The sequence below is a fragment of the Octopus bimaculoides genome, chromosome 16 (genome assembly GCF_046866305.1).
Source record: "Octopus bimaculoides isolate indiv1 chromosome 16, ASM4686630v1, whole genome shotgun sequence".
In the NCBI taxonomy this organism is placed as follows: Eukaryota; Metazoa; Mollusca; class Cephalopoda; order Octopoda; family Octopodidae; genus Octopus; species Octopus bimaculoides.
The window spans coordinates 11,425,478-11,548,110 of NC_142943.1; the positions used below are offsets into that span (position 1 = coordinate 11,425,478).

Genomic DNA, 122,633 nt, shown 5'->3' on the forward strand with positions numbered 1-122,633 from the left:
AACGCCACAACCACCATCATATCCCTCCCTGCATTCTACCATTACCATTGCCGTCTCTATATAATCTATCCACCACCCCACTAAGCCTTTCCTCCTCCTCCACTCTCACCATCTCTAGATCATCCTCACCACCACCACCGCCACAGTCTCTCTTTCTCTCTCTCTCTCTCTCCCTCTCTCCAAACAGCAGACACTCACCCTGCTCTCTCCACCCACCCACCCTTCTAGCTTCCCCCCACCCTCCACTCTTAATTCTATCATCATCTCCACCATCTTCTTCTCTTCTTTACTTATAACTACCACCACCATTACTACTTTCACCACCACCCCTTCCTATCATCAGCACCATCACCATCACCCACATCATCTCCACTGTGATTCTAGTCACTGGTGCTGCCCCTTGCTGGCGCCTGGTCGTCTGAGATAAGAACATTGTATACAATGGCTTGCATGTGTTGCAAACTTGCTATGGCACTGACCTTCTGCTGTTGATTTGGTAGTAGTTACTGCAGCTGTTTTGTTGTTGATCCCCAGGTCGCCCCCCCCCAACACACACCTCCATCCTATGATCAGAGGCTTTCCATTGAAGATAATCTCATCTTTTTGTGTAATCCCTCTAAACTACTTCATTATGCTCTTCCCCCATTTTTTTTTAAAAAACAGTAGTGTGGTTTGTGTAGATTTGGCTGCTATTTCTAGCAACTCGAGCAGCCACATAGAAGTCTCTCTCATCCTTACTGTTAAGGTTGTCATTGCTTACCCTGGGTCACTTTAATCATGCGCACTTTTGATGACAACGCATTCCACCTGTGACCATCCCATCTCTGTCATCATGTTTTTGTTTCTTTATTGGAGAAGGTGCACAAACAGTGCATCTAAAATTAACAGCTAATGTCTTTTATTTAGACCATAAGATGCGATTTGAAAGAGAATTGGCTTCTATTTTTAATGGGTCAGGCAACCAACATAGAGCTTTCCTCATTGACTCCGGTGGCGGCAGCGGCAGTGACAGGGGTGGTGGTGTCGTCGGCTATTGATGTTGTTATAACCCAAAAGCTCTGTTCTGTCTGTTGCATAATCCCAAGTCTGATCAAGCATGCATATGATCAAAAGCTGATTACACAACCGCAGAGACAGTAAAGTGTACTATTGGAGATTTGGCTGTTATTTCTAGCACAGGGGTTTTCAAACTTTTTGACTTGCGGACCCCTTTATATTTCAGGCTTTACCTTTGGGACCTCCTTATAAACGCTTATGAAATTTATACATAAATATTTGCTTAAAATAACATATATTTTTTACATTTATTTATTTAACAGTATTTAACAAATAGGTTTATTGTCAATTAAAAGATTTCGATTAAAAAACATATATAAAATCAAATTGCCCATAAAATGTATTTGCTGTCCACGGACCCCCTGTCTTGTCCTTGCAGACCACAGTTTGAAAACCCCTGTTCAAGCAGGTCAAACGACCATGCAGAGGCACCTTTGGTAGTTCAGTTGATTCAATACAGTGGCTAGTGCAATGTTGATTGATGATGGTGTGGTGTGTTTGTTGGTAGTGTGATAGTTATAACGTTGACGTTGTTGTGTTGCACATTTCACATATTTGTTGTCTTGCGGTTCAACCTGATGTAACACAGCTACATGTTCAATGTGGGAGCTTGGTTATGGAAATTGAATTACCACATTCACTTATGTATAAGACACACCCCTAATTTAGTGGTAAATCTTGATACAAATTTTCTTTTTTTCCTTTCATAGTTTTAGCTTAGCCCCCTGTATAAATTACACCCCAGCTTTTACACTTAAAATCAAGTATAAAATAGGCATGGTAAGAAGCTTGCTTCCCTACAAAATGGTTCCAGGTTCAGTCCCCCTGCATGGCATCTTGGGCAAATGTCTTCTGTTATACCCTCAGGCCAAACAAAGCCTTATGGGTGGATTTGGTAGATGGAAACTGTATGTATGTATGTATGTATGCATGCATGCATGCATGCATGTATATATATATATATATATATATATATATACATACACACACAAGAGATTCTGAAAAGTTCCTGGCTTTCAAGATGTCATGAAAGGCCTGGTTGGAGGCTAAATCTTCCAAGTTGAAGAATCAGATGATCTTTACATCTGTATGTTCAAGTGGTTGGAAAGCATATATATATATATATATATATATATATATATATGCGTGTGTGTGTATATATGTATATACATATATATATAGAGAGAGAGAGAGACAGATAGATATTTATATATATATAATGCAGTGTAATAGTTATATTTACAGTTTGATTCTTTCTCTCTTTTTTTCAGATTGTTGGAGTTACACTGAATCTGAGAAGTGCAAAGATGAATGTGTCGCTCACTTAAACCATGCCAATGTTGACAAAAGGAATGACACTCCCATGTACTGCTGTTGCTCCGGTTATAGGTGCAATGCCAATTTCACACACGAAAACAAATCTATAAGCATTCCTCCCCTTTCACCAAATACAGGTAAGTACTGATTGGCAATGAGAGCAGAGTGGCTGGGAGATCCTTGAGCGGAGAGATAGATGATTGGTGGTGGTGGAGGTAGGGGTGAGAATGGGGCGTTGTGTGTCTGGGGTTGGTCATAGGTCCACCCACCCCCGACCCCCACCCGCTGTGTGGTTGTGATGGCGATTATGTTTCAGGTTGGATGCAGGTCTGTGGGGGTGGGAGGTATGGGGGGGGGGTGCTAGTGTGACTGGTGATGGAATGGATGATTGTGGCACTTGTAGCTGTGTATCAGTTGGGACTACGGAGTGGTGGGTGGTGTGATTGGTAAGGGAGAGGGGATTTAGTCAGGTGGTTATGATGGATGTGGTAGTGTGTGTGTATGTATATATATATATATGTGTGTGTGTGTGTGTGTGTACCTATATATGAGTGTATGGGATTTATAAAGTGTTAAACACTTCCAGTATGCAAATTAAGGATTCCTTCATAGAATAACTTCTGCATTTGTTGAGTATAGAAACAGTTTGGGTGCTTGTTTCTCTGGAGACTGTCAGAATGATGTAGAAGCCTCTGATGAGAACCCAATAAGGGTCAAAAATCAATTAAGGTTGTTCATCATTTTCTCAGTCTACGGAGAAATGGCTAAAATTTGCCGTGTTTATAATTATACCATATGTTATATATATATATATATACCTAGATAAATGTATGTGTGTATACCTACATATATATATATATTAGTGTGTGTGTGTATATATATATATATATATATATAAAACTATACAAGCACACACACAGCAAGATCTTTTGCTGTGTGTGGTTTACTTATCTCCCTGCAACTTAATTATGTCTCTCTCTCTTCTTTACTCTACAGTTCCTCCTGACATAGACAAGTTCAGTGAAAACACCATCCTCATCATTATAATATGCTTGTTCGGGGCCGGCAGCTTTATATTTATCCTCAGCTTCTGCATATACTGTGTCTACCGGAAACGGCAGCATCCACTGCCAGAAATCATGGAAGAGGCACCAAGTGCACCACCTGGCATCGACATTAGTAATGTGAAGATGCTGGACGTGATCGCAAAGGGAAAATACGGAGAGGTATGGTCCGGCAAGCTAAATGGTCTGCCTGTAGCTGTGAAGGTTTTCCACCATAACCACCGCCAGTTCTACAACAACGAGAAATATATCTATGCTTTGCCGTTCATGGAATTTGACAACCTACTCAAGTTCTATGGTGCAGATGAGCTGGTTAACAGTGAAGGGCTGCACCAATATTGCATTGTGCTTTCTTACGTGCCAAATGGTACACTAATGAATTACTTACGGGAGCACGCTGTCGACTGGTCAGAAATGTGTCGCATCATACTCTCCCTCACTCGGGGCTTGGCCCATCTGCATCTGGACATCACCAAGGGAGGTATGTACATTACAGTATGCTTTATTGCATCAGGAAATGCAATTGCACACAATCTGTTGCAACACAAGTCATTGATGTAGTTTGTTCTTGTATTGTTGTTGTTGTTTTTTGTTTATTGTATTTGTGTATGTGTTTTTTTTTGCTCGCTTAGCAAATATGCTCATCATTGTCAAAATCATCATCATCATTATCAACATCAATATCCCAGAGTAGTTATATAATTATCGCCACCCACTTTTAATTAAACCTGTTCACTACCATCACTATATATGTTTTCAAATTTCAGCACAAGGCCAGCAAGTTCAGGAGAGGGGGCACATGCACGCACACACACACACACACACACACACACACACTATGATGAGTATAAAGGGATATATTATCCAGGTGGGTACCATAAGAGTTCTCAAGTATACTCCAGATTCCGGCTAACCGCATCAAGAATCGCTTAGGATCAGCAATCCCATTGTAATTCTTCTGATGGGTATATCCGGGTTCACTTTATTGGATTATGAAGTGTAAATCCAAAGCAATTACAAAGAATATGGAGACTGGTACATCTTCGAATTTTTCTTTTAATTTTAACAGTCAACTATCCAGCATAATTAGTTAAAATGATCAACATGTGTTTCTGCTGCATACAGAATGTGCAGTTGCAAATGCAACCTGCAATATTTTTGCTCTGCACTTTTATTCAGGGTCTTTCCAAAAGTATGAAACACACATACGAGGTCAGAGGAGCTGTATATGTCTGTGTGTCCTGTCTGTTTTTGTCCCCTCCCCACCACAATCACTGCTTGACAACTGGTGTTGGTGTGTTTACATCCCTGTAACTTAGTGGTTCAGCAAGAGAGAGTGATGGAATAAGTACTAGGCTTGGGGTCGATTTGTTCGACTAACACTCCTCAAGGCGGTGCTCCAGCATGGCCACAGTCAAATGACTGAAACAAGTAAAAGAATAAAAGGCTATATATAAGCAAAACACTAAACTTCCCCTGCCCTCTAACTACCTGACAGCTCAAAGAGTACAGAGAAGAGGAGAAAGGCTGGGGATCCCTAAACTAGTCAGGTATATCAAAGTGTAATTCCGGGTGGTATGTGTGCTGTGATAACATAGCACAGTTCTCTGACCCCCAGCCCCTGTTGCACCATTCAACCAATGCCAACTTGGAAAATGAACATTAAATGATGACGATGATGATGATGAATGAATCAGTTTGATTAACTAATCTCATTGATAAGCATTGTCAACTCAATCATTGCTGGTTTACATTTCAGATAAGGTGAAACCTGCCATTGCTCACCGAGACTTCAATTCAAGGAATGTCCTCATTCGACCCAACTTGAGTTGTGTCGTGGCAGACTTGGGATTCTGCATGGCAACCATGGGTTCCAAATTGATTCGGAATGGCTATTCTGAGAGTGCTGAGCAGTCTTCGCTCACTGATGTAAGTATTCTAGATCCGACAACTGAATTACTGCCATGCTTGTGTATACCTGAGTTAGTGTGTGTGTGTGAGTATGTGAGAATCAGTGTATGTGTGCGTGTGAGTTTGTGTGTGTGTGTGCATGTACAAGTTGGTGTGTGCATATATATATATGTGTGCATGTGTATATGTGTGTAATGTATATGTGTGAGTCAGTGTATACATGTGTTAGTCTTTTTTCTTGTACTGCTGAATTACTGCCATGCTTGTGTATGCCTGAGTCAGGGCTTGTATGTGTGTGTGAGTATGTGAGAATCTCTGTGTGTGAGAGTTTGTGTGTGTATATGTGAGTCAGTATGTGAGTGTGGGTGTGGGTGTGGGTGTGTGTGTACAAGTTGGTGTGTGCATGTATATATGTGTGCATGTGTATATGTGGGTGCATGTGTATGTGTGTGTAATGTATATGTGTGAGTCAGTGTACATATGTGTTAGTCGTTTTTCTTGTACAGTTTCATCACACAAAGTCAGACATATTACATACATATGTTGTGGTTGTGGTTGTTGTTGTGGTTGTTGTTGTTATATGGTTTATTCTGCTTCAACACTCAGCTTCACAATTTCCTTTCCCAATGTTTTCATTCGTTATTGTATCTAATCCATTTGTTTTGTTTCATTGGCAGGTTGGGACTGTACGTTATATGGCCCCTGAGCTGCTGGACGGTGCTGTCAACTTACGTGACTGCGAGGCTTCTCTTAAACAGATAGACGTCTATTCTTTGGGGCTGGTTCTCTGGGAAATTGCATCTCGCTGTTCTGATCTTTGGCAAGGTAACCAGAGCACAGGTTTTATTTGTGCATGTATATGATGCTCTGTGTGTATGTGTGTGTGTGTGTGTGTGTGTGTGTGTGTGTGTGTGTGTGCACATCTCTTCACTGTCGGATTATGTGTGAGTGAATGTGTGTGTTTGTAATCTTGTGTGTTTATTAATTGTCTGTGTTACTTTTTGTATGTGTGAGTGAGTACATGTTATTTTTTGTATGTGTGTGGCTGTGACTGTGTGTTATTGTATTTGTATGTATGTAGTCTTTTGAGTTCATGTATGTATGTGGTAACTTTTTATTCTATCTTGCAGTATGTATGTGGGAGCGGGGGTGCGCGCAGGTGTGTGCATACTGGTGGCATTGGAGCATATCAAGTGTCAGCTGGTGTTGCAAAATACTTACAGTAGCTAATACGACAGAAGTATGCTAATGATGTCGGACTGCTGATGTCCTTGTATTGTTGACTACACAGCACGACAACAGATTGTCACAAATTAGGAAGTGTGACAAAAATTCTCTAGTATCCATATAATGTGACAACAGGACTCTATTGACAGGTGATAACAAACAAAATAAACAAAATAACCGACACAGTTTTGCAAGATATGACAGGAATGTTTTAATGTCTATGTAATCAGACAGGAGACTTGTAGTGCCTATGTGATGATGTGACACGGTCCCCTACATTAGTGCTACTCAAAGCGGTGGTCTGCAAACTGGTGCCGGTCTGCGAGCCATCAGCTGCCGGTATGCAGCAAGTTTCCAGGAAAGAAAGAAACGTTATAAAATGCTTGTTATATTGTAGTATTTACTCTTTTACTCTTTTACTTGTTTCAGTCATTTGACTGCAGCCATACTGGAGCACCGCCTTTAGTCAAATCAAATCGACCCCAGGACATATTCTTTGTAAGCCTAGTACTTATTCTATCGGTCTCTTTTTGCCGAACCGCTAAGTTACGGGGACGTAAACACACCAGCATCGGTTGTCAAGCGATGGTGGGGGGACAAACACAGACACACACACACATATATATATATATACATATATACGACGGGCTTCTTTCAGTTTCCATCTACCAAATCCACTCACAAGGCTTTGGTCGGCCCGAGGCTATAGTAGAAGACACTTGCCCAAGGTGCCACGCAGTGGGACTGAACCCGGAACCATGTGGTTCGTAAGCAAGCTACTTACCACGCAGCCACTCCTGCACCTATTTGTTTACAAAGTAAATATAAGATAAAAAAAAATTGTCAACTTTTATTATATTCATTATATATATTGTTTCCAGTATATATTAATATTACTAAGAATCATTACTGGTCCCTGGCACACTGGGAAAAAAAAACTGCTGGTACTCCATATCAGATAGTTTGAGAAGTACTGCCCTACATGTTGCGATGGCTTTTGATTGTAAAATGTAACAAAAGATTTTAAGTAGTTGGAAGAGGTGAAAGAAATGCATTTGTAACTTTGTGGACATGATGGAAACCGACTGGTAACTGATGTGACAGAATTGTAAAAACCCTTTATATGATTGAGATGTGCTTAGGACTTGAAGCACAAAAGAAATATTCCTGTGACTGGAGAATGACAGAACTTTGCAGATGACTTATGTAGTGTGACAGTGCTCTCTACTGATGACCATGTCATGTAAGAGTGACCTTTTGATGACTATAGAGGATCATGGCACCCTGTTATAAAGATCCTCCTGAGCCATATAGATACATAGAGCTAGTTTCCTGGTTTCTGACACATACATAGAGCTAGTTTCCTAGTTTTTGACACATACGAGAGCTAGTTTCCTGGTTTCTGACACATACGTAGAGCTAGTTTCCTGGTTTCTGTAATGTATATATTCGCCACTGGACAAGATGCTAGTCCATATCAGGAATGCTGGGCAATGTGAAACGAAGTGTTATGCTCAAGAACACAACCCATCATGCGGTCCAGGCATTGAATCTACAATCTTATGATCATGAGTCCGATACCCTAACCACTAAGCCACATACCTCCACCATGTTACCTTGTGTGACAATATTCTAATGATAACTATGTGGTGTAATAGTGATCTGTTCTTGGTTCTATGATGTAACGATGATTATGTAGCTTATACTTTTATACTAATGACTATGCGATGTGATTGGAGACTAATGAGAAATTGCAATGTTGCAGGCTAAAATAATAGCCAAGCCATTGTGATTATTGCTGGATGTTATACTCTGTATATTCTGTACTTCATAACAGGGGTTCCAGTTCCTGAATATATGCTACCTTATCAAGCCGAAGTAGGTATTCATCCGTCATTTGAAGAGATGCAGATTTTGGTTTCAGCAAACAAGAAACGCCCATGGCTTCCAGACATGTGGAAAGACTCAAACGTGGTTAGTGTCATTTCTACAACTGTTATCTCTATCATCAACCATTAGCCTAACACCAAAACATTTACCCAAATTGTTTGTCTAATACTAAATTCTCTTCCTCCTCCTTCTCCTCTCTTTGTCTACCTCATGTGTGTGTGTGTGTGTTTGGACAACTGGTTTCCTATATTGGGATGACTTTTTGCAACTCTATATTATATAATCAATTAAACACAAACTCTGACCCAATCCCAAAAATGAAAATCCAGCAATATTAAGTTACAGCGATTTACATTCTGGGTTCAAATCAGTCAGCTATGCTTTTCATCCCCCCTGGATCAATGAAATAAAGCACCAGTCAAGTACAGGGGCTGATTTAATCAACTGTTTTTTTTTTCTCTTCACCCAAATTTCTGGCCTGTACCTTTGCCAGAAATAATTATAACTTTCTGAGTTCAGATCCCCCACAAGGTCAAATTTGCCTTTCATCCCTGCAGGGTTGATGAAATAAAACACAAATCAGATCAATGGTATCAACTAGCCCCCTTCCCTCAAAACTGCTGTCCTCATGTCTAAATCTGAAACATTATTATTAATTAAGGCAATGAGCTGGCAGAATCGTTAGCATGCTGGACAAAATGCTAAGCAGTATTTCGTCTGTCTTTATGTTCTGAGTTCAAATTCTGCCAAGGTCAACTTAGTTTTTCATCCTTTCAGGCTCAATAAATTAAGTACCAGTAAAACACTGGGGATCAATATAATCGACTATTTCCCTCTCCTAGATTTCAGTCTTTGTGCCTATAGAAGAAAAGATTATTATTATTATCATATTATTATTATTATTATCATCGGTGGAGAGGAAAGTGCTCCCTCCTAGTGAATTTGTGAAAAGATGGGTGACTATGACAAAAATGGTAAGAGTAAATGGCCCAACTCTAAGTATATGCCGATAGATTGGAGAGCAACAGTTGGGAAAAAGCTTGTGCCTTTGGGGTACAGGATAATCCTGGGTTTGTGAGGTTCCTTGATTGGACTTTCTCTTGTGTTAGGAGGACTGCATCATTCATATGTATACATACTTTATATACTATGTAAAGAATAAAAATTTTTGAATGGTACAACAATGCACTATAATACAAAAAATGGACTATATACCTGTTGTAAATTTAGTTATCCATAGTCCGATGATATTTCGGAATACAATTCCTTCTTCAGATATTCTGAGATGGAGTCGCTGCTATAATCTGTTTTCCAACGGCTTTTCTTTTTTCGGAAGCCGAATCTATAAAATAGATTATTGAAGCGACTGCATCTAAGAATATCTGAAGAAGGAATTGTATTCCGAAATATCATCAGACTATGGATAACTAAATTTCAACAGGTCTATAGTCCGTTTTTTTGTATTATAGTGCATTTTTGTACCATTCAAAACTTTTTATTCTTTACGAACAATACACAATGCTTCAAGCGAACTACAATACTCTCCTATTTATATACTTTGTATATTTTTATCACATTTCACAGGCTTTTCCATGTCTTTCACCTCATTTCATATGTAAATCCCTACACAAATTGTTGCTAGTCCTTGTGATGTCCCCACCTAATCTATGCTCCTGTGACTAGTAAAAGAAATCCTTATTATTGTTATTATTATTATTTACTAATCTAGTGGGGTTTTTTTGTTGTTTTTTTTGCAGGCTATCCACACTTTGAAAGAAACAATTGAAGACTGCTGGGATCATGATGCTGAGGCCAGGCTCACTTCATTTTGTGTCATTGAAAGAATCTCGGATCTGTCTGCAATGTCTCCTCATGATTCTCGATTAAAAGGTCAGCACTCATTCCATTCTTAAAGATGTAACTTGTCATCTATATTTATGTGACACACTGTTGTTGCTGTGCCCAGCGTCGCCTTCCTGGCAGTTGTGCCGGTGGCACGTGTAAAGACATTCGAGCGAGATCATTGCCAGTGCCGCTGGACTGGCTCCTGTGCAGGTGGCACGTAAAATACACCATTTTGAGCGTGGCCGTTGCCAGTACCGCCTGACTGGCCATCATGCCGGTGACACGTAAAAGCACCCACTACACTCTCGGAGTGGTTAGTGTTAGGAAGGGCATCCAGCTGTAGAAACTCTGCCAAATCAGATTGGAGCCTGGTGTAGCCACCTGGTCCACCAGTCCTCAGTCAAATCGTCCAACCCATGCTAGCATGGAAAGTGGACGTTAAACGATGATGATGATGATGATGATATATATATATCATCATCATCATCATCATTTAACATCTGCTATCCATACTGTTATGTGTTGGACAATGTGAGAGGAGCTGGCCAGCCAAGGAGCTGCACCAGGCCCCAATTGTCTGATTTGGCTTGGTTTCTATGGCTGGATGCCCTTCATAACACCAACTACATTACAGAGTGTGCTGGGTGCTTTTTACATGCCACTAGCACCAGTGCATTTTTGTAGCATTGGCACAAGTGTATTTTACATGGAGCCAGCACCTGCAAGACAAAGGGCACCAGTGTGTGTGTGTGTGTTTTGTGTACCCTTGTCTTGTCATCATGTTATGAATACAAATGTGCATCACCCTCACACAAATGATGTTGTTTGTTTCTCATCTACTGTGGTCAAACATCACCTTCCTTGGACAAACAAATGAGAGTTCACGACAGGAAGTGCATCTGGCCAAAAAAAAATCTGCCTCAACAAATTCTGCAAGCATGAAAAAAATTAACATTAAGCAATGATGATGATGACGATGATGGTGGTGGTGGTGGTGATGATGATGATGAATGTAATAGTGGTGATAATGATGTTGATGGTGGCAGTGTTATCTTAGAATTATATATGTATAAAGTTTGTCTGTGAATTTTGCATCTTCTCATGCTAAGAATCATTCTTTTTACCTTTTTTATCTTCTCTAGGTGTGACACCAACTCTGAATTCTACCTCCACACACATCACAGTGTCTGAAGATGCTGCAGGAATTTCTGCAGTTCAGAGGAATTGCTACCTTGCCACGTCTAGTGTTACTGCCGAGAATGGTAACTCATTGCCAACAGAGAACAGCATGGCCCCTTTGATAAGCCAGGGAAGCAGTGGAGAGAATACTTTAAATGGACAAGCAAGAAACTCTTGGACACCACAAGAGAAAAGCATGTCTGCCGTAACAACAGAAACTATGCTGACTCTTAGCCCTTCCCAGTCTGACCCTCCTCCAGACTACCACAGCATTGCACCCCATGGTCCTCCATTGAGTGATCCACCACCACACTATGAAAACGAAACGCAAATTGGCTACAATTTCTCCAAAATACCAAACACAAGCCTTGTGAATGGTCAGCCACGTAACACATGGTTGACCCCTGATAACATTTCAACAGCGCACACAAACACTGCTTTATTGTCTTCCTCTGATTCAGACCCCCCACCGAAATATCTGAACATTAACCATGCCAAAACGAACACTGTGATTCAGCCACATCAGGGTCGAAACCCTACAGTCGAACGTAACACTCACAAAAGAAGCGATGAAGAGCTGACCGTGTCAGGAAACACTCTGATTTCTGCCAGCGCCAAACGAGAACAAGAACAAAAGGAGCAATCTCTAAGTGCACCTACTTCTCAGTTTCATGACGATCCTTTTGACAGTGGACCCGACAATGTAGAAAGTTCTCTAGTCCACAATGAGACGTTCAACTACCATCGCAATGCTCCTATCCAATACTTACAAAATCAAGTACACAGCGATGGTCCACTTGTACGACCCAAAATTGCCAATGTCCCTGGCAACGGAGTACCTTACAGTAAGTTAGCCATCAATGAGAAAACACCAAAATCTATCTTCAAATGCAAAAAGCCTAAAGATTTCACCAGTAGGTTGACACAACTGGGGAAAAACTTACTGTCTCGCAGCAGCCAGAGTATTGATGGGAAGCATGGCCGAGATAAAAATAGTCGTCGTTCAACTGATCGGTCTGGTTACATCAACCTGATAGCTTCACCTCAGCAACCGGTTCAAACTGAAGTATGTCTTCAGAATGGCAGTACAGTTGTGCTCCCAGTTAGTAACACAGTGTCTTCATCTGTGATGACCACTGCAGAGCAGGACAGACTTGGGTTAACAGAAATGGGTGTGGCAAACACCACAACCATTCATCAAAATGGCCATATTCCTACTGGTGCAGTCGATGCACAAGTTAGAAATATATCTGATTCCAGTGCAGATGATGCACCCAGCAACACAAAATGTCCACCAGCTTATTTAAACAAAACAGCTAACCCTGTGAACAGCTGCAATGAACTGACTGATATGAAGTCACAGCGGCCCACATCCCTTCCCCTCAAAGTCCACAACAACCCACCACCTGACAGTACGGCCCAGTTGCCTGTAAATCAGACTCAAGCCACGTCAGATCCCAGCGAAAAGATCCGCAACCGAATTAAGACTCCCTTAAAGATCAATCGCAACAGACTGTCGTTGTACGATGACCGTGTCATGTCGCGGAGCTGTGAAGACTCTGTTACTGAACCGAGCAGATTTCGACTGAGCAACTCCAGCTACAGCTTGCAACAATTCGACACAAGCACCACCAACACCAACACTGCAAACAGACATGACTTACACACAGAACAGTGCTGACACTTATTACCTCGGTTCCTTTAACGGGTGGAATCGTGAGATGATAAGTTGATATGATGGGTGGGTGGGTGATCAGGGGGGCCCCCTTCAGTTTCTTCTCAAAGATCCTGCCAAAGATTTAACTATACCAAACTTTATATTATTGTCAATTTTCGTTTCGTTTTCTTTATTTTTATTTTGGCTTCATCAAACTAATCAGCGATTTTTTTTTTTTTTAAATCTCTTTCATTTCCTCGTTTTATCCTACATTCCCCCACCCTTCATTGCATCCCTCCCATCCAGCTGCCACCCTAATCTTTTGTCATGGTTCCTCTTTGCCTGAAAAAATCTCTAACAATTTCTCAGTGGTTCACAAACATTCAGTCTTAGACACACACATATATATATAATATGCATTTATATTATTTGTGTGTGAGTATGTATATATGTGCATACCTGCATAGCAGCATATGCACACAAACACATCCACATATACAAACATACCTTTCCAATCTGTACAGTATTACAGACCCAGGAGTGAGTGGGTGAAGCCAACGCCAGATATGAAGCAGCCTGTTTGTGAGATGTTTGATTGAGGAGTTGAAAGATTAGCTTATTTCGTGCAGTTGATAAAACTGATTCTTTCGATTGCTACAACAGATCTGTTTAAACAAACCTAGAACCTTGGGGTTGAAATTAATTACAGAAAGACATAGGGTTGTGTGAGTTTTGAGTAAAAAGGGTCTATGGTGAAAGTGTTTGGTTTCTGAGGAAAATGTTCTTTTGGAGGCTAATTTTCTTACCTTGTTTGTCCACCGATGAGATCTAAAGCAGAACACATGGTCAAGTTGATAAAAATGGTGTTCAGGCTATGACTCTGCATTTAAAGGGCGCTCAATTCCAGCCGAATTTAGTGATACCTAATGTGAGATATGTGTCTGTGTATATGCATTTGTATATGTATTTGTGTGTGTGTGCGTCAGGGTCACTGTTTCATGTCCCTTTCTTTTTAACTTCTAAGAATTATTTTATCAGACTACCAGTCTCCTTCAAAGCAGCAAATCAAACCCTTACAAAACCCCTAGATCAACTTTTCCTAACAACTCAAACTGATGTCTGAAGCCATTAGATCCGGTGATGGATTTCTTCTTACCTCTACAAGTTGATGGCTACTTGATGGTCCATTGCTGTCCATAGATCTCTCGGAGGGCTTTCATGCCCTGCCAGTTGTTGTTTGTCCATAACTATATTCATTGCCATCCACCAGTTTTACAAGTTGCCACTGAAAAGACTGTGGGGTCACCATCCACAGATTTCCTAGCACCACAAAGTCGCCAACTACTCAAACGCCACAACCCTAAACCTCTACATCTCCTCACTACTAATAGTATTACCACCACCACTACTACTACTACTACTACCACCACTCCCAACCCAAGCAAATCTGCTGCTACCACATCAACAGCACTACACATTCACAACTGTCTTTAAATCAGTATGATGAGAAGAACCAGTCATAAACATGGTAATAGCTCTGAAGAGGACAAAACATGCAAATAGTCACCTTACAATAATCTTCAACAGTTTATGACAGTTGTTGTTTAGCTCCAGGCCAGACCTGATCTAAAACTGTTCCAGCCATGACCATCCCACCTCTTCTTTTCAGATGTAGTATATCTAGGACTACATTTATTGATGTATCCTTTCAGTCTTTGTTTTTGTTTTTTTTTTTCTTTCTTTTAAAGACAGTTGGGTGGGATTTGAAGTCGAAGGAGTTTTGGCTGCCGTCTTCTAGTGGGGCGAGTAACTGCATAGAATTTTTCCCTGGGTCCCTTCATTAGCTCGAGTTTTTTCTGGTAAGATAAGTAAGTACATGGAGTGACAGATTTCTAAGAAAGACAAGAATTTGGTTGCTTTACAGCAGCAATGCCATGTGATGTTGTATAAAAGTGAAGATGTGTTAGTGTTTCCTACTCAAACACAGACGTCGCCATGTTTGTGACAAAACTACTACAACTACTACAATTACAACAACTAGCCACCTTCTCTTTCTTCTTCTTCTTCTTCTTCTTCACATGCTGCTGTTTACACAAACATTTATTTTTGATTTTATGTTGTTTATTTTAAATTCTCTTTTTTTTTTAAATCTAAATCTTTTATTGATTGTACATAAAGACTGACATAACATCTTTACCTTGTAATTATTGTTGTTGTTGCTGCTGTTGTTGTTAGTTATTTAGGTAAAAAGGTTATGCAATCACTTGGGAAAAGTTAACTGAAGGCAGAACAGCCTGGAAAACCTCAGCGAGCAAAGGGGTCAAACAGCTGAAGGAAGAAAGTATCCTGTCCCTTGAAACAAATCCCCAAAGAAAGAAAGACAACACACTGCAGCTCTGCAGCACCTTCCTAGCTTTCAGATTTTGCAGCAGAACTTGCTCATCAAACATAGGAAGGATCAGCCATGACAGAAGCTGCAGGACGAAGACTACAAGTACCTAATTAAAACATTGTCCACTGCTTAGACCATCTATCAAGATGTAAAGAGCCATGTGTAGATATATATATATATATATATATAATTTTCATCATCCTCATCTTAAGGTGTATGTATGTATGTATATATATATATATATATATATATATATAAAGGTGCAGGAGTGGGTGTGTGGTAAGTAGCTTGCTTACCAACCACATGGTTCCGGGTTCAGTCCCACTGCATGACACTTTGGGCAAGTGTCTTCTACTATAGCCTCGGGCCGACCAAAGCCTTGTGAGTGGATTTGGTAGACAGAAATTGAAAGAAGCCTGTCGTATATATGTATGTGTATATATATATATATATATATATGTGTGTGTGTGTGTGTGTTTGTCCCTCCAACATCGCTTGAGAACCAATGCTAGTGTGTTTACGTCCCCGTAACTTAGTGGTTCAGCAAAAGAGACGGATAGAATAAGTACTAGGCTTATAAAGAATAAGTCCTGGGGTCGATTTGCTCGACTAAAGGCGGTGCTCTAGCATGGCTGCAGTCAAATGACTGAAACAAGTAAAAAAAAAAAGAAGATATATATATATAAATACCTTATGGGTTTTCTAACATTGGCACTGATCACATCTAACCCACCAAAAGTAATAAAACATATTTGAGGCTTAACCTGCAAAACATACAGAAACTGGTCTACTACTGCAAATTTTAATGAAGTGAATCAGCATAGACTGATGTGGCAACAAAAAACAAGAAGATAAGCCAATAAATTTACCCACATGAAAAAAGTACCATCCTTTCATTTGCAAGTGTCATTCTGTTGTTTTGACTGCTTGTAACTGTTGAGCAAAGATGGTGCATTAGTTGCTTACTACATTATCCTTGCCACATTGGTTGATTATAAGATTGCATTGAGTGAACATCTCTAGCCTTTTACTGCAAGATGATGTACTCAATAGAAGGAAGAGTGGAAATTGTGGAAGTGTATGTAAGAGCAGGCTCTCTTAAGCCAATGCATGAAATTCAAATGCTGGTTAAGGAACGGCGTGCTATGAAGCCAGTGCACATGGCTCCAAAATAAAGAGACCCTTCAGTTCAAACACCAGAAGTTATTCAGGACATTCACAGCAGTCTCACATAAGCTGGAGGTTATGCCAATAGTTGTTGAAAGTCTAAAGTTGAAGTCATATCGTTTAGCAAACGCACAATTAAAAGTGGATGACGAGCAAACAAATTTATTTCTGTATTTATACAACACTACGGAACTAGGCTACTTTTTCATGTGCCACTCTGTACATTAAGGTCTTGACCCAATGTGAGGTTTGATTCGCGTGCACGCACGCTTGTTTCTCTGTACATCATCATTATCAGTCCGTTTTCCATGCTGGCATGGTTTGGACGGTTTGACTGAGGTCTGGAGAGCCAGTGGCTGCACCAGGCTGCAATCTGATCTAGCAATGTTTCTACAGCTGGATGCTCTTCCTAACACCAACCGCTCCGAGAGTGTAGTGGGTGATTTTTACATGCCACCAGCACAGAAGCCAGTCAAGTGGGCCTGGCATCAATCACGTTCGGACAAACAGACACAGAGATATACGGGGACCAGTCAGGGGTTACTGACATCGGCCACGTTTGGATGGTGCTTTTTACGTGCCACCAGCACAAGAGCCAGTCAGGGGACACTGGCCACAGCTACGATATTGGTTTTACTTGATTCAACAGGTCTTCTCAAGCATTTCATATCACACAACACATCAGGGGTACTCTTAACTGGGCCAGGTCTTCTCAATCACAGCATATTTCAAAAGGTCTCAGTCTTTTTATACACACACACACACACATATATATATACTTGGAAGAGGATGCATGGCATTCAATCATATAATAATATAAACAGTATATATATATGCATATATACATACGTATATGTACATACTTACATAGATGTATATATATATATTATTTGTATATATATATATATATCTGACAGATTGATGCTGTATAGGTAATGTAAGTAGATTATATTATCATCATCACTTAATACCTGTATTCCTTGCTGGCATGGATTGAACTATATATAGATAGATAGATAGTTTTATATGTACATATCTATGTATGTATATCTCTGTGTCTGTTTGTCCCCCACTACTGCTTGACAACCGATGGTGGTGTATTTACATCGCCATAACTTAGGGGGTTGGCCAAAGAGACCGATAGAATAAGTACAAAGCTTCAAAAAGCAACAAGTCCTAGGATCGATTTGTTCAACTAAAACCCTTCAAGGCAGTGCCCCAGCATGGCCACAAGCAAATGACAGAAACTAGTAAAAAGAAGATACGTGAATATTTATTATTTATTCCTTATATACCACTGTTTGTTCATTTTAGCTTTAAAAGAGTATCGCAATCCAGGTGAACATTGGTTGCTGATCTGATTTTTTTAACTAGGAAGGAAATATATTTTTTAGAAAAAAATGTCAAAAAGCTGAATGAACTTCTAACAAAATTGCGACATTCTTTTGAATTTAAAATTCATAATTTTCGTTTTCCTTTGGTAGGTAGAAGAGCAAAGCAGGGATGGGGAACAAGACTGGGGCATTGATCCTACCTAGAAAGCCTTCTCAGTGCACTCTGCATCACTAAAGGAAGTGGAGAAATTTAGGTATCTTGGAATTGTATTCACCATTGATAAGAAACAGGAGTGTGAATTAGATGATGTTCAATAATACCGAAACATATCCTGCACCTGAGCACTGAATACAATAATTTCATTATTATATTTTAATTAGCATACTTGCCAACATCGTTTTCCATCACTACTCACCCCGCTCCTCTTTCATTTTTTTAAAATTTTATTTCGGAGTTGTCACCCTTTCTTGAGCAGAATGAATCAATTAAGCTAATAATTTTTCTCATTACTGCGAGCGTAATTTCGGTTAACCCTTCACTCGTCCTGTGTATCTTACATGTGATATTGAGAGCACATTTCCCTACCGTCCATGGATTATATACGACACACATTGCCCCTCTTTTTTTCAACCACCAAAGTAGCATGGGAGACATGAAAGAAAAGCTTTATATTTCTCAGAACTTATGGAATGCTTTGGACAGACAAAGGTAAAAACAATTTTTTTGGTTGTTATCTTCTCCACTTACAGGTATTTTAACTCTGCCCATTCTTTTTGGCAAAAAATGGAGTGATTGAAATAGTAATTCTATATAAATCAATTTGACATTTATTTATTTATTTATTCATAGGTGTAAACAATTGTGTTGCTGATGTGAAAAAATGTGGTTAAACCTTGTTTTACGATGCAACAATACGGAAAAATTAAAATGTAAAGATAAAACGTAAATGACCGTAAACTAATAATGATATGAAAGTATTCAAAAATAGAACCTTTATGTAACGTGAAAAAATACATATATTTCTTTAATTTTTTACTTCGTCTTCTGGACTTCGACCAAGCTTCGGTCTTCTCTTGAATCAACCCAAGTATTTATGTTTTGTATATTTCGTACTTTTCTTTCGGTTTTGCAAAACCACTAAATTACAGGGACGTAAACAAAATAGCACCGGTTGTAGTGAGTGCGGTGGGGGAGCTGAACAAACACCGACATGCTTACACGTCTCTTTTTATCTTTTACTTGTTTCAGTCGTCTGACTGCGGCCATGCTGGGGCACCGCCTTGAAAGGTTTTAGTCAAACAAATTGACCCCCAGGACATATTCTTTTTAAGTTTAGTACTTATTCTATCAGTCTCTTTTGCGAAACCGCTAAGTTACGGGGACGTAAAACACACGGAGGAGGAAGCAATAAGGACAGAGGAATGGGTGCTCTTGCCTTCGTACTGCGGCAAGCGTGTGGCCAAGGTGCGAGTAAGGTGCCATCCGAACTGAAACTTTAAACACAAACACACTATACGATCATGTAATCAGTATGCGTGCGCGCAACGACCGGAAGTTGCGGTGGACTAGTATCGAAAGATCGCTCCCCATTGCCATTTGATGTTTAAAAACTAGTTTTATTGAAACTTCTTTCAAAATTCTTGTTTTGTTTTTCACACATTCACTCGTAGAATAAGAAACCTAGGTGTTTTTTGCAATACTTACCATCTAAAGGAAATTTTTGTCAGGCGACCTTAAAATATTGTGTATCCCCAATTTATTATTTTATAGCATCGACCCCATAAAATCTTATATGGATCTTCAGGAGACTTATGGACCCTGGTTAAGAACCACTACTTTACATGGTCTCTTCATCTGCTAAAAATAGCAACCAAATTACATATTTGAACAAATCTTTAATACCATATATATATATATATATGGTAATCTTCAAGTTTAGGGGAATAAATAAAAATATTCAAGGGAAATAACTGAATGACTTACCAGTATTATCCGTTTTCTTCTAGCTGTTTATAAATAAATCACACCCTGATCCTAACCCTAACGTCAATCAAATCACGTGTGTGATTTATTTATAAACATGTACGGAGAATACTGGTAAGACGTTCAGTTACTTCCCTTGAATATTTTTATTTATTTTTTTATCCCCCTAAACTTGAAGATTACCTATATATATATATATAGAAAGACATTTGATATTATTAGTTGTTTAAGAATTAGTGTGAAAACATGCGACAGTCATGAATGGAATATGTCTAATGGAAAGGTTAGCTTGAATAGGTCTGGCCTGGAGTATTGACTTGATTTTTGCAGGTTTTTTTGTTTTTTTATTCAATGGCCATTCTTGTCACATAATTCATCAGATACGCCGTATTTTTACGACTGATCTTTGATGCTTGTGTGTCTGTTAGTGTATGGCTGTGGTTTTCTTGGGTGTTTGCAGCAAGGTGGTAGACTGTGTAAGTGCTTATATGCTATTTATTTCCTTCTCGTTCAGGTTCTTCGGTGGGGGGGGGGGTTTATTTTTCGTGTCCTTCCTCTTTCTAATTTGTACTTATTGAAATCTTTCGTTTCTGCTTTCCACCTTTGCTTCTTCCATATTTTCCTCGGTAATCTTCAAGTTTAGGGGGATAAAAAAAATAAATAAAAATATTCAAGGGAAGTAACTGAACGACTTACCAGTATTATCCGTACATCTCTGTTTATAAATAAATCGCACACGTGACTTGATTGACGTTAGGATTAGGGTGTGATTTATTTATAAACAGCTAGAAGAAAACGGATAAGTCGTTCAGTTATTTCCCTTGAATATTTTTTTAAAATTTTTTTATCCCCCTAAACTTGAAGATTACCTTTTCCTCTATCTTGTTAATTTCTTCTTGCTTCTCCTTTATTGGTGTCTGGCTGTTAAAAGGGGGGCAGCTTGGCTTTATGTGTCCCCTCTTTTTGCAGTGGTAGCAGGTGGAAGATCTTCCCTCCTCCACCGCCACTTGCAGCTTCACTTCTGGTAACTCTTATCTCTTCAATAATTTCTTGGAAGTCCAGTGAGGTGGCCTGGATTATAACTTCCAGGCCATATCCCCATCAGTTCAATTGCTTTGTTCAGCTTACCTGCAGCTCTTCTGGGTCCTCTTTTGTTCCCGTGAAGACTGCCTTGCCTTGCCTCACCTCACCTACCCCCCCCCCTCCAAACTGACAGTTCTGATTCCTCTTTTGTTTGTTTTTTTAAATGTTTTTATTAAATCTATCTAGACGCAAGTATGGCCCTGTGGTAAGTAGAAGAATGCTTGCCAACTACATGGTCTCGGGTTCAGTCCCACTATGTGGCACCTTAGACAAGTGTTTTCTCCTATATAGTCCCGGGTCAACCAATACTTTGTGAGTGAATTTTGTAGACGAAAACTGAAAGAAACCCGTCTTATTGAATGTGTGTGTGTATATGTACCACACCCCAACTTAACAACCAGTGCTGATTTGTTTACAACCTAAACGACCAATAAAATAAGTGCTAGACTTTAAAACAAAAAATAAGTACTGGTATCAACTTGTTTGACTTACCTTTGAAGATGGTGGCCCAACATGGCCGCAGTCCAATGAAAGTTTTGATATAAAGGAACATAACTCCGACCTAGCATAACGTGGCTACCAATTGAACATCATACAGGTATGCCTGCCCTTATTATTGAAAACAAGTTCGTGAATATAACTTCCTTCATGAAGCTGTTGGAAAATTTTAAAATCCTCTTAATTTTATATAGCATATATATACAATTGGTCCGCCTATTTGGCAATCCTCAGTTTCTCGCCCGATGAGAAACCCTTTAACTGATATGACTGTACGAAGGGAGGTAACTGCTGTTAGCTTTCACCTAATTATTTTTAATGGAAAAGTTCAGCGATTTCGTTTTCCCCTGAACTTTCTAACAATTTCTTTTTCTAAGTCAAAAACAGACTGAAGTTCAAAAGTAGGGGAAGAGGGTTCGTGCACAAAGCGCAAAAATATCTCTTTTATTCGTTTCAGTCATGTGACTGTGGCCATGCTGGAGCACCGCCTTTAGTCGAGCAAATCGACCCCAGGACTTATTCTTTGCAAGCCTAGTACTTATTCTATCGGTCTCTTTTGACGTAAACACACCAGCATCGGTCAAGCGATGGTGGGGGGACAAACACAGACACACATATATACGACGGGCTTCTTTCAGTTTTCCGTCTACCAAATCCACTCAAGGCTTTGGTCGGCTCGAGACTATAGTAGAAGACACTTGCCCAAGGTGCCACACATTGGGAATGAACCCAAGACCATGTGGTTGGTAAGCAAGCTACTTACCACACAGCCACTCCTGCGCCTATTTATATTTTAACGTTATTATTGATCTCATCGCTATAAGTCAGTCTTTCTCTCCCCGTCACTTTCAAATTGAAAGAAATTCAAGGGGATAAAAATATTTCGCTTTATAGTTTTTGTTTTTCTTTATATTTATATTTATTGCCGAACAGTGGCTATGTAGAAGCACCACCTTTAATTGGTTTTAGTCAACCAGACTGATTCATTCGATAGATCAGGAATAGGTTACTTTTTCTTTGATAGAAACGGTAACAGCTTGACACCGATTAAATATTTCAGCAGTATTTCACTCTAAGAGATTCCGCTCACAAGACATTGGTCAACGGGGAGCTACAAGGTAAAGCACTTGTTCTAGGTGCCATGACACACTGTAGAATCGAAGGCAGAACAACGTCAACGTGGCTGCAAAGTGAACATCTAATGCATACAATTATGTTTACACCTGATGTTGTGCAAGGCGGCGAAATTGCAGAATCGTTAGCTTGTCGGACAAAATACCTAGCAACATTTCTTCCGGCTCTATACGTTCTGAGTTCAATCCCGCCGAGGTTAACTTTGCCTTTCCTCCTTTTGGGGTCGATGATACGAAGTACCAGTGAAGTACTTCAAAACTGCTGGCCTTGCGCTAAAATTAGAATTATTGTATAAATTCATAAATATAACCCTTCCTTTTTGCCATAGTCCTTGATGTCAAACCACCATCTTAATACATTAAAAAAATGAAGTCTTAAAATTTCACTGTATCTAAATTAAACGTTATGGTAAGCTTTCAGTCTGGAAGAGAAGGACAGTATGCACTTATTAGCTACGGATGTCGACTACCTACTGAGCATTTCGTATTTCTCAGTCAGATGCTTCCAGGCGAGCTCATGTCCAAACGAGTAGTAGCAGGTTTTACGTTGCAAAAACTCAACCAGGGGTATATATATATATAGGTTTCCGCCTATGCGAAAAACTGTCCTATAGCGATCGTTTTAAATCTTAGGCGATTGTATGAGCAAGGGAGATAACTTTCTTTTCTAAGGTTTGGAAGAAAATTTTATTCCTCCCCTAACATTGTGATAATTTTAAATGTGACAGTTTCTTTTGCCAAAAGAACGGAGACTGAAGTTCAAATATTGTACCATTCATTGATAACATCTAAAAAGAAGGTGCTTCTTTTTTATTCATCTTTGGTTTATGTAGCTTTGGCCAGAAGGAGTTGATATCATCGGACGGTATCCAGCGATCATAGGGTGTTTCGATCATGAACTGTAACATCCTCTTGTTGGTGGTTCTGCAGAGGTGGCCAAATTACTGCTCATCATCATCATCTCCTGGCTTCCTGCTTAACTCCGCTCTCTTGCTCTATAACCTGGAAGAGGCTCTTTCTGCTGCTTTTCCCACCCTACACACAGCAACCTTTTGCTTTATTCCTTAATAAAATCTGAACGATAGCACTCCAAACATTGCTCTCTGGGTGTGTGTGTGTCTGATCAACGACAGAATGAATCAGCATTTTTTTAAAAATAATCTTTACATGTATTGAGAACATTTCTCCTGTTTGTAACTCACACACCGTCTGGGAGTACAGAGGGATAAAAAAAACTTAGATGAAGTTGATATTTTGCTCCTCAAGAGTTCCTTCTTATGTGTGATAATTAAAAAAAAACAACAAAACAAGGAACTTTTGAGTAGAAAAATATAAACTTCATCTAGGTTAAAATTTGTGATAATTAAGACAAAAAAAAAATAGGAATATAAGAAGAGATAGGAAATTCAGGAACACATCAAATTTTTCATTGTTTTAAGTGCAATGCTTGCACTCAGTTGACAGGTAAGTAGAGGTGTTGCTGAAGAAATGGCCAGTTTAACTGTAACTCATATTGGATGGAAACTACTACTAGCTGAGGAAATCGTTAGTGTTACTTCTATATTAATATTGCAAAGTGCTGGTAACTAATAGTTTATACATGTGATTACCTTGTCTTTACATAGAATTTTTTTCTTCGGTAGGTGTGAGTATATACTGTATTTTAACATGTATAAAGAACAGTTTGTTTTTTTTAATTAGGTTAAAAAATACTGGAGTTTCTTGTACATGGATAGTACAAAACCTTTTTTCTAAATTTTAAGCCCCAAAAATTAAGGGGTTCCTTATACACGATAAAATATGATAATTAAAATAAGGAAATTTTGTTATGTACATTATTAAACAGATCAGGAGAAATGGGTGTATAAGGATAATTTCTAATCTATTTTCATTTTGAACAGAAGTATTATTATTATTATCATTGTTAAAGATGGTTCATGGGTAGAATAGAGGGTCAGACAAAATGCCTTGCAGTGTATGTTCCAGTCCTTTACATTCAGGGTTCAAATCTAGCTGAAATCAACTTTGCCTTTCATCTTACCAGGGTCATTAAGATAAAGTACTATTTAAATACTAATATAATCAACTTACTCTTCTCAAAACTGCTGGTATGTTGCCTACATTAGAAACAATTATTTTAGGGAGTCAGAACGTCAGGACAGGAGCCCTAAACAAGAAAACATTTCCCCATAACCAGATATGCTTTTGCAGAGTATTAGAAATAAATGACACTGCTTGTATGAAAGTGGTGCTTGTTTACAACTGTGCCATCTCAAGTACACATACACCAGGGTTCTTTCAGTTTCCCTCTGCCAAATCCACTCACAAGGATTTGATTAGCCCATGGCTACAGTAACAGAATTTGCCCAAGGTGACACAGTAAGACTGAACCCAAAACCACCATTATGGATGTAATTTTAGTTGATTAAAATATTCTTTTTCAGCTTATTACATTACGTTATCAGTTTGTTCTTCATACAGAAAATATCCATTTTCCTATGTTATAGTCTTTTCTATATATTGTGTGACAGATGAGTGAGCTATTAAGAGTTAAGTATCTTTCTCTCTCTTTCATATTGTAGATCATCATTTAAACATTCAGTTTAGAAAAAAAATATTCCTGTTGGTGACAAATGGCTTCAGAAAGACTGGTCCAATATGTTGTGACTGGGTGAGTGTGTAACAAGAAAGTATGGAGATCTATGGTCACCAACACCTGTAAGCATAGCCAGAATGATTGGACATAGCTGTTTCGATGGTGACATTTTGGCACAGCCTGTTTTGTTTCAAAAAGCACCTGTGCTGGTGCCATGTAAAGGCACTCTTGCCCAGTGCGACATGAGAAAACACCCAGTAAACTCTGTAAAGTGGTTGGTATTAGAAAGATCATTCAGCCCTAGAAACGATGCAAATGCAAAAACAAACAACTGTAGCCATGGGCAGCTCTCCGGCTAGCCAGCTCCTGAAAAACTGTCCAACCCATGCCAACATGGAAAACCGACATATGATGATGACAGTGTTTCAGCATCATGGTTCATAATGGTATTTTAGTGGACAATTTAGGAGTAAAAGCATTCCAGTTACTCCAAAGGTAGGGGGGAAAAAAAAAACTAACCGCAACAATAGCACCACCCTTGTATAAGAGTCATTAATAGATCAAACATAAAATACATAATAATTAAAAAAAAAGACAATTTATTAATAATAATAGTAATAATTTTTGAAGACTTGAGCAAGTAAATTATGGCCAACCAAGATAAAAAAAAAAAAGTTGGCAGCAAAAAACATTGCAACCATTCTTCAACCATTAGCTCACACCAAGATGAATGGCTTCAGAGCAAGAAGGCAAGCAAGCCAACAGCAAGAGGCAGTAGCTATCATATACCATTAGATGATAGAGACTATATCATATGAGTGTATTTTGGATATGGTTTACAATGTGTTCAGCTTAACAATCTCAATAGATTACAAAAAAGATTGTCTTCAATTAGGTCTAGTTATACATACATACATATATTCTATATATATTTATATCTATACATATATATAAAGAAATTTATGCACAAAAATATATATTTACAGTTCTCTTTCAAATCTATCATTTTTCTTTTTTTAACACAACCATTTTTTTTTTTTTCAGAACTATTTTTTTTTGTTAAATTTCACTGACACATAGAGCTAAACAATAGCTAGTTATTAACAAATAGTCTGGAAAGAAAGCAATGAGGTTAATTATATATACATAAACAGACATACATACACACAGACTTATGATTCATGTATGTTGGAAAAAAGGGTGAAATAAGCATGACAAAAAAAGGGAGGGCAAACTAAATTATGATAAGCAATCATACCAGAGAAAGAACAAAGATATTTTCTATGGATAAAAAAAAAAAAAAAAAGCTTCCACCTTTTTATGGATTGGTCCAAAATATATTGCAGATATGTAGATAAGTTATACACAAATGAAGAATTGATCTTTTGGTCTCTCTCTCTCTCTCTCTCTCATGGAATGACTGAGAAAGACAAAAAATGTCAGAAAAGAAACACTAGCATTTCTCACACATTTCAGTTATAAATACAAATCTCAGAAGCAGCAATTTGCAGAAGGTCATTTGTAATAAAGTGTCCTGTCTTAACTTTTGTAACCTCAACCCTTTTGTTACCATATTTCCATTGAAATTCACTGCCTTTGAAAATCAAAGAAATTATTTAAAATAACTGTCGTTATTAAGCTGGTGTTTGAGACATAAATTAGCATGAAATATTGATGGAAGATTTCAATTTAGATCACTGTAAAACAGCAGGTTTGTATTATAGAACCAAGGGTTGGTCTCAAAAGAGTTAATATGTCAATAATTAAATAATGAAGTCATCAGATGAAAAAAGGAAAAGAAGCATCATTGTTGTTGTTTCTTCATTAACTTCGTAGATTAGAGATCTCCAAAGGTATTATAAACACATGGTCTTTATGGCAGGATATCCAACAAACATTTAACCATTCTGCTGCTTAATAATGAGTATTTCTTATAAAGACCATAAAGTTGCTGTGATACTCAGGACTTTCCCTAAAGGGATTAGTAAAATTAAGAGAAATTTCAATTAAGTGCTGAAACCAGATAATAAATAAAGAACTTAGTACCACACCATAGTGCCACCTATAATAATAATAATAATGGTTTCAAATTTTGGCACAAGGCCAGCAATTTCGGGAGAGGGGATAAGTCAATTACACTGACCCCATTACTCAACTGGTACTTATTTTATCAACCCCAAAAGGATGAAAGGTAAAAGTCAACCTCAGCAGAATTTGAACTCGGAACATAAAGACTAATGAAATGCTGGTAAGCATTTCACCCAGTGTACTAACGATTCTGCCAATTTGGGGAGAAAGGGCTAGGTGATTACATCAGCCCCAGTGTTCAATTAGTCCTTATTCTATCAACCCTAAAAGGATGAAAGGCAAAGTGAATCTCTGTGGAATTTAAATTCAGAATGTTAAAAACTGGAAGAAATGCTATAAAGTATCTTGTCCGGTGCACTAACGATTCTGCCAGATGACCACCTTAATAACAATAACAATAAAAACAATGATAATAATAATTGTTTCTAACATCACAATCATAGTAATTGCAATAAATTGATCAGAAATTACTGGGGGGGAAAATGAGATGTTAATCCAAAAAGTCACTAGTGGATTATCTTCCGGCCAAAAACACACAGCAACACTTTGTGTGGCTGTTGATTCCAAGTAACAAAAAAATGTTTTCTAAAAAAAAAAAAAAACATACAAACAACCACCACAAAAAGAAATAATGCAATAACAAGCAACAATGTGAAGATGGACGTTAGATGTTGGTAGTGATAAACCCATTAGAATATTAATTTATACACAGTATAACAAAAACTGAAGATGGATGGATATTTTAATGAAGCTACAGTGCTAAGTTGTTGACTGGTAACTGGAGATATTGTAGACTCTCTATTAACGGCAGACTAGTCGGAGAGGAAATACGAGAAATTGGGACAGGTGTGAAATAAGGGAGATGACTGGAGGAAAACTACCTGGCATAAAACCAACTCAAGTTTTCACAACTGAAGGTGCAGGAATGGCTGTGTAGTTAAGAAGTTTGCTTTCCAATTATATGGTTTTGTGTTGAATCCCATTGCATGGCATCTTGGGCAATTGTCTTCTACTATAGCCCCAGACCAACCAAAGCTTTGCGAGTGGATTTGGCAGATGTAAACTGAAAAAAGTCCATTGTGTATCTGTATCATCTTGGCATCATGTGACAGTTGTAAATGAGTCACTCATACAAGCAGTGTATGTATGACATTTCCAATATTCTGCAAAAACATATCTGATCACAAGGAAATATTAGTTTGCTTTTGGTAAAGGATAAGGGTTAGCAACAGGAAGAACATCCAGCCATACAAAATCTGCTTTAATAAACACCTGTCTGACCCATGAAACTGGATAATATAGACATTAAAATGGTCATGGTGATGAGGGGGGGGGGGGAGGAGGAAGATGACAACTGGAGAAAAACTGCTTCGCATAGAACAAAGTCAAGTAAATAAATTTTGACAACAGAAGCCAATATGGTCAATAATAAAACGTCTATAGGCACAGATACTTCAGAACAAAAGGTTAGCACATGTTGTCCATAATTCATTCGGTCCCAGGATACGGAAACATTTCACTTGTCTGTGAGACCATTTAGGACAACAAAGTAAAGCAAATGTAAATAAGAAAAACTAATCATTTAAACAAAAAAACAAAAAAAAAAGCAACAAAGAAGTGGAAGTTTTGCAAAAATTCCTTAATACTGTAAGGTTTTGCCTCAGGCTTACATTGGCCACAAGACATCCAAGTTTGTGGGGAATGAAAATGGTGTGATATTCATGCTGCCACCGAAAGTGCTTAGCATTGTAAATGAAATGAAATAGCTACATGTGGGTTGTTAGTGCCACAAACACCAGCCTCAGTGCTCTGCCAGATTATATAATGATATGCCTGCTTCAGCTTTAGGAAAATGTGCATAGCTAAGCACTGTGTGATATGTTAGAAAGCATTTGCAAGATACCAATTGAATATGTACAGTTTAGATCACAATTTGTTTGGTCTTTTGTATGAGTGCGAGTGCACTGAAGCAGAGGAACTGAAGTCTGTAACTGCAGTGTGATTCTATAGCCATTTCAATTCAGAGGATGGCTTCCATGAGACTGATTGGCTAATTACATAATATATTTAGTAGTCAAAATTTTGGTTGTTGACTCAGTAATATACAAAGAGTTACAGGACATTTTGTTTTGTTGCACAGCAACAAGTCTAAAAACACAAACAACAGTATTATCTAACATCATGAGTGACAAAAACCAGTTCAATGGAATCATGGACACTAAATTCTGAAAATCCCAATCAAGGCAATGAAAGTAATGTTGACTTCGTAGGATTTGAACCCAGAATGTAAGAAACTAGAAAAGTAATAATTCTTTCTAAAATGAGGACAAGGCCTGAAATTTGTGGGGAGGGGCATAATCAATTACATCAACCCCCAAGAGCTCAAGTGCTGCTTATTTTATCAACCCCGAAAAGAATGACAGGCAAAGTCGGCCTCACCAAAATTTGAACTCAGAACAAAGACAGACAAAATGCTAAGTATTTTGTCCAACATGCTAACGAGTCTGCCAGTTCGTCACCTTTAATAATGATGATGATTTCTTACATGAGAATGATATACATGTCTAAAGAGGGGAGGGTGAATTGATTTAATAGTCTCCCACTCTATCCCCTGTAGTATTCGACTGCTATTTATTTTATTGACCCTGGAAGGATGAAAGGTAAAGCTAGTGTCGACAGGGCTTGAACTCAGTAGCTAAGTAGGCGTAAGTAAATACCACAAGGTATTCCTATCAATTGTCATTCAACTGACCTCAGATTAATAATGAAGGAGGAGAAGACAAACTATGAAACTACTCCACAATAAATTGACTATATATATAAAATATAAGAGTGGCTGTGTGGTAAGTAGCTTGTTTACCAACCACATGGTTACGGATTCAGTCCCACTGCGTGGCACCTTGGGAAAGTGTCTTCTACTATAGCCTCGGGCTATGTGCAATCTATGTGGGTGTCTTTTCAGAACATTGTCTAGTTTAAAAAGCCACATCAGATGCCATGATGGATCTAAGGTGTAGGTACAGGAGATGGTCAAACTCTGCATAAGGAGTAGACAACCACCATATATATTTTTGTGTGTGTGTGTTTATGTATTTGTCCCCCCATCATCGCTTGACAACCAATGTTGATGTGTTTACGTCTCTGTAACTTAGTGGTTCAGCAAAAGAGAACAATAGAATAAGTACTAGACTTACAAAGAATAAGTCCTGGGCTCAATTTTTTCAACTAAAGGTGGTGCTCCAGCATGGCCACAATCAAATGACCGAAACAAATGAAAGAATACACACCCACTCACACATACATAATGAACATTTCATGTAAAGAGGAAGGGGTATTTCTACATACACACATGTAAAACTCTTATAAAAGTCTAATACTGTTAGATTAAATCTGCAGCAGCAGCATTTCCTATATCTCTGTTTATATGCAAACATGTGGGTTGCCTCACTGAAACAGGTTTTGACCAGTGGTGGCCCCAGGCCATATTGAACTTCATAACAGCACCTGGAAAGGTTTGCAATACAAGAGGTGTGATTCATTCTCAATCTTTTAATTGCATCAGGATGATGATGACATGAAAAAAATATACTTATAATCAGGACGGACACACACACACACACATATATATAGACACACACACAGATAGGTCGATTGTCCCCCAAAAGTTTTCAGTTGGTGAGGGAAGAGGCAGAAATAGATACAGTACATACTACAACCACAACTCTCAAACACACATGTATAATGCAGTAAACATAGCATACTACACCCATCATACATGTTTCACAACACAGACACTACTACTACTACTACTATTATTATTATTATTAAAACCTCCTGTTGGTACTACAGTAGTTTTTAGCATAATTACCACTGACGCTGCTACTACTACAACCTATTACTCCTTTCTACTACAGGGACAAGGGCTAAAATTGGGGGTAGGCATGCTAGTCAATCACATCAATACCAGTGCTTGACTGGTACTTATTTTATCGAACCTGGAGGGATGAAAGGCAAAGTCGACCTTGGAGGAATTTGAACTCAGAACGTAAACACGGACGAAATGCCAATAAACATTTTGTCCAGCATGTTAACGGTTCTGCCAGTTTACAACCTTAATAGAACCTGTAGTAGTAGTAGCACAACTACTATTATTTTAATGTTTCAGTATGTAGTATTGGATGGGTGGAGAGGTAACAATATCAAGAGTGGGTTAGAGAACATGAGGGGATGTCTGCTCTTGGAAAGAGAGAGAGGGTGAATGGTGGGTGGGGGGGGGGGCAGCAGTTAAATCAGTGATTAGACCAATATTTTAGACCAAAAGCTTCAGCGCTGTCAATGTTAAAATATAGAAGAATTATTTCCAAATACAAAAATATCTCTCATCTATTCCAGTCATCTTGAGTCAAGGTGCTAAGAATTACATTTTCCAAGCACAAACACACAGGCAATACATAACCCAAAGTGATAACCTCTACGTGGTTGCTTGAAAAGATAAAATAGAAACCAAATCTCCCTCACATTACACCTTACTATCTTAAAAATATAATCCTAGATATGATATACCTGAGAGAAGAGAGGGATGGTCATGGCTGGAATGCCTTTGATCATAGGTCTGCTGAGTTAGAGCTGACCAGGGCTAAACAACAACAACAAGAGACACACACACACACACACTTACAATAAATATTTCCACAATTTGACAGAACTCAGCTCTGGATTTAAACCACATTAATTGGAAAAATAACGAGATGAATCTTTCTATTATCTTAGACAAACACTTTTTCCTAGAAAAAGTGATGGCAAATCTCACCACCACCAGAAAGCAGATGAATATGAGGAAATTAAAATCACATCTTCCTATCCCAAAGACACAATGAAATGCATCACAAGCAGTCATTTCACCTCTCTCTTTCTTTCTCCAAAAGCATACCACACACACACTCAAAGATACTTATATACACACTAATATATTGCAGAAACAATATCTCTGCTGACCAAGCTTAATAATACAAAGAGATTTCGAATTGTCTCCTTTACTTTCTCGGCCCAAAATATGCATTGACTGAACTCCCTGTTTCTTAATCACTGTATCTAACGCTATTATAGTTTTTCTGATGCTTAAAACATAGGAAACTAGTTAAACCCACTGTGACATATATATATATATATATATATATATATATATACACATACATAATATATATACATTACATAAATATATATACATACACACATGCACGCACATATACACACACACACACATATATATACATATGTGTGAGGATATATGTACATACATATATATGCATATGCATATATATATATATACATATATATATATATACATATATATGCATATGCATATATATATATACATATACATATACATGCATATGCATATATATATATACATATACATATATATGCATATGCATATATATATATACATATACATATATATGCATATGCATATATATATATACATATATATGCATATGCATATATATATATACATATATATGCATATGCATATATATATATACATATATATGCATATGCATATATATATATACATATATATGCATATGCATATATATATATACATATATATGCATATGCATATATATATATACATATATATGCATATGCATATATATATATATATATATACATATATATGCATATGCATATATATATATATATACACATATATAAACACAATGATGATATATATATATATATAGAGAGAGAGAGAGAAAGATAGGAGATAGACAGACATACACACATATATAGACAAACTTTGTTTCTTAAATTACATCATTTAGGCAGCAAATATTACAAAAATTCTCATAAAAAAATAACAATAAAAATATATACAAAAAACTGTTAGATGGTTGCCATAAAAATGATTAGACAGGGAATATCAGAGAAATGAAGAATAATGAGGTTATCAGCAGAAAGGATTCACTCCTGTCCATATTTCAGTTTGGGATTTCTGTTTTTCTTCATGAACTTTCTTAATAAAATGGGGGAAAAAAAAAATTAAATAAAAGATAAAGTAGAACCACCACCCCACCCTCGCCCCCACTTCCCTATTTCCATGGGTACAGAGAAGAAGGGAATGAACTTCACTAATCTTCTTTCCCCATCAGAGAACCATTCAATATCTGTTGTGAGGAATAAGAGCGTCTCTCTCGCTTGAACACCATCTTCAGGCGGACGTAGATCTCTTGACGTATGGTTGCGGTGAATTTGTTGACAAGGCATAGCGCTGTTGCTACAGCGAACACAATGTTGTAGGTGAGGATGATGTAGAAGTTGCCCAGCCATTCCATGCTGCCAAAGTTGCCGAGAAGATCAAAGTTTGTGATGCCTAGAAAGAATTTAAAAAATACAACAGGAAAATGGTTAAACGGTTGTGAATTTACTTAGAAACATGGCTTCAGAAAATATCACCACAAATAACAAACCAAAAGCTTAAACCTAACACTGTCATTTAGAACATAACTACTTGTTTAGTAGCAGTATCTATCTAACACTACTGATAAGTACATACCGTGGCAAATACTTACTCATGTAATCATCCTTCAAAGATAACAAAGACGCTACTTTTCAGACAAAACAGAGGAATGCAGCCACTTAAGAGCAGAGAGACTTGTGACTGCTTCCATCAATGCTATACTTCTGTTCAATGAAACTACGAAATTAGTGATAGTTCATGGTCATAGACATGGCTGATATCTCAACTACCGTAAATCCTCGAGTATAATCCGCACTTTTTTCCCCAAAATTTAAAGGTCAAAATTTCTAGTGTGTACTATACACGAGGTTAAAAATGAAAAATATTTTCTAAGCAAAATTTCCTAAGTGATAAATATGTAAAGGCAATTTACTTGATATTTATTTTTCACTGATGTTATTACTGTTATTTCTTTATTTTCTGCAAACAAAGTGCACAAAAAAGCTACACGTTTGCATTATGTTATATATACAATAATAATAAAGGATGTTACCGTATATACGTTTACAAACCAAGGACGTTATATAGACCTCCTTGACTCAAGTTAGAGAAGGGGTGCGTATTATACACAAGGTTTAGGTTTTTCAGAGATACAGTCCCCTAAAAATCCCCTGCATATTATACTCAAGGGCAGACTATACTCAAGGATTTACAGTACTACAATGGAAAGTTTGAGTTTTGAATTATGCTAAGGAGCAAATATAAAGAAGAACAAGGGTTGAGGAGTTGGTGATGGATGATAAATGTGCATTGGATAGGAAGGTAGAGAAGAGTAGGTTATGACTGTAGATTTTGGGTAAGGCTGAAGGGGTACGTTTCATCATAGCTGGCCTGAAAATTAAACAACAGCATTTAGAGATAGGTAGAATGAAAACAAAAAAGTGTTTCTTAGTTACCTAATGTCTTTAGTAATACAGGCAAGGCAGAGCTGAGTACAAGGATGACAATACAGTTGGCTATGATGAGAATCATTGTGGTGTCATCAATTCGAGGAGTGAGGTGACAAAACACAGGAAGACTGTAGAAACCCACCAGGGAAGCACACATTAAGTAACTGAGGGGCGAAAAAGTTAAGGTCTGAATATAACATATAGATCAAAGCAGTTGTAATATAGCTGGTGCATTAGATATTATATAAAAAGCATGCACACATGAACATACATGAACCCAAAACCATGTGGTCAGGAAGCAAACTTCATACCACACAGCCATGTCTGCACCTTTATATGTAAAAAAGAAATGTTGGATTTAATTTCAGATATTCCTATCTATATACACACACACACACACACAAAACGCACAAACACAAAACACACACATGTAAAGCACCTACATACAAATGTAAACAAATAAATACATACAATATACACTGCAATATAGTCAAACAAGTGATGTGGACACACATAAGGACTAAGACCACCAGTTCACACACACACACACACACACAAACTGAACACCAGATCATATTTTTAAAGGATACAGGATAAGGATGATTTCCAAAACAGCCCCAACAGGTCCAAGAGCAGACAAGGAGGTTATGCCGAGAGCAAGTTTCTGAAAGTAAAAAAAGAACAACAAAGAATTTGTAAGAGAACAAACACACTGCAATGCTCCCTACCATAAAAAATGTAGGGATCCACAAAGTTATGACAGGTTAGGATGCTGAGAAGCCATGGTCTGTTAGTGTAAACCTAGTAATATTAGGAATTTAAACAGTTCTATACAAGACAGGATTATATCCCAACAATGCATATATTCAACACCACTGATTGCAAATGCACATCCAAGAATTGTAGCATGTAATGCACACACCAATGGCTGTTGCATGCTATGCACATACCCAACAGCATTTACATTTATCTGAAGATGCAAGATGGAGAACAGTACTGGGCCCTCAAGCCGAGGAGGAGCCCTCTAAGTAGTCTCCAAGCCAAGAGGGAAGACTATACAGTTGTTCAACTTGCTAGAAAGGATAGCTACATTTTCCTCATAACAAAAAAGGCACCTTAGCCAAATTAGTCCTAGTTAGACTAGTCTGAGAGCTAAAAAAAGAGAGAGAGTTATTACTGGAACCACTTTGGTTCTAGGGCTGTAAATCAGAGCTAAACTGAAGCTCAGCAACATCAACAATAATCTAATGTTGCATAATATATACTATGTCTGTGTTATAGCTATAGTCCAATACACAAACATTAGGCTTGTTCATGCTAGCATTAGAATGCAAAGGTCAATCACATAACAAAAGGAAATCATGATACAAATAGGTTAATAAAAATGACCAAATACTGCAGAAAACTAAGCTCCTGGTTAGCAAAGTAAATCATCTTCCATTCACAGTTGAAGATATTTCACTTCATTTAGATAGCTGTTGAGAAAAGATATGGACATTACTTGTCTATAATTAGAAAGAAATCAGTGTTAAACAAGAGATGGTTGCTACTTACTTTGGTCCCAAAGGGTAAAGCTTTTATACCAATCAGCAGTTGAAACATATTGTGAGACACCATTAGGACACAGATAGCCTGCAACAGAAGGAAGATTCAGAATTACTAACATTCACAGAACCACACAAGTACATAGGAATCAACATATACAGGAGAGAGAGATTCACAGGTTTCAGTCAGAAGACATTTGCCCATGACGACATGCAGTGGAATTGAAACCACATAGTCGGGAAACGAACTTCTTAGCCACACAGCCATGTACAGAATATCATTAACTGACAAAGTCTATAAAGTTCAGTATATCCATTGCTTTTATCAGCTAACTTCGAAAACCAGATTCACACCAACTACCATGTTTGTATTATGAAAAAATTTAGTCAATCTTATTGGAGTTACCTCCCTTGCTTATTTTCAGTTTTTTTTTTTTTTGTTTTTTTTTCAAATGGAAGTTACTGCCGGTGTTGGTTTTAGCCTTCAAAAAAAAAAAAAGTAAAGGTTTCCAACCCCTTAAATGAAATATATGGGGTATTCCAAGGACTAATTATCTTCTAGCTATCTCACTCTCTCATATCTGAGAAAGGAGACAAACTAAAACGTAATCACGGTGTATGACAATAATAATAATATCAAATTCAACAAAATGTCAAGATGTTACTTACTGTCAGGGCTAGCAATATCAGAATGACAAGTGGATAACCTAGATTTCTTCGCAATGAAGAAACCTGTTTTCGTTTTTCTGAAACGATAAAATAATTACAAATTGCATCTTTACTAAAAAATTATTTTCGTTGTCTTCAACTAAATTAAATTCTAGAAACATATTTTAATGAAAATATATTTTGCAACATTAACTAAAATGACATTGCATTTTTTCTTTCTTTTTGATTCCCTATCGTCCTCCCCTGTTTTTCATGTCAGCATCTATGAAGGAGAACTGAGAAGAGTTTTAACAATTTCACATCTTACACTTTACATCACTTCCTATTTTACGCACCGACCACAAACAAAATGGAAGAGGTAAAGTTTTGCTCAGCTTAGCAGACTGAAGCGTTCTCAGTTGTTTGTACTCTACTTGTTGAAATATTATCATCTTCATTGTTTTAACATGCTTGCATGAGTCAGATGAAGTTTACCAAGGTGAATGCCTTCCCTGTTGCCAACCCTCATATGTTTCCAAACAAAGTAATATTTCTCCAAAGCCAGATATGCTTTTGCAGAATATATTGGAAAATGAATGACACTGCTTATATGACAGTGACACTCATCTACAATTAACATGCTATGTCAAGATAAGGAGACACATACACATATACAATGGTCTTCATTTAGTTTCTGTCAACCAAATCCACTCACAAAACTTTTGTTAGCCTAGAGCTATGAAAGACAGTTGATCAAGGTGCCCAGAAGCAAGCTTCCTAACCACATAGCCATGTCAACACCTAACCCAATATTATTTATGGTACAGTATAATAATTCATAACAAGTCTTGAACTCATAAACTGCAGCAAAAATCTTATACCAGTTGTCTGCATGACTCACTGGAACCTATCTCTCAGATTAGGTATTGCCGTCATACCATTAACTAAATGCTAACATAAAGACTTGGTCAGCCCTAAACTTTAGATGTTGATCACCCCAAAGGCCTGTTGGGGCAGATTAAAGAATTACTAGAGATCAAAATTACCAGGTAATCAAGGTGAGTGCATTTTTGTTTTGATACTTTTGTTTGTTTATTTTAAGACACTTACCAAGTTCTTGTTTCAACTTTCGAACTTCTTCAAGTCTTTGGGAAAAGTCAGTGCCTGCTGTCCCATTTGCTATCTTGGAAGGACCTTTATGAATATAGAAAGACTGAGGTATTAGGGGCTCGACGAACAGAGGTGTGTCACAACAAAAAAGGGAACTTAGCAGTAACACAAAGTAAAATACCTTGGGTAATCAAACGACCAACACAACAGTAACAAACAATCTAAAACAACTTGAGCCATCACAATAATATACAAATACGACAACTTGAGTCATCAGATGACCAATACAGTGATAAAAACCAAAGTCATTGGTCACCAGACTGATACCAACTCAGGAGCATGTATCATGGTTTTGCAAATTGTTTTAGGTGCCTGTGTAGTCCTGAGCAGCCTCTTTGCCCACCCACCCTTAATTCAGCAGAACATTCAGGATGTGACAGATGGAAGTAGAGAAGGCTGCACCAGCACTAAGCTGGTACTCATTTTTCAGTCAAGCACACTGGAGCAGCATGGAGTGCTTTGCTCAAGGACACATTGCACAACTCAGTCCAAGAATGGAAACCATGACCTTGTGATCATGAGGTTGACACCTTAACCACCAGGTCATATGCTTTCACCAACATAGCAGTAACATAGAAATTATGGTAGCTTGAATCCTAACATGACCAACAGAACAGTAACATACTAATTTCAAATGCTTGAACTTCAGAGGAAGCTGAAGAAATAACCAAATCAAGTTGCTTACCACACTTGGAATGTTTTATCTTGCGGAGTAGGTCTTCTTCAGTGAGTGATGCCTGGAACAGATCTGAGTCGATATCATGGAGGAACTGGAGAAAAAAAAAGCAAAAGGGAAGAATCAATACTAAAGTTATGGAAGAGACCATATCAAAGTTATGTAAGTTCTCTTAAAGTACTAAGCAATCTGTGAGAAACTTGTCATTAGATTATCCTGTGGTATCTAGTACTGGTAGATTTACTAGTATTAGCAGAGAATTTCATGCGCGCGCGCGCACACACGCACGCACACGCACGCACACACACACACTGCTGCATGTTTTTTCTTATCACTAGATGTGTCCAGTGCATGAACCAACTTTCGGGGGTTACTTCATCCAGCTATTCTAGATTCATCAAAATCCGTGCCTTCTCGGTTGAAAAAAAAAAAAAAAGGTCCCATATTGGATAGATTTTAACATCAACTGTGGATCCAGGTTGACCTTAAAGTAGAGAATGAGCTGAGAGTAGACTCCTTTTAGACAGTTTTGTAAGATAGTGGAAGTAAACTTAGTATTATACCTTCCGTATAGCAGCACCAATGGTATTGTCAAGAGAACTTATAATTTTAACCCTTTTTAAATATCAAACCACATGAGACCAATCAAGTTCTATGAAACAAATTTTGTTTTAAATTGTTTTAAATTTAAACTTTCCATCAACATTCCGTGTTAATATATGTTCCAGTCACCAGCTGAATAATGACAAAGGTATTTTGGAAAATTCATTATATTCAAAACTGATTGAAATGAAAACTGTGTTTCAATAGAAATACGGTAACAAAAGGATTATAAAGTTATGCAGTTCTCTATTTTAACCCTACTGTACCTTACATTCAGTGAAATCTAACATGCTAATGCCACCACTAACAATCCAAACATAAAACAAACTTTGTACAGACCTGTGGTTTCACAACTAGCTGTCCCATAACAGTGAACATCCGAGCAAATCCGACAGGAGTGCACACTGCAGAAGAGAAAAGATGAGAAGTAGATGAAGCAACATTCAATTAGATATTAAAAGTATTACAATCACAAGTAAGAATTTAATGAAATGCAAGAACAAAGTTTTAGAAAATAAAAAAATACTAAGTCAGTTGATATGGATTTCGAGGTGTGGGGGCTGTCAGACAAGGTTGACCATACAACAGTACATGTATGCAGAGGACTGGGTTAGATTATTATTTTTTTTTTTTTTTGTTGGAAGAGAAGCGGTTGCCATGCATGCAAATCTTCCCTCTCCATGCCACTGATGTTTATACAAGGCAAAGGACAGATACATCATGGCATACCAGTTCATCCCAGGCATTGCTGTCAGAACACAAAGTGTTTGATATGATGCCACAAGGAAACCTTACCTGATTCTCCAATAGTTCTACCAATCCATTAACCTGGATTGCTAACCGTTTTATTGACCCACCCACCCCACTCCCGCCATCCAAAAAGACAAAGCTGACCTGCATAGGATCTGAACTCAGAATGCAGAGAGTCACAACAAATACTGCAAGGATACTAACAGTTCTGCCATAAAAGAAGCAATAATACTCACACAGCAGTGCCAATACTCCCAGGAAAGATATGCATGAGTAGAGATATGGTAGGTAGATATACCACACATCTGAAATATATTAACAAGGACATTGTAAATATGTTAGTAAGGATATAGCATGTATCAGTGTGTATGTATGCATGTGTAGAGATATAACACATACCCGAGACAGAGAGAGTGTGTGTGGATACAAGCTATGTGTAAAAATGTTATGCATATATGTGAGAACAAGTGTGAATGTTTTCAATATGAGGCATGTAGTCAACTGGTATGGTTGGTACATTATCTTATATAAGGATACATTTGGTTGTCTGCTCATTCAAATGCATGTGCATTCATAGTGAGTACACACATCCTTTACCTTAATGACAATACAGTTTTGACTGCAATTATAGGCTGTGTCAGACGTCAGAATTAAAGGTTGTGTAGGAGTGAAGGTAACAGAATAAGAAAGTGTTTGAAATTATAAACAGAGAAAGAAACCAAGATTACAAATTGTGGTTTTGGTCGGGATTAAAAACTGGGACAAAGGATAAAAAAAAACTGGGCTTATAGGCTGAGGCAGAGGCCAGGCTTATAGGCTGTTGTGGAAGCTAATCTTTTAAGGCTATTGTCGAAGCCAGGCTTATAGGCTGTTGTAAAAGCCAAGCTTACGGGCTGAAGCAGAGGTCTGGATTATGAGCTGAAACAAAGATCAGAATCATTAACTATAGTGGATGTCAGGGTTATAGGGACAGAGGTCAGCATCATAAACTGGAATAGAGAGTGAGCTTAATGACTGAGACAGAAGTCAAGATGAAAGACTGGAGCAGATTAAAATCAGGATTAATGACTATGAAAAATACAATTATACAAAACATTTTAAATTTGCTTAATACACATTTGCTTTTTGTTGACCAAAGACAAATATTAAATACGCCCTTATTTGCACAAAGTAAAATACCAAACCTTGATGGGGTCACCACCCTTAAATACACACAATCTGGTACCACCATATATTCATCATCACCATCAACCTCAGGACATTACTGCCTTGAGTGGACCACCACAACCAGCATTCCTCCCTGAATGGGATACCAGTCCTTTGCAAGGTTACTTATTTATAGTTACTTGGATTGGAGCAGCCTGAAATGAAGTGTTTTATTTTTTTATATCAATCATTAGGCTGCAACCATTCTGGGACACTGCCTTGAAAAACTTTTAGTAAAACAAAAACTGCTTTTTATTCTTATTTTATTTTCATTTTTAGCCTGGTACTTATTCTATTGGTGTCTTTTGCCATATTGCTAAGTTACAGGGATGTAAACACACCAACACCGGTTGTCAAGTGGCAGGAGTAGAAGTGACAAACACAGACATTGGATGGTAGGAAGGGCATCCAGCTGTAAAAACCGTGCCGAGACAGACACAGAAGTATGGTGCAGGGTTCTGCCTGGTCAGCTCCTGTCACATCATCTAACCTATGCCAGCATAGAAGCAAGACATTAAATTATTATATATATATATATGTAATGGTGGGCTTCTTTCAGTTTCCGTCTATCAAATCCACTCACAAGGATTTGGTCAGCCCCCGAGTCTATAGTAGAAGACACTTGCCCAGTGGGACTGAACCCAGAACCATATGGTTGGGAAGTAAGCTTCTTACCACACATGCACCACAGGGAACTGGAACTAGGATCTTGTGAACCTGAGTGCAACACTCTAACCACTAGGCCACATACCCTTCACCTTCATACATGAGCACCCTAAAAACATCCAACCCACTGCTCCCTGCCCTATATTTCCATGGGTTCCACTGCTATATAAAAATTTTTTTAAATAAAATAAAATACAGATTTAGTGCTGAGAGACTATAGTTTTGTATACAATTAATTGACGATATTCATGATGACCTTTGACTGAGGTCAAATTGATAACAACTAGGGTGGGAATGGAATCGGGAATGAAGGTGGTAGATCTCTGAATCAGATAATCATTTCTAACTTTAACACAGAGACAAATTTTTTGGGTGCCATTCTTGGACAACAGGCTTAATCTATCGCCTGGTTTAACTCTGTTGGTGCTAACCTGCCCAAGATTACCCATGGTTCCAGGAGACAAATTTCCTGTTTTAAAGTGATCTAAATTAAGACCCTCCATCAAAATTCCAAAACAATTCAGGTTCCAAACATCAGCTTAATAACCTTTTCTACTGTAGGAACAAAGCCTGAAATTTGGGGTTAGGGGACTAGTCGATTACATCGACCCCAGTACTCAAAAGAATAAAAGGCAAAGTCAACCTTGGTGGAATATGAACCCAAATTGTGAAGACTGATGAAATACTGCTAAGCATTTTGCCCGGCATGCTAACGATTCTGCCAACTCGCCACCTTAATAATAATAATAATAATAATAATCCCTTCTTCTAAAGGCACAAGGCCTGAAATTTCGGGGAGGGAACTAGTCAATTACATCAACCCCAGTGTTTCACTGGTACTTAATTTATCAACCATGAAAGGTGAAGTCAACCTCGGCCAAATTTGAACTGAAAACGTGAAGACAGACAAAATAGCAGTATTTTCACCTGGCATGCTAATGATACTGCCAGCTCACTGACTTCACCAGCTTTAATAATGGCAGTTATTTTACTAAAGTCTTGTAGCAAGTCATAATAAACCTTTATCGGCAGTAATATGATGTAATGGTCATGTTGCCTGAATAGGTATAATTCTTAGTTTCCCATTGGTTGAAATTACTGTCCATATTTGAATTCTAAACTTTCGTCAAAGAGAAATCTTTCACAAAATACGGTTCTTAGAGTTCAGGTATGAGCAGTTATCAAAACCCTGATTTTTGGGAGATTAATCAGTGATCGTTGGTTGTCACTCGACTCCACGACACTCACACTCAGTGATCGTTGGTTGTCACTCATTTCCACAACGCTCGCTCTTTTGAGATATTGGTTATTTTTATGCCATGTCTATTACTTAAATCAACTCTAGTAGCTTAGTATGGAAGAATTAGTAATATAAATTTTATGTTGTAACTCTCTACAACAATTTCCTTTGACTTCTAAATGTACTGTAAATATTAAATGTATGTAAATAAAGTAATTTAGTAAATACTTTCTCTTTCTTCGTTTTCTTCAACCTGTTGATGAGATTTATTTCTGTAACTATGAAACTGTTATTATAGCGGTGAAAAAGAGCGAGCTTATTTATCTTCAACATACATGTACGTTTCAGCATCCAGGTGTATATAATTCATCACGGCATCTATGCAGCCTGAGTTAAGATTTATGTATAGTGATAATACTTATAAGTTATAAGTGACGGGTTTATCACTATAGATTTCTACTCAATAAACATCTATATTTATTATCTTTTCCAAGTCAAAAACATTTTAAACCAGATAATCCAACATAATGTTATAAATTGGTGACAAACTGACGTGGACTTAGAAAAGTTTACTCAAGAGAATAATCACCATATAAATAAGATAATCTCAGCCCATTATAAAAGTGGTAAAACCACCGCTTTATAGTCTTCATTATTTTCAAAATTAATTGCAACGAAGGTAACGTATTTCAATAGAAGTATGGTAACGCTACCAAGTGGTTGATGGGTGCTTTTTGCAGAGTCTATTCTGGTGCAATCCTTCAGGATAGGTCTCCTAGGTCTCCACTCTGAAAATAACTTCCTATCTTCCTTCCAACCACTAAACAGTGTGTGTTTAGGAAGGCCATCAGGCCAAAGGAATTATGCCAAAGCAGATACTGGGGCTCAGTGCAGTATTCTGGCTTCACATCCTGTTGAACCATATCCAATCCACAGCAGCATGGAAGAGGAGCACTTAACAGTGATGACGATTACATACATATATCAGACTGGAGCCTGATACAGCTCTCTGGCTTACCAGTCCTGGTCAAATCCATGCCAGCATAGAAAACGGATATTAAATGATGACGAAGACATATATATGTATATATGTGGTACAGCCTGGGTGTGGAACCCAAGTTTCAAATCTCAATACATTATTCAATTACATTTCATAATACCTCTTATATATACACCACGAATGTAGGTTTATGTAAATTTGGTGCTTATTCAGTCTCACATGACATGTAACAGTTTCAACTTTAAGGGTATTCCAATTTCCACCAAAACTAAATTTGCCTCTTTACATATTCACTTCACTTAGCCAACCACAAAAAATTTTTTAAATTAAATTTCTGAATTTTACACATTTGTTTCATCCTCACCTACACCCTTCACTAACACAACCCCTTTTTTTAAAACCCCTTAGCATTCAGATTACTCTGTCAAATATAATACTTATTTATTCACATTCTTTTGAATTAATCATGTAGCTAAGAAATTTCAATAATGGGATTGTTTATTATAAGAATGACATTGTAGGATAGGTGTGAGAAGCTCGATGTGACCAGTTTGGATATAAAACAGGTAGAATATTTAGGCTAAATACAGCCAGATTAAATGCTAAAGGGTTAAACCCTTTCTTTACTTGAAAATATTTCAGATAAAGGATTATCAACTCCCAATAAGACTGAATTATTATACATATGTAATTATTTTTCTTAAAGCATTTTGCTAGCTGTATAGCAAATTTTTGTAGGGAAGGGATAGAGTATCCTGAATCCATTTTAGTCTGTTTTCCATCCGTCTGGAGTCACATACTCTTGTGAGATTTGAAATTGCAATGTAACAAGATATGACATTGTTTTTGCTCATACATTATACTATTACGACCACCCCTCCTGAAATTACTACAATCACTGCCTTCACTCCCAAGCAGAACCTCCCAAGCATGCATCGGCCAAAGGCACCATGACCCATCTTCTCCCATTGACAATCACTGCCAATACTAATACTACAATAGCTCACCACCTTAATAATAATAATAATAATAATAATAATCCTTTCTACTATAGGCACAAGGACTGAAATTTGTGGGGAGGGGTAAGTCAATCACATCAACCCCAGTATTTGACTGGTACTTAGTTTATCAACCCCGAAAGGATGAAAGGCAAAGCTGACGCCAGCGGAATTTGAACTCAGAACATACTGACGAAATGCCGCTAAGCATTTTGCCCAACATCCTGATTCTGCCAGCTCACCACTTCATTAATAATCCTTTCTACTGAAGGTAAAAGGCTTGAAATTTGGGAAGGGACTAGTTAATTACAGCGACCCCCCCAGTGTTTCACTGGCGCTTAATTGACCCCAAAAGGATGAAAGGCAAAGTCAACCATGGCAGAATTTGAACTCAGGACATAAAGACAAGAGAAATGCCGCTAAGCATTTTGGCTGGTGTGCTAATGATTCTGCCTTAATAATAATGATAAATGCAAATGAAAAAAAAAAGAGAAAAACTGCCATTCCAAACAAAAAAGAAAAGAATAAACATTTTAGTAGTTACTTTCAAGAGGTTTGGAATATAAATAGCACTGAAATACTAGAACAATCTAGAAAGAAAGCAAAATAAATTTTTAAATAACAAAAACTAACCACAACAAACTCAAGAAAAAAATGGTTAATGTTCTAGAAACAAGTGGTTTATATAGAAATTGTTGACATTATGTAAAACAATGCCCATACATTCAAGTACACACACACACACACACACTCACACGCATACACTATACAGGGCAAAAACTAGGAGGTGTTTGTAAACTGGCACTATATGAGTTCCATACATACTTAATGAACACACACACACACACATGCATGTATATATATATATATATATATATATATATATATATATACACACACACATACAAACACACACACACACACACACACATGAAGGGAAAGCACAGACAATTGTAACAATGTGTGTGTGTATACACATACACATTCATACATAGACATACATACATGCACACATGTATATATGAAATTATTTCTTTCAAACACTTTGTTTATACATATAGCTACATATATATGCACATCTATACACATATACCTGTAATTACACAAACACACACCCATGTACATGTAAATACATATACATATAGATAATATGCATTTATGAATACACATATGTATATGCATATATATGTAATCAGGTATAGGTGTATATATATATATATATATACACACACACACACACAGAGACACACACACATATGTATACAGAGTATGAGGAATACTTGAGGATACTTAACAGTGTATTACTCTCTTCAAACTAATTTAAAGCTTTTGATTTCTTTCAGATACTCCATAACAAATAAAATATGAACACAAGAAATGAAAAGACATGCAGTTATTGTTGCCAGGTCTACATAACATAATAATTTAGAAATTGCAAACTTCTTAAATGTTGCAAGATTTTTTTGTACAAAGATTGGCTAGAATTGGAAACCTCTGGCAGGAATGTTTCAGCTGTATAAAAGAGAAAAATATATTCTAAACGTTCAAACACTATAAGGACACAGCAATTCATCAAATGAGTTTAAAGCCTTTTTGATGGTAAACCCAGAAAATCAATGAGAGCCATCATCAAAGAACTTCAGGTGTCTGAGTGAACCATCAGAACTGTGAGGACACCTGATAAGATGTGCTGAGTGGAGGCCAATTCATGTCAGCAAAGTCACTAGAAAACTGATTTGATCTATGCCAAGTAGTTATTTAACAAGGCTTTAAAAACCCTCACAAACATGGCATGCTTTGGTTCTTCTCTGATGAGAAAAACTTCAACCAAGATAGACCATAAGTCTGACAGATGGTTATGTGCAGATCTGTCCAATGTCCCCAGAGTTATACACATTAAGTTTCCAGCAACTGTGATGGTTTTAGGAAAGGTGAGTAATGAACATCATGTCATGCCAACTCACATCTTTCTACAAAGTCTTAGAATCAATGCTGTTGGATACATTGAGATGCTGCAAACAGTTGTTAATGGATGAAGTGAAAGGCCATGTGTTTCAACATGACTCAGCACCTTTTCACAAAGCCTAAGTAATCCAAGAATGGATGTCAGATAATCCTTACAATTATGTAATAACAAACTTGTGGGCTCCAAACTTGCCAGATTTAAACCTCATGGACAACAACTACTGCTACTACACACACACAAACATATACATAATTACAAACTTAAGAATATATATAACACACAGTGCAAAACTTGGTCTCCTCTCCCTTTTGTTTTCCACATTTTACTTCAATGGAAACAAATGAGAGAAGAAAGGGTTGGTGGGAGAAGGGGGAATAGAATGAACAACAAACAAGAAAGATAAAAGAAAAAAGTAATAAAATAAAATAAGAATTATTATAAAAAAAAGAAAAATTAAAAACAAAAAAATAACAGAAAAATTATATAAAACAAAGGGTAAAATAGCAGAGGAATTGAGGTGCAAAAAAAGCCAAACATATTTTGAAAGGTTCTAGTTGAAGATCTTGTACCTAAAATGCAAGGAGTTAAAACTAGTATCTCCTGACAGAGACAGGGGGCACTGGAATAAAATATACACACTGATAAACTGGCAAGCCACTGCAAATAGCATTATGTCCAGAATATAATAGAAACAGTACTTACAACTTGGTTTCCTTAATTCTGAGGGGATAGAGAAAACGATAGAGAGACAGACAGATGGAGAGATAGATAGAGACAGACAGAGAGAAAGTGATACAAAGACAAAGAGTAAGAGACAGAGAGCAAGAGACTGACAGATATGGAGAGAAAGACAGACAGACACAGAGAAAGACAGACAGACAGACACAGAGAAAGACAGACAGACAGACACAGAGAAAGACAGACAGACAGACACAGAGAAAGACAGACAGACAGACACAGAGAAAGACAGACAGACACAGAGAAAGACAGACAAAGAGAAAGACAGACAGACAGTGAGAAAGAGACAGACAGAAAGAAAGTGTTACCAATAGATGAGAAAGTGAAATAGACAATTAAGAGAGAGAGAGAGAGAGCTGAAGAGGCTGAGTAATAAAAGAAATGAAAAATTAAAACTCAAATCAAAATATTCACATATGGAATATGTGAATATGCCAATATTTTCCACACATGTAAATATTTATAAATATGCCAACATCTGCAGCTACATGTTCACATATATATATATATAACCATACAAGCATACACACACACAACCACACATATATTACACACATATATTACATACATACACTACATACATGCATACATTACATACATGCATTACACACATACATAACACATACACACACTGATACTATCATTTTCTTATACACTGAAATTTATAAAACATAAATGGGGCATTTTAAAACAAGGTGAAAAAAAAAATAGAATTTACAGTATTTTCATTTTTTTTTTCTGTCATCAAAACCAAATATTATCTCAGGTAGCAATAAAATTTTTTAAAAATAGAAAAAAAAAACATTTACAGTAATCCCTCAACTATCACAGGTGTTACATTCCAAAAACCCCTGCGATAGGTGAAAATCGGCGAAGTAGAAACAGCACTGTACCGTATGTGTTTTTTTTATTTTTATAATTTGTATATATTTATTTTATTATAAATGCAAAACAACACCACGGAGGAATCGATGTAAGCTTAAATAATAAACCACAATAGGTGAACTGCAATATGCTGATTAGATGTAAACAAAACCCATGTGCTTTTCACTTGACATTTCCTCACATCAAATCGAAAGATAGCCACATCATCCTTCTAGGTAGCTTACTCCTAGTTTAAATGGTTCATGTAATATATCATAGTTATTTAAGTACAATATTATTTTGACTATAATGGGACCCAAAATTTTTGCACCTTAGAAGAAAAAAAATCCTTTTTACATCCATGCAAAATGCTAGACTCCCACTCAGATTTCATCCTGATATTTTGTATTATATCTCTCACATTATACACAAGGAAATAAAGCATCCACTTTGTTGAAAGCATTAGGGAACAAATGTTCAGTCTGAGGATAACTTCCTCATTCCTTCCACCAATCTCAGAAACCCTGAAAAGGGTCACAGGTGCTGGTTTCCCTACTCGTCATTAGAAAGTAAAAAAAAAAAAAAAAGAAAAGAAAACAATGGCTCCTACAAGGTTTGAACTTTTCACCATGTAGTCAATTAGCCCAACGTGCTGGACCACTCTGCCACTTTCTCTCACCAACGAAATTTTAAATTATCAATGATGAGCAAAACATACCACACACACACACAAACATCTGCAAATATATTTGCACACACATGCGTGCACTCACACAAACATCTACACAGTCATTAGTTATGTTACATAAAAGACAGTTGATACAGGATGCCAACTGACAGAAGTAATTTAGAGCAGCTGGAGGAAGGAGAAACATTAACAGCACTAGAGAAAGACAGAGAGAGTGAGAGAGAGAGAGAAAGAAATCAAAAGAGAGAGAGAGAGGACATAGAAAGTAGAACAAAAAAAGACAGAGAGAATGAGTGAGTGAGCGAGCGAGCGAGTGGGAGACAGAGCATCAACGCAATAGTTCCAGACTGCTGCATTTTAACAAAGAACAAGTGATGTGAAAACCAAGCTCCACCTGCACACGTCACCTGTGCACATTACCTGTGCAACTGGATGGAGTTAACAATGAAAGATATTTAACCAATGAAATAATTGAAAAGAACATAACAGGATAATCAAGATACAAAGTATTCGATGTCAGAACATTATATATATATATATATATATATATATATATATATATATATAAACCAATACCAGCATAGGAAGCTGAGATAATGATGGTTACAAAAACACACTTTATACATGTATATACATGTATTTATACACACTCATACAGGCGCATACATATATAGGCTTATATATGTATTCATCCACAAATACATGTACACACACACATACATACATACATGTGTGTTTGTGTTCATACGCACACAGTTATTGGGTCCAGTACACAGCTCTTGATGAAAGCACTGCAGTTTTTCCAGTTTGTTAGCCCCAATATTTATCAATGCTTCTGTTTATATAAATAAACTTGCACATAAAATTCCAACCAGGATAACATATTCCTACCACTTTCCTATTCAGCATGTGTGTGCGCCTGCATACGTACATTATAGGCATTACATTACACACACACACACACATTTACTGAGAATACATGCAGGATTCTAACTACATCAAAAGTGAAACAAAAGGATCTTAATTTTTTTTTTTTTTGCTGTCAAGCCCACATGTTTGCTCTCACACACACACACACACACACACACACTTTCTGGTTTATTAACTCCAAATTATTTTAGACCCTGGCTAAATATATAAATACTTTTATAGAATCAATTGTTTCAACATATATCTGCAATTACCATTGGCTTTTCACTGTTTCTCTGCCGTGGAGCTTACAGCAGCTCAGTCCAGTAATGTTTTATGTATATACACATATGCATACACACACATATGTACATCATCATCATTGTCGTTTAACGTCCGCTTTCCATGCTAGCATGGGTTGGACGATTTGGCTGAGGACTGGTGAAACCAGATGGCTACACCAGGCTCCAATCTGATTTGGCAGAGTTTCTGCAGCTGGATGCCCTTCCTAACGCCAACCACTCAGAGAGTGTAGTGGGTGCTTTTTACGTGCTATACATACATACATACATACACACACACTCCTAAATATATTGTGTGTATGTCTGTGTGTATTTCTGCTTTTATGCATAACTATGAAGACAAACTTTAAAAGATGCACTCAATACATAAAGACAGTGTATGGTGTTTATTATCACAATTCATAGTAAATTGGATGTTTCACCAGTCATTGGCCAATATATTGATCATGGCAGCACACTGTGACCACGAGCAAAGCAATTCATTTCACATTGATTCAGGCCACTCAGCAACAAACGACCACCAGTGACCCATTCACAAGGTGTCAGATATTCAGTTGTTTCAAGGCTCCAAACAGACCAAGAAAAGCTTAAAGGGCCTCAGGGTTCACACTTGTAAACATAAGGAAACAGGAAATGTGTCACGGCCGACAGGAAGCGGTGCAGCTTCCTGGTCTAACCAACAGTAGTATTATTCTCTTCAGGGGACTGTCACATTAAGTTGAGAGCATACAACTACATCATATCACTACTGCATAAATCTCAGAGATTTAGAAATATATTATTTCTAAATTTGAAATCAGTGAATGTATTTCACTAGAATTATTATATGTTTACAAGAGCTTGACAGGCACCTAGCAGGTCATGCTACTCCAGACTGATGACGAGCAAAGACTCAGAAACCTGTCTTTGGATGCTGGCTTAGCTTGGTGGAGGTGCTTGTCTCCTCCTTGTAAACATAAGGACACAGGAAATGTGTCAAGGCCGACAGGAAGCGGTGCAGCTTCCTAGGTCTAACCAACAGTAGTATTATTCCCGTTAGGGGACTGTCACATTAAGTTGACAGCATACAACTACTTCAGACTAATTTTTATTCTAAAATGTGCATATGTGCATGTATGTGGATGCGGATGCACACATGCATGTATGTATGTGCATGCATGTGTACGTGTGTATGTAGAAATATGTATATGCCTGACACCATAAGCTTATATGCATTCACTCAACCGGATAGAAACAGCAGCAAAATCTTCCCCCACCATCTCACTCAAGAGGGACATTGGTCAATGGAGTTCTTGATATACAAAAAAAATAATGGGGGATGGTCGTTGCTGGAACACTTTTGATCATAAGTCTCTTCAATCACTGACCTACACAAATTACAATCAAAATTTTAAAGGAAAACATAAATCATGATAACACCACCATCACTATTACTCACCAAACAGGGTCTGTCGACTGCTCTTATCTCCATCTATGAGAGCAGAGGCCACCCAGGCTATACCAAACACCAGGATTCCTAAAATGATCAGCACTACTGCAGTCTCGTAGACTCGGCCCATGATTCCCTGAAACATGAAATGGTTATTGCTGCGGTTACTGAGATATATGTTTGACAGTTGATTTCAGTATAAGAGTAGTTAACCCTTTAGCGTTCAGATTACTTTGTCAAATGTAATGCTTAGTTATTCACATTGCTTTGAATTAATCATGCATTATCTCGCAGCCTTGAACTTTTTTTTGAATAACGTTGTAGGGTAGGTGTGAGAGACCAGATCTGGTCAGTTTAAACATAAAACAGGTAGAATATGGCCAGTTTAAAATGCTAAAGGATTAAGGGTGTTGTTATTAAAGGAGTCGTTGAAAGCTGTTTGGGTTTCTCCTGTGGTTGGTTGATGATAACAGATAGAAAGTTTTCACTATGCATTCTCTACATGTCATGATATATATATGTATGCATGTGTATGGAGGTAGCAGGGAATATCAAGTGTAGTGTTGGCAAATTTTGGGAAGCATGGAAGTTTTAAAGGATGCAATGTCTCAGCAGCTAACAACTGGTGCAGGTAGTTTGTCCCATGCTTCAGTAAGTCTGAGTGTGAAAAAATGTTTCTAAAAGTCATGGGAGCTGTGCTGTTTTCTGACTGTAGGAATGCCCACATGTATTAGACACATGGAGCTCAAAAAGGTGCTCAAGGTGGTTGTTGGCACGATGGTTCTGCGTACTGCAATGGGTATAGGAAGGGGTACATATATATGGATTTTTTAGCAGATGTAGGTGTGTAGAGATGTGCAAGTGTGAGAGTGTAGTGGTATGGGATAGTGTGGTTGTAAGAGGTAATGGTGCGAGTGGTATTTTGTATTGTGTGAGAGGAAGGCATGGAAATGAGAAGAGACAGGTGAAAGAGGAACGCCATTTATGATAAAACAATAAGGAAAAAACATAAGAGAAAAAGAGAGAGAAATACAGAGAGTCAGACAAATGAAAAAAAAAAAGAAACAAGCACTGAGTTATTAGAATAATGGTGAAAGGGGAAGCATGTAAAGGAAAATGTGGACATAAGGAAGAGAAAGTGAAAGAGAATGCAGAATGTACTGACCCTCCTTGAGCCAGAAAACCCTTCCGACTCTGTGAAGAAGTAGGAGAATGGCATCAACATGAAGAGCGCCAGGTTGGAGAGAAAGAAAATTAAGTTCCATAGTTCTGCAAAAAAACAAAGACAAGCAGTTAATTCACAAGGATATATCATGTATGGCTTTGTTAGCATGTAGAATTTAAGGAGCCATTGACCTGAAAATAACTCATAGTTGCTGGTGAGAGAGAGAGAGAGAGAGAGAGAGAGTGTGTGTGCAGTGCGAGTGTGTGTGTGTGATAAATAGTATCTGCTTATTTGTCTCATACAACAAACAAAAACCAGAGTCCAAAGAAACTAGTAATGGTTTGTGTTGGAATAAATAAGTTTTTGCAGTGTGGAGAGATGAGAATCAAGATATTTGGATAGATTTGTGATATGGGAGGGAGATCATTTTGTATATATAATGTCTCTTTTTTTTCTTGTTTTAGATAGTGGGATACAATTTAAAGGCAATTTGGCTGCTGTTTCTAGCAAGCTGGGTAGGCTCGGTCACTGAAGTTATTTGCTAGGTTGGCTAAAGGCACCAAAAGAGTCAGCTGCCAGTGTTAAATTGAGTATTAAATCTCTCACCCAAGAATAGGAATGACTTCTTTTGATGAACTTCCACACAGTATATGTCCACCAAATTCCACACACCAAGCCATTGGTCAACTTGAGGCTTTAACAAAAGACTATCATCTACTGTATCACAAAGGCCACCAAACCGAAAACCACCCATTTGTAGAATAAACTTCTTTACCACATAGTTATGCCACCACTACCACCACCACCACCACCATCTCTGCACACTCCCAAGGAGATTAAAACAGTGACAAATAACATGATAATGAGCTTACCGTGAATTAAAGAACTGTTGAGCCACTTCACGTAGTAACTGTCGGGATAGAGTAACAGGACTTCGTTACTGACTATAGAAATGGGTAGCAACAAGACAGCACCAAAGGATATGGCTAAGGTAAGGGTGCACAGCAAAAGTCTGGAAGAATAAAACAAAAGGCATCAAACAGAGAGATAGAGAGAAAGTGAAGAAGAAAGATGATGAGACAAGACAATGTAGCAGCAAGTAAAAGGATAGAATGAGAAGGACGGAAGATAATCAAGGTGTTAACACTTTAACATTTAAACCAGCCGTGTCCAGTCAAAGTATTCTACCGGTTTTATGATCAAACTGGCCAGATCTGGCCTCTCACACCAACACTATAATGTCAGTGTAAAAATTAACAGTTACCTCTTCAAAATCTCAAAGCTACAACATAATGCATGATTGATACAAAACAATGAGAATGAATAAATATTACTTTTGACTGTATAATGTGCATGCTAAAGGGCCAAATCATTAGTTTTTAGCCCTTCAATAAAAGAACAGCCCTGAAACTCTCACTTCCTCAATGCTGGTTTTTTTTTTATTTCTTTTTAATTTTTTGTTTTGTGCACCGTCTTTCCTTACAGCTTCAAATAAGTCAAACATCAAAAGATTGGGTGTCATTGCTTTCATTTATTTGTTTGCTTAATTTATTGAATGACTGATTGTTTGATTGGCTGTCACCCTGGAATTTCAGAAACTATTGGATCTAAGAAATCCTCAGTTTTTATCAAAACACTAAAAAAAAAAAACCCACTAACTTACAGGGACATAAACAAAACAACACCATTTGTCAAGCACTGGTACAGAAGAACATACACAAAAATGTACACCCATACACACATGATAAGTTTCTATTAGTTTCCATCTACTAAATCCACTCACAAGGCATTGGTAGGCCCAATAGCTATAATAGAAGACACTTGTCCAAGGTGCAGCACAGTGGGACTGAACCCAAAACTACATGGTTATAAGGCAACTTTCTTAACCACACAGCCATAAGCTGTTAGAGTAATTCTACAAAATAGAGACATGGTGGAAGTATCCTAGGTCGCTTAACTTGTTACCATTTCTATAAGATTCAGACATAGTAAAAGTACCAAAGCAGATCTCAGACAAATAGAAGGATGGAAAGATACCCCTAATCACATTAGATATTAAAAACATTTTCACATACTTTACTGTATGTATATGTGTGCATCTTTTTATAGTTTTTTCATTTTACTTGTTACATGTAGCCTAGTAGTTAGGCTGTCGCACTCACAACCACTAGATTGTGGGTTTGATTCCCAGACCAGGCATCACATTGTGTTCTTGAGCAAAACACTTCATTTCACATTGCTCCAGTCCCACTTTGATCAGAGGGGGATGGAGGGGGGGAATGTTGGCATGCTCGCTTAGCCAGCAGTGTGGTGTTATTCAATGCCTAAAACAATGCAAAGCACATTGTGACCAGCGATGTATAACAACATCTGATAGTCTAGTTTGGTCAGTCACATGATCATGTGATATACTAATTAAAAATGGATAAATCAAAACAAGCTAAAAAAAAATGTAAACAATTTCCTTCCATTTTCAAGATACACAAACTCAGATGTTGCTGTAACCATACCCCTTTCAACTGGCACCCCACATCTACCCAGGGAGATGTTGACCTACTATGTACAGTATGTTGTAGTAGGATATGGGGAAGACGCATTGTAATAAAGTTACTCTTCAATTTTAACTATGTTTGTGTATAGATGTCTACGGAAGTGGGTGTGTTCTTTTAGACACACAAATAAACCAATACACACAAACGGGGTCGCGTACGCGCGCACACACACACACACATACACAGATACATACCACCCAACACACAGACTCAAACATACATCCAGACTTATGCATACACAAAGACACATATACATTCAGACACACACACACACACACACACACACACAGACACACATTCAGACTAATACATACAGACACACACATTCAGACTAATGCATAGACACATATACACACACATTCATTCATTTACATGTACACACACACACTCAGTCACACACACATACATACACAATGTGACAAGAGAACAAAAGATAACCATGGCTACTTACGAGATCTTGTAAACATAAAGATCTTCATCACCTGTTGGATGAAATGAAAGGAATGCATAAAACAAACAGCACAAACAATACTTTATTCTAAAACATTTGACATCAGCAGTGTTTTCATATAACATAGTGCAGCTACACTATAATTAATATATATATACATATATATATAAAATTTATTTAATGGCTTTACACTTGTGTTAGGTCTAGACTACTTACTGTGTGTACCACATTAAGAAGTAAGGATATTTCAGTAATATACTTCAGTTGAATTCTCCTTACAGTTTATAAAACATTTTGACCTGCTCCCTTTCAAATTTGGCCTATCTTATTTGCACATTCTTCACATAACTGTGGAGAAAAACATCCCAAGTTATAGAAGAAAACCCAATGCACTGATATTTTATACTATTCAGTTGTTAAGAATTATGCTTAGTTTTAAGAGACTTGAAACTTGAAAAACCAAAGAAAAAAAATTCCTTTTCCTTAACCCTTTCGATACCAGCCTGGCTGAAACCACCTCTGGCTCTGTAGGACGAATGTCTTGTTTTTATAAGTTTTGAACTAAAATCTTCCTCCAAACCTTAGTCACTAGCTTAATGATGTGCAGATTTAATATAGACACAAACCGAATGCATTGAAAATGACAGGATCAAAATGATGGCAGATGTATGCAGGAGAGATGGTACAGAAATATAATGCATGCTCAATGAAAAATTTCTGTGAATTGATTGTAGAAGATACTGATGGAACAAATGCAAATAAGAACTAGCAGACTGAGGAAGCAGCAGAGAACATCTGGTTAATTATTAGGTATCACTGAGGAGATCAAGATTAACCCTTTCGTTACCAACCCAACTGAAACCAGCTCTGGCTCTGTAGTAGAAATGTCTTATTTTCATAAGCTTTGCATTAAAATCTTCCACCAAATTTTAGTCACAATTTGTGTTCCTAACACTAGCTTAATGATAACTAAGTTATTTTACTAAATTCTTTGTTATATTTAAAATTGATTGAAAGAAACACAGAGCATCTCAAAATGAATATGGCAATAAAAGGGTTAATATGCTAAAATTATGACAATATAGCTTGAGCCTTGCTACAAAAAATATTACGAGCACAGCAGAGAAAATCCCTAAGTTGTAAAGAAAAATCTTCATTGAATGATATTTTATTCAGTTCAGTTATTATTTTGAGAATAATATTTAGATTTATTTTTATTCATGTGCCCTTTTAAAGCCTAGCCAGGCTCAAGGGTCCGGTTTCTCGGTTTCTATGGTGTACATGTTCCCCACCCAGCTGGATGGGACATCAGTCCATTGCAGCTTTACACAAGAAACAGGAAAAAAGAGTGAGAGAAAGTTGGGGCGAAAGAGTACAATAAGGGTCGCCACCACCCCCTGCCGGAGCCTCGTGGAGCTTTAGGTGTTTTCGCTCAATAAACATACACAATGCCCGGTGTGGGAATCAAAACCGTGATCCTCCAACTGCGAGTCCACTGCCCTAACCACTAGGCCATTGCACCTCCACATGGTTCCAGGTTCAGTCCCACTGCATGTCACCCTGGGCAAGTGTTTTTTACTGCAGTCTTGGGGCAACCAAAGCCTTGTAAATAAATTTGGTAGATGGAAACCGAAAGAAGCCTGCCATGTGTGTGTGTGTGTGTGTTTGTCCCCCACCACTTGACAACCAGTGTTGGTGTGTTTACACTCCCTTAATGTAGCAGTTCAGCAAAAGAGTGATAGAATAGGTACCAAGCTTTAAAAAATATATATATTGGGGTTGATTCATTCGACTAAAATTCTATTCTATAAGGTGGTACCCCAGCATGGCCACAGTCTAATGAGTGAAACAAGTAAAAGATAAAAGATACTATAAAAATTATAGAAAATTCTAGAGACAAATCCCCCATGCAACAGTATTTTGTTTAAATGTGTTTTCAGACTATAAACCACATTGAAAGACGTGAAGCATGGAAAACAGTCATTTCTCTTATAAGCACGAATTATGAAGCTGTATTTCCTCGGAGCAGAAAATGTCATCTATAAACACAGAGAAATATGCACAAGTTACAGAGAATAAAATGCAATGCAATTTGTCTTTATTTTATTTGAAAAAGAAGGAAAGAATTTTCTTTTCACACTAAAACTATGACAACCTGAAACATGAGAAAAGAATTTCACTTACAGACTAAAATTATGACACCACAAATGTTGCCCATGAGCATAAATAACCGTTTGTTTTAACTTTCCAAATATCCTCTTATATGGAAATATAGCTGCGTTTCCAGCTGATTCTCATATTGATTTTATTTTGGATAAATAAGAGAGAGGGAAAGAGACAGACAGACAGACAGATCATCATCATTAGTTTAATGTCTGCTTTTCTATGCTTGTATGGGCTGGACAGATTTTACTAAGGTAGCTTCTTTTTTTTTTTACACACACATACATATGACAGGCTTCTTCCAGTTTCCATCTACCAAATCCACTCACAAGGCTTTGGTCAGCTCGAGGTAATAGTAAGACACTTGCCCAAGGTGCCATGCAGTGGGATGGAACCTGGAACTATGTGGTTGAGAAGCAAGCTTCTTACCACACAGCTACATTTTTTTACCTGTTTCAGTCATTTGACTGTGGTCATGCTGGAGCACCGCCTTTTAGTCGAGCAAATCGACCCCAGGACTTATTCTTTGTAAGCCTAGTACTTATTCTATCGGTCTCTTTTGCCGAACCGCTAAGTTACGGGGACATAAACACACCAGCATTGGTTGTCAAGTGATGTTGGGACAAATACAGACACACAAACATATACACACACATACATGTATATATATATATATATATATATATATATATATATATATATATATATATATATATATATATATATATATATATATATATATACATATATACGATGGGCTTCTTTCAGTTTCCATCTACCAAATCCACTCACAAGTCTTTGGTCGGCCCGAGGCTATAGTAGAAGACACTTGCCCAAGGTGCCATGCAGTGGGATGGAACCCGTAACTATGTGGTTGAGAAGCAAGCTTCTTACCACACAGCTACGTCTGCGCGTAAGTTTGTGTTTTTTTTAATAAAGACGCTTGAAATAAATTATGCAAAACATCCAAGTCATAAACCTTAGGTGCTCTCCAAACCCACACTGCTGATTTTTCTCTGCAAAATCAAAGTAACTGCAGCCATTGAGAGATATGAGCTCTGCAAGGTGGGGGTGACAGTTGCAGCAAATGTTGCTGGCCAGTCTCCACAGCAACCCGATTGCAATCATGTCCACAAGGCGGACATGACTGTTCTATGGGGTACAACCCATTTGTTCTCAGGGATACAAAACCCATTTATTCTCATCATTACTCCCTCCCACCATCTTCTGCAGCTTCTCCCCTCCCACCTTTCTTCTCTTATCATTTTTGTTCCCTTGGTGAGGTAGTTATGTCTCGATAATTTGATCCTTTATACTTTAAATGTGTTTTTTTCTTTCCTTTCTTTCTGTAAAACTATGTTTTTAATAAAATGTGATTCATAATATTTTTACTGAAATAATATATTCCAACACATGTTACATAATGCATCAAAATTTAACAATAAAGCTTGTATATAACATTTTTTTTTTTTACTTTATACAATCATATTACTGCAATTATATAAATGTACGTTTAGACAGAGTGAGGTAGCAATTACATAAAGCTAGACAGGAGTTACTTAGCAAGAGAGGTGTATGGTGGGAGACAGGTGGTGAAAGGAAGGGCCATTAGTGTAATGCACTTCAACAAATAGTTTCTGAGTTTGGAGTTTTGATTATATAGATATACATATAAAAATGTATATCATCATCATCATTTACCATCATTCTTTTCATGATAACTTGGTTGGATGGTTTGACAAGAACAGAGGAGCCAGAAGGCTCCAGCGGGTTCTTAATAAGATTTGTCACAATAAAATTTATGAACTGTAAATGGAGTGGATCCTAATATTTCAAGGAAGGCCCTTGCACAATATTTCTGTCAACTAAACTAAATCTTAATCAAAATTTCATTATGTACACTTTATTCTTAAGAGGTGTTTGGATGGTGGACATAAACATTCAGTTCAACATCAACACTGGCCTTGAGCAGAGCCCATATATTGCAAGCATTTAGGCTAAGTTTGCAATTTGTGTTGCTTCAGAAGCTATGTATAGAGCATTTTCTTTTTCTAAATAAACCATTGAAAACAAATATATATATAAGACATTATACACATTTATGAAAATATTATTTCAAGGACCGGGTATCAATAGCTTCTTATCTAAAACTTACCTAGAAGACAACTTCACGAGAGGGAACACTTGTCCAGAAGCCACTTGTATGAGATCATTCACCCAGAGGTCATCTACATGGGGGAGTGTCACTCACCCAGTATGAGCAGACACACATCTAGTGGCCACCAGTAAAGGATACACACACACACAGTCGCCACCAGTAAGGGAAAGATACATACACATACAAACAGGTACTTATAAGAGTTACACAGTTGTTTCCAGTAAGACAGAGTCACCCAGCTGCCAGCACAAAGGGGAACACAGTCATTCTCAGCATCCATCTTAAACACTAACCCAATAACCACCAGTAAAGACAGCACAGGCACTTAGACATTACCTACAAAGAGCCCATCGCCAATGGCATTGAAAAGTGGTACAAGTGCGTTTTCATAGAGACCAGCTTCAGAGAGGAAATACATTTCTTCTACTGCCAGGCACTGAGACGACCAAATAATTCATGGCATCATTAAAGAAAGGAAGTCCTTCAATTCTCATCAAGTGACTAACAAAGCCAGCCAGTAGTATATTCTCTGCCTTATACACAAGCTTCTAATCAGCACTTAGCTAACCTCAAACACTACTAAACAGCAAAACAGAAGGAGGGAGAGAAACTGTAATGGTTTATATATAATCTTAATTTCTCGGATATCAATCAAATTTGACCCTCTCCTGGTGTAGGTCACGAGAGGTTAATAGTAAGAAATTAGTAGAACAACAAGACTAACAATTTCCATACACTGCATAATGGTTTCAGCCACTAAAACTACATATGGAACCAAAAGTGGGGCTAGAAATGAACTAAAAGTGAACCAAGAGTGGAACTCACACATGGACAGAGTGCAGAAACAGGTGTGGAGCCCAGGTGTGTACCAAATGTAGCTACTGTGACACTAGCACAAGATAAAAATAGTCATAGTGAAACTATACAAAATGTTAAACACTTGGATCATTCCTTCTTCTACAGAAGCACGTTTCTCTCAAATTCACTCCCTCCAAACGAGTCCTCTCTCTATTCACCAGAAAGGAGCAACAAGACTAGTGAATAGCTATTGGACTAGCTGCTCAAAAGCCAAGAGTTCAAATTCACCACAAGCACTTCAATGTATTTCTGTGTAGAATCCTTTATTGCTCATGGCCCCCAGTTCATCTAGATGTCAAGGAAATAAACTAAATCATTTGCAATAGATCAGAATCCTACCCATGGAGGGGGGAAAAGATTTATCTCTCATCTGCTTATTATAAAACTGGGACTAAGCACTGGTCCTTAACAGTTTCTTGGAGGTTTTGTAAGTATATACATTACAATCACTAAACCTACAATAATTAAAACACAATTTAAGTTAGTATATCACAAACTAAAAAGGTTGAGAATGGGCCCTAAAGAGCTAGCTTGCTCTGTCACTCTTTTATTGCCATCTATGTTAAATTTCTGGAAAATTTCTTTTCCATGATCAATTCCTTCCACTTTACCATTGAATAACATGATGATGATGACGACGACAAAGACAATTATAATGATGAAGATGATGACAACTACGATAAGGATAACAATTACGATGATGATGGTGATGACAAAGACAATTATAATGATGAAGATCATGACAATTACGATAAGGATAACAATTACGATGATGATGATAACAATGATGATGATGATGACAATGGTGATGAGGAAGACAGTTATGGTGATGATGATGATAATTATGGTGGCAATGATGGCAATTATGACGATTGCAATTATGGTGATGATGATGGCAATTATCAACACTTGTTTTCACCGATTCCCTCTCAAATAGATAACCCCACTCTGACAAGCTAACTTCAGTCAATTACAATCTGCCACAACCATCAACTGGCCCCCTCATACTCTCACCAAAAATATGAGCCCCCACCTATTCATGAAAAGAAAGACAACAAAAAGAAGACTTACCGGTATAGCACTCATCAGTGTCAGGTTTTTTCCTGATCAGCTGGATCCCAACATAGGACAGTAGTATCAATAGAACTGACAGCAGCAGAAATATCTGGAATATAAAAAAAAAAGGATGGTTTTTATCCTTTAGTGTTCAGATGATTCTGTCAAATGTAATGCTTATTTATTCACATTGTTTTGAATTAACCATGCATTAGCTTCTGGCCACAAGATTTCGATGACATGATTGTTTATTTTTACACTGACATTGTAAGGTAGATGTGAGAGGCTAGATTTGGTCAGTACAGCATAATAGAATATTTTGGCTGGATATGACTGGTTCAAATGCTAAAAGGTTACGACACAGCAACTTTAGAAGCAAACCAGGAAGCCTCAACATCACTGGCTCTCAGCTGGGGTCCATATGAGCCATGGGGGTTCATTAAGATTTCTGGGGATCCATCATAGCAAAATAATAAATTGGAGATCCACAGGAGTACTTTAAGGACCCCTGAATAAATTTTTGATTCAGAAGTATATATTACAAGAAACAGCCAGGTTTCTTTAATGTTTTGCATAGTTTAACCTAGACAAGTTTATATATGAATAACAAAATAGGAATTTTGAAACACACACACACTGTCTAAAAGTCCATAAGTCAGAAGAAATATGCACTCATATGGCAGTTGCTATATTTCATTCCATAATTGCCATCACTGAAAAGCCCAAGGTCACATAATCAGACTGCAACCTATCACTGTTGTTGAACCCCTAGTACAAAACCAATTGGTAAGATTGGCCATGATGGATATATAATGCTGTACACTTTGATTAATGTGTGTGTGTGTATGTAATGTACACAGACACATACATGACATATATACATATCTATACACGCACACACATACTTTTTATGCATGAAACAACGATTAAAAACTACTCAATCCTGGAAGGAGAATAATCATTAAGCAAATGAAAGATAATGCTGAATAAATACAAGAATACTATTTAGCTATAGTTTCATCTTTCAAATCTTCATTAATAACATGTTTAATGCAAACAGCCACAAAAATGTACAGTCTCCATTGACAACATTTATCAAAGATTACCAAAGCTTACTACCACCACATAATAACGCATCAGCTCTCTTGCTGCCAATATAATTCCTGCTCTGCTATAGCTGGTGCTGTTATACAACTAGATTCAATGATAACAGCAAGATAACAGTCTTTGTACAGATTTTCCTATTACATAAGCACACACAAGGTTGAGAGATTAACTTCCACTCTACAGATGGAGGTGTTTGTGGTGTTTATGTTTTCCTCAATATCCTCCAGCAACGTCAAAAAGTGTTGTGAAACGGAGTTAGAAGGAAACTGGAACTGGGTCACATGACTTGATGGGAATTAAGTTAGCAGTTGTGAAATCCATGTCATTTTCTAGTTATTTTTTTCCTTTCTTCTTCCTTAACCATTTTGTTACTATATTTCAGTTACACTACACTGCCCTTGTTTCAGTTAATTTAAGAACAAGGAATTTAGAGAATAACTATCCGTTTATTTGTTTCAGCCATTAGATTGCTGGGGAACCGCTTGTGGTAAGTAGCTTGCTTACCAACTACATGGTCCCGGGTTCAGTCCCACTGCGTGGCACCTTCAGCAAGTGTCTTCTACTGTAGCCTAGGGCCGACCAAAGCCTTGTGAGTAGATTTGGTAGATGGAAACTGAAAGAAGCTCATCGTATATATATATATATATATATATATATGGAAATTAATAGTTATCGCCAGTGTCTGCGTTTGTCCCCCCAGCATTGCTTGAAAACCGATGCTGGTGTGTTTACATCCCCGTCACTTAGCGGTTTGGCAACAGAGGCCGATAGAATGAGTACTAGGCTTACAAAGAATAAGTCCTGGGGTCGATTTGCTCGACTAAAGGCGGTGCTCCAGCATGGCCGCAGTTAAATGACCAAAACAAATAAAAGAATACACAGAGCAGAAGACACTTAACCAAGATGTCACAAAATGGGACTGAACCCAGAATCACGTGGTAATAAGAAGCAAACTTCTACTACACTACAACACCTGCACCTAAAATAACTTTTATAAAATAAATTCATAAAATAATAAAGAATTTAGTAAAATAACTATTGCTATTTGTTTGGAACATAAATTAGCATAAAATTTTGATAGGTTTTAATTTATGTCAATTTAAAACAAGAACTTTGTATCATAAATGAAAGGAGAGGCAGTTTCAGATCAGACACTATTGAAAGGGTTAAGCAATCTCAATGGAAGTAGCTTTACCAATGAATTAAAAGGTATCTTCTTGGTTTGCCAAATGATCGATGTACTCTTCAGAGATATCTAGTAAATGGAAATAAGCAGATAGTACTGAAGTTTCTGAAGTAGCAAACTCAATTCCCTGACAACTTAGCTTCACTGAGATCTCTCTAAGATTACATCCTGAATTATAAACCTGACAATTTTATCTCGGTCTTAAAACTGTGCACTTTGAATCAATGCCAAACTAGGGAAAGAAGCAAATCACAGACATTCCACAAACATAAAACAGAATTTTAAACTAAATTATTAATCTAAAGTAAAATTTCTAAACATCTGAAAACGCTTGGAAGAATTTCAAACTAAAATCTCTCTCACATTAATGGAACTGGTGTATTTCCCAAAAACTACTACTGCTGCTGCTACTACTACTACAACTATTACATATACTACTACTACTATCACCACTATTACTATACTGCATCCTCAAATATGTTCCCCCATCAGATTTTGTTGCTGTTGTGGATATATTTCCCCGAAAAATCAAGCTTGCCGAACTAATTGGATACAAACGATTCCTTTCTGAGATTATAAGAGTGTTTGAATATAAGATTTAAATGAATAGGCATGGCAGTGTGGTTAAAAAACTCACTTTGCAATGATGTGCTTTCAGGTTCAATCCCACTGCATGGCACCTGGGGACAAGAATTTTCTACTGTAGCCCCAGACCAACCAGTGTTTTGTGAGTGAAGTTGGTAGATAGAAAAACTGTGTGGAAGCCCTGTGTGTGTGAGAGAGAGAGAGAGAGAGAGAGAGAGAGAGAGAAGAGAGAAAGAGAAAGAGAGAGAGAAAGAGAGAGAGAGAGAGAGAGAAAGAGAGAAAGAGAGAGAGAGAGATTGTGAGTGCGTGTCACCCCTACCCACCCTCATTACCACTTGACAAACCATGTTGGTTTGTTTACATCCCTGTAACTAGCAGTTTATCAACAGAGATTGATAGAATAAGACACAAATATACATATATATATATATAATATATATACACACATAGATGTATACACACATATATACACACATACACACACACACACATATATATATATATATATGCAACAAGCTTCTTTCAGTTTCTATCTACCAAATCTGCTCACAAGGTTTTGGTTGGCCAAAGGATATAGTAGAAGACACTTGCCCAAGGTGCCACACAGTGGGACTGGACCCGGAACCATGTGATTGGGAAGCAAGCTTCTTACCACACAGCCACTCCTGCAGTATATACACACACACACACACACACACAAATATATACAATATATAAAAACCCACAAGGAAAACACTTGGAGTGGCAGTCTTTCTTTTTGTTGTTCCAACAAGTGAAAAACAGGTAATCAAACTTGCTGGAATCAGTTAAGAACAAAAAATTCAGTGATGCCCACCTACATATTCCTGCTAGAAGAACAGGAATGCTAAACAACTGCAAAACATCCTGGTCCTTATAAATATCAAGAATTATATGAAACAATCTGTACAGGGGAAACAAACAACAAAATTGATGCCAAGTAATAAATCAACTTTCATGTACATTCCTTAGTAATATGCAACAATTTCTAATTAATTGTGGGTGTAAATTCCACATAACCAGTTTACTATAATTAATTTTAATAAGGTTACTACAGAGTTTGTATAATTATTTGGTAGAATTAGTATCCTAATCTCCCTTAAATCACACCACTGTCTTATAATCTAAATAAAGGACCAGCTAGTCATGGCTGGATTGCACTTGATCACGTGTTTACTTGAACATTGCTGAGCTAGGTCTAAATAACCACAACAATTAATTTCAACAAGCAAAGAACCTTTAAATCAGTGGTTCTCAACCAGGGTTCATATGGCCCCTTGGGGGGGGGGGGGGTCCATATAAGATATTTTGGTGAAATTTATCTGCAATAAGTTGGTTATACTTCTACAATACACAAAATATTTCAACAACCTTTTAATACAATTCTTAACATTTTAATTTTTTTTTTAAATGTGATTTATCAGTAGTGATGAAGCCATGGGTAAGGATAATATTATAAAAGCACACATGAAGAAAGGAGAGGAGAGTAAATAGTTAAATCAGATTAGCAGAAGTCTTAGAATACGGAACAATATGCCTTGTGGCAGTTATTATTTTTATTTTTTTTTGTAGTTCCCAACATATTAAATGGTTGCTCAAGGGTCTGTTCTTATCACTGGTTGCTTGCTGTTTTGTTGGGAGTAACTTCTAGTAAAAATTTTTTTATTAAACTGAAGAAAATTTACCATCTTTGGTATCTTTATCTTTTACTTATTTCAGCCATTGAACTGTGACCATGCTGGAGTACCTCCTTGAAAGGTTTTTGGTTGAATAAACTGATCACACTGTTTTTTTTAAAGTCAGGTCCTTATTCTATTGGTCTCTTTTGCCAAACCACCTAAGTTATGGAGATGTGAACAACTACTACTACCTCCACAACAACTACCAACACCACTACCATCATCACCACTACCATCATCACCACCACCACAAAACTAATGTAACACAACTGCTCTATATAGTTTAGTGTTAACCAAGGGCATATTTACCAAAGATGATAAATTCAATTTCCCTTTTTTCTTTTTATTATTATTAGAAGTTATTCCCAACAAGGCAGCAAACAACCAATGATAGAACAGCCCTCAAGCAACCATTAAGTATGTTGGGAATTACAAAAGAAATGGAAAGGGAAAATTTTATTTTAACTTAATGAGAAGTTGCCCCCAAGAATCATACAAAAAAAAAAAAAATGCAAAATTTGAAAACATTAAGATCATATTTATCTAAGAAAAACGAGAAGGAAGAGACTGAGTGCCACAAGACAAGAAGCTCATGGAGAGAAAATAGAGAAGAAACACTTCTTGAAGGAGGGAGCAACAAGGTATTGGGTTATCCCATAAATAATGCAGTTTTTCAATTGCATGAACTAAAAGTCAGAGGGGGATGGGATAAACTACCTGCATCAATTTGCTAGAAAAATAGTAATTTTACCTTGTCCTTATTCTTAGTGCAAATTTTAAAGAGTGCAGTTCGATTTTAACAGTTATTTTTACAAAGCTATCATAGAAGTGACAAAGGAGCATATTCGGTATATCTTGCTTTATGAGTTTAGTAAAGGCAACAATGCAACAGAATATTAATGCAGTATATGGGGATCGGACAATAAGTGTAAGCCAGTGTCAATGGTGGTTTCAGAAACTCCAAGTCAGAAACAACAGCCTAGAAAACGAGCCTCATCCTGGAAGCTTTGTAAGAGCTTGACAAAGACATCCTGAAAATCCTGGTGGAACAAAATCCCATCATAACTGTTGAGGAACTAGCAGAGAAGCTTGGATTTGGTCATTCAACCGTTCATTGACACCCGTGTGCCATTGGAAAAGTCAGCGAATTGGGTCAGTGGGTTCCTCACAAATTTTCTGAGTTTACTCACGTGCAGAGAGTGAATGTGTAATCTTCTTTGCTGTCACGCCTCACGAATGAACCCTTTTTGGACCGAATAGTGACTGGTGACAAGAAACGGATTCTCTATAAAAATTTCAAGTGCCGATGACAGTGGATAGGGAAAGGAGAAACACTGGCACACCAGGCTAAAGAAGGTCTTCACCCACATAAGGTGTTATCTGTTTGGTGGGATATGAAAGGTTTAGTCCACCTTGAACTTTTAAACCCAACCCAAATGATAACAAAGGAGATCTACTACGTGCAGCTTGAGCGGCTTAAGTCAGTGGTAGAAGAAAAACAACCATCTCTGGTTTCAAGACAAAAGGTGTTCTTCCATCAGGATAATGCTCAGCCACATACAGCAAGGATAACTTTCCAAAGACTGGAGAAGTTTGAATGGGAAATGATGCCTCATCCACCATATTTGCTGGACAATGCCCGATCTAATTATCATTTATTCTGCAGTCTTCAAAATTATTTGGACAGAAAAAATATGAATTCTGTAGACGAGATCAGAACAGTACTCAATGAGTATTTTTCATCCTGGGCAAGTGAATTTTGGAAGAGGGGCCTTGCAAGTCTACCAGAGAGATGGAAGAGTATTGTAGAAAATGAAGGAGAGTATATTTAAGATTAAAAAGGTACTTTGTCTTAATTTTGACAAATAAAAGAAGTATGAAAAAACCGCATTATTTATGGGATATCCCAATAAAAGGATGAGATTTAGCAGAAAAGTGAATTACTTGATTGGTAAATTTACAAAAGTACAAGGGAAGAAAGTTTGGCAAAACAACAACTTTGGAAGTATTTATAGAATAGAGATAAAGCAACAATGTCTCAACATTGAGAGAAAGGCTGAAGTTTAGTCGCCAAAACAGGACCAATAATGTCAGAAATCTGCTCCTGAATTCAATCAAGAAGAGAACGAACATATCATATAATACAATCCAGGCATAATTTGCTTTCAAATCTAATAATACATACACAAAAACAAAGTAAGGTGGAAGTTGTATTATATACAGAAATAACTTACACGTTTATATTCACGCCAGAGAAGTAGATTCAACGTGATAGCACACCCTACGACAAATCACCACCACATGCAACTGGTATTAACACATTTAATACAATGCATATCAAAAAGCTAATTAATAACAATTATGCATTGAGGAAAAGATGACACTAACTTAAAGACATCATCATATGTCTGGTTTCAATGCTGGCAAAGTTTGAACAACTGGTCATATCATGGCCTGAGTTAGTTCTTGTTCAGCGTTTACTACCCTTCCAAACAAGTTGACAGATCATACCTCATATGTTGTATTTTGGGCATGGTTTCTGTGGCTTACTATACAGAATGTGCTGATATTATTTCGATAAGAAGACATCTCTGGACAGGTTTCATTCTTATTAGACCTCTTCAACAAAGTATAGTCTTTACTGTATTTACCAAAATAGTGAAAAGAGAATCATAAAACATAATTAGCTTTCATCATTTACATGTTTCAGTTTTTCGATTGCACCCACACTAGGGCACTGCTTTGAAGGATTTAGTTAAACAAATCAACCCCTAGTACTTATTCTGTCAGTCTCTTTCGTGGAACTACTACATTACAAGGACATAAATAAACCAACGCCCATTGTCAAGTGGTGGTGCAGGCCAAAATCAAAGACACACATACATAGATATATACAGAGTGTGTGTGTGTGTGTGTGTGTGTGTGTGTGTGTGTGTGTGTGTGTGTGTGTGTGTGTGTGTGTGTGTGTGTGTGTGTGTGTGTATACACATATACATACACAGAATGGTTTTCTTTCAGTTTCCATCCAATCATAAGGCTTTGGTTGGCCTGGAGCTACAGTAGAAGACACTTGTCCAACATACCATACCATAGGATTGAACCCGGGACAATGTGGCTAGGAAACAAATTTCTTGCCACACAGCCACTGCTGTGCCTACATAATGTACAATAAATGAACATAAAAATTAACACATTTACTAAAATAATAAACCATTGAAGAAAAAATTACCCAGAGACACTATACACATGAAAAGCAATAGTTAATACTTCCTTAACTATCTTAGCATAAGCTTAACTATTGCTCATGTAGATGGCATTGCTGAGCAATTTTCCCAACAGTGATTTATCATTTGTTCATTCATTTATTTGAAATCTATTTTTCCAAGCAAGCAAGGTTTATATGATGGTATTTGAGCTACAACTTTCACAACCAGATGGTCTTCCTGTCACCAACACTTACCTATTTTGCCAGCAAAGAATGTTTTGTTTCCAAAGGAATTTGAAAGCAAAGAACTTACTGACAATTTATTGACAGAAAACGTCAACAAACATCATCAGTTGCAGCCCAACCACAAACAATAACATCACTGCTTGCAGGTGAGCTGCAAATAGTGATGTCATTGAATGTAACCATAGCTCAGTACGGATCGTGAACATTTACACGACAGACTTCTTCCTGTTTCTATCTAACAAAATCCTTCACATGACATTGGTCAGCCCAGGGCCATACAAGGCACTTTGGCCATGTTACCATGCAAAGGGACTGAACCCAAAGCTGTGTGACTGAGAAGTAACTTCTCAGCCATACAACCCTGTTCATGCATACACACATATAATCAGTTGTGTGTGTGTGTTTGCTATTATGTTTGTTCCACCCACTCGTTTGACAATTAGCATTGGTTTGCTTACATCCCAGTAACATAGCGATTCAGCAAAAGAGACCGATAGAATAAGTACAGACTTATAAAGCTAGATTATGACCAGATTAATCAGGATGTGATATGTGCTTTCTCTTCTTGATTGAATTCAAAAGCAAATTTCTTAACATTATTGGTTACTCTAATAGGCTCTAAATCAGGGGTTCTCAACCATTTTTTTATCTATGGACCCCTTTGATTATTATTTTACTTTGGTAGACCCCCACAAAGCCATTCAATGTTTAAAAACTGGTTTTATAGATACTTCTTTCAAAATTCCTATTTTGGTTTTCACACATCAACTTGGAGGTTGAACAATGTAAAATGCTAGAGAAAGAAACCTAGCTGTTTCTTACAATACATACCAATGCATAAATTGAAAGCAACATTTTTTCAGAGGCCTTTAAAATACTATTGTAGATCCCCAATTTACTCTTTTGTTGCGTGGACCCCAAAAATCCTATATGGACCCTCAGGGGCTATATGGACCCCAACTGAGAACCACTTATCTACATAGAATAAGTACAGACTAATAGAGGCCAATAACCCTACCTAGGGGAAAAAAGCCAAGTTACCGAAATTTCAATGACGGTGTAAAACCAACAAGACCTGGAAGCAACAGAAAAGACAAACTAGAGCTGAGAACAATGGAAGAAAATGTCAATGGCCTATTCTCTGAAGGAAGTAAAGGGTATACGCATATGTGTGTGCATTTGTTATGCCCAATATACTGCGAGGTCACTTAATCTCTGTGCTGTGTTTACACAAAGCTATCTGTCTCAGAAAAATCCAAAGATTTCATAGCACAAGAAAGACTTATTATACAACCCATGAAAAAAACATTAAAAAAAAAGGAAAGAAAAAAGGACATTAATATGTTAATAACTGACAGAACAACATTGAGTGACTGTAATGTTGTGTGAAAGAAACTTGAGAAGTCAAGGAACTACACAGACATAAATACTGAATAGAAAACATCACGGCATGTAAGTAATGTCTATTAACCTAGTTGTAATTAGTACAGCAGTAATAATAGACAATCACTCAGTTCTATAAAGATTCTCACAAGATGATTGCCTATAAATATAGACAGGTATATTTGAGAGAACAACTATACCGGAGTCTGTAAACAGTGAAAGAGCATCCTCTAATCAAATTGGTTAACTTTGTATATTTTTTATTTAGACATAGCCCATCCAAGATGTCCTTTATTCCTTGTGAGGATGAAAGGAAACTCCTGACACTACTTCTCAAACCATGAATAATAATAATAATGAAGATGATGATGATGATGATAATAATAATAATTACCATTTGCAATTCTGGTACAAGGGAAGCAATTTTTTGGAGAAAGGATTAGTTGATACCATCAACTCCAGTACTTGACTGGTACTTTATCAACACTCAAGCTGTCACTCTCTAGCCAACAAGATTATGGAGAGAGAGAGAGAAGTCAAATCACTCAGGCCATATCTGCCGTTCTCACTCACCTTCGAAATAAATTTGCTGGAGAGTAACATAACTCTACCCTCCAGCTTCCACTCTAAGTGGAACTTTAAAACAGTGATGAGAACTTGACAAGAGAGAAAAGTTACAATGTGTAATAAATTTTTTTTTTTTTTTTTTTTTTTTTTTTTGCCTTTAGCCTGTATAGGTGTTACTTCCTTTCTGCTTTTATCAAGAAATCAAAGGAAATGGCTACCATTCCCTTCAAACTTTGCTTTTGTGACCTGGACATCAGTATTTTGAAACTAACCTATTTTTCATTACATTTCAGATAGTCAATGCTGACCTGCTGAAGCAGAAATAACATTATAGCAAATATTCTGCTCAATGTCACAGATTTGCTTGTCAGTTGCTTGACCTTATCCATTTGAGCATGTCCCTTAGTGACTGACAATATCTGCATCACTGCTCTTGAGCAGGAGTAGTCAGGGAGCATCATAGCCATGTGTCGAGAGGGATTCTTTGGGGGTTTAAATAAATGTAAAAAAGCAAAGTTTGAAGGGAATATTAACTATTTTTCATACTTTCTAAAGATAAGCAAACAAGAAATGACAGTTGCTCCCCAAGGACAAAAATCATGTTACACAGTGCTATCTATCTTCAATACTTTCAGTACTACACATTCACCAAAACAACCAGACTTTCCCAATCAAAAGGAAATCAGTGGGAAATTTTCATGCTGGAATCAGCAGGCAACTGGATCCATAATCTCACAACAACAGCTGTTTGACAAAATCCAATAAATCAGCAATGACTGAACATTGAATAAGTGCATGCACAACAGATTATACATCACAGACAGGCTGGCTGATGGCACAAAGAGGACCAGAAGAGTACTTTTTGTGGCATCAAGTGTCTTGAACTGACAAAGCAGCCCAGTAGCCATGTCAAACCAGAGATTTCAAGAAGGATAGGAATACCAAGATGATTCTGAACAGATTAGTGAATGACCAAATAATAAAATAGCATACCTTATACAATGAAGGCACATGGCCTAGTGGTTAGGGTGTTGTACTCAAGATCAAAAGATTGCTGCTTCAAATAACAGATAGGGCAGGGCAGTGCGTTGTGTTCTTGAGCAAAGCACCTCATTTTACATTGCTCCAGTCCACTCAGTTGTAAATGAGTAGCCCTGTGACAGTCTGGCATCATATTCACTTATGCACCATGGAAACCAGCCCTGAGTCCTAACTCTCAAAGCAGTAATGTCCAGGGGTTGATGATGATGACGATGTGGTCTTACACATTTAACAACACAGACACAGACATTGTTGTATTGATATACTGCTTGATATACAGAAGAAAAACCGCTAAGCATTTAGCATGCCGGGCAAAATACTTAGCAGTATTTCATCTGTCTTTAAGTTCCGAGTTCAAATTCCACCAAGGTCAACTTTGCCTTTCATCCTTTCGGGGTCAATAAATTAAGAACCAGTTGCGTATTGGGGGTCGATCTAATCGACTGGCCCCGCCCCCAAAACTTTCTGACCTTGTGACTAGAGTAAAAAAGTATAGTGATATACTGCTTGTCTACCAATTCTGCTACCAACAATAATTTTTTTTTTTTTTATTGTATTTTATCACAAGTGCAATGGATAAGGAGACATTACAAGGATAAGTTACAAACCAGTGGAGGTTAGGATCAAGGATTAGGCACATAAGAAAGCAGATGAGAAAAAACAATATAAATGACAATGTCTCCATAGGGACACAGCCATTTGGGGTATAGTCAGAAACCCTACAGATTCTGGGTTTTTCATACTATCAAGAGCAAGAGCCCTGTCCCAGCAGTGGTCAACAGCCATACATTTACATACTCAGAGTAAACCCATTCACTCAAGTCATACATTCACATGCTATGTATAGACCCAATCACTCAAGCCATACTCAATCCCTTTCAGGAAATTTACAGGAATGCAATACTTCCTCTCCTCATCCTCCTCTGTGAGTTGATTTGAGTTCATCAAACGGGAAGGTCCTTATCCTCAATCTTATTAATCTCATCCCCCAAACTATTTCTCTTCATCATAGCCACCAAACATAGAGGAAAAACTGACCATCCTTACTTCATCATTATTCGATGTCCACTTTTTCATGCCTGCATGGGTTGGATGGAATTTGTTGAGGCATGGTTTCTTTGGCTGGATGTTTTTCCTGTTGCCAACCCTCACCATTTCCAAAGCAAGCAAGCAAGATAGTATTTCACATGACAAGACATATTTTTAACAGAAGACCAGAAACAAACATCACTTGTATGACAGGGACTTGCAACAATCACACACTATCAAGACAAGGTACACACACGCACACACAAAATGGGCTTCTTTCAATTTCCATCTCACAAATTCACTCACAGGGTTTGTACCCTAGTTAACCCTTATGTCACCATATTCCTGTTAAATTACATGTTTTTCTTTTGCTTTATTTGGAAAATAATGAAGAATAGATAGTAAAATAATTATCTCGTTATTAAGCTGATGCTTGAAATAAATTAAACATGAAATTTTAATGGGAGGTTTTAATTCAAACCACTTTAAAACAGAGTTTATACCATAGAACCAGGGGCAGTTTGGTATGAAAAGGGTAAATGAAAATAAAAATTACATGACCTAGTAGGTCATAATTTGATAACATTACTTGGATTAACACATTAAGCCAGATTTAGATTTTAGTAGGACTCATTGAGTAATGCATTTATAATTCAGTAAGTCACAATGAAATTTTATTCCCTATGGTCATAAAGTGTGACACAACTTAAGCTTCAAATAAAAGCTGGTATACTTTGAACACATGTCTGCTACACCAGCACTAAGTTAGGGCTAAACAACAACAACACAAAAACAAACACCAAAGTTCAACTGCTATATTAACAGACCAAAGCCACAATAGTTATGGACACTATGCTCACAGATTCCAATTTCGCTATAGCTTACATTGATGACATACTCATAAAAAGTGAATCTCGTGGTCAGCATACCGAGCATGTTAAAAAGGTGAAGAAAAAAAAATTTATTTCCTTCCAACAGAAGTCAATCTCAAAAGGGGAAATGTTGTGGTGATAGACATTAACACCACTGGGTAATTAACAGATGGACTCTTTGGGCTATTATAAAGAGTAACATTATCATTGAGATGACAGAGAGTATTTAGAGTCTCAAGTAGCAGTAGTCAAAAGTATATTTTTGAATTCATTGCTTTACTTCCAGTTTGTTAAATCGTATATCTAAAATGCAAGGATACAAAAGTTACCAATCCACCTGAGACCGATCTTGATTCCAGGACAAAAACATCCTGTTTTAGAGTGATCTAAATTAAAATCTTCCAGCAAAATTTGATGCTAATTGGAGGCTTCAAACACCAGCTTAATAACGACCAAATTATTTTACTAATTTCTTAATTTTTTAAAAAATTAATTGAAACAAAGAGAGAATATTGCAACAGAAATACAATAAGGTTAAATTTCCCAACAAATTTGAAGAATTCTTCCCCCAACTTTTTTTTCTATTATTAAGGTTTTTTTCACATGAAAAAATCTGTCTAGTAGTAAAGACCCACTAATAGTACAGTGATTAAAAGAACTGGAATAATGTAAACTAGAGCAGGTTGTTTATTCATTAGTCAAAAATATAGGACAACAACAAACCTTTAATAAGAACAAGGTACAAACAACCACAAATACCTATTGTCATTAGATGTATAACTAACAATGATTGTATTTGTGCTTCTGTGTTGCTTGACGTATAAAATCTGATACACATAAATTGGGGCACAGTAAATGTAACTAGGGAGCAACTCTCATTGCAGACATGGATTGCCTGAAACAAATCCCATCAGAGATTTTAAAACTCACTTGTATAGCTCACTCGGCAGTGAGAGAGAGAGTGTGAGAGAATGGGTATACATGGGTGTGTGTGTGTGAATAAATGCTAAGCAATTTGCTTTTTGTAACAATATATCAAATGTGTGTCATTTTTTTCTCAAGGTTTCAAGGTTTTGATTTTGCCCAGGTTGAGAATTGTATTAATCGGGTTGCTGTTTCATCTAAAATGTACAGCAAGTAATGATCATATTATGCTGCTATACCCATGTGGTTTAGCTAGCCAGTAAGTCAACAATATTATATCATATAGGCGCAGGAGTGGCTGTGTGGTTCCAGGTTCATTCTCACTGCGTAGCACCTTGGGCAAGTGTCTTCTACTATAGCCTGGGGCCAACCAAAGCCTTGTGAGTGGATTTGGTAAACGGAAACTGAAAGAAGCCCATTGTATATATGTATATACATATGTGTGTGTGTGTTTGTCTCACCAACATCGCTTGACAACTGATGGTGGTGTGTTTACGTCCCCATAACTTAGCAGTTCGGCAAAAGAGACCGATAGAATAAGCACTAGGCTTACAAAGGTCAATTTGCTCAACTAAAGGTGATGCTCCAGCATGGCTGCAATCAAATGATTGAAACAAGTTGATTTAGTAGACAGAAACTGAAAGAAGCCCATTATGTGTATGTGGGTGTTTGTCCCCCACCACTACTTGACAACTGGTGTTGGTTTGTTTACATCCCTGTAACTTAGTGGTTTGGCAAAATAGACCAATGGAATAAGTACCAGGGTTAAAAAATTAAAAAAAGCACTTGTGTGGATTCATTTAAGTACAAATTCAAGGTGGTGCCCCGGCATGGACGCAGTCTAATGACCAAAACAAGGTATGTGTGTGTGTGTGTGTGTGTTTCCTTGTTTTGACATCATGTGATAGTTGTAAATGAGGATCACTGTCAGACAAGCATTTCCAATATTCTGCAAAACATGTCTGGCTATGGGAAAATATGCCTCATCAAAATTCTATCTTACCCATGCGACCATGATAAAAGTGAACGTGGTGTTGGTGATGAAAATAAAAGGCACAATGACTTATTCAAGGTTGGTGATAAAAGGTCATGTAACAACTGCTTCAGCAAGTAAATTGTTTCACTCTTTTCTTACACTTGGCATATATAAGTGGGGCTTCAATGAAACAAGTGAGTGTATAGGACTTACATTATGTGCAGATTTAATATAGACAAAAACCGAATGCATTGCAAATGACAGGATCAAAATGTTGGCAGATGTATGCAGGAGAGATGGTACAGAAATATAATGCATGCTCAATGAAAAATTTCTGTGAATTGATTGTAGAAGATACTGATGGAACAAATGCAAATAAGAACTAGCAGACTGAGGAAGCAGCAGAGAACATCTGGTTAATTATTAGGTATCACTGAGGAGATCAAGATTAACCCTTTCGTTACCAACCCAACTGAAACTGGCTCTGTAGTAGAAATGTTTTGTTTTCATAAGCTTTGCATTAAAATCTTCCAACAAATCTTAGTCACAATTTATGTTCCTAACACTAGCTTAATGATAGCTAAGTTATTTTACTAAATTCTTTGTTTTATTTAAAATAATTGAAAGAAACACAAAGTATTTCAAAATAAATATGGTAACGAAAGGGTTAAGGGAGTGATGTTGATGGAATATAAACAAGACTAGAAAAAATAAAGCTAAATCAAATGATATGATCTGATTCAATCTAACATAGCAGACCAGATTTTAATAAGCCAAACAAATGATGAAATAATGGCTGCATCTTTTTGTGACTTACATAACAATTCTGAGTTCGAATCCTGCCAGAATTACACACACACACACACACACACATATATATTATCATCATCATTTAATATCCTTTGGTTAGATGGTTTGATAGGATCTGCTGGGTCGAAGGACTACATCATGCTCCAGTGTTTGTTTTGCCATGTTTCTATAGCAGGAAACCCTTCCTGGCACCAACCACTTGACATTATGCAATGGGTGCTGTTTTCATGCCACCAGTACTAGTGAGGTCACTATGGAGCTTGCAAGATTATGAACCCCAAGGTCAGGAGCAGCTTTACACTAGAAGATGAGGGACTAAAGTAGGAGAGAAGTGGGGAGAGAGCAAAACAGGTTTATGACTATTTGCATTTTAGAAGGGAGAACAAGCATGATTAGGCAGAGCTGCAAAAAGATAAATAAGTGGTAATGCGGTGTCCAGGTGGCCCCTCAAGATATGAGCCAAGTAGAAGTGAGCGGGGAACAAGGAACAAGGAGTGTGAGTGGTTGGGTGGGGGAGCAAGACATGAGGGACTGGGAGGAGGGAGATCGGCAACAGCTGTAAAGATTAGGCAGAGCTGAAGGACAAATGTGGGGAATGATTATTCAGGGGTAGGGAACGACCAGGGATGCAAGCTTTGAGTTTGCCCATCTGGGTACGTTTGCATTCCAGGTAATCTTCACATGACATCATCTGAGCAAAAACAGTGATATCAGGTTTATATCCCATGTAAACAATACCTCTTGTAACTCAGCAACTGCAACATATGAAGGTCAATGAAATGAAAAAAAAATCCCTTACTTGTAAAACAAGTAAGAGTTGGCAACGAGAAGGGCACTCAGTATAAAATACTGCAGCAATAAGTCTCCACCAAACCCATACCAGCATAGAAAAGTGAACATAAAACGACGAAAATAAACATCCTAGTAAACTAAAAGGAGAACATGTAAACAAACATGTTTGTCTGATACATTTACTTTTTTTTTTTTGCTACTTTTTTTTTTTAATCACATGATTAAAAGTTTATGGAAGAAAACTTGATCATGTCATAAGACACCAAACAGTTGATGCAGTGCCTCCATCACATGACCATTCTCTTACCCATACATATACATATTCTCCACCCTGCTTGCTCAGTGACACATTTAATTTGCAAATATACTATCTACATCCTCTTTGCATGGTTCTTGCCTTCTCTGCTCACATTTATTCCTCAGTACTGCCTCAAAAAGATTTGTTAAAAAATAAAAGAAGACAGTCTTGAAACATCAAGATGATTCTTCTCCCCATGGCATAGAAACTTATGAATTGCTCTACATCAAAGTAAATATTCAAGGTTTTACTCGAAGACAAGCATTACTCATGAAACGCACACCATACACATACATGAAGACACACATGCTCACGCATTTTCTCTCTCATCTGCACTCACAGAATCCATTATGCCACACAAATTCACCAGTGCATGCACACATACAGATGCACATTCACATACATTTTCCCTTTCTCCCTCACATCTATATAAATATAGAACCTGCAAACATGGAGACAGACAAACCAGAAGCAGACCTGAAGCAGAGAAGTTACAAATGGCAACAAAAGGACTTTCACAAACTTGGCTGACTGACTAACAGAACGATTAATCAAACAACTGATTAGTTAATCAGTTAAATCAGGGGTTTTCAAACTGTTGTCCGCAGACCACAGGGGGTCTGCAAGGACAAGACAGGGGGTCCGTGGACAGCAAATACTTTTTATGGGCAATTTGATTTTATATATGTTTTTTAATCGAAATCTTTTAATTGACAATAAACCTATTTGTTAAATACTGTTAAATAAATAAATGTAAAAATATATGTTATTTTAAGCAAATATTTATGTATAAATTTCATAAGCGTTTATAAGGGGGTCCCTAAGGTAAAGCCTGAAATATAAAGGGGTCCGAAAGTCAAAAAGTTTGAAAACTTTTGAGTTAAATGATTAACTAATTGACAAATAAAAATAAAGTGAAATAAAATTGAGTGCCTTGTTTGTCATTGGCATAATGACTGTCTCAAGATTCAACAGAATGTTGTATCAGTGTTATGCTAGCATTGATTTCTAATTGTGGCACAAGGCCAGCAATTTCAGAGGAGTGGGTAAGTCAATTACATCAACCTAAGTGCTCAACTGGTACTTATTCTATCGACTCCAAAAGGATAAAAAGCAAACCTGACCTCAGCAGAATTTGAACTCAGAATGTAATGCTAATATTATTGCTGCATTACATGTGTTTTACATGGTCACAAGTGTTCAAGACTAAGGTGACTACCAATTCACTGTCAGAAAGCACAGTTAATCCATTATGTCAGGAAGCTTTTTTAAAATTGATTATGTGCAGATATCATCACTTAATAACAACGACCTTTCAGTTAACGACTCAGCAATAATAGAATCTTATCATCGTTGCTTTGTCAATGGACATTTGTGATGATAAATAAAACCGGTTTCCATCAAAGGCAAATATGGTAATCATTTGAGAAAAAGTTTCTGTTATGGTAAAACCCTTGGAAAGTGAGGAAATGATATTTAGCAGTACAACATCTCTGATAATGTCACCACTTCATAATCATTTAACATCCACTTTTCCATGCTTCCTTGATGACTCAGATAAAATTTGTTGAGGCAGCCACAGGCGTGGCTGTGTGGTAAGAAACTTGCTTCCCAATCACATGGTTAGAGGTTCAGTCCGATTGCATGGCACCTTGGGCAAGTGTCTTCTACTATAACCTCGAGCTGACCAAAGCATTGTGTGTGGATTTGGTAGACGGAAACTGAAGGAAGCCCATCGTATATATATATGTATGGATATATTTGTGTGTGTGTGTGTGTGTGTCTGTCTCCCCTCCATCGCTTGACAACCGATGTTGGTGTGTCTACATCATTATTTGATGTCTGTTTTTCGTGCTGGCATAGGTTGGACGGTTTGACAGGAGCTGACCAGCTGAAGGGCTGTTCAGGTTCCATCTGTTTTGGCATGGTTTCTGCAGCTGGATGCCCTTCCTAACGCCAAAATATAATATATATACAGCTCAAGAGTAACAATTGCAGGCAGACTAATTAAACAGAATCAGCTACATCATCTTTTTCTATGCGTGTTGTTCATTACCACTTTACTGGGAATCCAGCAGAGATGACGTTTAACCTATTCCTGCCACAGCACCAATATGGCATGACAGGGTTAAGACGATAAGTAACACCAACAGTCAAATTACTGGAAAATTTCAGAATTTATAGACTGATCTGAATAAACTAGAGTTTTTTAATAATAGAGAAAAAAATGCCATTTCAAACTAAAACAACTTGATAACTTACTCATTGAAAATTTAGGAAAGTTTGATGGAAACTGATAAAGGAATTAATGCTGTCGGTGTTGTTGCTGTTGAATTTTTCATCTTTTATACGTTTCAGTCGTTGGACTGTGGCCATGCTGGGATACTGTCTTGAGGGGTTTAGATAAACAAGCCAACCCTATTACTAATTTTTAAAGTCTATTACTAATTCTGTTGGACTCTACTGTCAAACTACTATAGAGAGGTAAACAAACCAACATCAGATGATGCCAAGTGGTGCTGGGGGACAAACACACACATTACTACATACGACAGGCTTGTACATAGTTTCTGTCTACCAAATTCACTCACCAGACATCAGTCAGTCAGGAGCTATAGTCGAAGACAGATAACCAAGGTGACACACAGTGTGACTGAACCCAAGATTACTGGATTGCAATAATAAAAAAAAAAAAAATCCATATGAAACAAGATGTTGATAGTTTGCCATAAATCTGGGAGTTTAAAATTCCAGGAAAATTGTGAGTTTAGGGGGTTATAAAGCTAACAACGTTTTTAAAGAAAATATCAGGTCATGCTATTTTCAGGCAAGATCATTACCAACACACATTAAACCATCTGTCATAACAAAGGTTGAAGAAACTAATTAATGACAGACAGTCTTTTTTTTTTAAAAAAAAAAAGGTTCCTTCTCATAGGAATAAATAGGCCTCTCTTTAAATGGTTGAGTGTGCGGAAGGCAGATGGAGGTCTCAGAAAATGGGGAGATTATCAAAGAGCAATTGAGCAAATTTTTTTCATTTTTTTTTTTCAGATTCACATCCAACAGGTACGGGAATAGTTGTGTGGCTATGAAGCTCATTTTCCAACCACATGGTCTCAGGTTCAATTCCTATGTGCAACACCTCAGACAAGTGTCTTCTACTATAACTCTGGGCCAACCAATACCTTGTGAGTGAATTTAGTAAACAGGAACTGTATGGAAGCCCATTGCATGAGTGGGAGTGGTTGTGCATGTAGGGGGGTGGGGTGTATACGCACACACATACATACACGAATGCGTCTGTCAGTGTCCTTCCCCCACCTGCTTGACAACCAATGTTGATCTGTTTATATCCACATAACTTAGTAGTTCGACAAACAATCTGCCAAATGTAATGCTCATTTATTTCCATTGTTATGAATTGTCATGCAGTTTCAAGATTATGATGATGTGATTGTTTATTCTTAGAATGACATTGTAGGGTAGGAGTGAGAGGCAGGATCTAGCTGATTTGAACATAAAACAGGTAGAATATTTGGGAAGGATACGGTCAGTTTAAAAGCTAAAGGGTTAAAGATGGTAGAAACAATTAAGTCAAAGGCAAAACTCAGAAAATGAGAAACATTAAAAACACAAGAGAAAATCAAAAACGTTTTTGTTCTGCCAGTTCAAAAATCTTAAGTACATCAAAATTAAAACTAAAAACCTGAACACCTAAAGCAAAAAATTACCATTTTAAGAGAAAAATAACTCAATTAGACACATTACCCTTCTTTTTCAAGATTAAAGCATTGGTTTTCTTTTGGTTTCTTTTTATTTGTTTCAGTCATTTGACTGTGGCCATGCTGGAGCCTTTAGGTGAACAAATCGACCCCAGGACTTAAATTCTTTGTAAGCCTAGTACTTATTCTATCAGTTTTTTTTTTGCCGAACTGCTAAGTTATGGGGACATAAACACACCACCGACCGTTGTCAAGCGACGGTAGAGGGGTCAAACACAAACACACAAAGATATATATGACAGGCTTCTTTCAGTTTCCGCCAACCCAATCCACCCACTAGGCTTTGGTCAGCCCAAGATATAGTAGAAGACAAAATAGGGTATATCACTGGACCATTTAATAATGAGAATTATGGATGTAAAACTACCAAAGAATAAAACCAATGAAAATCTTTTCCCAGACTTGTCAATGTCTATGAAAAATGCATTGATTATTATTTAGAGAACATATTGTGGCTTGCATTGATAGGTAGACTCGGTGTCCCATTTTCATGGAGTGTTCAACAATAAAAGGCATATGTGGAATATAAACTGAGCTTAGTTTCAATATCAGTAGTTTAGATTTCTATCACAAAAGAGATTGCTTTAACAATCAATTCAAGTAAAAATGCTATTATCATGAATACTTTCACAAGATAGCTACCATGTACTATATTTATCAATAGTGTTTACAGCTGAAACAAGATACGCAAATAACGATAGGGAAGCCTTGGCAACTGTACAGTGAATTTACTTGAAGAGCATAATATTTCTGCCTGGTCAAAAATTTTAACTGGCCTCAGATGATACACCGTCAGAGCGTACTTTCAGCAACAATTCAGTAGCATCTACACATTATCTTACGGTGGGCTTTTTTGATTATGAAATATGTTATGCAAAAGGATCTGGAAATACCCCATGTTGATGTATTGTCACAGACGCAATTTAATAATCATGTTGGTTTGGATGAATGAGGATTTTGTTTCTTTTTTTTCATATCTCTATTGTAGAAACTGATGTTATATGAAACTTAGAGGCTGCCAATTACATTACGGTGTTAATTATTATTAAAAAAATTTCAATAATAACTGGATAAATTGTTCTATTGTTGACAGGCCATTGAAAATTAATAGTTGATGGTATCAAGTGTAATGAATAATTAATTGTTCCATAAGCTGAATGAATAACTGACAACAGCTGTGCATGGTGATGTACACTCTGGCTCAATGGCAACAAGAAATTAGATAAAATTAGAAACATGATGGCTACATTAATATGACAATGTGGATGTCTTACATGGTGAGATATGAAAACGGTTTGGCTGTTAATTCTATCAGGACAAATGACCAGATAGAGAATATCTTGTTAGCTCAGCTCAAGTATCTACGTAGAAGTTTTATCTTTGTGTCATATCTTGAAAGTTATGTTTCTATGATTGACTTAAAAATGGCTTTTTCTATGATAACATGTGGGAATGAGAACAAGCCAAAACTAATTTATATAATGGACCTTAAAAAAAAAAACCAACAAGTGTACTGGGGTGATACGTGTGACGCGAGCAAGAATAACTGAATCTTATTTATGTTGAAAATAAATTTTTTGAAATAACTGTTCCAGGAATTCAAAGGAAAGTCTCCCTTGTATTTCATCATGTAAGGTGGCTGACATGTGCTGGAGTTTTATACATACATGATCTAAAGGAATTAAAACATGGGTACTAATCTGGGACATTTAGGATGCCTACCTTCTTCCAAATATCTAGAAGGGTTATTTCAAAAAATTCCTTTTCTGCATCACGAAATTGTAAACGATGCTATTGGCTTCAATATTGGCTGGAAATTGTTTAAGATGGGTGGTGAGTAATGAGTTTTAAGTAAACAATATGATAATAAAAAAATGACTGTCAAGTTATAATAATAATCCACTAATTTAATTAGCAGCGAGTTTCCTTCATTGTTTGTCTATCCCTATGATATGCAGATCAAAAGTAATTAGCTGCTTTATTACATCATTATGTGTTTGAATTTTCATGGAAATACTGACAAATCATAAGAGCTGAATATGGAGCAGGAAAGTACATAAAGCTTAAATGCCTATATACAAATTGAGTGTGCATGTATGTTTATAATGTATGTATAAGAGGTTTGCAGATTGACAGAATTTTTAGGGTATCCCTACTCTTTATATTCTCAGGGCAAACACCACCAAGGTTAACTTTTGCTTTTTATCCAATAGCATAGCAGCAGTGAAGGAAGGGAAGGGGGCCCACCCAGAGCAATGCTTTTATGGGGTTAAGCACTTTTAGGTCTACTGTGTAAGCCTGTGTATGCAGGGGTCTGTCAGAAGTGGAGGAGCGACAAATTCAAGGGTTGCCTCAGGCAGCACAAATTTAAGCTACACCACTGCCTTTATCTTTCTGGGGTCGATGTAATCAATTGTTTGTTCTCTTCCCCACAAAATATCTGGCCTTGTGCCTATAAGAAATAACATTTTATTCATTAAATCAGTGATTCTCAACCAGGATCGATCCATGCAGCAAAATAGTAAATGGGGTTCCAAAATACTGTTTTAAGGGGGTCCCTGAAAAATTTTTGCTTTAGATGTATGTATTGCAAGGAACAGCCAGGTTTCTTTCTCTAACGTTTTACACAGTTCAACCTACGCAAGGTAATGTGTGATAAACAAAACAAATAGGAATTTTGAAAGATGTTTCTACAAAACTAGTTTTTAAACGTCGAATGACTATGGGGGTCCACTGGAATAAAACAGTAATCAAAGGAGTCCACAGATAAATAAAGGGCCAAGAACCCTGCATTAAATGATAAAGCAGTGCGTATATTTTATTTAATTAATAACTTCCAATTTCAGTAAAGTTTGCCACAATTAATTAACTGTAAGACTACAATTAGTGATAATGATAGAATGAAGAGGAGTATCAAAACATGGCAAGTAACAAACAATACATAAAGGAGTATCTCTTATCCTACACTTGTTTCAGTCATGATGGGGCACACAGATGTAAACAAACCATCACTTGCCAAGTGGTGGAGGGGGATAGACACACACACACACACACAACTGTGGCCATGATAGGGCACTGGCTTGAAGGATTTTACTCAAACAAATCAACCCCAGTACTTATTTTATTATTCTCTTTTGCTGGACTGCTAGGTTACACAGATGTAAACAAACCATCACTTGCCAAGTGGTGGGGAGGGATAGACACATACATACACACACGTATATGTGTATATAGATAGGGAGAAAGAGAGACAGACAGACAAACAGAAATGCAGTGCATTCCAGAAGTTTTTAGATTTTTTTAAGGAGCGGTAGTTATAACTGTCCAAGCTACTGAAATTTTAGAAAAACCATTTCTTTTGAGCTAAGCTGACCTGCCAACTTTCATTATTCCGGATTGAGGAAGTGGGTATAACAACACTTTGAACACACCCTACAAAATACTACTTGTCACAGCTAACTAGTTTGCAGAATGCAATTGGGGCGTGAAAATAATTTGGAAGCTTGCTATGCAATAAAGTTTTGTGTTGAACATGGCAGAAATGCAACAGAAATTTATGAAATACTCCAAACTGCTTATGGATTAACTTGTATGACCCAAGTATCTATTGGGTTGTCTGGAAAGTTCGTGCAGATTTTTAAAGGAAAGAAAAAGCTCAATAAATACTTGCCATTACATTTTTAATCAACCAAATATGAACCATTTTGTTGCACAATGCGTCTCCATCTTTCCTTTAACTTGAAAATACCCTCTTAACAGAATTGAGGTGGTTTCATGGCAAATAAGTTGAAAGGTAAGCTACTATAAAACGGCACGAACTTTCTGGACAACCCAATATTTTTCACTGGCATAAGAGGCCAAAAAACATGTCCATTAGGAATCACATGATGATCTCACTTTTTTTTAACAGAAAAGGCATCATCTACATCCACTGGATTCCTCCTTAGCAGATGGTCCACAAGAAGTACTTTGTGGAGGTTTTGAGGGAGCTTAGGAAGAGATTTCATCGCAAAAGGCCAGAGCACCTGCACCATTTGATCATGATAACCAAGTATTTGACAGAGACAGGCATCAAAACTGTACTTCGCCCTCCCTACAGTCCAGACCAACCTTGCTCCCTGTGACTTTTTGTTGTTCCCCAAGATGAAGGAGGTTGTGACAAGAGGTCCCCAGAAGTGGCTGCAGTGTTACAAGTGCACTGATGTCAGAGGATCCTACTTCAAAGGAGATTAGAGATTTGGGCTTTGAAATTAAATGTTTCTCTTGAAAAAGTTTCAAAACTTCTAGAACACGCCTAGTGTGTGTGTGTGTGTGAAGATAAGGTCCAAGGATCAAGGTGTTGGAAGTTAGTGAGCTTTGGGCAGTCCATAGATCAAATCTCCTGCAGGTTAACATGGGGTCCCTTGACAACAATGTGAACTTCATTTGATTAAGGTATTTTGTCCCAGCGAGTAGATTGCGGATTACCCCTCGTTTGGATAATAACTATTTCTGACATTCTGCTAGCTATGAAACCTGTAGCATACGCTTGAGGGAAATTCCTCTCTCTCTCTCTTATATTTACATAAATACGAACGTAGTAGATAACAGCTAGCCGCTCTCAGGTGGCTAAATCGATGCAATGAATGGTATTTTTAATCGGAAACTAAAAGGAAAACGAAACAAGAGAGAAAGAGGAAAATATGTAAAAGATAAAATAGATAAAGCATCTTGTTTAATGATGGGAGGGGGGGGGTATGCATTCTTTTTTTCTTTTTGCAGAACTTTAAACTCACTAAATGACTGACATTTTGATATTAGGTTAACATTATACAGACACGTATTTGTATGTGAGGGTGACATACGTATATTGCCAGAAGTACACACATACGAATTATACAAACACACACACATATATATATATATATATATATATGGATGGTGTATAAATGCCATTACACATATATATTAATAAGAATAAGTATGTAAATACAAACTTGTGGATGAAGTTTTGTGTAAATTTTACTTTTTCAGAACTTTAAACTTACTAAATGACTTTAAATAAAATTTAAAAAATAATAATAAAAGGGGTACTATTATGTTATAAAAACACAATAATAAGGAGTATGACGTGTGTGTAATGATAGAAGTAACATCATCTATAAATTTACATGAGTCATGATGTACACGTATTACACCAGTATACGGACAGAAAACAACATTACTATCTCAACAGTTTATCCCCGTCTTCCATCCAAAACCAAGTTAGTCATTCCTTCATTCTTCATCATCCAAGTAGAGACGCGAGAGAATGTCTGATGATGGGTGACACTGACGAAAAAGGAGGCGACTGTTGATAGGGTGTCATCTAAGCAGGACCCTTCACAACTAGTCTCTGAGAGGGAGGTTAAATACATAACCTTTGCTAGTCCAAAGCATTTTCATAAGTTTGTCCCAAACGTCAATGGTTGTATCCAGATTTTTAGTCAGCCCCTTTCTCCTACGAGAAATGCTATGAATAATATAGAGGTGTCCTTTCATAAGTTCCAAATTTGGTGGTTGAGAAAATTAGAAATGTGTACCATATATGATGCATTGATACCAGGGAAATATGCCCAATGTATCACATGTGATACACAGATAGGCGACGTGTAGAGGGTTTTTGTTTTTTTTATTTCCCGCTAGGACATCAAGTGTTTAATTGTTAAGATTCAGTTTTCACTCTCGACAGTGGACGCCACTGTCCAAGCGTCTTAATCCATGCAGACGTGAGCGATCCTTGACTTTAGGACATCACTTTCACTTTCCAAAATTCAAAGATCGACTATTTGAATGTAACATTAAAGTAAATGGAACGCATTAATTATGATATATCTTCTGCCACCTTTGACAAATAAGGTATAGGCTACCCCCTTACTGAACTTTCCGCGGGAATTCCCACATGATCGATAAGGCAGCATTTGATAATGTTAGTACTAGAGTGAGGGATTATATGGGGTGCTTAAACCAGATTTCCGCCAAATACATTTCCCAAACGGATGGTTAAGGTTGGAATAGCATTAATCATACGTCAGCTCGAACATGCTTGACCTGGGGCAAAACAGCAACTTATTCTCCGCTCTATAACCTGGGCCTTTAAGTGTTATATACCTCCACCATTGATACAAAATATAAACCACAACTTCCCAACCACTGGGGAAAACAATCTAACACGATTTAGAAAATACTACAACGATAGTGACTGGATTGAAGAACGAAACAGGGAAGAAAGAGATAAGAAATCCAAATGCAAGTAAAATGTACTTTGTCGGTGACCTGGTTTCGATTTCAATTGCAACCTTTCACTTGACATCGCTAGGACTTGTAAAAGAAGAGAAAAAAAACCTGTGTTACGCATTTGCACTTACAATCTGAGAAGTATTACCTACGTGGTAGTATTAATGTAATGTTAGAAGAGATTGAGGGTCGTGTACCTTAAGCAATCAGTAAATCGAACTGGCCAGTGAGTGAGATTTTGAACTCAATCTGGTATAGTGTGCGAAAGGATTAAAACAAAATAGAGAAGAATTCTTTAGGAGACACCTCTTTCAATCCTAACGGGAACAGCAACAAAGAAAGACACCATGTTAGAGCGTAAACAAACGGTAGCACTGGTTGAAACATGAGTGAGAATTGTGTCATGGGTAGCATGGCCACTTGTAGTAGTGGTAGTAGTTAGTCTCTTGTATAGGTATGACGTTTCAAAATTGAAGATAGGAGGGGGTGTTCAATTATCTTTTCTTTTATCTTATCAAATTGATAATTAATTAATTAACGAGGTTAAGCTTCATTCAATCTGAAATCGAAACTAGACAGCAAGCCCAACTAACAAAACTAAATGCAGTAAAGTACCTTAATAAATGCATATATATTTTTTTCTAAATTGGCACAAGGCCAGAAATTTGTACAGAATTGGGGGTTTAAAATAAGTGAAACAAAACAACTACATTATATGTTATATACAAGATCTATTGACCCCGGTATGAGTGTTGAAAAGCAAACAACGACACCGAACAGAATTTGAAGACGAAATACAATGTGACTAATTATCCACAGAACATAGTTGACAAATACTGAATGTTTTCATTCCAGGGAGGCTTTTGCGACGTTAAGAGAAAATGCAACTGGAAAACGAAAACCAGTTCGACTGAGTATAATCTCAAAAGAACAAATTATATTTATTATTAATGATATGTATTTCATTCACTTTGCAGTGTTCTGAACTTGGAATCAGGAGGTCAGGATCAGTTGCAACAAGTATTGATTTCTTGCTGAAGTAGGAAGTGATATCTGGTGGTATAACTTGATTATCACTATTCTAACACATCTTTTATATTTTGCTTGTTTCAGTCATTAGACTGCGACCATGCTGGGGCAGCGCAACATTCTAGCTTTTTTTTATTTTTTTTTTTTACTAACTACGGAGCGAGAAACGATAGTCTAATAAAATTCCATTCATATTCAGGATTCATTATAGAAACAGAATTCGATCCCAAAGCATTTAGTGGCTATCATTTATATATTGCATGAAATAACTAAAAACATTAAAAGTAAATCAGAGAACAATCCAGTTTAAAAGAGTATACTTCACAAAAGTAAACAGTAAGACGATAGAATGATTTTATCGATCACTAGACGACGTACGTCACAGTTGACCTCGAAGAGGCCTGAATTAGTCTGTAAAGCAACTGTTGGGATTTGAACTCAGAATATCACAAATATATAACAGCAACTTCTTACATCTACACAATGCTCATCTATAGGAAGGTGGGGGGGGAGAGATATAATCGATTAGTTTAAGGATCGAATACACGACTGGTATTTATTTTATGGAACACGACTCCAGCGAGACTTTCGATTACATTTACATACAAAAAATAAGAGAGGGATATCCTACGTGTCTCAAAGCCTACAAGGGTCATAAGCCCGAAATTATGAAATTAAATGGTCAGTTAGGCATCCAGGTGTGTGTACGTGCATAACTGAAAAATATTCATTGTATGTGACTCATGTTTAATGTTTATCTCTGACACACAACCACACACACACACACATATATATATATATATATATATATATATATATATATATATATATATCCATGTGTATTTATCAAAAAAGTATAGTTCATATATGAAGTTCAACACAACACTTAACTGTTATTCAATCTATCCTAGAAAGATGAAACAAACATTAATAATAATTTCTAAGTAGAAGGAAACCGCTTGTTACCATTTTTTTTTTTCCAGAGGGATGAAACAGAAGATCAGAAATACAGAATGAATGTAAAAATGAAGAATAATTAAGGCAACTGGTGCTGCCGTTTTTTCTTCTACTTACGACATGTTCGCGAATGGCATTGTGAAAAACTTGCTCTCTGACATCCAATTCGTTGTCGTCTCCAATCATTTTGGAAAGACGACATTGGTATACCCCTCCAACTGCATGGTTACATCGATCTGTAGAGTTGTTATTGTTACCAAGTAAGTGTTTCTCTTCAAAAACATGAACCACCACCACCAATAAGACTTGGCACTAACAACTGCCCGGTCTCCTTGCTGCTGCTACTTATTGTCGTTTGTAAATGGTAAATGTTCTTCTGTTGCTGGTTAAGTGTTTTTAACACGTCCGTTAAAACCCCACTTGTTTTCAAGCCAACGAGGGAGCTGCTTACATGGGTCACACAAACCTCCTTCCAATGGCACACTGCTTGTTCGTTCAGGTCAACTGACCTGCCTGGGGTTCAATACCAACAATCCCCGTTTATCTTTGTGTGTGTGCGTGTGTGTGTGTGTGTGTATAAGACTATTGATACAATAAAAGATAGACAGACAAACAGATGAGGGAGTGACAGATAGGAGCCTATAATAAGAGATAGAGATGGCTGGGATCTATTACTAGTTCTTGCTTGTTTTGTATTGCTATCCGTTGAGGAAGTTAACGACCAGGACAACAGACAACTCAAACATACATACCAACGGTTATCCTCATACAACGCTACACGCACATGCACAATATATATTTCTTAGTTACGTGTATGCAAGTCGTTAAATATGTGTTCATGTGTCCCTGTCTAACAGTTGTAACTTTTACTTCCACTTTTCTAGCTGTCCATTTTCGAAATCTATACAATTTCTCTATTTACACCTATAAACATGCAAACATACACACAAACAATAGGAATGTTGTTCTGCGTACACGCGCACGTGTACGTGTTATACTTTGTCGTTATATATATATGTGTATATATATATATATATATATATATATATATATATATATATGTCGTGCGTATAATTTCTATAAAAGGGAAGAGTGTTACTGGTGATTAATAATAATGTGTGGGTCCCCTTTTTCTGGCGTGCATCATATCGTGAGCTTGTAAACAAGTAAATCCGTTGTATAGAAAACTCCGGCAGGTTTTAAGTATCCCACTGCCCTTGACTCCGTCGCGAGTTTAGGTGCTTGTAGTGGTGGTCGTGGTGGTATTGGTGCGGCGGTTGTGTTGGAGACATTAGTTTGTTGAGGGACACCAGCACGGTCCGATCATCCTCCTCCGCTTCGCCCTGTTGTTTCAAAGCAAGGCAGCGGCGCTCTCGCTCTGCTGTAATTTGTTAATGAGAAATGAAGAGGAGGTAAGGGTGGGAGTTATAGGAAATGGAGAGAGAGAGAGAAGGAGGGGGGAGAGACAAATTGAGACGAAGGAAGAGAAGAGAGAGGGGGGAAGGGAAGGAGACAGAGGACACAGATAAAGCACAGAGGAAAAAAGAGAAAAGGTGGAGGTAGGAATAGAGAGAAAGGCAGAGAATGAAAGAACGAGTAGCGGTAAGGATAGAGAGGAAGAGGGGAAGGGAAAAAGAGGGAGGGTTAGAGAAGGAGAGAGTGAGTTTATGTTGATTGGTCTTGTACGTGCGACGGTGAGAAAGATTAAGGGACGACAGTGTGAAGTTGCAGAAACGAAATGAATGCTTGCAATACATTCATACGTATAACGTCGTTAATATCGACATCGTCATTATAATCAGTAACAGGGTGAAGAACATCGTGATGACGTGTGGGGTAATAAAACAACTGGAGAATTGATGGGGGAGAGGGAGAAAAATGCGTCTTACTGTCACCCTTCGCGCCCAAGTTAACAAAAGTAGAAGGAAGAGAAGAAAAAAAGGGATAAAGAAAGGGATAGGGGAAAGAAAACGAGAGGGAATGAAAGAGAGAGAAAATGCTACGAGAGGGGAGAGAATAAATATTATGAGGCGGAAGGAAACTGGAAAGGAATACGAAGACACAAATACAGTGAAATACGTTGGAAAAAAAGGGGTTAAAATAAATCCCTTTTAAAAAAGGGTTTGTTTTATCATGTGAGATAATCACGTGATAACTCTAATGAATCCCAACTTACACATCCCCCACCACTATCTACCCGTAACAAGGGGGAGGGAGGAAACGGTGTCTTTCTAATTTCTGTTCCGTCCGTTATGTTCTCTCCCACCGTCTGTAGAGTTTGATTTCCACCGCGACACGTCTTCTCTTCTAACTCTCTCAATTTCTTAACTGCTCCCAGTTTCTCTAATGTTTTCGATTTCCAACTAAATAACTGTCAGTACCTCTTCTTCTGTCAGCCCTTTTACGATCACTTTTTGTCTTTCTCCATTTATTTTGTAGTCAAAATAACATTTAATTTCCAAATACTATTGTGAGTATAAAAAGTTGTTATCCCTTTAGAAAATGGCTTGATTTATTTCCCATACACCTTACGTTTTACAAATTAACTTTCATTGTTTTACCCCATCGCATTATTTTGCATTGCTGTTTTTATTTACTTATAAATTTATTTTTCATTTTTATTTTGCTTGGATTAATGGAAATAGTAAATAAATATTTTCTATTTCTGAATCTCACTGAACGACACATGATGACCCAAGTTTTTAACACTTAGCATGATTTAGTTTTTGACACTAAATCTTATGATTGATTAAGAACAGTTGTTTTCTTTTTTCTTTTTTTTTTTAGGAAATTGGAGTCCTTTTTTTTTTTAAATTCGTGATTTTCCTTTTCCATTTCTCGATCTCTAAATGTTTGACAAAAGAAAAGAACCGTTCGGATTAAACTTGGTACCCGTCACTTTAAATATGATGTAAACAATAAAATTAATATATGTACTATATAAAATATACAAGTATATATCAGTTAACATCTTGCTCGGGTCGCATTTGGTTTCTATTATTTCAAAGTCGATAAAGTAAGTACTAGGCTGTGGTGGGGACGAAAAAATCGACTCAACAAACCCCTGAGGGTGGTGCCCCAGCATAGTCACAGTCCAATGACAGCAACCATTGAAAGAAACATAAATAATCGTGAAATGCAGTGACATTTCTTTAATAAAATTGGGAGAAAGCTATAACAGTTGTTGGATTTTGAATAACATTCCAATGGGGGTAATTTCATAATATAAATATTTCACATATTTTTGTTTGGCGTCAATTTTCTAATGTTTTTGTTCCATGTTTATCATGTAAGGTAAGGTCGCACCTCCTTATATGCTAACTTGATGTTAACTATTTGTTGATCACAAAAGTGATCTACAAATAGTTGACTAAACTGGTTGAAATATATTCTTTACGCTTATATATCTGCTATGTCATATATATATATATATATATATATATATATATATATATATATATATATATATATATATATATATATATGTTACGGCTTGTTGAAGCATGACGCTAACCAATCCTTCGGTCTTAAATACCGACGTATTTATATATCAAGTAAATCAGCTCTGAGTAAATTGTATTCGAACTGAAAACAACTGTGTGCGATACTAGCTAGATGTAGTGATTTATGTATACCATATATTTAAGACTTATCACATCTATAGTGTCAACGAGAGAGTCTCTGCCAGAGCCTTCTTTAAACGTGGACACTGAACAGTTGCCCGGAGACCCAGTTCTAATCTATGTATGTTGTGGCTTACCGTCAGTAGATAATAAATACTATAGGGGTCTATAATGATACTAAGGTGGCCCTGGTCTCTGTGTGTTCATCAGTTCTACCTGTTAGAAATAACAACCAAATTTTCCTAATATTATACACTGCCTTAGAAAAGAGAGGACACATTGAAGAATGTAGTCTTGAGTGGAATTCTTTTAATCATAAGTTTGGTCAATCAGAGTTTGCTTAGAGCTAAACAAGACAGAACCATGTAGTGCTTCATATTTGGCGAGTGACGAAACCATTTCTGGAGAAATGGTGAGTTTATAGTTATTTAGATCAAACTTGCTTATTTACAGGCACTTATTTTCAGTGCCGGAGAAATTTGAACTCAGCCCTCTGTGGCACCAACTTCTATAACTTCAATTCCTACGAGCAACTGCTGTAACCTCTAGATTTTTTGTTCTCAACCAGGGTCTATATCAGATTGGAGTGGGGTGTCGACGCAACAAAATAGTAAATCCACTATAGTATTTTAAGGACCCCTGAAAAAAATTTGCTTTAGATGTATGTGTTGGTATGTAGTGCAAGAAACAGCTAGGTTTCTTTCTCTAACATTTTAAATAGTTCAACCTACATGAGTGAATGTGTGAAAAAAAAAAAAGGAATTTTGAAAGAAGTTTCTGCAAAATTAGTTTTTAAACATCGAATGGCAATGGGGGCCCACCGGAATAAAATATTAATCAAAGGAGTCCATAGATAAAAAAAAATGTTTGAGAACCCCTGCTCTAGGTGATCTGACTTGCGAAAAATAGCTGCAAACCTCTCTCAAACCACACCTATGAATGACACGTAATAATGTAATCTCAAACAGTGATTTAAAGAAAGGTTGATCACAGCTGGAGCACACTTGTTCATAGGTTACCTGCAGTCAGGGATGATCCAAAGCTAAACAGCAGACATAAAATAATATGCTGATGACATCTGGAGATCTTGTAGATGAAACACTTTCAGCATTATCAAAGGGAGAATTTATGTAAGATCTCAGGATCTTAGCTTGTTCTTTAGCTCAGCACTACAAGCTAACATAATACTTGTCATGTATGTGACTGTACAGAGCATTGTTTAATACATCTTCACAGCTGCACAGAGCATTGTTTGGTACATATTCACAGCTAAATGGACTGGGCTTGTAAGAGTTAAATGTCTAGCAATTAAATCCTATGTAGTATCACTAGCATCTTCATTTATTGATGAGTTTTTATGCATGTATTTCACTACCTAGCTAGGGATTTCTGTTATTGTATTATGAATGGTTAACCTTTCTGAAACCATCACACTTAAAAAGATGCAAACCATCTACTCTTTAGCTTGTACTTTATTACTCTGTCATTTCAACTGGTGCAACCGAAAGGCAGTAGATTAATAGGAATGATAACCAAGGTTCTAGGTCAGGGGTTGGCAAACTGGGGTAAATTACCCCAAGTAGGGTAAAAAGGAAATTCTTGGGGATAATAAGAACTCATTAGATATAAGTAAAATTACATGAAAAATGTGTTCCGTTACAACAGAATTTTTTCTTCTAGCAACACTGAATCTGTCCAATGTAATGAACGTGTAAATAGATTCAATAAACCTTTTGAATTCAAAGAATCTATGATTTTTTTTCCTTTCAAATCTAGCGGGTAACGTCAGCATAAATATATATATTTTGGGGTAACTGGTTAAAGAAGTTCCCCAACCTCTGTTCAAGGACATGAAAGGAAAGGGGATTACATTTGTAAGTGTCAATGTGTAAAACAAATATATATATGATAGTATATACTGGTGTGCTATGAGGAGAAATAAAGTTTCATGATTCAAGTAATACTTTCATTACTATCGTCTTTCATTGGATAAAAAATTACTTTCTTCTAATGACATTAAAAATGAATGTCTCTTTGGTCCAGAAAGCCTCTTGAGAATCAGTATTTAACTAAATTTCCAAATGAAATGAACTGAAGATAAATGTCATCTTGAACTGGACACCATCCTTTCCCAATGTAACATTACCTGACAATTTGAGTACTTAGTCTCATCAGATTGCTGATGGGAAAGCAAGTGCAAATATGTACATATTCCCAAAAGATCACATATTTGCTACTATCCTTTCCATACAAATTTGAGACCTCATGAAATTCGCTTCCAACCACATGGTTCTGGGTTCAGTCCCACTGCATGGCAACTCAGACAAGTGTCTTGTACTATAGCCTCAGGCTAACCAACGCCTTGTGAGTGGATTTGGAAACTGAAAGAAGCCAGTCGTGTGTGTAGATAGATAGATATGTGTGTGTGTGTGTGTTTGTCCCCTACAAAGGTTGACTTTCTTTCATCATTGTGTGGTCAATAAAACTGTTAAAGGCACTATTATTATACATTATTTTGCTAAGACGACGACCTGGCAGTATCGTTACCACAGGTAAAATGCTTAGCAACATTTCGTCTGTCTTTGCGTTCTGAGTTCAGATTCCACCAAGGTCAACTTTTCCTTTCATTCTTTTGGAATCGATAAAATAAGTACAAGTTGGGCGATGATGTCATGTAATCAACTTACCCCCCTCCTCTGAAATTGCTGGCCTTGTGCCAAAATTTGAAACCATTATTATTCATTTTGTTCATCAAGTAAAAGTACATGTGTATTCACCATTATTTTGTTTATTTTATTCAATTTTAGAAAAAAATGAAGCATGTCTTTGACAATTCCAGAACATATTGAATTTATTTTCCATGTGACTTTTGGCCCACCCTCTGTGTGTGTGTGTGTGTGTGTCCTTGTCTTGACATCACACAACATTGTAAATGAACATTACTATGATACAAACAGTGTCGTTCATTTCCAATCTTCCATGAAAACATGTCTGGCCATGGGAAAATATTACTTAGCTTAGAAACAGGTGGAGTGGGGTGGGGATTTGGCAACAGGAAGGGCATCCAGCCATAGAGACTCTACCTCAACAAATTCTGTCTGATTCATGCCAGCATCAAAATATGGAAGTTAAAACAATATGATGATGATGATAGGTCTCCTTTGTTGGATTGTGGCATCATCATCATCATCATCATCATCATCATTTAATGTTTGCTTTTCATGCTGGCAGCATGTGATAGCTTACCAGATCAATATTAGAATGTGTTTGTCCAACAGACAATACATGGCCAGTGATAATACACACACACCAATGAACCTTTGGACTTCAGACCAGCATTCCAATAACTAATAAAAATTATAGATTAACTTAATTACAAAAAACATGAATTAACTTTTAATATAAGAAGATGGGTGGGGTGCAGTTAGGTCTTTGTAATATCTCTGTCTCTTATTATTTTACTGGCATGGGTTTGAGGGCTAGAAAAGATCCAGCAGGTCCAGAGGACTGTAGCATTCCTTTGTGTCCGTTCTGACATACATAGTTTCAATGGCTTGATGCCCTTCCTAACATCAATCGCTTTACAACATGTACTGGTACTTTTTTGCATCACAGCTGGCACCAATAAGGCTGCTATGTTGCTTGCAAGACTACAAATTCCCAGGTGTGGCGAGGTAACGGCTTTTTTGCTAGGAGACAAGTGGTTAAAGTACGAGATACATGGAAGGAAAGCAGGTTCTGATTGTAGAGTTACACGGCTACTCACATTTAGAAGTCTTCGATAAACCTTGATAAAACCGACTCCTTCCCCCTGTCTCTAACCTAATCCCTTTCATCAATGCTATAAGGCTTTGTACCTTGCACTTAATGTAACAAAACCTTGTACAAACGAGAGAACCATTAAACAAAGCACTAAACATCAGAACTTTCCTCCCACATACTCAGAGATTTAATACCTAATTTTTAAAAATCATTATTTGGTAACTTTGATTATTCTTTGTCAATATGACTCCTATCAATAATCAGCCCTATTGATCTGAAGAAAGTGGGTGGGGCAAATAAGAAATCTGTGAAGATCAGTTGAGTTTTCAGTAATGTTTGTTTATCAGCTGTTCATATCAGCTTGAAGCTATTGTTCATATTTTGGGCAGAGATTACTCTGTAGTCACAGCTGTGTGTGTCTGCGTGGGTGTATGTATATTTCTTTTGTTCTTTTCTTTTACTTGTTTCAGTCATTTGATCGTGGCCATGCTGGGGCACCGCCTTGAATTTTTAGTCAAATGAATCAACCTTAGTACTTACATTTTTTTTTATAAGCCTAGGACTTATTCTATCGGTCTCTTTTGCCAAACTGCTAAGTTACAGGGAAATGAATACACCAGCACCAGTTGTCAAGCGGTGGTGGGGGGACAAACACAGACACAGCGACATACACACACACACATATATGACAAGCTTCCACATAGTTTCTGGTTACCAAATTCACTCACAAAGCATCAGTCAACATGGGGCTGTAGTAGAAATTACTTGCCTAAAGTGCCACACTGTGGGACTGAACTCAACCAGGTGCTTGCAAAGCAGGTTTCTTAACCACACAGCCATGTCTGCACCTATATCATCATCATCATTATCATCATATGTCTGTTTTCCATGCTGGCATGGGTTGCATAGTTTGACAGGAGCTGACCAGCTGAAGGGCTGTTCACGCTCCCCGTCTGTTTTTGCATGGTTTCTACAGCTGGATGCTCTTCCGAATGCCAACCACTTTACAGAGTGAACTGGGTGCTTTTACACAGCACCAGCATCGGTGCTTTTTATGTGGGATACTCAGCGGGTGAGCCTGCATGCAAGGGCAACCATGCTTTTACTTAGCTTAACATGTCTTTTCAAGTGCAGCAAACCTCCAGGAGTCTCCGTCCTCTGTCATCCCCATGATGATCATCATCATCGTTTAACGTCCGCTTTCCATGCTAGCATGGGTTGGACGATTTGACTGAGGACTGGTGAACCAGATGGTTACACCAGGCTCCAATCTGATCTGGCAGAGTTTCTACAGCTGGATGCCCTTCCTAACGCCAACCACTTCGAGAGTGTAGTGAGTGCTTTTGATGTTTGTTTATATTCTGAATAAACAGTGTGTACCACAGCTTGGCAGTGCAACATGCAAAGACCAGTAGAATGAAGTACCTTATTTGAAAGCAAGTAAGGTTTGACATCAGGAGGGGCATCTGGCTATAGAATACTGCTTCAAGGAATCTCACCTAACCCATACCATCATGGGAAAAGTGAATATAATAATGATAATAATAATAATAATACTGGTTTCAAATTTTGTCACAAAGCCAAAAGGTTTAGGGGAGGGGCTGAGTTGATTAAATTGACCCCAGTGTTTAACTGGTACATATTTTATCGACTCTGAAAGGATGAAGGGCACAGTCAACCCCAGCAGAATTTGAACTCAGAACATCAGGACAGGTGAAATGTTGCCAAGCATTTTGCCCGGCCTGCTAACGATTCTACCAGCTCGCCACCTTAATGATGATGGTGGTGGTGACATTGGTGATAATGATGATGGTGGTGTTAGTGGTGATGATGATGATTTCCTATTAACACTTTTACTGTAGAAATCAGATTATATCCACTCAAAATTTTATTTCCTTAATTGTAGAAAGCTGTTTTATATACCAATCTGTCTTTTGTTGAGGAATGTCAGGTTTCAAAATATCTTATGTTGAAATATGCCAAATTTATTATGAGGCAATGTGACTTTCAGAAAATACCAATTCTATGTTTTAGTGGATAATTAACATCATTATGGGAAAACCCATAAAATAAAATTACGCAGTTAAAGGGTTAAAACTCACAGTTAATCTTTTAAAAGAAGGCATAACGAAAATTATTATTTTTCCATTAATAAGGTGACAGCTGGCAGAATTGTTAGCATGCCAGACGAAATGCTTAGTCGCATTTTGTCCGCCTTTACGTTCTGAGTTCAAATTCCGCTGAGGTCAACTTTGTGTTTTATCTTTTGGGGTCAAAGTAATAAGTACCGCTCAAGCACTGGGGCCAATGTTATCAACAAGTCCCTTCCCCAAAATCTCAGGCCCCTAGTAGAAAGGATTATTTTCCTATTAGTGATTACAGTAAATCTTTATTGAAATTGTTTTTATATTTAAGAATTATGTATGTAAATAAAATCCTTATTTCAGAATTAATTTTGTATATTTAAATGAAGTGTGCATGCTGACACAAATGACATTTGAAACTGAATCAAAAATTAGTCACCTAGTACTTTAATTTCCTGTGAAATGTCATTTTTGCCTGCTGTCACAATTTACATTCAAAGTTTATATATATATCTTATATACGGATGTCGTCAAAAATGATAGCCATTTTATTAATGAATGAGAAATACTGAATCTGTTCAAAAGAAATTTAATATTAAATTCTTCTCTAAGGTAGCAAGCTAGCAGGACCATTAATACGCCAGGCCAAATACTTAGCAGCATTTTGTCTGTCTTTACATTCTGAGATCTAATTCCACGGAGGTCAGCTGTGCCTTTTATCCTTTGAGAGGAGAATATGTTGAATTAAAATCATAATAAACTGATCTTCCTGTACTTTCTTTTATCCAAAGCCAGGAATTTTTCAAGGACCCCTTGTGTGTGTATGTGTACACACACACACACACACACACACAAACATATTTACAATTGGCTTCCACAAAGTGTCTATCCCAAATTGACTCACACGGCATTGGTTGGTCCAGGGTCATAGTAGAAGACACTGGTCTAAAGTGCTCTATGGTGGGACTGAACCCAAAATCACACGGTTGCAAAGCAAGCTTCTTAACCACATAGCTTAGCCTTCTTAGTTGATTGCTATAGACTTAATCTCTCATCTATTTCAACATTATTACCTGGGGCCCTCAGGTACCTTGAACAATGGTTAAAGGCACCTCTTTCAAGTATTTAGAGGCCTTGAAAAGAAACTGAGACATTGTCCTTCTTCCTCTAACTAAGCCATGAAAAAAAGACGCGTTTATTTACTATGAGAATTGATATCCAACATTTTGTTGATTTTGTTCCTTATCTAAAATCATGCAGTTGGTTTTCTATCAATTGTAATATTTATTTTAAGGTGACTGTTGTTTTCTTTCTGGTTATCATTGATTTTGTTTTCTTTACTTTCATTGCCATTCCAGAGGTCATTTATTGTAATTACACAAGGTTATTTTTGCTGAAAGTTATGGCAGTATCTTCTGTATTTCTAAGCCATTGTTGATATAGGTTTGCCCCGACAGAGCTTGGGGTTGATCTGTTTGAGTAAACTGTTCAAAGTGATGCCAAGGCCTGGCCGCAACTGACTGAAACAAGTAAAAAAACAAAACAACCATATAGACCTTTTTTTATTAGAAACCATGTTTACTTTTATACCTGCGGTGTAGTTTGAACTCACAATATTCTCAAGTACATAAATCCTTTGTACTTTAACGAGTTTTCTCACTATTGTATCATTTAAATTCCCAGTTTTAATGACTCACTTAAAAACTTGCTTCACAACTTTACAAAGTCGTTAAGTGGAAGTCGTCGTTTGTTTATTTTTAATTGCTATTATATCTTTACTGTAAAATAATACGTCATTTCTCACGTTCATAATAACAGTGTTGGCAATTACATTTTCAGCTTTTTTTTTTTTTTTTTGTGAATTCTCGTTTTAGTGAATTCCTGTTTTATTGACCTCTCATTTTATTGGATTTTTCAGTTTTATTTTTGCTCTGAAACTGAAAATCTGGAAACAAAAACATCCATAGTAATAAAAGCAACAACAAAAATAACCATAATATTGATTCCAAATTTTGGAACAAGGCTAACAATTTGTGGGGAGGGAAAAAGTCAATTACATCAACCCCAGTGCTCAAGACATATTTATTTTAGCTCTCCTGCTTACCAGTTCCAGTCAAATTGTCTAACCCATGCCAGCATGGAAAGCAGATGCTAAATGGTGATGATGACCCTGAAAGGTGACAGGCAAAGTCAACCTTGGCGCAATTTGAACTCAGAATTTTCTGAAGAAGAGCTTTGCTCGAAACGTTAAACACCCTTCCTTTCCTTCCCTGAACATCTTTTAATACTTTGCATATACCACATCAAGTTGGACAAAATGCCTCAAAGCATTTTATCCACCTGAAAAATAATGATGATATTGGTTTCAAAGCAAGTTTGGCAGGGTTATGGGGCCAAGTTGATTAAATCAACCTCGGTGTTCGACTGGTACTTATTTTATCAACCCTGAAAGGATGAAGGGCAAAGTCAACCCTGGCAGAATTTGAACTCAGAACATAAAGACAGACGAAATACTGCTTAACATTTCGCCCGGCGTGCTAACGTTTCTGCCAGCTCACCACCTTAAACAACCATAACATGAATAATTGTTTGTTTGTTTGTTAAAGTGGAGTCTAACCAAATACCAGAGGTTTGATTATTTATCATCATCATCAATCATCATCATTTTTGTGTCTACTTTTTCCATGCTGGCATGGGTTGGACGTGACCACCTGATGTAGCATTGCTTCTACCAAATGCCCTTCTTGTTATCAACCCTTGTTTTCAAGTAAGGCACTTTATTGAATTGAATTGTTGAGCTGCAGGACATGAACAAGCATTATTGCTCCTTAAGCAGTATCAATGCAAAGACTTATGGGGACAGTAACACACACACATGATGGGCTTCTGTACAGTTTCCATTCACTTAATTTCATTTATAAGGTCTTGGTTAACTCAAGGCTATAATAGACAACATTTGTCCAAGGTACCACATATTCTTTTCTACTTTAGGCACAAGGCCCAAAATTTTGTGGGAGGAGGCTAGTCAATTAGATCAATAAATTAAGTATGCAACTGGTACTTAATTTATCGACCCCGAAAGGATGAAAGGTAAAGTCGACCTTGGTGAAATTTGAACTCAGAACATAAAGACAGATGAAATACCGCTGAGCATTTCGCCCAGCGTGCTAACATTTCTGCCAGCTCGCCGCATTCAAGGTGCCACACATTGAGATTGAACCTGAAACTACACAGCTGTGAAACAAACTTCTTAACCACATGGCCATACCTGACTAAAACTGCTCGTAATTACATATCCTTTAAAATACACCCTACTGACTTAAAAAAAAAACCCAGGGAAGGTGCATTGAAAAGTCAACCTACTAAAAATAGCAGCTAAATCTATTTCAAACCACACTTTAATGTCATTTGAGTAACATGAGCACAGTAGATATTATATCTGGAAAATGAAGTCAGGATGGTCATGCAAATGTATGCCTAAAGCTTTGGACATATTGTTTGCATAACCATGGTTGATTTGGGTGAATCAACTAAGGAAATTGATTGGATAGTAGATAGAATGCAACAACATTGAAACATTGTACATCTGGAACAATAGACCTCTGGGTCATACCTAGCTGTTCAGCTGCCTAATTTGCATGCCATAGTTCTTTGGGATTGAAACTGTCCTGGAGATACACAACACCAACTTTCTTGCATGCCATTGACTTGTGGCCAATTATTTATTATTTGAGTTCTTCTCTTGCTTTTTTAAAATTTTATTATCTTATTTTATCCATTATATGCAACAGAAGCAGTATTAGATTAAAATAACCATCTGCGCATCATACTAAATGCAATACTAAATACATTGTGAAAAGGCCAAATTAAATGCAGTGTTCATTCAGAGGTAATATCTCTTATGGATGTACTGTGTTTGAATACAGGAAGATATATCAGTAGTTGATGAAAATTATCCAGTAGTAGCATTATATGCAACAGATGCGGTACCATTCTCACTTCTGCTACTGGACTATTTTTGTCAGCTAACTGATGTGGTTTTGTTTTTAACCCTTTAGCATTTAAACCAACCATTTAAACCAATCCAAATATTCTTCCTGTTTTATATTCAAGCTGGCCAGATCTGACCTCTCACACCTACCCTACAATGTCATTCCAAAAATAAATAATCAAATCATCAAAATCTCAAAACAACAAGATAATGCAGGATTAATTCAAAACAATATGGATAAATAAGCATTACACTTGACAGAGTAATCTGAATGCTAAAGGGTTAAACATATTATGTTCATAAAAGATGTTAATCTCCAGTTGAACTTTACATTTAAATTGCCTTTTTGTGATGTATTTGCATTAAGTATGATACGCAAGTGGCTATTTCATTTCATATATTTTTCTTGCATTCTATGTTACCTTGCCTGTTTGTCTTTTCCTTTGTTCCCTTCTTCAGGAATGTTCTTCTGTTACTTGCAGTGTCATGCCAGTCCCTCACACCAGTCGCTTTCTGTTGCTATATGCCTCCCAAACCAGTCAGGCAGAGTCCATTTCCGAGTTAATCTACGACAATGCCGTGGCCAGTGGTCTCTCTGTAGAACGCCATTGCCTCAGTAGCACCGATGACAAAGTAACTGATGCCTTTGTCTTTTACCATAACTTCTCTTTCTACATTTTCCAAACTGCCTAAATTCTCAAACTGGTACTTCGAAATATGCGCAGACATTCTTTGATTATCGCTATGTTTTTAATCAATTAATTACAAAATAATTACCTCCATTATAATTATAATCCCACTTAAATTTCCTATCTGTTTTTAATACTCTTTATCATCAGACATATTTAATATTCCTTCAGTGTTATCCTGTTTGACTTACCCCTTCTTCTACTATTCATTAACTTATTTACCTCAGTTCTTCCTTCACCATTGCTTTAATTAAACTCCCTCCTTCCATTACTGTCCTATTTAACTCCTGTTCCACTTTAAACTTGCGTTTTTGTCCTATTTAATATTTGACCTACATTGCAGTTTACTTCATTTGCTCTGGTCCTACTTTTGGTTGTTTCACGTCTTAAACTTTTAACACTTTTTTTTTTGTCTTATTTAATCATCTTTCCATCTCTTTTGTCCAATTAAAAACATTTGTCCTATTCAACTTTAATTTTATATAATCAATTTTATAGTCAATATATATTATATAATCAACACACTACATCTCCTTTATCCTTTTTTTCCCCTTTGTTATATATCCCTGTTATACACATGTACATATATACACAGTTAAAAAACATGTACACATATTTAATATAGTTTATATATATTTGAGGCTCCAGTTTTTCTCCCCCCCCCCCTCTCTCTGCCTGTCACTATTATCTTTCCTGTTATTTCTGCTTGAATGCATTTTGACATACTAATGTGTGTGTGTGTATGTGTACCTATATACAGTAATCCTTCGCCATATCGCGGTTTATCATTTAAGCTTATGTTGATTCCTCCATGGTGTTGTTTTACATTTATAATAAAATAAATATATACAAATTATGAAATTAATTTTAAAAATATACAGTCCAGGGTGGGGTTGAACATAACACCCGTGATAGCTGAGGGGCTACTGTGTGTGTGTGTGTGTGTGTGTGTGTGTGTATGCATATATATATATATATATATATATATATATATAGGTTTAGTTCTACAAACAGAGTAAATAGAACTCAAAACACGAGTATATATTTTATATTTTTAGTCAGCATAAGTGTCAAAATGACTCGAGGGCAAAGGGTTTTGTGCATGTCACACTTACAAAAACTAGTTTGAGTCACTTTGTAGTGTCTGCCGATTAGATAGACAGACAGACAGGTGTGGTGTTTACATGTGTGTTTACATAGTTAGTTATACAATTAGATTCAAAAAGATAGCTTCTACATGGTCATTTGACCTGCTGGAAATAACAACCATATACCCTATACTTTTTTAATAAAAAGATGAATATAGTCATAGATACAATTACTAAAAAAGTGGCAGCATGGTCACTACTGAAAAACCTTTGGTCATAGGGCTGTTAAAACATGTCTGTCCTGCACCAAACAACAGCCAACCACACATATTCAGAGTGCAGAATAGCATGCTTGAATACATACACAAAAATGCAGATGACCATGATGATAGTTTAACAGACAACCAGTAGAACTGCCAGAACTTTGTATCTTGTGACCAGAACTATGTGCATTTATGGCTTAATATCTCTCAACAACCGAGTCCGCCTAACTCTAAATAAGTATCCATTCCATCCATACCCACCTGATCCTCTCATCTTTTCCCATCACCTTCGCTTTGTCTTAATCTTATATGCACATACACACACACACACCTGCATCAAACACTTCAACCAGTCCTTTCTCCTCACAGTTGTAACCCACTGAAATTACCTCCCTATCCACAATTATCCCGCAAACATTGACCAAAAATAGATATTCAAGCTGAATAATTAACCTCATCATCTCAGAGGAACTGTAAATCTAATGTACACTACCCCTTTCTTTTGACTAATTTGCATTACTGCTTGACAACAGATGTTGGTTTGTTTACATCCCTGTGATTTAGAAGTTTGGCTAAAGAAGATGATAGAATAAGTCAATAGAGATCAATCTCAATACTTAAAGATTTGTTTGACTCAATCCTTCAAGGCAGTGTCCCAGCATGACTGCAGACTAATGACTGAAATGAGTATATGAAACAACATCAAATAAACCAACTATAAATCCTTTCAGTGTTTTTAACCAGGGTCCATATAAGATTTTGTTATTAAAATTTATCACCAATACATTAGTTATACTTCTATCAATACACAAAATAGTGTAACAATTTTTTTACATGATTCCTTAATAATATTTAATTATAATAATAGAATAGGATTCTAAAATACTGAATGCCAATCTCCCAAAGTAGATGGGACACATGGAGATGGGAGAGAGCCAGGAAGACATGGGATGAAGTACTGAAGAAAGACCTTGGGATGCTGAACCTTTCAGGCGAGATGACAAAGGGTTGAGATACCTGGTGCCTTGTTGTGCTCAAGAAGACCCTTACTGTGCAGCAGAAGTGTTAAGACCGATCCTGCTGGTGATGTAAAGTACTTGTGGGAGTGCCATGCAAAAGCACCCATGTGATACCACATAAAATCAACCATGCAGCGTCACGTAAAAGTACCTGTGTGGTGTCACATAAAAGGACTCAGCACACTCTGTGGCATTAGGAAGGGCATCCAGCCATAGAAACCAAGCCAAATCAGGCTGGAACTTGGTGCAGCTCCCCAGCTTGGACAACAAACGTTAAATGATGAAGATGAATGGTTATGAGGGTCCAATCTGAATAAAATAGGAATCAAAGGGGTCCATCAGAAAAAAATGGTTGAGAACCACTGCTCTACATAGTTGCTTGACATGCTAAAAATAGCAGCCAGATATCCCTCAAATCACATTTTGTTGTCTTAGGAAAAAAGAGGAAGGATACATTGAACGAGTAAGTAGTCCTGGGTTAACATGAAAAATAAGTTGGTCCTGGCTGAATACCTTTAGTCATAGATCTGTTCAGTTAGGGGCTGACTAGGGGTTAAATAACAAGTGCAACTATAAAAACCACCAGCAGCACACAACCACTTAACTTTCTTATCACCATTCTATGTCTCCAGTTCAAGATTGAGGATGAAAGCAGTGTGGTTTTTGTCGTTTCCACCACAGGTGATGGAGATGTGCCTGACACAGCCGTGAGATTCCTGCGCAAACTGAAAAAAAAGTCCAAACAAGAAGAACACTTGAAACATCTGTCATACACAGTTCTTGGTGAGTACGTCATTTGTTGGTACTCTGAGTATTGTTTTAAACCACTTCCTTCAATACTATTCCTCCCCGCCCCAATCAAGGGGACTTTGTCTTGCAATTTACTTGGTGACCCCCTCTGGTGCTGGTGCCACATATAAAGCACCTGGTACACTCTGTAAATAAGCTGGCACTAGAAAGGGCATCCAGATGTAGAAACCATGCCAAAGCAGGTAATAGAGCTCAGCAGTCCTCTGGCTTGCCAGCCCCTCTCAAACCATCCAACCCATGCCAGCATGGAAAACGGACATTAAACGATGAGGTGGAGGAAGATCTTCATGTAGATAACTATAGCATCTGTCTCACCTAAAATCAATTTACTGTACTCTTTTCTCTCCTCTTCCCTTTCTCTTTTCCTTTACTCCTGCCTCTTACCCTTCTCCCCCCCTTCTCCTTACTTTGCACTCACCTCTCCCTTACACTGCTCTCTCCTCCCTCTTACTCTGCTCTCATCTTCCCTTCCTTCTTTCATTAGTCTCATTTCTTACCCACCACACTTCTGCTCTATCTGTCTTTCTTTCTCTCTCTCTCTCTAGCTATCTTTCTCTCTCTCTCTCTAGCTATCTTTCTCTCTCTCTCTCTAGCTATCTTTCTCTCTCTCTCTCGCTTGCTCTCTCTTTCTCCCCCCCCCCTACTTTTTGAAGACTGTCAGAAGTTACCTTATATTCTCACTAAGCCAACAATTTTATTTACTATCCACCATCCACCCTCCACCTCCACACACACACACACACACACATCATCCTCCTTCAAATTTTAGAAATGACACACTCACACAAACTTCTCAAGGTCTTGAAACTCACACAAAGTCTTACTTGACCCCCATCATCACACAATCTGCTCCCTATTACAGTTATGTCATGTCGAAATAACTTCCAATGTTGGCCAAATAAAAACCATTACTTTGTCCTCGTTGCAGGTCTGGGAGATACAAATTACAATGCATTCTGCAATGGTGGCAAAACTATCAACAGAAAACTCGAGGAGTTAGGGGCTCACCTGTTTTATGAATGTGGTTGGGCTGATGATGCTGTTGGGTAAGTTCTACGGGTCCTGCTACTGGGTCATTAATGAAGATGATGATGATGATGGTGGTGGTTGTGGTGACTGCAGCAATGGAGATGGTAGTGGTAGTAGTGGTCATCGTCAACGTCATGAATGATGATGATGATGATGATAACCCCAGGTTCTTGCTTGAGCAGACCTATAACAAAAGACATTCTAGCTGTGTCCATCCCCACTGCATTATCCAGTATATCTTATGAGAAAATGTTATCTGAAGGAGATTTGGTTGCTATTTCTAGCAGGTCAAGTGTCCGTGTTGAGGCTCATTTATTTGCTCTTCTGCCACTGGGTGTAACCAACAATATTAATTAACGGTATACATTGTTGTTATATAAATAATTGCATATTATATGCTGAGGTATTATTCTTTTCTACTCTAGGCAGAAGGCCCGAAATTTTTGGGGAGGTGGGGGGGCCAATCGATTAGATCAACCCCAGTGTGCAACTGATACTTAATTTATCGACCCCCCCCCCCCAAAAGGATGAAAGGCAAAGTCGACCTCGGCAGAATTTGAACTCAGTGCTAAGCATTTTGCCTGGCATGCTAACGTTTCTGCCATCTGGCCGCCTTTTGCTGAGGTAATATTAGCGATACACAAGGTAGCAAGCTGGCAGAATTGGTAACACGCCAGGTAAAATGCCTAGTAACATCTTGTCTGTCTTTACCTTCTGAGTTCAAATTCTGCTGAGGTCGACTTTGCCTTTCATTCTTCCAGGGCTGATAAAATAAGTACCAGCTGAGCCCTGGGGTCGATATAACCCACTTACCCCCTCTCCCAAAATTGATGGCCCTGTGCCAAAATTTGAAATCATTACAGACATAATAACATTATTTGTAGCCATAAATATTATTTATATTATATTATTTGTAGCCATTAGTGACATAAACTCTGGTTACGTTAGGAAATCAATGATTATGTTAATGATATTCTATATATACTCATCTATAAGCCAAACCAGTCAATAAGTTGCATCCTCATTTTATATATCTCATATTTGGTTCAATACTTGATTCACATAGAAATCACAGACTGTGTTCATTTATATATTGCATGTATATATACTTGGATGAAATTTCCATTGAAATTTTTACAACGTAAAGTTAAATATTTCCCCCATAATATATTTAATAAAAACTACATTGTAAGCATATATCTTTTTTGTCTCTTAACAAATTAAACCCATTTTTAATTAATTCTAGATTCTCTAAATTTATTCTTTTAACCAAATGCAGCTATGCATTCTTTTAAAATTCATCGCATGTTATAATAGCAAAATAAATAACACTGTTACACACTCCAGCTTACAAGACAGAGACATGTACACACCATTTCCTTTGTCTTTTAATTATTGTATACAGGGTGTCCACAAGGTCTGGGTACATGGAGTAAATAAAATCATAGCAAACAATTAAATATAAGAAATAATAATTTCTTAAAGTATGTGTTAATCCCCATGTACCCAGACTTTGTGGACACCCTGTACATTCAATGCAAGGAAAATAAGTAGTTGGAAGCTTATCGAGGGGAGCAAACTACATGTTAACACTATAGACAATTCATTTTTTTTTTTTCTTTTTCTTTGTTTCCTTGTTGAAGTAATTCTATCTGGTAGATGGAATGCTCGATAATTTAATCTTTTATACATTTAATTTTTTTCCTTTCTGTAAGAATATGTTGCTAAATTATAATTTTGATTACTATTTGTAAATCTCACAACGAGAGATATTCAGCAACATTACTTTGGAGTAAAGATTGTTTGCCAACATAACATGGCGGTCCTGGTTTAGGACAAATGTTGCTGTAGTTTGGCCCTAGGAGGCATCATCTCCAGCTGGCTATATGACCACTACACTCTCGGAGTGGTTGGCGTTAGGAAGGGCATCCAGCTGTAGAAATTCTGCCAGATCAAATTGGAGCCTGGTGCAGCCTTCTGGCTTGCCAGTCCTCAATCAAATCGTCCAACCCATGCTAGCATGGAAAGCGGACGTTAAACGATGACGACGACGAAAGGAATTTAATAATTTTGAAAAATCAATATTTATTAATCAAAACAGACTCCATTAGATTCAACAACTTTTTTTCATCGCTTTGAAAAAACTGTATCCTTTCTTTGAAGAATTATTGTCCATTCAAGCTATAAATTGTTCAAATTCATTAAGTCAAAACCAATGGAGTGACCCTTACTTTTGGGGTAACACCTCTCCACATACCCCAGTCAATCAAAAATGCAGCTCATTGGTGCTGGAATAGTCCATATGCTTTTTTAACATGTTCTCATATGTTATCCTACAAACCCCATAAATGATATTATCGTTATTGGACTCTCAGAGGCCGAGTCTTTATAATTACAATAAACATAAATAATACTGCTGTGGTCTACTCTACTTCCATATGGTACAATAATATCAATAACAATATTTAGCTACATTTCTATATTTAAGAGATGAGGAATTATGTACATTATTTACATTTGACGGATATTTGTCCTCATCTTGTTTGTTGTTAACATGTTTCAGCTAATATACCCTCCAGCCTTCATCAGGTGTCTTAGGGAAATTTTGAACCTGAGTTCTCATTCCTAAGGTATTTTTCGATGTTGTTATTATTATCATCATTATTATTATTATTATTATTATTATTCCAAGTTCAATTCAAGGCAGTGACTTGAATAATAATAATAATAACAACAACAACAACAACAACAAATACCTTAGGAATGAGAACCCAGGTTCATAATTTCCCCTAAGACACCTGATGAAGGCTGATGAGGGTATATGAGCCAAAACGTTGTGTTAACAACAAACAAGATGAGGACAAATATCCGTCAAATGTAAATAATGAATATTTGGCTAGTTTCCTATCTTGTTAATAAGGAATTCAAAGAATTTCTTAACCTTCAAAGAAAAACACCTATTTCTACACACTTACACAGCATTTATATATATATTTGTGATATATTATTGTCTAAGTGTGGTTATACATTAGAATCATTTTCCATTGAATAGGTTAGAACTTGTAGTAGAGCCTTGGATAGAAGGCTTGTGGAAACCTCTGAAAGCTCAGTTAGAATCCTGTACCACATCGAAGAAGATGGAGCAATCCACTGAGACCAACAGCTCTCCTAGCGAAACTCCACCCACTGAGAATGAAGCTCAGAAACTCACAGAAACAGACAAGATGACGTTACCCACCGATTCCCTGAAAGAGCAGATCCTGCGTAACCCTCTTCTCAACAACTTGATGCAGGACATCCCACTGGGGGTGAAAATAGTAGAGAAGACACCTCATTCTAACTACATCATGGATTTAGCCGACAGACCTGTGGATGTATCTAATGTTGAACTGGTCGTTCAAACTGACCTGACAGAGGAGAAACACCAGGCCAAAGAATCTGCTTCGCTTACCTGTTGTGCCCCACATTTAAAAGACTCTGATCTGAGTATTCCTCTTCTCTCACCTCCTTATCTTGTTTTAACACTTCTGCCAGATGAGAAACTGGTAAGTATAAACTTTTTTAGAGTAAACTTAAATGGGAATGGCGGCATCAAGTATTTTGTCCTTCTGTTTGAATACCTTCGCTCTCGTAATAGACTCTATGCATTTTAATACCACCACCCTTGTGAGGTCACCAGGCAACTCGCAAGACAAAACCCCCTCCCCCACCTCAGCTGATTGGGGCTGTAGTATGGAGGGTAGTGCCTTTATGCCTGGTGTTACAGGGATTGACCCTTTAGCATTTAAACTGGCTATATCCAGCCCAAATATTCTACTTATTTTATGTTCAAACTGGCCAGATCTGGCCTCTCACACCTACCCTACAATGTTCATTTTTATAAACAATCAAATCATGAGAATATTGAATTTACAAGATAATACTTAATGATTAATTCAAAATAATGTGAATGAATAAGCATTGCATTTGGCAGAATAATCTGGATGCTAAAGGGTTAAAGTATGATAGAAGGACAGAAACAGGTGTTCTTGCTGAAGAGGAAATACGTGGCTTCCTCTGCTGGAAAGAGAGAAAGATGGTGAGAGAGTGTGTCTTCAAAGTATAAGGGGACTACTATAAAAGAGAGAATAGGGATACAGTATCAGAAAGGACGGGTAGGTAAGTGTCACAAGAAAAAAGCACCCAATATATTCTGTAGAGTGGTTGGCTTTAGGAAGGGTATCCAGCTGTAGAAACCATGCCAAACCAAACATTAGAGCTTGGCACAGACCACTGGCTTGTCAGTTTCTCTTGCACTGTCCAACCCATGCCAGCATGGAAAATGGACATTAGATAATGATAATGATGATGCTACTGCTGATGATGATGACCTTGTCCCTTGGGTGCCTTTGGAAGAGTTTATTCTTTTGATTACATTAAAACCAGACACATGGCTCAGTGATTAGAGCATCGGGCTCACAATAATTTATGTTTTACCTATAAATGGGTATCAACTAAATGAGATTCACTAGTCTGAGGGGACCTTCAAAGATCACAGTTACTAGGTTGGACACAAAGCATTGTGATATTTGTTCTGGTTATCTGCATTTTGAATTCAAATCCTGCTTTTGTCAACTTTGCTTTTCATCCTTTTGAAGTGCAATAAATAAAATGTTGATCCCAAACAGTGGATTAGCTGAATGTTAGTACATCAGACTTGTGACATCTGTTTCAAGTCTGTATTCTAAGTTCAGCTGTTTATACAGTAATGCATATACTCAGGATATGAATATTTCCTATTTCTATAAGTGCTCTACTAAAGTTACTGCACTAAGATAATATGACTCCTGCATCTACAAAGTATCTATTCCCATATCATGTTTGTGTATGTTTGTATTTAGAAAGACAAACAGATGCAGTAATAGACTCAAGAACAAACTGTACTGTTAATAGTAGTCGGACTGGTGGCCTCATCATGGTTGTTGTTTCACTGTTTCAGCTGTTGTATGCTCCAGCGTTCTTCAGGTGTCTTGAGTTGAACTCATTTCTTGAATTGGAATTTCAAATCTAACCCTTTATTTGATTCACGGGATCAAATATAAGGATTGGTTCGAAATTCCAATAACTAAATTGAGTTCAACACAAGACACCTGAAGATGGCTGGAGTGTACAACAGCTAAAACATAGTGAAAGCAGCAATGAAGATGAAGCCACCGGTCCGAATATTATAAACAATATACATGATACAAATTCTTCATCTCAAAATTATGGAATTGTACAAGAACGCATGTTTATCTCTACAAATCTTTCTGTATAACAGGATCTGTACAACTCAGCAGTCCAAAATGGAGCCAGTTTTCCTAGTATGGCATCTTCTGTCCAGACTGCCACTGTCCTGAAGTGTTCCTGCCTTACACATCCTGGTGCTGTAAAGACCACACTAGATCTTGAACTTTTCTTTGAGGTAAATAAACCATCCCAATCATTCAAAATTCTTCGCATTTCAATTTTCTGCTTGATTTCTATTTAAGTTTAAGTGTTTAAGTTTTTCTCTCTTTTGTTCTTTCACCTTTCTTTCTTTCTCTCTCTCTCTCTTACTCTTTGTATCTCTTTTTCTTTATCTGTATCACTCTTTCTGTTTTGATTTCTCTGTCTTCTCTCTCCCTCCCCACTTTCTCTCTCTTGTCCTACAGCATTCTCTTTTTTTCCATTCTCACTCCATCCATCCCTCTTTTCTTTTGTATAAAAATGACAGAAACTTTTCTATATTTCATTTCTCCAGGACACTGAGACTGTTGCTTACCAGCCAGGAGATTCAATTTCAGTGATCTGTCCGAACAATGAAAGAGAGGTCAACCATTTAATCCAAAGGTCAGTCTGTCAACCATCAAACTTCACTCCTTTCGCTAATCATGTGTATCAATATGGTCAGTGTTTGGACCCTATTTCAGATTTCATACATCTACACATGCAAATACTTGGACACTTCATTAGTATTGTATCTTAGGGCCCCAGAGTATTTTGTGTTTTGCATTATACCCCCACTTTCTCAGGGCAACCCAACTGAGGTTCATCAAACCACATCCTGTGTCCATGTGGCATTCTGCTGACCTCTCCTGTCACCCCTTTATATATATGTGTGTGTATGTGTTTGTCTCCCTAGCATTGCTTGACAACCGATGCTTGTGTGTTTATGTCCCCGTCACTAAGCAGTTCGGCAAAAGAGACCGATAGAATAAGTACTAGGCTTACAAAGAATAAGTCCCGGGGTCGATTTGCTCAACTAAAGGTGGTGCTCCAGCATGGCCGCAGTCAAATGACTGAAACAAGTAAAAGAGTAGAGTAATTATTTTATTTTACTTCTCAGAGCTCTCGATCTGACTTGCTCCAGTTAATTCCGTGAGAGCAACAGGACAGTAACCTGTTGTCACAAGTTCTCACTAAAGATCTCACAAGGTTTCTCAGGGTCTCTTTCCATGAATTATAAGACACGGTACCTAGAGGTTAAATATTGCTGGAGATACTCGACACCACAGTACCAATCTCAAAATCCTCACTGTCCCCAACAGAGCAGTTTTTTTATTATTATCATCATCATTAATATTTTTCTCTGCTGATGTCTTAAATATGTCTTTGCTATTGCTGTACTTAAAATAATCCTCTCACATTCCCATAACCTTTGTTTTGCTTTAATCCTTTGGTATTATGTTCCAGGCTCGACTTGGAGAATGCAGGAGACGCCTTCTTCAGTTTGTCTGTCTCTCCAAATACAACAAAGAAGAAAGCTTCCTGCCCCAATTACCTTCCTCCAAAGTGCACCATCAGATATGCCCTCACTCATTGCCTAGACATCAGGGAGCCTCCTAAGAAGGTAATGTTTCCATTGTTTGAAGGTTCTTGTGACAAACGTGTGAGATGTTGTGCAGTGGTGGTCGTGGATATACTGTTTGTGGAGTTGATGTTACGTAATGGTGCTGTTGGCGGTTGTGGTAGTAGAAGTAGTCATGGTGACGTGACAGCCGTGGCAGCAATAGGTGTGGTCACAATCGCTGTGATAGTGGGGATGCTGGTGGTGGTTGTGGCGGCGGTGGCAATAATGACTGTGATAGGAATGGTGGTGGTGGCGGCGGCGGCGGTGGTGGTGGCAGTGGCAGTATGGTGGTGATAGTGGCGTAGTGGTGGTGGTGGTACCAAAAAGGGTGTTGTGTGAAGATATTGCATGCATGTTACACAAGCAACGACAGTTTTTCATGTTTGCCTCTTAAACTGCAGGCTTTGTTGCGGATGCTCGTTGACTATGCAAGTGATGAGCAGGAGAAGCGACGACTGCAGGAACTGTGCAGCAAGGAAGGAATGAGTGAATACACCACTTACATCCGAGAACCAGGTCTCTCTCTACTGGACATCTTACTCAACTTCCCATCTGTTATGCCACCATTTGAACGAATTTTAGGTAACTTCATTGCATTATTATTTAACTACATTTTACATGCACTTTCTCTCACTGTCTATATATATATATATATATATATATATATATATATATATATATGTGTGTATATATATATATATATATATATATATATAGTCATAGGTCTTCCTCTCTCATTCTCTTATTTCAATATCTACATCATTGTATCATTCAAAGACATCCATAAGTGCTCATGCAAATACATATATATACACACACTTGCTAATACCACACACACACACACTTTCTCTCTCTGTCTCTCACTTTCTCTATCTCTCCTTCTCTCCCTCTTTATCTATCTATCTATCTATCTATCTAGTCGAGGCGCAATGGCCCAGTGGTTAGGGCAGCGGACTCGAGGTCATAGGATCGCGGTTTCGATTCCCAGACCGGGTGTTGTGAGTGTTTATTGAGTAAAAACACCTAAAAGCTCCATGAGGCTCCGGCAGGGGATGGTGGCGAACCCTGCTGTACTCTTTCACAACTTCCTCTCACTCTTACTTCCTGTTTCTGTTGTGCCGGTAATTCAAAGGGTCAGCCTTGTCACACTGTGTCACGCTGAATATCCCCGAGAACTACGTTGAGGGTACACGTGTCTGTGGAGTGCTCAGCCACTTGCACGTTAATTTCACGAGCAGGCTGTTCCGTTGATCGGATCAACTGGAACCCTCGATGTCGTAAGCGACGGAGTGCCAACAATCTATCTATCTATCTATCTACCATTCATAGACCTACATGTGTACCTACACATTTGCTAATATCACACACACACACACTTGTAAAAAATATGTAAACTATAAATTTTAACTCATTCTCTTATTAAAATATTTGGTATTGTTTTTCTCATGACTGCATTTAAAATATAAATATAAAATATAGTCTAAATAGATATTCTCTGTCCTAATATATATCCTCCTTCTTTCTTCACTATTGTAGAACTTCTTCCCAGATTGCAGCCAAGGCCTTATTCTGTCGCAAGGTGTGTATGTGTGAGAGAGAAAGCCAGTGACGCTGTGTCTCTTCCTCACTTCCTCTTCACTGTTTGCTCACAACACATGTCCCTTAACTTTTTAGCATTCAAACCAGTCATATAAGACCCAAATATTCAACTTGTTTTATTTTCAAACTAACCAGATCAGCCCTCTCACACCTACCTTACAATGTCATTCTAAAAATTGACGATCACATCATTATCATCGTTGTCGTCGTTTAACATCCGCTTTCCATGGACGATTTGACTGAGGACTGGTAAAACCAGATGGCTACACCAGGCTCCAATCTGATTTGGCAGTTTCTACAGCTGGATGCCCTTCCTAACGCCAACCACTCAGAGAGTGTAGTGGGTGCTTTTACGTGCTACCGGCACGAAGGCCAGTCAGGCGGTACTGGCAACGGCCACGCTCAAAATGGTGTGTTTTATGTGCCACCCGCACAAGAGCCAGTCCAGGGGCACTGGCAACGATCTCGCTCGAAAGTCCTCACATCGTCGAAATATCAAAACTATGAGATCATGCATGATTAATTCAAAACTATGCGAATAAATAAGCATTATAATTGACAGAGTAATCTGAATGTAGAGAGTTAAACTAATGGGAGGCTGGGGTTAAAGAGAAAATGAGATGAAGTTACCTAAAATTCATTCAAATGGTGGCATAACAGATGAGAAGTTAAGCAAGATGTCTAGGAGAGAGAGACCTGGTTCCTCAGATGTAAATGGTGTATTCAGCCATTCCTTCTTTGCTGCACAGTTTTTGCAAAACAAGATCCTTCACCTGAGTAGAGAGGATGACATTGAATGAGGTGGCTTTATGCTGGGTGATGTGTATGATAGAAGGATAGGAACATACGGCTTGCTGTAGGGGAAATGCATGGTTGCCCCTGTTAGCAAAAAGAGAAGATGGTGGTAAAGATGCACCAGAATGTACCCTCACATCACAGGAAGGTGAATACAAGAGAAGTGGTGACAAATACATTGTCATTCCTCCCCCGCTCCTTTATTTTTTCTTTCTCCCATTTTCTTCTTTGATCTCTTACCTGTTTCTCTCAGTATTTCTCCTGACACTCTTCCTTCCACTCTGCTTCTTCCCTCTCTTCCTCCTACTCTGCCATGTCTCCCTTCCATCTCATTTCTGTTTCTGTTGATTCACAGTTCCCAGGAAACCGATAAGAACAAACTACACATTGTCTTCAATGTCGTTCAGATTCCCGCTGGGCGGGGTCGACGCTACCACCGCCAGGGTGTCTGCACTGGCTGGCTCGAGCAGCTTACTCTCAGTCTACAGTCTGACTCAAAGACAGATCAGAAAGATCTACCAGTCTCTCTAAGTTCTCTGTCTTTAGCTGAGAAACCAATTGTAAGTATAAACTTTATTGATCTCCCTTAATATACCATTGAAAATGCCTCTCCCTCCAACACACACATGCATAGAAACCCAACAAGAGAGTCCCCACATAGACATATGATCTACTAGAAGTAACAGCTAGCTCCACAAATCATATCCTACTGTCTACAAAAATGGTCGTACATCATCATTTTAACGACTGCTTATGCAGCTTATATCTGTTGGTAAAAATGTACAATGCGAAAATACCACAAAGTTGTAGGAACTCTGGGGAGAAAAGATTACCTTTTATCCTCTCAGGGTTGATAAAATTAGTACCATTTGAATACTGAGGTTGATGTAACCGACTATCCCCTTCCGCAAATATTTCAGGCCTTGTGCCTCTGATAGAAAGAATTGCTGCTGCTGCTGTTTGTTTGTTTGTTTGTTTGTTTCTAAGGCAGCAAGCTGGAAGGAGTGTTCTGAGATCAAATTCCACCGAGGTCGACTTTGCCTTTCGTCCTTTCAGAGTCAATTAAATAAGTACCAGTTACACACTGGGGGTCGATGTAATCAACTTAATCCCTCACCCCCAAGTTTCAGGCCTTGTGCCTACAGTAGACAATAGAAAGGTTTAATATTATTAAGGCTGCAAGCTGGCAGAATCATTAGCACCCCAGGGGCAAAATGCTTAGCAGCATTTCATCCATCTTTACATTCTGAGTTCAAATTCTGCCAGGGTCAGCTTTGCCTTTCATCCTTTCGGAATTGACAAAATAAATACCAGTTAAACACTGGGGTTGATGTAATTGACTATCCCCCCTCTCCCAAAATTGCAGGCCATGTACCAAAATTTGAGACCATTATTATTATTATTATTATTATAGATATCTTTCTTCACAAGAACCAATCAACGCTTTCATTTACCATCGGATTCCAAGACTCCACTAATTATGATTGGTCCAGGGACTGGCATTGCTCCATTCATAGGCTTTTTGCAGCACCGTCACCATTTATCAAAGACTCAACCTCTTAGTGACGCCTGGTTGTTCTATGGCTGTCGGCACCAGAAAAAGGACTTCCTTTATCAGTAAGTTTCTTGTGTATTTCCTTTACTTTTACATCCTGTGGTTCAGCAAAAGAGACCAATAGAATTAGTACCAGACTTAAAAATAGGTACTGGGGTTGAATTGTCCAATTAAACTTTTCAAGGTGGTGTCTCAATATGGCCACAGTCCAATAATTGAAACAAGTAAAAAATAAATGACATCTCATTTTGCTCATTTTTGTTTATTCTTTTCGTCTTTACTGATCGATTTTACAGGGATGAAATTGAGAAGTTTCTTGAGCAGGGATGCCTCTCCAAATTCTTTGTGAGTTTCTCTCGCGATGAACAACCTGAAGAATCACCAAGATATGTTCAAGATAACCTCCAACGTAACAGCAAGGAGCTTGTTGACTTGTTAGACAAGGATGCCATCGTTTATGTGTGTGGTGATGCAAAGAACATGGCTAAAGATGTTTGTGCAGCCTTCACATCCATTTTGGCTTCTGAGAAAGGTAAGTGTTATAGAGAAGTTCTACTTTTTGAAAGAGTGACTTTATCGTATGAAATTATTATCGTATGAAATTATTAAATTGAAGCATCAGTATGTAGCTAATCCAAATTTTTTTTCACATTTTCTTTGATATTTATAAAAAACTACTCTATATTCAAATTTATTTTATCACAGTGTTAGAGTACAGCCTCTTTTAAATATCTACAGTACACTAACAATTGTTCATAATTTGTTTTGTGTTTATTTTTAGGTGTATCACCTGAAGAGGCTAACAAAATTCTGATGAAACTTCGGTTAGACAAACGATATCTAGAAGACATTTGGACATAAACATCGTCTGGAGTAGACCAACATAGGGATTTGAATTTCATTTGGCAAACATCTCAAAATACTCTTTATCTTGTGAGCATTTGGATGTGGACTTCATCTGATGGGCATCCAAATACAGATTACAGCTAGCAGATACCTGAATATTAATTTACACCTGACAACCATCTAGTCAGAATAAAACTGGTGTACATCCTAGACCTATACGTATATAGTGCACCTGAGCACTCTATACAATAAGTTCGTTATATTATATAGTTCATCTGGATATCAACATAATCTAATGACTGTCTCAAAAATAATAAATTTTTTTCATCCTGTGATTACAGTAAAAAAAACAATTAATTCCTTTTCAATTAATTAATATCAAACTCCTGTTTTCAAAAATCAAATTGGAAACCAGATCATATCAGATGATATCGGATGGTATCTGGTGAACTGATGTGATATTTATAGTAAATACTGGTGTGAACCTCTACCAAGTCACACAACAGAAAAATAGGAAGGTAAATCTCTTTAAATTGCATTTGTTATCCTATTTAGGACACACTATACACAATAAGACAGTATATACTGTAAAGTAAGTGATCTCAAACACAAAACAAAATCCTTAAAAACTTAATTTTTGTTGCTTAGCACAGATTACCATTGCTATTGGTGTGTGTCTGAGGCATGGTCATTGCCAAATTAAAATTATCCTCCTCCTCTTCTTCTTCCTCCCCCCTCTTTCCAAGGTCCACTTTTTTGCTTTCATCCTTCTGGGGGTTGATACAATAAAGTACCAGGCATGTGCTGGAGTTGATGCTATCAACTTATTGCCTTCCCACAAAATTGCTGGCCTTGTGCCTAAATTATAAAGCATTATGTTCTTCATGTTCTGAGTTCAAATCCTGCCAAGGTCAACTTTGCCTTTCATCCTTTGGGGGGGGGGGGGGGGCAGTAAAATAAGTATCAGTTGAGCACTGATGTAATCGACTTACCCCTCCTCCGAAATTTATGGCTTTGTACCAAAGTTTGAAACCATTATTATTATTATTGTTGTATTTTGTCTGCCAATTCGTTCTAAGTTCAAATTCCTCCAGGGTCGACATTGCCTTTCATCCTTTTGGAGTTGATAAATTAAGTCCCAGTTAGGCACTGGGGTTAAATGTAATTCACTGGTCTCCTCCTCAAAAATTTCAGGTCTTGTGTCTATAGCAGAAAGGATTATTGTTGATGTTGTTATTATGAAGGTGGTGAGCTG

At 37.3% G+C, this 122,633-nt stretch overlaps 3 protein-coding genes across 6 annotated transcripts in view; 2 read left to right on the forward strand and 1 right to left on the reverse strand.

Annotated features, from left to right (window-relative positions):
- Positions 1 to 15,342, forward strand: part of LOC106882102 (uncharacterized) — an 87,246-nt gene extending 71,904 nt beyond the window's left edge. For both annotated transcript variants that reach the window (XM_052973934.2, XM_052973935.2), the window contains 7 exons: positions 2,328 to 2,510; positions 3,370 to 3,918; positions 5,197 to 5,366; positions 6,026 to 6,173; positions 8,413 to 8,549; positions 10,223 to 10,355; positions 11,453 to 15,342. In XM_052973934.2, the coding sequence (XP_052829894.1) occupies positions 2,328 to 2,510; positions 3,370 to 3,918; positions 5,197 to 5,366; positions 6,026 to 6,173; positions 8,413 to 8,549; positions 10,223 to 10,355; positions 11,453 to 13,170 (3,038 nt within the window). In that variant the 3' untranslated portion in view covers positions 13,171 to 15,342. The remainder of the gene's footprint in view (positions 1 to 2,327; positions 2,511 to 3,369; positions 3,919 to 5,196; positions 5,367 to 6,025; positions 6,174 to 8,412; positions 8,550 to 10,222; positions 10,356 to 11,452) is intronic.
- A 17,867-nt stretch (positions 15,343 to 33,209) lies between these two features.
- Positions 33,210 to 92,602, reverse strand: LOC106882103 (limb region 1 protein homolog). Of its 2 annotated transcripts, XM_014932660.3 has the most exons (16): positions 91,493 to 92,153; positions 62,647 to 62,740; positions 56,397 to 56,427; positions 54,266 to 54,405; positions 53,394 to 53,497; positions 52,238 to 52,364; positions 48,001 to 48,018; positions 40,459 to 40,527; positions 39,812 to 39,876; positions 38,879 to 38,963; positions 38,134 to 38,217; positions 37,045 to 37,121; positions 36,386 to 36,463; positions 35,422 to 35,495; positions 34,838 to 34,995; positions 33,321 to 33,794 (listed from the first exon to the last, which is right to left on the reverse strand). In XM_014932660.3, the coding sequence occupies exons 1-16, from the start codon at positions 91,559 to 91,561 to the stop codon at positions 33,553 to 33,555; spliced, it is 1,515 nt and encodes a 504-aa protein (XP_014788146.1). In that variant the 5' UTR covers positions 91,562 to 92,153; the 3' UTR covers positions 33,321 to 33,552. The 2 variants fall into 2 exon arrangements, with proteins under 2 accessions (XP_014788147.1, XP_014788146.1); XM_014932661.3 differs by lacking the exon at positions 48,001 to 48,018 and having other exon boundaries at positions 33,210 to 33,794; positions 91,493 to 92,602.
- Positions 92,603 to 93,642: 1,040 nt separating this feature from the next.
- On the forward strand, positions 93,643 to 121,696 carry LOC106882104 (methionine synthase reductase). 2 transcript variants are annotated; one of them, XM_014932662.3, is made up of 14 exons: positions 93,643 to 93,845; positions 105,318 to 105,468; positions 108,527 to 108,677; positions 109,633 to 109,750; positions 112,786 to 113,278; positions 115,033 to 115,176; positions 115,495 to 115,583; positions 116,427 to 116,583; positions 116,985 to 117,165; positions 118,120 to 118,162; positions 119,333 to 119,537; positions 120,392 to 120,594; positions 120,829 to 121,064; positions 121,314 to 121,696. In XM_014932662.3, exons 2-14 carry the CDS (start codon positions 105,322 to 105,324, stop codon positions 121,391 to 121,393), a joined length of 2,247 nt encoding a protein of 748 aa, XP_014788148.1. In that variant the 5' UTR covers positions 93,643 to 93,845; positions 105,318 to 105,321; the 3' UTR covers positions 121,394 to 121,696. The 2 variants fall into 2 exon arrangements, with proteins under 2 accessions (XP_014788148.1, XP_089220245.1); XM_089364119.1 differs by lacking the exons at positions 108,527 to 108,677; positions 109,633 to 109,750.
- The last annotated feature ends 937 nt before the right edge of the window (positions 121,697 to 122,633 follow it).

Excerpts from the sequence above, each read along its gene's own strand:
- LOC106882104 (XM_014932662.3), top strand. The coding sequence starts at position 105,322 with ATGCCAGTCCCTCACACCAGTCGCTTTCTGTTGCTATATGCCTCCCAA. Across the intron at positions 108,678-109,632 it reads TCTGTCATACACAGTTCTTG|GTCTGGGAGATACAAATTAC; the intron begins GTGAGTACGTCA and ends TCCTCGTTGCAG. Across the intron at positions 117,166-118,119 it reads ACCATTTGAACGAATTTTAG|AACTTCTTCCCAGATTGCAG; the intron begins GTAACTTCATTG and ends TCACTATTGTAG.
- LOC106882103 (XM_014932660.3), bottom strand. The coding sequence starts at position 91,561 with ATGATTGGAGACGACAACGAATTGGATGTCAGAGAGCAAGTTTTTCAC. Across the intron at positions 56,428-62,646 it reads CACTGATGAGTGCTATACCG|GTGATGAAGATCTTTATGTT; the intron begins GTAAGTCTTCTT and ends TTCATCCAACAG. Across the intron at positions 34,996-35,421 it reads TTGGAAATCATCCTTATCCT|TTACTTAATGTGTGCTTCCC; the intron begins GTATCCTTTAAA and ends TTCGCCCCTCAG.